General features: G+C 40.2%; 13 protein-coding genes and 1 long non-coding RNA gene across 18 annotated transcripts; 6 read left to right on the top strand and 8 right to left on the bottom strand.

The window, feature by feature from the left end:
- The first annotated feature begins 2,469 nt into the window (after positions 1 to 2,469).
- On the top strand, positions 2,470 to 9,522 carry kcnj12b (potassium inwardly rectifying channel subfamily J member 12b). The gene is made up of 2 exons (XM_082530777.1): positions 2,470 to 2,953; positions 7,073 to 9,522. The coding sequence occupies exon 2, from the start codon at positions 7,169 to 7,171 to the stop codon at positions 8,450 to 8,452; it is 1,284 nt and encodes a 427-aa protein (XP_082386903.1). The 5' UTR covers positions 2,470 to 2,953; positions 7,073 to 7,168; the 3' UTR covers positions 8,453 to 9,522.
- An 8,254-nt stretch (positions 9,523 to 17,776) lies between these two features.
- tufm (Tu translation elongation factor, mitochondrial) lies at positions 17,777 to 21,950 on the bottom strand. Its single transcript, XM_082531987.1, has 10 exons — positions 21,851 to 21,950; positions 21,078 to 21,124; positions 20,849 to 20,987; positions 20,558 to 20,724; positions 20,164 to 20,433; positions 19,767 to 19,899; positions 18,972 to 19,076; positions 18,691 to 18,842; positions 18,350 to 18,469; positions 17,777 to 18,226 (listed from the first exon to the last, which is right to left on the bottom strand). The coding sequence occupies exons 1-10, from the start codon at positions 21,885 to 21,887 to the stop codon at positions 18,056 to 18,058; spliced, it is 1,341 nt and encodes a 446-aa protein (XP_082388113.1). The 5' UTR covers positions 21,888 to 21,950; the 3' UTR covers positions 17,777 to 18,055.
- Positions 21,951 to 22,582: 632 nt separating this feature from the next.
- On the top strand, positions 22,583 to 27,433 carry hspbp1 (HSPA (heat shock 70kDa) binding protein, cytoplasmic cochaperone 1). The gene is made up of 8 exons (XM_082529627.1): positions 22,583 to 22,767; positions 22,987 to 23,117; positions 24,512 to 24,728; positions 24,810 to 25,034; positions 25,431 to 25,586; positions 26,140 to 26,236; positions 26,330 to 26,441; positions 26,697 to 27,433. Exons 2-8 carry the CDS (start codon positions 22,998 to 23,000, stop codon positions 26,775 to 26,777), a joined length of 1,008 nt encoding a protein of 335 aa, XP_082385753.1. The 5' UTR covers positions 22,583 to 22,767; positions 22,987 to 22,997; the 3' UTR covers positions 26,778 to 27,433.
- An 83-nt stretch (positions 27,434 to 27,516) lies between these two features.
- Positions 27,517 to 28,761, bottom strand: tmem86b (transmembrane protein 86B). Its single transcript, XM_082529315.1, has 3 exons — positions 28,602 to 28,761; positions 28,193 to 28,436; positions 27,517 to 28,004 (listed from the first exon to the last, which is right to left on the bottom strand). Exons 1-3 carry the CDS (start codon positions 28,650 to 28,652, stop codon positions 27,553 to 27,555), a joined length of 747 nt encoding a protein of 248 aa, XP_082385441.1. The 5' UTR covers positions 28,653 to 28,761; the 3' UTR covers positions 27,517 to 27,552.
- A 719-nt stretch (positions 28,762 to 29,480) lies between these two features.
- aspdh (aspartate dehydrogenase domain containing) lies at positions 29,481 to 33,337 on the top strand. Of its 4 annotated transcripts, none has more exons than XM_082531722.1 (8): positions 29,481 to 29,617; positions 29,787 to 29,843; positions 29,944 to 30,088; positions 30,253 to 30,337; positions 31,550 to 31,699; positions 31,788 to 32,011; positions 32,093 to 32,232; positions 33,130 to 33,337. In XM_082531722.1, the coding sequence occupies exons 2-8, from the start codon at positions 29,789 to 29,791 to the stop codon at positions 33,165 to 33,167; spliced, it is 837 nt and encodes a 278-aa protein (XP_082387848.1). In that variant the 5' UTR covers positions 29,481 to 29,617; positions 29,787 to 29,788; the 3' UTR covers positions 33,168 to 33,337. The 4 variants fall into 4 exon arrangements, with proteins under 4 accessions (XP_082387848.1, XP_082387847.1, XP_082387846.1 ...); XM_082531721.1 differs by having other exon boundaries at positions 29,481 to 29,680; XM_082531720.1 differs by having other exon boundaries at positions 29,481 to 29,843.
- Positions 33,338 to 33,350: 13 nt separating this feature from the next.
- gys1 (glycogen synthase 1 (muscle)) lies at positions 33,351 to 43,731 on the bottom strand. Of its 2 annotated transcripts, none has more exons than XM_082531718.1 (16): positions 43,488 to 43,731; positions 41,466 to 41,624; positions 41,187 to 41,368; positions 38,822 to 39,013; positions 38,486 to 38,671; positions 38,179 to 38,323; positions 37,668 to 37,785; positions 37,413 to 37,533; positions 37,162 to 37,268; positions 37,005 to 37,064; positions 36,553 to 36,745; positions 36,178 to 36,304; positions 36,001 to 36,096; positions 35,739 to 35,902; positions 34,893 to 34,973; positions 33,351 to 34,766 (listed from the first exon to the last, which is right to left on the bottom strand). In XM_082531718.1, exons 2-16 carry the CDS (start codon positions 41,581 to 41,583, stop codon positions 34,521 to 34,523), a joined length of 2,136 nt encoding a protein of 711 aa, XP_082387844.1. In that variant the 5' UTR covers positions 41,584 to 41,624; positions 43,488 to 43,731; the 3' UTR covers positions 33,351 to 34,520. The 2 variants fall into 2 exon arrangements, with proteins under 2 accessions (XP_082387844.1, XP_082387845.1); XM_082531719.1 differs by having other exon boundaries at positions 41,466 to 41,584.
- A 1,801-nt stretch (positions 43,732 to 45,532) lies between these two features.
- Positions 45,533 to 56,229, top strand: pold1 (polymerase (DNA directed), delta 1, catalytic subunit). The gene is made up of 27 exons (XM_082531027.1): positions 45,533 to 46,129; positions 46,969 to 47,164; positions 47,312 to 47,425; positions 47,626 to 47,766; positions 47,970 to 48,095; positions 48,342 to 48,510; positions 48,857 to 48,971; positions 49,102 to 49,231; positions 49,371 to 49,537; positions 49,643 to 49,747; positions 49,907 to 50,047; positions 50,157 to 50,267; positions 50,349 to 50,540; positions 50,618 to 50,706; positions 50,804 to 50,920; positions 51,327 to 51,440; positions 51,579 to 51,726; positions 52,158 to 52,253; positions 52,345 to 52,482; positions 54,284 to 54,459; positions 54,637 to 54,789; positions 54,882 to 54,984; positions 55,075 to 55,207; positions 55,385 to 55,498; positions 55,599 to 55,651; positions 55,767 to 55,864; positions 55,966 to 56,229. The coding sequence occupies exons 2-27, from the start codon at positions 46,978 to 46,980 to the stop codon at positions 56,051 to 56,053; spliced, it is 3,318 nt and encodes a 1,105-aa protein (XP_082387153.1). The 5' UTR covers positions 45,533 to 46,129; positions 46,969 to 46,977; the 3' UTR covers positions 56,054 to 56,229.
- Positions 56,230 to 56,853: 624 nt separating this feature from the next.
- On the bottom strand, positions 56,854 to 60,946 carry LOC309705297 (GTPase KRas). The gene is made up of 5 exons (XM_082531028.1): positions 60,623 to 60,946; positions 60,305 to 60,417; positions 59,074 to 59,252; positions 58,416 to 58,575; positions 56,854 to 58,319 (listed from the first exon to the last, which is right to left on the bottom strand). Exons 2-5 carry the CDS (start codon positions 60,413 to 60,415, stop codon positions 58,206 to 58,208), a joined length of 564 nt encoding a protein of 187 aa, XP_082387154.1. The 5' UTR covers positions 60,416 to 60,417; positions 60,623 to 60,946; the 3' UTR covers positions 56,854 to 58,205.
- Positions 60,947 to 64,489: 3,543 nt separating this feature from the next.
- slc17a7a (solute carrier family 17 member 7a) lies at positions 64,490 to 78,994 on the bottom strand. Its single transcript, XM_082530712.1, has 13 exons — positions 78,847 to 78,994; positions 72,116 to 72,368; positions 71,249 to 71,367; positions 70,938 to 71,052; positions 70,761 to 70,848; positions 70,461 to 70,547; positions 70,127 to 70,269; positions 69,881 to 70,030; positions 69,568 to 69,700; positions 68,749 to 68,859; positions 67,276 to 67,403; positions 67,082 to 67,151; positions 64,490 to 66,998 (listed from the first exon to the last, which is right to left on the bottom strand). Exons 1-13 carry the CDS (start codon positions 78,906 to 78,908, stop codon positions 66,706 to 66,708), a joined length of 1,752 nt encoding a protein of 583 aa, XP_082386838.1. The 5' UTR covers positions 78,909 to 78,994; the 3' UTR covers positions 64,490 to 66,705.
- A 919-nt stretch (positions 78,995 to 79,913) lies between these two features.
- slc6a16a (solute carrier family 6 member 16a) lies at positions 79,914 to 100,664 on the bottom strand. Its single transcript, XM_082530711.1, has 12 exons — positions 100,419 to 100,664; positions 91,153 to 91,378; positions 90,205 to 90,362; positions 89,442 to 89,568; positions 89,194 to 89,369; positions 86,166 to 86,276; positions 85,752 to 85,993; positions 85,419 to 85,599; positions 84,344 to 84,545; positions 84,000 to 84,159; positions 83,742 to 83,904; positions 79,914 to 82,614 (listed from the first exon to the last, which is right to left on the bottom strand). The coding sequence occupies exons 1-12, from the start codon at positions 100,419 to 100,421 to the stop codon at positions 82,270 to 82,272; spliced, it is 2,094 nt and encodes a 697-aa protein (XP_082386837.1). The 5' UTR covers positions 100,422 to 100,664; the 3' UTR covers positions 79,914 to 82,269.
- Positions 82,447 to 89,167, top strand: LOC309705119. Its single transcript, XR_014276504.1, has 3 exons — positions 82,447 to 82,532; positions 83,758 to 83,846; positions 88,366 to 89,167. It is a non-coding gene; the product is annotated as an uncharacterized lncRNA (long non-coding RNA).
- Positions 100,665 to 100,718: 54 nt separating the features above from the next.
- Positions 100,719 to 111,267, top strand: eps8l1a (EPS8 signaling adaptor L1a). Its single transcript, XM_082530713.1, has 15 exons — positions 100,719 to 100,785; positions 103,033 to 103,209; positions 103,998 to 104,109; positions 104,217 to 104,275; positions 104,487 to 104,625; positions 105,725 to 105,813; positions 105,892 to 105,966; positions 106,041 to 106,189; positions 106,292 to 106,483; positions 106,710 to 106,815; positions 106,917 to 107,057; positions 107,198 to 107,333; positions 109,701 to 109,848; positions 110,222 to 110,354; positions 110,778 to 111,267. Exons 3-15 carry the CDS (start codon positions 103,998 to 104,000, stop codon positions 110,793 to 110,795), a joined length of 1,497 nt encoding a protein of 498 aa, XP_082386839.1. The 5' UTR covers positions 100,719 to 100,785; positions 103,033 to 103,209; the 3' UTR covers positions 110,796 to 111,267.
- Positions 111,268 to 111,280: 13 nt separating this feature from the next.
- nme4 (NME/NM23 nucleoside diphosphate kinase 4) lies at positions 111,281 to 117,971 on the bottom strand. The gene is made up of 5 exons (XM_082530714.1): positions 114,420 to 117,971; positions 113,329 to 113,459; positions 113,118 to 113,219; positions 112,872 to 112,984; positions 111,281 to 112,735 (listed from the first exon to the last, which is right to left on the bottom strand). The coding sequence occupies exons 1-5, from the start codon at positions 114,556 to 114,558 to the stop codon at positions 112,615 to 112,617; spliced, it is 606 nt and encodes a 201-aa protein (XP_082386840.1). The 5' UTR covers positions 114,559 to 117,971; the 3' UTR covers positions 111,281 to 112,614.
- A 171-nt stretch (positions 117,972 to 118,142) lies between these two features.
- On the bottom strand, positions 118,143 to 137,624 carry xpo6 (exportin 6). Its single transcript, XM_082530823.1, has 25 exons — positions 137,263 to 137,624; positions 136,790 to 136,832; positions 135,948 to 136,038; positions 134,929 to 135,041; positions 133,198 to 133,395; positions 132,094 to 132,253; positions 131,680 to 131,757; positions 131,041 to 131,572; positions 129,049 to 129,175; positions 128,853 to 128,962; positions 128,614 to 128,722; positions 128,349 to 128,441; positions 127,588 to 127,657; positions 127,293 to 127,452; positions 126,529 to 126,621; positions 125,962 to 126,106; positions 124,755 to 124,904; positions 124,404 to 124,593; positions 124,152 to 124,307; positions 121,776 to 121,890; positions 121,488 to 121,659; positions 121,189 to 121,350; positions 120,942 to 121,040; positions 119,966 to 120,196; positions 118,143 to 118,767 (listed from the first exon to the last, which is right to left on the bottom strand). The coding sequence occupies exons 2-25, from the start codon at positions 136,790 to 136,792 to the stop codon at positions 118,666 to 118,668; spliced, it is 3,459 nt and encodes a 1,152-aa protein (XP_082386949.1). The 5' UTR covers positions 136,793 to 136,832; positions 137,263 to 137,624; the 3' UTR covers positions 118,143 to 118,665.
- Between the last annotated feature and the right edge of the window lie 1,741 nt (positions 137,625 to 139,365).

The following is a 139,365-nucleotide window of genomic DNA, read 5'->3' as shown; positions in this document are numbered from 1 at the left end:
CTGGCCCACTTTATCCTGCTGCAGAGAAGGGCTCTTTAAATAACTCGCTGGGTATGAAGTATAGGCCGGGCACTGGACACACTTTGTCCTGATAGCACACTCCACATCCCCTAACTGAACCCATAACCTATTTACAGGTCTGACATCATAGTAAGACTTCATAGTGTACATGTACAGTAATAATTATGAGCACTTAGAGAGCTAAGATCTGTAGTGCTTGTGTTTGTCTGTAGTCTGGCCAATTCTTCATGAATGTTGTTTTTTTGTGTGCATTATCTTGTATGCGAGCCAGTGAATCACATGCAAGATGCTTGCACCCAAAACAGATCCAGTGGGACTAACACTCACAAAGGTCAAATATTATTTCCTATTATATTTAGAAAACTGATACCGAAGCCATCTCGCCTTAGCTTCCTTGCAGGCCATCATAGTGGCTCGTTGCACGTAAACCTTCCACCGATCCCTCTGCTCTGTGACGTTCTCCAGTGAACCTGGGTTAGGCTAGCACTGGAAAGATAATCCTGTTTTTGTCTTGTTTGAGAATTGCAAAGTGCTGGACAGCTACACACAGCTTGTAGATAACCCATGTTCAGTCCAACCATGCAATTTTTAACACAAACACACGTAAATTGTGTTTAAATACATTACAATCACAATATTTGTAAAAAAAAATTATACATGTACAAGCACACGTTTACCCCTGTGTTGCATCATCTTCCCTTTCAGTGGCACTCTGCAAATTTTATAGAACTTGGAGGAGCAGCTGCTGCAGTTTTGGAAGCCAAATGTTTTGCAGTTCTTGCATGTTATAAGATTTCAGCTGCCCAGCAGAGATGGGCTTCCTTTGCTCTGTTTTCTTTCATAATCTCTAAATGTTTTCACTTGCTCACATCTGTGGACTAGAGGCAGACTGCTGAGCCACACTTTGTAATATGTGAAAATTCCAGTTTAGCAAATAAGTGAGGCCTTACCTGAAAAGATACCCTCTGGAAGACAGCATATGTTGCTCTAAGATTTGCATATATTCAGTAATTAGACGTTCACATAGGTGCAGGCTATCACTGCCTTGGGCACTAATGCACCGCTCATAACATGCTGGCTTTTAACCTGTAACCTCCACAGACTCTCCTCCTACAGAGGACGCAGCGACCAGAATTACCAGAATTTCAGATTTTCATTAGTCAGACCATAAGAGGTCATCCAGTCATGAAGGTCAGTGCTGCTTTTCAGGTTTCTCTGATTCTTTTAATGGCTCAGAAAATGAAACCCCCAATTTCCAGAAGTTGTTTTTGTTTTTTAAAGCCATCCAAATCATCTAAACCATTTGTCAGTCTGAACATCAGATATTCTTTTTTTGAACTATAAATATACCTTAAATGATTTGAAGCCCAGTCTATTTTTATTTAGAACTTAGACAGTCAATTGAATTTTTTCTAGATATGTTTATGCAAGCATGGTTGTGCTGTGGTTAGCAGTGCTGCTGGTTAGCAGTCCTGGCTTTGCTGGTTCAAACCCAGTCTGTGTGGCATCTACGTGATCTCCCGGTGTCTGCGTGGGTTCACTCCAGTTACTCCAGTTTTCTCCCACAATCACAACACCAGTCGTGTGAAGGCATTTTATACTGTAAGATAACAACCTTGCAAACTCACGTGACTCATCATATGACCATCATTTCAAAATGCTGCTTTGTCTAATCATGGTTACACACCTTTAAAAACATTGATATTCCTGTTGGGATTAGCGGTTTGAGTTCAGTTGCTAAGTAATGAATGAATCACCCAAACACACTGAATTCAAATGGTAACTATTGTAAGAAATTCGCAACATAGTCTCATTTCAACTTCGTAGGCATGCTGATACCATCCATAGGTATAACTGCTTTAAGCTTCAAGTGCAACCTTTAACAACTTCTCAGTGGCCTTGCAATGTACAAGACGCTGACAGACGTCCTCATTCACTCAGGCACGCACACAAAATTCAGAAACTGCCTACATGGTCTCTTCAAAGTCCAGCATATTCAACAAGAGCTGCTCTGCTTTCTCACTGAGTAAAAATGGAGACTACCCACTCGGTGATCTGCTAGATTCTAGTTAGAAAATAGGGTATACATATGAAGTATAATCTATATTTGGAAATAAGAAGTTTACTCATGCAGAAGCAGTGTGGTGTGTTCTTTAGGCGATTCTGCCAAAGTATAATCAAATACATTGTCATAAAAAAACACAACCCAAAGAAACCAGTGTGTCCCCCATCGCTCTGTGGTACACAACAGCCCTGAATAAGCCAGTCGGTTCTTTCAACGCCACTGATGATCACCTGACTGTCAACACTTTGTAGGGGAAGCGCATGTAGTCTCCAAATGCCAAGTATCTACAGTGACACTGTGGAAGGGAGGGGGAGGATTGGAGCTGAGCAGTGAGCAATAGTTCACTAGATGTGGGATACAGAGTGGGATCTGCAGCAGAACGAGATCAGATAGCAGATATACTCAGAAAGTGTGAGACACGTGGAAGAAGAGAGACTGTCGACTCTCCCAAGACTCTAAAATAAGCTGTGAAGAATTGACTTTTTTGATTGGACTGGACTCAACAGGCCACGTGACCACTACATTCATTTGATTTGGGATGACTGCCATCAAGGTGCCGTTCGGTTTTTGAAGATCACAATTACAACTTCCCTGCTTCACGAAAACCATTTTGTTATTTCTGGTCTGTTCCCAATCAACTGGATATCAATCCGGGGGTGACCCTGGAGTATTTTAGAGCACGAGTGATTGCTCTCCTCATTCAGTGGAGAAAGAGATGAAGACACTCTGTGGCTATTTACTTTTCTACCTCAGGAGGATAGAAGAAGAGAAGAACTGAAGGAAGCCAATCATGAAGCAGCTTGGCTAAAAAGCTTGGAGATTTGGAAGAAAAGGAAAGTTGGAAATCAGCGTTTTCTTGCGAATAAGGTAAGCCGCTTGCCTCTTGCTGCTGTTTTCGGTGAAAACAGTTTCTGCTGTGATAAATGCCAGCAGATAAAAAGACTCATCGCTGCTCCTGAGTTAAGATCACAGCCCAGCAGGCAGAGTGTGGCTCCTGAGAGAGCCAAGGAGCAGTCGCACAAATAATTAGATATTAATATCCCTTGGACACTCAACATCCTGCTTCCTAGCAACTAGACCTTCGAGAAACACTCACTCACAGGGGAAATATGGTCAGATTTGTTATTATAAGTGTCATCCTTGATCCTGAACTTTAAGCTCTAACAAATACATCCCTTCTTGACTTCTGTGTGGTCTGTTATATGTACTGGGTATTAATGTCTAACTACCCATGGTGTGGTCAGCTTCTATTTTTAACTTTTGTTTTTTAATGCATCTTTTATACCCTTATCCTATTTATCACCTGACAAGCCTCCTGTAATGTTCTCAGACATACCAAAGAGAGTCCAAACAACATAAAGCATGATAAAAATATCTGAAAGTAAGCAGGACACAGCTTGTGCAAACCTGTAGTTGAGGTGTTTTCCACTGAATCTCTTCTGTTTCCAGGGCAGTGATGTGACTGCCTCCTATTTAAGGGCTCTTTGAATTCAGATTATTTAAGGTACAACAGACCAGAATGCAGCCACATCATTCAATTCAGTGGAAACCAAAAAATAAATAAAATTAGTAATAATAATAATAATAATAATAATAATAATAATATTTCCTAGATGTTTCTAGAAGTCTCTCTACTCAACAATTTGGGCATTTACGTGGGCAGTTATTTTAAAGCAATACCTTAAAATAACTTTACCTTCAGTAGTCACCAGGACATTGGAAAAGCACAATCAAAAATTCATAATCATCATTTAAATTTGATGAAAACTGCTTCACAAGTTAGCTGACTCTGACAGCAAAAAGAGATTTAAAAACATATTTTACCTCCGTGGAATTTATATTCCTAACATCATCTTTTACGTCACATAAGTTTGCATTCAGGGTTTCTCTGATCATGGCTCACACAACACAGTAACACATTTTTGTATATTAACGTGAAAAACGAAACAATCACCAAGTCAGCAAGATGATGTTAGCATTTAGCTCCAAGCCCTGCCTTGCATAGCCGAGTCTTGAGTTTAATAAAATTGTGCCGGTGGTATAGTCTTAAAATTACATCATGATATGGCAAGAATATTTACAATAACAATATTTCTGACAATAGAAAAACATGGTGGTTGCAGCCTTCTTTTCCAATGAGCTACTTTCAATAGATTTAGGCAGCAGCAGTAGCATTATATAGTGTACTAGTAGTAAAACATCATAAATCAAATGCAAGCATAAAAGTAGCCTAGGTGGTGTTTCCCCATGAAATTTAAAGTAAAGGTGTAAAATAACTGTTTAACACTTTGTCGCACAAGAATGAAAAACATTTTCTACCTGGGATGTTTAATCTTGGGTCGAGGTTTTTGACCAGCTGCCTAAACTCCTGCTGTTCCATTGTGTCACCGTTTGCTCTTCCTGTCACATGGAAAGCAGCTAGCATTGCTAGGTTGAGTTGTTTGTTTACATTTGGGTCGCACTAGAATCTCGTCCTTCACAACCTGGTTGCACTCTACAGCACATTTTTTAGCATTGAGTGGTGAAACGAGTTTGTTATTTCCATCTTGACTAAAAACAATGTTCTTTTTCTGCTTACTTTACAAAGCACAGACACGTCCGGGCTTGTTGCATTGTTGTTCACACTGGGGAGTGTAAACTGATGACACAGCTATAACAATAATGTCGCAATGTAACATTTTAATATCACATAAAACCTTACACCAGTCTTATGGCAAACAATTCGATGTGACACAGACCTAATCACAGGTGCAGCTACGCTTTAGCCACATGTAAAAGAAGCGCAGAGGCTTTTACCTTTTCAGTGTGCTCTCAAAACATGCATTTTAATAGGTGTTTTTTAATACACATATATATTTTTGTGTTTTTTAGCCTTTATAGGACAGTAGGCATAAGATAAGAAAACTAAAACAAAGAAAATGTGGTTAACAGCGTCGGAGCAAATTCAAACCCAGGCCTCAACATTAGCTTTACTGTATATGAGTTACCTGTTCAAACCAGTAACCTATTTCAGATACCTCAGAACTTGAAGTTAAAACTCAGGAGTGACGTCACTCATGAGTTAGCACCTTCCAGAAAAAGTGAGGGCAAACAGGATTTGTTTTGGTTTTTAGCTAAGCCATTCAGTTATCACTAGCAATACAGTATAATACTTATTTTGTGCACACATTCATGAATAAAGCCTGATCAGTGCTCTGTGTATGGCTTATTTAGTGAGTGAAAAATACACAACAGTAGCAGAAGAGATGCTACTGGTTACGTTCAGTGCCGCCATCTTGGCTTGCTAATTCGGGGTATGTTGGTCTGTTCCGACTCTCCGAGTGGGAAATCCGAGTTGAGGAGGTGTTCCATAAAAAAATTACATCTGGAAACTCAGAATTTCCGACTTCTAAATAATTAAGGAACCTACACCATGTTGGCCATTATTAAAAACAAGATGTCAGCTGCAGATTTGGCCAGAGCGTGCGCGCCCTGTTTCAAAACAACAGAGAATCTTTTTTTAAAAATCTACCAGTCTGCAAATTTTCATGCTCTCTTCAGATTTTTTTTAACTAATCAAACAAAACTTTGCACAAATGTTGTCAAACATACAGCGATGATTCATATCTATATATTTTTTTCTATTATAATCTATTCCACTATAAATCCTTACTTTGTATATATTATGTTCATTTTATCATCCCCCTGTGAATGCTGTGTTGTGTTCTCCATTTCCGTTTGGTTCAAGTCTCCAGCTAAACGTACACCGCCCGAACATAAATTAACAGTCACCAAAATTTTTGTCCACAGCAGAATTTTGTTTAAGTCAGCACCAAATATGAAATGAAAACTCTCTACGGTTATTACATTTTGGGTAAAACATTTCAAAAAATGAGGTGTGGGTAGATCATTCCAACACATTTACTCATTTTGTTGAAAAGAAACTTTTATATGCACCTTTGCATGCATATTGCGCAACTGAAGGTGTAATACAGTTAAGAAAATAAGAGAGCAAAGATTATTTTTAACACTGAATCACAGTAAGTTGAAGGGTTTTTCGTTGGTTGGGAAGGAGGTGCAATGTCATACAAAAGCTTTGTAAAACTTTGCTTTGAAAATCTACTTTCTGCATGCTGTAAAACATTATTACTTAGTCCAACACACATGTGAAAAAAGGGTTTACTCCACATAAAGTGCACCTTTTTCAGAAAGAAAAATCCCATTAAGTGCCTGAAGTGATGCCATTGATTTCTGCCATCAAACCATTTCTATCTCCATGGCACCCGCTGTTCTGCCCCATCTTTTTCAGCCCATATTACTTTTCAGTTCAGCCTCACAAGGGAATCACACAGCCTCATCACTGTACTCCAGTGACTCTAATAGTTTTGCCAGCTGGAAGAAACAGAAGACACGTCACATAAAATGGCAGGGCATTGGATTAGCTGGCTATTTCTGTACCTTGTTGAACAGTGAAACATTCATTGTATATGCCGCAGAATTTCTGACAGAAGAGGTGGAATGAAAGCAAAGCAGAGTTGTTGTTTTTTTAATTGGATACCATTAAAAATCTTTTATCTATTAAATGTCTGTTTTATTTTACTTCAGCAACATATAAGCAACTTAAAAAAAACCCTGAAGATGATAATTTTAGCTACGTGGAGAGCTGAACCGAAATCAGCAGTGACACATTTATAAGTGTAGACGTGCTTTGGTGGAGAAAGAAATGTAATATCTGTAATGTGGATGGCAGAAGACATCAAAATGAATAGAGAAAAATTAATGCAATCATGCCAAAGGTACTTCAGGAAGGGGAAATTGAAGTAGAAAAGAGCATCATTTTCACTGGGCTTGACTAATGAATCTGATACACAATGCTGATAACCATGTGACCTTCTGAAGCTGTATGATTATCTCAGTTCTTTGCTTAAATGAAGGAAAATACAATTCTCTTTGTTTCCCTATTATTTGATGTTGTGTATTAATATTCTGCCTGTGTTTCCTTTACAGCGACCTTCACAGTGCTGGGCACTTCCCCTGAGCCTGGTCAGTTTTGTATGAGCCAGGCTGATAGCGTGAAGCCCTGTGGCTGTGCACCACTGAGGCATGAGTGTGGGAAGAGCCCACCACCACCACCACAGCTTCTTGTCCTGTGAAGAAGAAGGCTTTAGACTGAGCACTATGCCTGCTGTGGGCAGTTTTGGCAATGGAAAGATCCACACACGACGCAAACAGCACAGCCGGTTTGTCGGCAAGACCGGCCAATGCAACATCCATTTCACAAACATGGATGAGAAGTCACAGCGGTACATATCTGACATTTTCACTACTTGCGTGGACATCCGCTGGCGATACATGTTCCTGCTGTTCAGCTTGGTGTTTGTGGTGTCCTGGTTAATGTTTGGCTTTGCATTCTGGGTCATTGGTCTGCTCCATGGTGACATGGACAATCAAGGAAGGGACGAGAGTTTTGTTCCTTGTGTCATGAACGTTCACACCTTTGTGGCAGCCTTCCTGTTCTCCGTTGAGACCCAAACAACCATTGGGTACGGAGCTCGCTTTGTCACAGAGGAATGCCCAGCAGCTGTCTTCATGGTGGTCTTTCAGTCTATTATGGGGTGCATCATTGATGCCTTTATGATTGGCGCCATCATGGCAAAGATGGCAAGGCCCAAAAAGCGTGCAGAGACGCTACTTTTCAGCCACAATGCAGTAATCGCTATGCGCGATGGGAAGCTGTGCCTCATGTTCAGAGTTGCAAACCTAAGGAAGAGCCACATCGTGGAAGCTCACGTGAGAGCCCAGCTGGTGAAGCCCCGCTACACAGAGGAAGGCGAGTACATCCCCCTGGATCAGATCGACATGAACGTCGGATACGACAAAGGCACGGACCGCCTGTTTCTGGTTGCCCCGCTCACCGTCATACATGAAATTGATGAAGAAAGTCCACTCTTTGGCATCAGCAAACAAGATCTCGAAGCAGCCGACTTTGAGATAGTAATTATACTTGAAGGGATGGTGGAGGCCACAGCCATGACGACGCAAGCACGCAGCTCATACCTGCCCTCGGAGATCTTGTGGGGTCACCGCTTTGAGCCCGTCATTTTCGAGGAGAAGAACCAGTACAGGATAGATTACGCCTACTTTCACAAAACATTTGAAGTACCATCCACCCCTAGGTGCAGCGCCAAAGACATGGAGGAGAGAAAATTCCCAACATCTGCCGCCAACTCTTTCTGCTATGAGAATGAGCTGGCCTTCATCAGCAGGGATGAGGAGGACGAGGGAGACATGGAGAAAGAGCAGGACAGAGAGTGTCCATCTGAGTTAGTGAATGAATCGTCATTTACCGAACACGAAACGCCCTCTCGTAGAGAATCTGAGATTTAACCTTTGATGCTTGTTTTGAACATCGCCACATGAAGTGACCTATGACTGTCATCCTGCTGATATGAGGACACCGCTGAGGCAGGTGGAGGACCAGCAGTACAGAGTAGTGAAGCTCGTCCGTGGACGTTTCAGGCTCTCCAGAGATGATCACTGAGTTTTATGGAAAAACAGCTGTCATGTTACAATTGCAGTTCCTAGTAATAAAATGCATGACAATAGCATAGTTTTGTATAAATATTTTGAGAAATGTTTCCCAGTCATGGCGGGACTATCTGTAGGTTCCTCAAATTTGCAGCGAGGTGTGCAGTGAACTTGACTGAACTTGAAGTTATTGTTTAGGAAACTAAACCTGGAGACTACTTCTCCGAGCTCAACTGATAAAAACTAAAGTGCAAATCAAAAGTGGATGAGAGACAGATTTTCATTCTAAGCAAACGTAACACTTCTTTGAATGACAACAACATTAAATGCTCTTCATTAAACACCGTTAGCGACTGACTTGGCTGGTTGGCACAAATGCAGTTATGAGCACAAGAAAAGGTAGAGTTATACATATTTCTATCACAAAGGGGAAACAAATGATGTCACATCATTTGTAAGTTTTGTATATAGCAGGGAAAACTATTCATCTCTGTTTATTTCAGCCAGTGACAAATGTTGGATCTTAAATTTACATTTGAATTACTTGCATTTACTAGAAACTCAGTGGCATTACGAGTAGGAGTGAGACAAAATATGGATAAGGCAATATCTTGTATAGCTCTCCTGTACAGCTTGTTACATTGCTGGAAATTATGATAATCTTGGAGCTCCAAACTGTTTCCCCTGCTAGTTTGATTTACCCGGGACACCAAGTCATGACACTTCATAGTGTGTATTAAATTAAATTTATTGCAAGAAGCTTACACAGAGAAAGTGGTGCTAGACAGCAGGGGAACGAGTGGGATAATTAATTGAATTTAGAAATGTTTATAAAATCAATTATTCTTGTTATGTACTATATATTACAATATTGACACATAGAAACAAACTAACACCACATTACAGTGAATAAACACATGATTCCTTTTCCCTTTTTGGTTGTTTTCCTTTCTGCGCAGAACTGTTTTACTATGTATTAAGTATTCCAAGTATGCTGTAACCTGATATCACTTGTTTTCATTGCTAATATACCATTGAAGAACTAGTTTGCTCACTTCTGTTGGTAACTATTACTATCATTGTCAAACTTTCCACTGCTACTGCACACATTATGCAGTTTACTCTCATAATAGAAGCTCCAAACAAAGGCTCCTTAATTAGAGACAGTTCCCGATAAACAGGATCAGCTTTTCCAGGTTGGGACTATCGGTTTTGTCTGGCTAATGATTTTAACTGCTCTGCCTAGCTGCTTAATCAAGGTATTGTTAGTTTCGCGATCTGACTGAAAAGGCTGTGTCCAGCTGACTTTGTGAAGTCTTTAAAACAAGAAAAGGGTTCTTAAATATAGAAATTCTTGTGACTATCATGATACAAAGACTAAGGCTAAAAGCCTCAAGCCCAAAACGTGCACTCTCACAAGTTGCAGAACCAGTGCATAAAACCTTCTAATAAAGAAAGTGCATTGATCTTGTACATAAATAGGTATTTGTAACACTCAAATTCTATGTCTGAGCAAAAGCCATCTATGAGAAAAAAGATCACTTCAGGGAATTATTAGACAAACACTTAAATCAGAATGAAACAATCCCAGCTACAGTATTTTGTGCTTAAAAGTTGGGGGGTGGGAGGGACAGAGTCCAACTTGCAAAATGGATACAAAACACAGTCCTGAATGCTTGAAAATAAGGCAACTGGACTCCTCTAAGCTCCTGAGAACATTTTGCCTATCACCCAAGAGGCTTCTTCAGTTTTAAAACAAGTGGTGGAGAATCTCAGGTATCTAACCCCTAGTATGGCTGTGCCCTTGGGAGTGGTCCTGTGGAAAGTATTAATCACAGTTATCCTGCTAGATCAACGACCACCCCATCCTCAGCAAGCCAGAGAAAAAGAAAAAAATATGCAGCATTGTTTGCTCTGTGGAGTATAAGTAGACTAGAGTGGAAGCACAATCAAATATACCTGCTTTCAATTAACCCAACAAAAGCACAGTCGTTGCCTCGTAGCAATTGTAAAAACACACAGACCCACAAATCCACTCCAAAATCAGCGCCGATGCCCCACAACAACTGTGGAGGTAGATTATAGTGCAGAACAGCCCATGTCCCCTATCACAGATTTCACTCCTCCATATAACTATGATAAGAAAAAGTAGAAGTTCTTTTGTTGAGGAAACGTGGCATAGCTTATAAACTACGATCAAGACAGAGATTATATTTTTATTAGTGGGCCTTTTGTATCCTCCACAGATTAAAAATGCAGAGAAAAGGCTTTTACAATCAGTATTACAGTAAATGTTGCAACTATAGCTTGGCTGGTGATGAAACTAGACCATGGAAAATGAACCACAGATATGCTAACATGCTAACATTAGCTTTCAATGGATTTGATCTGAGCACGTCCTTTATTATCTTCTGCTAAACCAGGGACTGCACAAAAAAGATCATTTCTTTGGATGTTTGAACCCTGTAATAATGTAAAGTAAGCATGTTTGCTAGGTTTACCTAGATAACTTCACCTGGTGTTACTACCAAGGTCAGCAATGTTTCAGACATGCTTTGCTCACTTACAGCCCCTGAGCTACGATTGTACATTTCGCAGTTTGAGTCAGAACTTAGAAAACTCTCATTGGAAATAAATCTGTCCGTTCTTCTCAGAGGCAACAGACTATGAAAATAAAAATAAAACCGCCCACTCTTCTCCTTATAAATGTTATCCTGCAAATCAAAATGTCAACTTGAGCTGTGTGGATGTGAAAAAATATATTTAGAAATAAGCAAAGACTAATAAGATCTAACGACTCACTGGTTAAAAAAAACAAAACAAAACAAAACTTGAAAGTTAATTTTGGAGGGACCCCATTGGCAACAGAAGCGTCTAATTAAAGTCATCTGAAATGAAGCACTGTGCCATATGTGACCCATGGGACACAGAGTGGGCTAATACTGTGGCACATCTGAGCCCTTTATGAGGACAAATCCAAAAGGGGATGCCTGACACAACAACTATGTTTATATAAAGTCTGTTGATTCATAGAGTCTCAGATCAGAGGGGATTTTCAGAAGATATGTCATATTTTTTTCTGCAAAACAGGTATTTAGAGTAAAATCAGAACATTTTAATATTCACAATCAGTGCAAGCTAATCAAATCTTGTGCAAGATACCTTGAACTGTTTATTCATTGAGATTAATGAATGTGAAAAAAAGCTAAGCAAAGCAAAGTGACCCTGAGCGTCCCAGTTTTACTCTGACCTGCTCATCTGGTGGAAGACTACATGCAGGGCTAAAAAAAAGACATGATAACAGCCACTGAACAGATGCACTTTATTAAACTCCATGTGGGTTAACTTAGGCGTCTAACTGCCATTTCAGCACATTCCAACACATTTGTATATCTCTATATATTGCTGACTCGCGCTGAAACTATCAGAATAGGTTTGCTCTAGAAAACGAATGTTGGTTCAAATGCACCAAGAGTTTGATCAAAGAGTTTTTCCATGTAAAACAGCAAAAAGTTTAATATATCTGTCAGTGTATTGTAAATACATTTTTTGCTTCTGATCTGTCAGGCTGAATGCTCATAATTATAGACAGAGAGATATATACACTCACTAGCCAGCTGTCCAGCTCTCTTAATCAAATGTCTCATCAGCCAATCACATTGCAGCCACTGGGGAAGAAAAGAACATAGCACGGTTGTTGATGTTGGTATGAGTCTTTCAGAAACTGCTCATCTACTGAGATCTTCCCACACAACAGAAGAAAATATTCAATGAGCTCCCTGAAAAAACGCTCTATTGATGGTAGAGGTCAGAAGAGAATGGCCAGACCGCTTCAAGGAAAGCATCATATAATCATTTGTTACACCCAAAGTATGCAGAAGAGCATCTCCAAATGCAAAACACGTGAAATCTTATAGCAGATGGGCTAAAGCAGCACAACGCCAGACTAGGTGCCGCTCCTGTCAGCTAAGAACAGGAAACCGAGGCTACAGATTGCACAGACTCACCACAATTAGACAGTGGAAGATTGGAAAAAGGTTATCTGGTCTTGTAATGTCAGAATCTGGCATGAACAGCATGAAAGCATGGATCCATCCTGCCTTGTTTGAACCATTCAATCAGGTGTTGATGGTCTAATGTTTCGGGTGATCTTCTGGTGGCAGGTGAACACACTGTTTACCTAATAAAATGGGGGGTGAGTGTAAGTTGGCACACGGTTTTATAAAAGTAAGGGATTGGAATTTTTAGTGTCTTGAGAAATAAATAAACTGGAAATACTCTTTTTGCCTAAAGGATTGAAATGACATCTAATGAACTAAACATCTCTGACCTCATTTTGCTCTTTTCCACTAAATGCATTTGAAGCCACACTTTTTTTGTTTCCTTGCAGAGTTTCGTTTGTTGCGTGAGACAACACCTTAAAAGTGGGAGATGCACTAAAAAAAAGAAGAAAAAAGAAAGACTCCTCCTCTCATTACCACAATAAAATTGTCTGATAAAGCCAAGCTTTCCTTCTTTTTTGCCCTTTGTGGTAGTCAGACACTAACGACATGAATAATCCTACAATAAGCATCTGATGAGTGCGTATGGTGTAGCATGACTGAGGAAAGTAAGTGAGCCGTTTGATAAGCAGAAAGGAATGGACTTTGATTTATGGCTGTGATTTGGTTTGAGGGTATCTGGTTGGGGTCAGAGGTTTCTTCTTTCGCTCTTATGCAACCAATCAGTCACGTCTTTGCATACACACACGCAAGACTTGGCAGTTCTTTTGGATTTCGCTGCCCTGTAACCTTGAGCACTTGTAGAAGGATCACATGCACATATACTCACACCACAGAAATCTAATGTAGAGCCTTCGTCACTGTTCCTGCTGTTGTTTAACAGGTTATTTTCACTCTCTTTAGCTCTCTTTCACAGTCACAGAAAGTCTCCACTGATAGAAAACACTCCACATTTGGTTAAAATGTGCAAATATTTTATTGCCCCTATGTGCTGGTGGTACCTCTGTCTAATCGTAATTCTACCCAGATCTACTTTTACTCAATTACCAGCTAATGTGACCTGGCATATCAGTGAGGCTGTGAGAAATATTAAACTCGTGGCAAACTGTTCTGTGTTTAATTACATTTGACTTTCATGCTATTAGTGCCAAATGAAAGCACAATCTCTTACTTTTATCCGCCTGTATCCTCTGAGATGTGCTGTGTGTGATGGAAGGAGCACTGAGAATAAACCTGGGATCCTTCCCACCCACTCTGCACTGTTGTGGAGGATGAGAAGCCGTTGAGGGTCAGCCTTCAAACATGCAGAGTGGGTTGCTGAAAGGCAAATTCAGCCTTAATTGGACCAGCTCTATTCTTTACTTCAGCTCCTAGAAGGAGGTGAAGTGTGGAAAAAAGAAAATAACATGATGCAGCACTAACAGCTGCATTTCCGTTCCTCAAGCAATAACTCCGGACATTTTAGACCTAGATTATATTCTATAAAATCACGCATAGAGTTCAATTTGTGGAACTTACTAAACGCTGCAAACTCATTGTTTCTGGAGCTTTTGGTCAAGAAACAAACAAACAAAATAAAACTTAACCCCAAAATATGACACACTCTTTCTGTGCAAGAACATATATGGCATGGGTGCTTCTTAACACTTTGCTTCCTGTTCCTGTGTGTTCTATCTGTTGTTAAAATGCAACACATTGTTTTTAAAAAAGGTTAAATGTTACGAGACAGTATTTGAAACACGTTTAAAAAAGGCAAAAAACCCAGAAGGATTGCTAATTTTGCTAATAAGCCAAAAAGTGCCAAAAAGTCAAACCACTGCCACGGCTGCTATACCCCCTTACAAAATGCCCAGTGTAGATGAGTTAGTGAAACAACTAGTCTTATTGTGTCTTGTGATACAACATACCCCCTCTATACTGCTCAAGGGTGTAACCATCGATATCCTTGCATCTGTCCATTGCCAACTATTACATCTTGCACAAATCCAGCCGACTCGTCCAGCTTTCTGCACACTCTGTTCAACGTCTGTATACTCGTCACCACACCATGTCTATGTGCTAAATAGTATTTTGAGTTTAATCTCAAAACGGACAAATTCTTAAAAAAAAATTCTTCTATGTGGCCCTTTTAGAGAAGACAAAAATAGCACTGTTGTTGCCTCCTCATTTCAGTTTAGTGGAGTTGAAAATGTTTAGGACAGGTTCAATAACAAAAACAGCCTGGAGCTTAACGTAGCTCCCATGTCGTTAATCATCACTTCAGAAAAACCTTAAAAGTTGATTTGAGGTCTCTGCATTTAGATCCCAGTTCAGCTTGATATAAATCCTAGTTAGCCAACGTTCATGTCCTAATAATCAGGCTCTGGGTAATGAGTCTTCACGTTGATAACGAAACCATTAAAGCTCTCGCTGGCCTTCCAGTGTCACTTCTAACCAAGACTGAACATGTCACGGAAACCAGCGTCTTCTTGCTATTATTATATTATATTGCAGCTTTTCCTTCCATTAACAGCAACACCGAGCAGCTAAGGCGGCGTCATGCTATTCTTTTGAGGGGTGTGAGCAGCTTAAAGGTTAGAGTAGTGCACTCGTGAACGTAACATAGCTGGTAAGAAAAACACCACCCTGTCTGGGAAAGACTGTGGGAGGAAATCAGGGCGTTTTTGACTGCAGTGTAAACTATGATCAAATTCTAATAGAGGCTGTGCTAAAGAAGCCTGCTTGGATATCATTATGTAATAAAGAAAAGGGGGAAAAATCTAAAATGTGAGAAATGTGACTGTACACAACAGGTGCAACCACACTGACCTGTCAGGAAACTCAAGCTACAGTTTGCACAGGCTCACCAAAATTGGGATACAAAAGTTTGGAAAAAATGTCACCTGGTCTGATGAGTTTTGTAAGAATTTAAGTAGCGTGAAAGCAGGGACCCATTCTGCCTTGTAGTTGAATCCATCTTCTAATGGCTGCTTCCAGTAAGATTTACCACAAATCAACTCAAACTGGTTTTGGTGAGTTCACAGTCACCAGATCTCAATCCAGCAGAGCATCTTTAGCATGTGATGGAACAAGAGAGTCACATCATGGACGTGCAGACAACAAATCTGCAGCAGCTGTGTGATGCTGTCATGTCAACGTGACATAGACCAAATTTTTGAGGCAAGTTTCCAGCACCTTATTGAATCTATGGCATGAAGAATGGAGGCAGTTCTGCTGACCAAACGAGATCCAACTAAGTTTAACAAGGTGTAACTAATAAAATGGCCAGTGAGTATATGTATACTTTCCTTCCTTCCACTGATTTTATTGCTAATTGTTGTTTTTAATAGTTGGGGAAACAAAAGCATTTAAACGGGCAGCACGGTGGTTAACACTGTTGTCGCACAGCAAGAAGGTGCTGAGTTCAATGCCACCATCAGGTCTTTCTGTGTGGGGTTTGCATGTTCTCCCAGTGTTTGCGTGGGTTCTCCGGCTTCCTCCCACCGTCCAAAGACATGCAGTTTGTGGGGATAGATTAATTGATGAATCCAAATTGCCCATAGGTGTGAAAGTGAGCGCGAATGATGATCTGTCTCTGTGTGTTGGCCCTGCGACAGACTGGGATAGGCTCCAGCACCCCCTGTGACCCTGAAAAGGATAAGCAGAAGCGAATGGAAATGTTTAAACCAGTCTTTATCAAAACATGATTATAATCAATAAAATTTTATACTGTCTTTTTTTAAATTCAGGCAACCAAACAAGTTATGCTGAGAACTGACAGAGGTCCAACCTAACCCTGTAACCAAGTCTCGACCCTAAAACATCTCTTGTTGCTAAAATGAAGACGAAAACTGTTGTTGCATGATTCAGCAAACATCCCCAGCAGGTTTAAACACAACTGAACCACATTCAGCATTAAGTGTTAACACACAGCCAAGGTTTGTATCAGTGAAACATACTACGGTTTTCAGTCTGGTCATCTGTGTCTGTCTCGCAGAGGTAACTTTGCTCATGGAGATGTTTACCCTCCAGCTGAGCACATCACTCAGTAGTACTTGCTGCTCCAGCCTCGATTCCTGCAGACATACAGTATTTGATTACAGCACGGAGCTGATTGGATTACAGGAGGCACTGACTCAAATACCGACAGCAAACATGGAGCAACTGGAGCGCTTCCTTCTGGGAATGAACGAGCAGAGGGACACCGACTGCTCAGTGCACACTGAGGTCAGGCTGGCTGAGACCTGCTGCTAAAGTCGAACACTGTCACCATCCAACAGCTATGAAACAATCATCCCATTAATCTCATTTGATGCACATGGTTGTTTGGTTATGTTAAAAAAAAACAACAGTTTTTCTTAACCTGAAAAATTTGACCTGCAGTATCGACTCTTTTTTGAATGAGTATTTGGGTGAGTTTTATACACTGTATGCACCCACCATTTAATGTAAACGTTACTTATCCTCATGTTAGTTAGTAGTTCATTTGGTTGGCCTCTGCTTTTAAAGAAACTTCACCCTCAGCCTCCACCTTTGCTCAAATCAGGGAGGATGGGTGCAGCACACATGTAACTGAAGAAAACAAAGAAAAACAATCATGAATGCTCCTTAATTATCCCTCAACCCATATAAACCAATCATCTAGAATACAGTGCAGTGTGATTTTGTGTATTAAAACAAATTTACCAAAAATTAATCATCAATCATCAATCCTGCATTTTCAGTGTGTTATATCTCATAAACGATACAACAGACTTTGACCCTTTGATGAGGAACTTCTTTGCTGCCCTCCTGTGGCTTCTTAATCTTTCTACACACAGGGATACTGTTTGTGCTGTGCAGTCATGTTGTGTAAAATATAATTGTAAGTGACCGACTCGAGGAGACTTTCCTAAAAATACAATAAAACATAGCTTTAAATGAATGAATTTTCTGCATTAGTAGTTTTATTTATTTTTTACCAAACTATAAATGTTCCCATTTAGGGAAATGTCCATAATGTAGTAGGAGAAAATTACCAGGAAATTTTCTTCTTTTTAACTTTATTGATTTTTAATTTTTTTTGCAGTGAATCCAAAGCAGTTATTTACTTTTGTCAGCGATCATGTTGGTTAAAAAATAAAATAAATCTTCTCTGCAGCATCTGTGTTGTTTTAACAAGCACATGAATACACGAGCAAGTAGCACAAAACAAAGGAGGCGGTTTTATTATTGAATACATTTTATTACATAAATGACAATGTTGACACGACAGTGGAACATCACAGGTGTTTTAGTCAGGCGCACCTGCACAACAGAGCCATGCGTTTTTGCGGGTCCTCTCCTGAATCCTGTTCATCTGTGTGTGTTTATGTATTGTTCATTTGTATTTCTAGAATTATTTGATCTGACCAGACACAGACAGCCACACATTCACCCTCCTGCCTGACACACCCCCTCAACCCACTCCATCCGTGAGCCCAGCCCTCTGCAGAGGCCCTCCTCAGCCCCAGTTACACTGGTCTTCATCTGTAGTTGTCATAATCTCTGTGACCAGCCCGGTGCCGATGGTCCTGTTTCCGTCTCTAAGAGTGAACCTCTGGCCTTTCTCCAGAACCATCGGCTGGCGGAGAGTGAGCGTCAATGAGGTGTCCTCACCTGGCATCACCATTTCCTAAAGGAAAGTAAAAAAGAGCAAGAAAACCATCAGTTTCCTCTGAAATCCGTGTTTATAAATGCAGAAAGCAGTAAATGAGCAGTAAACGAGCAGTAAACAACTACACACACAGACACACACCTTGTCAGCAGGTAAAGTGACCCTGCAGGCCATGTCCCAGGTGAGAGAAAACATGACGGGCATGAAGTTGGTGACAAACGGCTTGTGTCTGCCTCCCTCCTCCTTACTCAGTACATAGACCTGTAACACAGAGCGCACACAGACACACACAGCAGAGTTCCAGTTATATATAAACACGTACTACTGCTTATAAAACTGTGATAACTGTAGAAAACTCATGAAATTTTTTTTTTTAAATCTCAATAAAAGGTGGTGCTATTCCTGATCTGTCCACTGAGTGTCACACTGCCCCAATTTAAATCATTAAAACCCTCTGTAGTCAAACTCTGTGGCTCTCACACCTGAGCTCTGACTTTCTGGTGAGGCATGATGCACCCTGGCTTGCACATCACCATCCCTCTCCTTATGTCCTCCCTCTTCAGGCCTCGGACCAGAGCGCCCAGGTTATCTCCTGCCTCTGCCCGGTCCAGAGACTTGTGGAACATCTCAATACCTGCACCCAAGAAAAATAAAAACAAACAAATCCAAATAAAGGGGATGCACACTTCAAGATACATTTCATTTGCAAGCTGTCATGTTTTATCCATGATTTCATATCTTAACATCATAGGAGGTTCCTCACCTGTCACTACAGACTTGAAGCTGCGGTTGTGACCCACAAACTCACAGTCGTCTCCTTTCTTGATGACGCCCCTCTCCAGAGTGCCCGTCACAACCGTACCCCTGCCTGCAACACAAGCAGGAACCTTCAGACTCAAAGTACACGACGCTTTCGCTCTCAGATCAGAAACAGAGTCAGAGATCTGCAATCTTCTTACTGCTAATTGGTAAAATCACTAATGAGTTGTGCTACTGACGCTCCAAAGCTGTGACTGCATCATGACAAAATTAACTTTGAAGACGTCCTTGGTGGGATATGAAAAACAAAAACACCGTACAAATGTTTCTTTGGAGCTTTGCTGGAAGCTGCACTGTTCAGTACAGCAAAGCTCTGCAACATGTGACAAAACTGCACAATACATCACTGGAGCATCGCTCTCTATGGCAAAGTTGACACCCAGATTTTCAAGCTCAGGTCCTTTTGACTGATTTTACTGTTTGCATATTAATTTCTTTAAATCTTTATTTGTACTTTGCCTAAAATATTTAGAATTGTTGTGCATGAAGACCGTCTGACAAAGTAACGGAGCCAAGGATGGTTAAAAATTCAGCCTTATTTCTTAAAAGAGTGAATCTTGATTTGGATGTTTAGATTTTTGGGGTCTGCATCCTGGTTTAAAAACAGTTTATCGTTTTCTTTTGTTTTTCCATTTGCCTACAACTTTACATGATGCAACCAATGGAAATCAAGAGAAATCACCATTATTTCTACCCAACTAGCTTCAGACTGACAATATCAGATAGTGTTTTCTCCTACCTGGGATTGAATAAACCCCTTCAATGGGCAGAAGGAAAGGTTTTTCCAGCTCTCTTTTGGGCAGAGGAACGTAAGAGTCCACAATCTCCAGCAGTTTCATCACTGCATTCACCCCCAGCTCAGGAGCTTTGTTCTGAAATAGAGCGGGAAAAATCTGATTAAAAAACATCACATTCTAGTTTGAAACTTGTTCTCCACCACTGAGGAAAATAAAATAAATGAAAATACAAACTTGCCTGAGGTCACCTCAAAATTTTGACTTGACAGCTTTAAAATTCAATTTATTTTCTCAGAAGCTGAATATTTGAGATCACCTAAAATTTTGACTTCTGGATGTCAAAATTAAATTGCTCTGAAATTTCTTTGACTGACAGACTGACAAAGTGTTTCTCCTCACCTCCAGAGCACAGAGTGCAGAGCCAATCAAAACGGGTGTGTTCTCGCCGTCGTAGCCAAACTCCGTGAGCAGCTCGCGGATCTCGATCTCCACCAGCTCCAGCATCTCCTTGTCCTCCACGGCGTCTGCCTTGTTTATGAAAACAACCACGTGCTCTACACCGATCTGCCGGGCCAACAGCAGGTGCTCACGTGTCTGAGGCATCTGGCCGTCAGTGGCTGCCACCACCAGAATGCAGCCGTCCATCTGAGCTGTGCCTGTGATCATGTTCTGAAAAAGAAAAGCAGACACATTTCTAATATGATCAAACAAACAGGCAGGATTACAACCTGGTAACATCAGGCTGCATCCAGGTAAAAAAAAAAAAGGTAAAAAAAAAAAAAAAAAAGAATACCTTGACATAGTCAGCGTGTCCAGGGCAGTCTGTGTGAGCATAATGTCTGTTGGCTGTGGTGTATTCTACATGCGAGGCGTTGATGGTAATTCCTCTGGCTTTCTCCTCAGGGGCATTGTCAATGTCCTCATACTTCTTGTAGCGGGCACCACCAGCATCAGCGAGCACTGGGGAGGATCGAATTGAGTGATAGAAATTCACCTTACAAAATTCACTAAACAAAGTTATTACACACATTAACACCAGACTGTGTCCAGACCGGTGTGACAGCAGCAGCTTGAGTGGGTCTACCTTTTGTGATGGCTGCCGTCAGGGTGGTTTTGCCATGATCGACGTGGCCGATCGTCCCGATGTTTACGTGGGGCTTGTCTCTGCTGTATGTCTTCTTCGCCTCCGCAGCGAAGGTTCGCCGGCTCAGAGGCACAGCACACTGCGTGACAAAGAAGAACCCAATAATTTAACCACTGCAAAAAATCTCTGCTTCGCAGCGTGCAGCATGCCGTTTCATGCAACTACTTACCAATTTGAAGGAGCTGTGCAGGAGGCTTGGTGAAGAAAGCTGAAGGGCTGAGAAGAGGGAATCAAAAAAAACTTACATAAAGAGTGACTATTTGGTGCCACAACACAATAATTAAAACATTGCCAAACATATTTAAACTATGTATCTTTCTAAAATGCGGAAATATGTATTAATTCTGTGTCAGTGAACATTTAGGTGTCCATGCCCTTATTTCCCTTTCAATCAGTGCAGTCGTGCCCTCACATAGATGAGATTAGCACTGACTGCCACACACATTTTTCCTCAAAATCTCAGCCAGCATGTCTGCACAGCTCCGGATGTATTGCACTCGCACCGGCCGTGATGCTTCTGTGCCATATAGAGCGCTAATAAAAAGAGTTTTGCATAAACCAGGCAGGTTATATCATGCTAACAGCTGCAGCTAACATTAATCAATTTTGATGACTTTAGATCCAAAAAGGACGGCGTCACCTCTCTTTAAAGACTACCTATATCAACAGTATGTTTTCCTTCGTTTCTGGTTACCAGGTGCTGATTTTAGTAATCATTCTTCATCCTCGGTTAGTCTTATTGTTAGCTAACCGTCACTGGTAACGTGACCTTGCTCTGCTGTCGGAAGACACAGCATCACATTTTATTTTCATATTCTTGTACTTCTAAATGTCCGAACAGTGTTTGATATTATGTATAAATCAATAAAGGTGGTGTAAATCAATTAACTGTCAGAAATGCAAGCAGAGTCACATAGTTTAAATGAATTAAACAATATTTACCGGACAAACACGCACGCAGCCCCACAAGCGCCGCCATCTTTCCTGGCTTGACAAACCTAAGACGATCGGAATTCAAGAAAATAATCTCCCAGCCCCAACGATGTCGTTCCTTTACGTACATGCACATGCGCATGTTTAAGTTGGTGCGTAAAATGTTCACATTGCAAAACAGTAACTATTAATGTAACTACTACTAATACTACTATTGTATGTTATTATATTAGACTAAGCAAAAGACTGAAACCCATTTAAAGAAAGTATGAGTTATGTAGCTAATATTAAAAAAAAAATTAAGAGAGCAATCCCAAGTAACCTGAACTTAATGTTTGTTAATAATATGTTTGCTGATATCTAAAAGGCAAATATTATTTTTTACATTCATTATTAAGGTGTGTGTATTTTATAACAGATATATAAATAATACCAAACATATCGCAATCGATATGCCTTAGTTTCTTCTGACACGTTTCTTCTGGGATTTGCATATATTTATTTTGACGTAATTAATTCTCTTTGTAAATTGTGCGTACCAGCGTTACTGGATTACCGTAACTATACTAGTATAGGAAAAAATTGCGTCTATGAATTTTTAAATATTGAGGTAATACTGTCAGTCAGATGTTCAGCATTATAATTTTGAAAAGCTGACTTTAAAGCAAAAAATGGAAAGTCTAAAATGACGTTGATTTGAGAGCAAAGAGTATCCAAAAATTACTTTGCTTGCCCGTTTGGTTTACTTTTTACGGTAAAACATGGCGCCCCCCTTGCCACTCGTGAGCTCTTGCTCGTGAGATGAAGAGCTAGCTAGAACGTTCCAGCGCTTCACGTTTCTGTGTTTATAGAGGGAGAGAGCTGTATTTGAGCTCAGAGAGAAACTTTGTCTGTTACCTTTACGTTGATTTTGAGTCAGTTTAAAGGTAAGTGGGCAATAATACCCTTTGTTATAAGAGGCTAGCAGCAGGTTTTGCATTATTAGCAGAGCTGTATGTTTGTAGTAAAGTATGATCCTGGTATATAAACTGTGGGGCTTTACCTGGTACCACTGCTAGTACACTTAAATTAATCTGAGGTTATTTTGAAATATTCCTTTAGTTGTCTTGTTGATTTTTTTTTCTTTTCTCCACTTTACCCTTTAGCTGTTAACACCATGTCAGAAGACAGGCAGACCAGGAGACATCCCCAGAACCTCCAAGGGGTCCTTCAGCTCGCAGTGGAGGCTGGATCCGCTGCAGAGGGTCCTGCCCCTCCTGAACCCATGTCAGAAGAGGTACGTACTTGTACCCTAAGCAGGATCAGGCCAGATGACCACACAAACTGTTGGGTGTCGACTTTGTAGCTCACACCAGGACACACATGCTTGTAGCATAGCTTCACAATGTGGCTTTGACAGAACTACGGCTTAAATAAGTAGAATGAGCAACTAGTCAACTAAAAGCCTTATTTGCATGAGGATATAATAATAATATAGTAGAGTAGATCCAAAAATGATAACAACAACAATAATAAATATTTTTGTTTTTACAGTAGCAACATGTGTTGCTCCGCTTTGCAAAACATCCCACCATAAACTATTGATATATCACATTTTCATAGTTTTCAGAGTGCTTTGAGAGACAAAAGTATAATACTGCATTCAAACAGAAAGCCGGACATTGTGGCCAGAAATGAACAGGACAAAACTGGATCACAGAAAACTTTTAATTTAAGTAGTGAACAAGGTATAGAAATTATATCAATCAGAACTGCTGGCAGCCCCCCACCCCACTTAGTCCTCAGTATTTTGGTAGGAAGGGGATATCTTTGACAACACTTTTAAATTTGATAAGTAAATAAATGCCATTGCCATCAATGATGTTCTCTCTTAGCTTGATTTATCACAAATGTTTTTATTCAATTGTCAGCCAATAACTGATACTACTTAGGGGCTTGATATCTTAAACCTACAGTGCTATGTATACTGTTAATTTGCTGTAGATAGTTTTTCAGGCGTGCTACTTCCTCTTGTGTCCTCCCTTTGTGCAGTTTCCGCAAATTCAGGAAACCTTGCACACCATGCAGCTCTCTGGGAATGACCGTGTTGGCTCTAAAACACTGTTTCAAACTATTAAAAACTTTGACATTTTTTTAAATTTCAATTAAAGAAATTGTAACAATGTTTAAAGATAAAATGTTAAACTGTTTTTTGCTAAGTTTTCTGTCTTGTGTAGACACAGCAATGGCCTTGTCTCTTAAGTTTGATGCCTTTTTTGTGCTTGAATGTCAAGTGGTTCAACAGACAAACAAAGAAGCATTCTTCTAAAAATGGTCAGGTAGAAGGACTGGACTGAAGGTCAGTTTTTAAAAAAAGAAGCCAATGTTGAAAGAAAAACTTTGAAAGACCTTTGGAAATCCTGGAGAGTTATTGCTCAACTATTGCTTAAAAATTCAAAGAAAGTCTTTCTTGGAAGTCAAATATAAAGAAATGAGGAGTGACTCAAGACTTTCGTACAGTAATATATAATTGCACATCACTTGAAATCTCATGTGTCTGAGTAAGACACTGATGTCCACATACGTTATTTTTATTTTTTTTTCTTAATGCGTGCTTGGAGGTATCACATCAGAGAATTTGAATTCAGCATGACAAACTACTTCAGGCTCTTTTTTGTGCCTTTCTTCCAGAGGAAAACATGGCTGAGAGAAGCTCTTACAGAACTGTGCAAAGGGCAGATGGATGAAGTGGAGCAGATGAAGCAGTGCTTGGCTGTTCTGTGCAAAGAAGGAAGTGAAAGGGAGAGGGGTGGAGAGGAAGATAGGGAAGATGATGATGAGGACTGTGAGCGGGAAACGGCCTTTGAGATGCTGTCCGAGCTGTGTGAGAATCTGGACAATGCCAGAGGTAATAAATGGTATTAGAGCAGAGGGCACGCTAAAGACAGCGTGTGTTCACTGTACGCTCACTGCATCCTGTCCTCTGCAGACCTGATGACCCTTGGTGGGCTGGAGTTGTGCGTCTCCCAGTATCTTAATCATGCTCAAAGTGGGTTGAGGTGGCGTGCTGCCCAGCTCATTGCCTCCTGTGCCCAGAACATGCCACAGCTGCAGTTCCACTTGCTTAGCATCGGGGCGCTGCCGAAGCTTCTGCAGCTGACAGATTCTGACCCAAACCCCACCGTCAGGGTGAAAGCTCTTTACGCTGTCTCATGTGAGTAGAGCCATAATGCACGCATGCTTCAAAACTGAGCTTCATGACAACAAGCCTGCAACCAATTGCTGCACATCAGTCATTTCACATACATGATCCAGAACCTCGGATTGTCCATGTGACAGTCTGCGAATTTTAGTGCGGTCAACAGTTGGTTCCCATAGTTGATGTTTTAGATGGACAGGCTATTCAACAGCTATTTTTAGTGGCCAGCCTCCCAACTGTATCGCCTGTGTTTATGATATTGTTATATCTCATGTTTCCTGTCAATTCAACTTTAAGCCTAAATTATCTGTTGCTTTCTTCTTTAGTGCCAAATGACACATGGCACCGTCTTTTTGTCCCAGCTCTGTGCTTCACAACCCTCAACAAAACTGTGTCCTGTCGTAATCATAGGTCTGGTTCGAGAGCAGGAGGCAGGTCTCCAGGCCTTCCTGTCCCACGATGGATTCTCAGTGCTGATGCGAGGCATGCAGTCAGAGAACGAGAAGCTCAGAACCAAGTCGGCTTTCCTGTTGCTCAATCTGCTGATGTCGCATCCCGAACAGAAAGGTATGGATGGGAAGGACATTCAGGCAGGATAGCGCTGTAAACCTGCACCAGTACCAATACAACACTTTGTAGCCTTTTATTAAGACACAACATGGTTTAATAATGTCTCTAAAAGCTTATAGAGACACCTTTTCTGTGGAAAATGAAGATATTTTATTTGCAGCTTTGCTCTTCATCCATGATTAGTCGCCAATATGGCAAGTTCTGCAGTTAAAGGGTAAAATAACATAAAAAGTTTTTAAACGATTTTTTTTAGCAATTAAATCTCGTGTTAAAACTTTTATACTTTCTCCCTTTTAGTTTTATCCTTGCAGTATGTGTGTTTCTCACTGATCTTGCTACCTTTGTCTGGGGAAAACATGGAAAAACTATTTTAATCTTAACTACACATACATAGTAGACCATAACAAGAAGAACTACAGCAGATTTTTTACTTTGGATATTTAATTGGTTTACTCTTTAAACATCTATCTAAAGTTTTTGCAAGCTTTCCTTAAAAAATGGCTTGACTCAATATAAACTCAGGCATATTCCTGATTATTTCCCCCCGCAGACACGCTTGTTGCCATGGGTATGGTACAGCAGCTGGTATCAGTTCTCCGTACACCGCATTCACCCGTCCATGAACATGTGCTTGGTGCCCTTTGCTGGTAAGAAACATTCATTATGATACTGAAAATCTGACATTATTTCATGGATGGTTTTAGTAACTGTACCCGTCCTTGTTACTGATGGTGGTGTAGTCTGGTCGAAGACTTTCCACAAGGGCTCAATGACTGCAGGAATCCTGCTCTGGGCCTGGAGGAATTACTCAGACAGAGATCCAAAGAGCTCCAAGGCAAAGAAGAAAGTCAGGTAATTCATGTGCCTGAGAATCAGATCGTAAAACTCGATAGAAATGTTGTGATTATGCTACAAAATTTCATTTCAGTCATGAAATGTGTTTTTTCCATGTAAAACTAGAGGTGATTGTGGTTAAAGGCTAACTAGTTGTAAACAATAAAGAGATATATGACTGCTTTTTTTTTTAAGTTTAAAAGATTGAAAATTAAAAAAATAAGCTGAATCTTATTTTTCTTCCTCTTAAAGTCACATGTTTGTTTCCAACAGGAAGAACTTGATTTCTGTGAGCGACTCAGGGTTATGTGTTTCTCCAGGCAGCAGTCAGATGACACTGGGATGGATCGTTGATTTTTTAATTCTTTCTTTGTTTGCTTGTTGTTGTTTTTTTTTACCCTGACATGTTTTGGCATCAGTATGAAAAGATAACAGAACATTCATGAGCTGGGACATGTTTTTTGTTGTTGTTGTTGTTGTTGTTGTTTGGTCTGTTAAGACAGTTGCACATGATCCAGTACCTGGATTTCACTGTGTAAATAATTGTACTGTATATTGTAATGTATAAAACAACTATTTCAGTCCAATGTTTGCCATTCTTAATATCTTAACTGTCATCCCAAGCATCTCCATTAAAGGTAGTATGTATAGTACTCTATTTTAATTGGCAGAACACAAATGCTGAATTTAGTTAAATCTATTTTATTTTATTATAGTATGCTTTACTTTTACATTTCCTGTCTCTTTTCAGTTTTTCTTGAAACAAAACTCCCAGTTGTTGACATAATATTTATTACTGTTAATAAAACATGGGATTGCGTGTATAAACATACAGTATAATGAGCAGTTCACATCATGCCACCATATGCACAATCTACATGTAAACATGCATGTCAAAGAAAATATTTTGATCATTAAATCACAGAATATAAATATTATAAACTGAAGTTTACTGAATGTTTTTCCATTTCATTTGGAAATAAATTCTTTCATTTTTAGAACATTGCAAATTGAATGTATTTCCTTTTCTTTGTTTCTTTCTTTTTTTTTTTTAACCACTTACAACAAATATTTATGGAAATGGAGAGCTAATGTAGTACAAGCTTTTGGAGTACAACAGGGATACTGGTTAGGACCTCTTCCATTTTGAAAACTCATCCGTGTCCTCTACTGCTTGCATGTCACCCACAGCGATTAGAAGCTGTGCCAGATAATAGGTCACCATTACAACAGTATTACCGTGCTGCATTGGTGCCACCACCTTAAAAACTTGCAGAGACAGCGTTGCGTCGGATACCATGAAGCTCAGACTTCCCAAAAGTGTTGCTACGTTGCTAGTTCTAGCTGCTAATAGACCCATTAGAGTAATTAAGACAAAGTAGACTCCAACAGCTGGAGTTAGCACTTCAGAGTTTGGGTCCTTTTGCAGAAATGGAAATAAAAATGTGTAATAACCTCCTCCAACCATAAACAGGATCAGATAGAGAAAACGGCTCCAGCAGGAAGAGGAGTTTTTTGTGTAACGACTGGACAGGAAGGAAACTGAGTACAACAGATGAGCCACAGCAAATGCACCCATTCCTGAAACAGATATTGAGGACATAATGGGCATGTGATTTGCAATTTATGAATCCTGGAGTGTTAAATTTACTCTCTGAAAGTAACTATTACAAATACTTCTTACAATAATGAGGCATGTGCGAGCAATAGACATTTCATAAAAGAAAAAAATGCTCAATTTTTTGAACTCATCCACCACCAGCGCTTACCATGCAGGAAAAGCTCAGGCCACACCAGGCAGCAGTCACCAACAGCAGAGAAGACCAGTCCTCCCACCACACCTAGGACACTCTGACCTCCATTCCAGCTCAGCACCACTGCAGCCAATAGGAGTACTGGTGCAGATTTGACACCTGCAGACATGATGGACGGGGGCGAAGCAGGAGTCCAAAGGTAGAAGTACAGAGCTGCAGACAAAAAGAAAGGCAAGAGAGACAGAAAGAGAGCACAGGACTGATAGAAATGGACGAAAAGAAAGAAAAGGGAGAGATGCATCAAGTTTTTGTACAGAAGTAGATTCAAGTTATGATTTCAAACATCTCCTTTCCATTTGGTTTCACTAAGCAAAGTGCTGCTAGAAATAAAGAAATACTGGCTGTAAATAGAGGTGAACTGTACCTTATTTCTCCTCTGCCGCCTGTGATAGGCGTGAGTCTCAAGGATGTCCATCTTCTCTCAAACAGCACTGCTGTGGGCAGACGTCTCAGAAGGATAAAAGTGTCTTTACTGTCTTGTTTGCCAGCGATCCTCAGCTCCAACAATCCTCAGCTCCTGTACCCCTCGCCTTGAACCTCTGTCGTGTCTTTCAATCTGCCTGCATTTCATGTCGATGAACTTTAGACCGATCCTCACTGTCTGATTGCGCTCTGATAATCAATTCGCTCCCTGTTTTGAGTTCTGCTGGTCAAATTGCTCACCCTTGACCTCACCAGCAGGATTACGTTGGTGACATCAGCACAGAAGGAGCAAAGTTGAACTGTGCAGGTGTTATCACTGTGAAATGTAAACTTTAATATCAGGAAACTGACAAAACCTGATGATTGTTGTTGTTGAGACTTTTTTATGTCTCAATGTTTCATAAAACAAATGTGTAAAAAAAAAAGTTCATTTTACAGGAAAGGATTGGATTCTTTGATAAACAGCTGTAAATTTGTTATAACAATACTGGGGTTTTTTTTGTGGCAACTGTTCAAAAAAATGTGGATGGTTATGAAAAACACGCTATGCCAAAGCCCCATCCAGTTTCCAGTGCTTCACATTTAAAGTAAAGGAAAGGGCTCGTTTGCTCATAGATACTGATGAATATGACACATTTCTTTTGTTTGTGATCAAAGAAAGTATGACACACATTCTGACATAGAAGAAGAATAAAATGCTTTGTATGTTGAATGATGTTCAGTGCTCGTCTTGACTGGATTTTGTTTTGAAAATTTCAAACAATTACATTTTTCTGAAGCTGAGATTTAAGTTCAAGCAGATGGAGGAGGAGCCCTGCGTGTAATAATTTCACAGAACTGCAACAATGATTAACTACAGGCTACTCTGAGTCAAACTTTGTGCTTTGCCTGAACACAGTTCTTGCAGCTCTGGGCTGGTTATTGAAATTCAAGGTGTGGGACAACGCTGGAGGGGGTGTAAGTTTACTGGGTGTATAGAGTAATAAATGCAGTAACTGTGCAAGAAGGGGTTGATATCAGGTAGGGCTTAAGGTCAATATAGACATGTATATGTGTGCATGTGTATTGGTTTGCTTTGCGACTGCACTCTGGGCTTTTATCTGCTTTGTTTGCTTCCTTTGTACAGCTATGGCGACCGATTCTTCCTCTTTAAGGATTGGAGTCGTAGGATTTGGACATCTAGGTCGGAATTCCCCTTTTAAATCCCAGGCAAACACTCTTTAAATTGCTGTATATTATTTCCTGAAAGCATGTGCATGTGTGTGTATGTGTGTGCAATTTAGGTCAGTACCTAGTGGAGAGGATCAATAAAGATGGACCTGCCCTCGGTTTGACTCTGGGTTTTGTCTGGAACAGGAATTCTGGCAAGCTCAGTGGTTTAGTCCCCTCTGAACTCATACTCGGGGATCTATCGTCCTTTGCAGAAAGGTGCAAACATGTGCATAAGCATTAAAAACCCACGTGCACACAGCATGATTGTTCTGTGCACACGTGTTTTTATGTATTAAATCAGGAACGCTATAAACGTACTGTATTTATCTTCGGGAATTTCCCTTCTGAACTTTGAAGAATAATCATTGTGTGTTTTGCAGGCGATGCGATGTGATTGTTGAGGTGTGCCATCCTCAAATAGTTAAAGAATTTGGGCTCCAGTTTCTGTCTCAGTCTCATTTCATGGTGAGCTACTTCTGATTTTGCTATTTCAGTGAAACAGCTAGTACATTTCTTTGTTTGTTTTTTTGATAGATTCTTCCAATGTTATATTTTATTTATAGTACTTGACAGATTTTATTTTAATTGACTGATACAGTTTGATTTAAATCTGTCATTTTTATGATTTCATACCATTAAATCATTATCAGGCTGAACCACTGATACGAGGCAGAATGGGTCCATCCTTTCATGTTGTTTACAACAAAATTGGACCCTACCATCTGAATGTCACAGCAGAAATCAAACCTCATCTGACCAGGCAGCATCTTCTTTTGACTAATTTTGGTGAATATGTTCAAACTGTGGCCTCAGTTTCCTGTTCTTAGTTGACAGGATGTGGTCTTCCGCAGCTGTAGCCTGTCTGCTTCAAAGCTGTGCATTGAGAGATGCTCTTCTGCATATCTTGGTTTTAACGAGTGGTCAGTTGAGGTACTGTTTCCTTAAGGTACTGTGAGCGTACATAAAATGGACAGAATATCATGTCATTCGACTGTAAACAATCGCCATCTCGGTCCAGCTGAAGGTTATTAAATGTTCTCCTCCTTGGAGAAAAGTCCTCCACTGTCCTCTTCACGGACCCCTCAAAAGTATTTGACTGTTAAGCACAATTCTTTCTCACAAACTACTCATTCCTCACATAGAGAAACAAACTGTTAATGTTAATCATAACTTTTACTCAACCATCAGAAATAGGATGGCAGAGAGAGCATCTGGCTATTTAAATTGGCTATTTGCTTTGCAAATAAGGAAAATGCTCATTTCTATACTTCAATGTTCACTTTTTTGCAGACAATAGTCTTTCATATGCTTCAGGATTAACCCCAGCAAAGTCTTAATTCACCCTCATCTGTTTTTGATACTTTCCAATTAACACTTCTCAGTCACAGACTGGATTTAAATGCATAAAAGACCAAGCACATGGTATCTCCACTGCAGCTGTGACTATGAAGCATTCTGCAAATCACATTTTAAATATATCTCCACATTAATGTTTGAAGAGTTTCGCATGTACACGGGCGTTTGGTTTGATAGCGTTTGCTTTGTAGATTTAAATTCAATAACAGGTTCAAAATTCAGAGTCGACAGACGGTCATCCTAACCCACAAACACTTGAGAAGTCAACGACACTTCATCATTTGTTTTGCACCTTTGTTTTTCGTTTTTTTCCTCCTCTAGGTGGGCTCTCCATCTGCCCTCGCTGATCCTGATCTGAACCAGAAGTTGAGTCAGGCTGCTCAGAAGTATGGCAGGACTCTCTACGTCCCCAGTGGTGCATTATGGGGAGGCCAGGACATCCAGAGGCTGAATGACAGTGGGAAAATAAAGGTAAAACAAGGATAGTCCAGTGTTTAAAACCATGGAAATGAACATAAGCGATTTAATGTTGCTTTTTCCTTTCATGGTTTATTTTTAGGCTTTGTTCATCAGAATGTCCAAGCATCCCTCCTGCTTTCGGCTGACAGGAGACGTCCTCACTGACTGGACGGAGGGAGAAGGCAGGCGTGTTTTGTTCAGAGGCTCCGTTGCAGAGTTGTGCCCACTCGCTCCTAACAATGTGAACACCATGGCAGCAGCAGCAGTGGCAGCAGGGACACTGGGCTTCACTGGTGTCCAGGGAGAGATTGTGTCAGATACAGCGTGAGTGCTTCTAAAAGTCGGATTGTTTGTTTGAAACCATCCTGCCTGCATCTTCCAGCTTCATGTACCTTCATGCCGCAGGTTAAGAGACTACCATGTGGTGGAAGTGGAGGTGACTGGGCCTGATGGTTTCTCAGTACACACAGTGAGGAGGAATCCAGCCAAACTCGGGGCTGTTACTGGCAGCGCAACTTACAGCTCTTTCTGGAATAGTTTACTCAGTAAGTCCTAAATGACTGCCAAACACTTTCTCAGTGAATCTGATGTAAAGCACTCTGTGTCACCCTTTTAAGGTATCTATCATGTCAACACAAACACCTCCAAATTGTACTTAAGCACAGCAAACTCCTTAAAGTAGTTATAAACAGGGATGAAATGCTCAGAGCTATTTTTAGACCTGGTGCAGTGGGCCTTGTGTTCCTCGTGGTGCAAGACAATGCCTGACCTCATGTGTGCAGAGCGTGCAGGCAGTTCCTGGATGATGAAAGCGGTGGTGATTTCATTTTTTGTTGTAATTTTAAATTCAGGCTCCAAATGATTAATGGCTGGTTTCCGGTGACCGTTGTTGAATCATTTCGCTCTCACTCAATTACTCATATTAATATCTTATGTGTGGTTTAAGTGTTTCATTAATTTATTCCATAATACATACACACACACACACACACACACACACACACACACACACACACACACAACACTATTACAATGGTGAGTGCTCATATTAAAGTATAAAACTGTAAAAGTATTCAGTTTTACAGTTTTTTCGATGGCTTTTTATGACGCTAGTAAATGCACATATATTTATTATAGTCATCTCCAGCACATGCACCATGAGAATAAAGGATTTCAAACCCATGATGACACCTGCTGCTCAAAGCTTTCCTTTCCAAGAGGAAAAGAAAGAAAGAAAACTGGCTCACAGATGCCCTTAAAGGCCCTAAAGGAAGTTTCTCTTAGTTTATGAACTTGGGAGCTGCACCGAGGCCAAACATAAGATATATGGGGATTATATTAAGTGTGATAGCATCATAGGTCCTCTTTGAGTGTGGAGTACGGTGTGTTTCAGTATGTTTTTCATGTGAAGACTCAGATTTTTACATTCTTGTTTTTCTCAGTTTGCAAAGGTCACGGGGGCAGAGTTTACCTGTGCTGAAACAGCCAAGCACTTTGGAGGATTACCTACAACGGAAGAAGAGGATTCACTGCAACATTTCAGCTGATCTGAATGATTTATGAAGGAGATGCTGTGTAGATAAGATCAGTATGTTACAAAGAAGCAAATCTTTGGATATATTTGTTCCAATAAACTGCACAAACACAATGAAAGAAGAGCCCGTTACTGTTTATAAAACACCAAACAGGTGTATATAGATATTTAAATTTTATTATATGTTCATCTGGTGCAAGATTGTGAGAAATGGAGTGATAGTGACAGTATACGGCTGGCAAAACCATTTCCTTTTTTCCAAAACAAATACTCAAGACATACAGTAGCTTGTTTTTCCAGCCCTTTCTCTCTGTCAGGTCTTCTACCTGTAAACACAGTTTCCATCTTAGGACACAGTACCCTTTCCCCTCTGTCTTACCTCTTTTCATTTCACAAATAAATACTTGCTGAAACAGGCGAACCAAGGAATAATCTCTACACACAAGCGCGCACAAACACAGTAGGAGTACAGTGGACACACTGTGATACTGTAAGGCACACAAACAAAATGAGAACACACTCACACACAAGGCGATACCATTCTCCGAACGAGAGCGTTTTCAGCATTATCAGTGTGTGCTCTTCATTTTGTTTCTATTTTGAGAGGTTATGCAAAAAACAAGGCGCGTGAAAGAAAGAAAAGAGAAAAAAATGCTACAAAAAGGTAGAAAGTCAAGTGTGAAGCACTGTATGGTTGTCACATCATGTGGGGCACGAGTGAAAACGACAAAAAGAACAGATGCTCTTTCTGGCTCTTAATGCATAATATTGCTATGTGGGCTTTTTCACAGGAAGCTTCCCGTTTTGAACTTGTAGAGATGGTAAGCTGGTAAAAAAAAAGGAGAGATAAGCTGTTCTCCCAGCCCTGACCTACGTTTGAATGAAGTATAAAATCCGACTCCACAGTTTGCTGTTAATATTAATGATCCTCTGTTAGATCCACGTTACTCACTGTTAGTATTCTACAAAAATCCAGCAATCCTGATTTGTTTTCCTATGTGTTGATCTGTCAGTTAACCTTTTTCCTTTTAAGTTGCTGCATTTACTTCACAAAGCAAACTACCGGTCACACTGCTGGTGTAACTGAAACAATACCAAAATATATCAAACTGACAGATACTGTTTTTAAAAATTCTGAGGTACGCACAGGTTGGGAAGACACTGACAGTAATGCATTTTGTCACAACATGCCAATATTAAATTCGTCACACGCGTTCACGCAGCCACAGTCGTCTACACGGACAACTTGAACCACAGATAAGAGTTTCACTAGTGAGGTTTAGCAGTAGTGCGTCGGTCTCAGTTTTTCTCGCTCGTCACCTCGTCGCCATTCCCGTTGGCCCCGATGATGGCGATGGACTTGTTTTTCATAGGCAGCGTGTAGGGCTGGCGGATGTTCACCTTGTCCTTTTCGGCCTCCAGGTCCTCGTCGTAGCACTCGTCATCTTCGTTGTCTTCAGCCTCGCTGTGGTGCGGGGAGGAGTGGCGGGACAGGGCTGGAGATGGTGGCACTGAGGCTGGTCGGGGGTAACGGAAACCGGCGGTCTGAGGACAGGAGTGAAAGTATTAAAAACATAAACAGGAAGAGGACGCTTCAAGAAAAAAAAAAAAAAAACCTCACATTTGTTTTAAATACTGTGTCTATTAAAAAAAAAATACAAGTTAACTTACTTGGGCTGTATCCTGAGGTTCATATATGAAGGTGTCAGGGAAGGCTTTAGCCAGGGCCATGTGGCGGGCAGCTATATAATACTAATGAAGAAAAGAAGGAGAAATTAAAAATAAATAAATAACTGTTGTAAAGATTTTATCTGTGAGACTCGTTGTTGCAAATAGTAGAGAAATACACAAGAAACTCCAAAGAAGGAGTTTCTTTCAATAACTAAAGAACTTTAAGTAAAATCTAGAGCAAGGATCTGATCTGATGTTAGATGGTGGGCAACACACAGCCCACTGAGCTCAAGAAGGCCGACGAGTGAAACTCTCCTGTCTGTCAGTCTAAAGAATTTTAATTACACATTTAACTCCTGAGACATAAGAAAGAGAAGTGCAATTTCAACAATACATCTCGTGATAAAGAAAAGCCTGTCAGTGCGTCTCTTTGGATTAAACCATAAGATATAAATGTGCAAAATCACAGAAAAAGTTCTGTTCATTCATTGTGTAGACTGTTCAGTTTTGTTTTGTTTTTTAAATGTGAACCAAACGTAGAAGCATACATTTCTATAGTAGATAGTTCCTTGTTTTTTCTCCTTTTGTCATTTAATTGTTTATATATTACTCAATTACTTTTGTAGTATGAATGGCCACGGGGAGGACTTTAACAGCAGGAAAAGCTCAAAAATGTATGCCCCCCTTCACATTTTCCAAACCTGCCAAAAAGGCTGAACTGGAGCCTTTGGCGGGCCGATTCTGGACCGTGGGCCTTATGTTTGACACCCCTGATCAAGAAGGAAAACAACAAAGACAATGAAGGCCGAGGGGTCCAGAGATGTGCAACAGGATTTGTAATGTTACCCTGCCGAGGTATTTCCAGTCCAAGAGATCGCTCAGACGCTCAGTGCGGTTCCTCTGGATGATCCGTTGGCGGCGGCTCTGCTTGCAAAACTGGAACAGGAAGGAAGTGAGCTGGTTGCATGACTCGTCCACTCCCCGACACCTGCGGTCCAGGATGTAGATACCTGCAAAGCGAAAAAGCAGCAGTTTTTCCTGATTATCTTAAAAAGAGGACTTCTTTTGAAAAACAGTAGAATTTAGAAGAGAAGGCATGAAGATGCACCATATGCCGTTGGGTCTGCTATGTGTTCCTCCATGAAACAGCCAAAACCTGACAGGTTAGTGGAGATTGATGGAATTCCCATGACAGTGCACTCAGCTGATAAACAGGGAAACAATAATTAGTACTTTTATATTAATACACACATAGATGCATCTTGTCAGCATGAATGAATCATACCAGGTGTGTAGCCCCAGGGCTCATAGTAAGAGGGAAAGACGCCAAGGTGGCAACCTCTTACAAACTCCTCGTAGTCCATTGGAAGAAGAGGAGAGGTGGATGAAAGGAACTCGGGATGGAAGATAATCTAACAGATGAAGAAGAAATTCAGTGTTACAGACAGATAGGGCACACTGCCAGAACCAGCAGCATGAGGGGTAATTCAGATTGAGGAAAAAATAAAATTACAGAATCATGCTCACAACACTTTTTTCTTTCAGGTGCGACTATGATACCTCACAAACTAAAAAAAATAAATCAAAATAAATTAACAACTTAAATCCCAGAAAGGCGACAGGGAATCTTCCAGCGGTCACCTCCTGTCACGTGACCTACCTTGACCCGGTCAGCAGAGCTGTTGAAAAGGCCAATGCGGCGAACACAGTTGAGGATGGGGTCGCTGCTGTCCTCCAGCATGTTGTGAGTGCAGATCGGAGGCTGGCACTGTCTCTGAGTGGCAAAGATGGCGCGCTTCATGATTGTGAAATCCTCTTTGTCCAGCATCTTCGACACATCTGGCAGCTGCCCACTGAAGAAAAAGCTCGAGTTAATGTTAAAACGAAACTCACAGCACAAAAAAAACCAAAAAAATCTAATAATTAGCAGGTTTGAATTTAATAAAACCAATAAGATTTCAACATTTTTACAAATTCAGGTATATCCAAGTTTAATGCATACCTTTATTGGGGACTATTTATTAGGAGATATTTGTTGTAATAAGCTGGGTGTCTAATACTTTTTACATCTTACAGTTTTTAAGAGGCAGGATTAAAAAGGGGTCGACTTACACCAGAAGTGACTCATAAAGTTTCTTTCCAAAGCGCTCCTTCACAGTCTGAGCAGTATCCCTGCCAGGGACAAAAAAATTAAAAAAATAAAATAAAAATTCAAATCCATTACTCCTTTAAGTTCAAAATGAATAACTACATCTTTAAAGAACCTCACCAGAGCTGCTTCCTGACTGCTTGGCCCTTCAAGGTCTCCACATTGAAGTTGTTTGTCCGAGCTGGCATGATGAAGAATGCGATCACTGTCACGTCACTGTGGTTGACCTTTGATGGACCATACAGACACTGGAGTTAGATTTTGTTTTATCTTTTTAAAAAAAACAAAAAAAAAACACCTAGGATTGACCTTTCTCCTTCCACATCTGTGAACACATGTGCACATCTGTGAACACAGCCACACATACGTACTCTCAGTAGATAATTGAGTCTGGCTAAAGCCTCCAAGAAGATGTCGGCTCCTTTGTTGGAGAATTCGTACCTCCCAGCGATGAAGAGGAACAAACACTTGTCCAGGTTGAAGTCGAGGTGTCTGATGGTCAGATGGTCACCAACATACAATTTAAAAAAAAAAAAAAAATACACAACTTGATTTGTCACTTCCCCTTTCTGGCTAAATTCATTAACTTTTAAGCACTTTACACACGCTGTGACGTGCGGACTAACCCATAGAAGTGTCCCCTGACAAACTCCTGAATCCGACTCTTGCTCTGAGCGTGGAGGTTTTGAAACTCGTGCATAGCTGAGAACTTCTTCACGTTGAGCCCGTTGGGAGTCACGATATCTGTGGAAGCAGGCAAAGCATAAGCATGCAGTAGAGAAAAGGTGATGATTTGATAGTCAGGTAGATTAAAAATCTCCAAAGCATAATTAATACTCGATATGTATAGTTCAGGCTGAAGTAGTTTTAAAAGAGTGAGTAATTTAAAGTGGAAAAAAATATTACTATGTAACATTTTTAAAGTGGTTTTTGGGAAGCTGTTACTTTTTTGTTCTTAAGACAAAATGAGTCATGATTTTTAAGGATTTTCTAAGGGTTAATTTAAAATAATACTACACTGAAAGCATTATATTATATATATTATATTTTACATATTCAGACTTCTATATTCAGAGTATTGCAGGGGGAGCTGGAGGCATGCTGCCGTCTTACACACACCAGTCCACTGCTACACACCTGGTTTCCTCTTGAGCAGGTGTTCAGCCTCAATGGCAGTAATTTGAGACACTGTGGTGAAGACGTGGGCACAGTGTGCCGCTGCACGCTCTATACAGTAGCGATGGTAGATTTGTCGATCGCCCGCTTCCTTGTCTACATTGAACTGAACACAGACAGACCACAGAGAGTCTATAATGTAGTCAGCTATTTTTTGAAATAGTTCATATTTATATTCATATAAATCACACATTCAAAGCCAACAACTGCTTGATGGCATCTTTATTTATTTATTGAACTGATACTTAATAAAAAAGCAGCTACATACCTCTGCTAGGTTGTTATAGAAGTCCACGTTTCCAGCACACAGGTAGCGCCCCAGGAGTGTAGCATGTGTGGTGAAGATGGTTGCCACTGGAAGCTGTCTCTGTCTACACAACACCAGCCCCAGCCCTGCCAGCCACTCATGGAAATGGGCCACAATGTGCGCAGGCTGCTCACACTGGGCTGCAAACTGTGATTTGGAAGGAAAGAAAGGGTTCAGATTAGTTTAATATGCTGCTTTAAAGAGCCCTTTAAACTGCTGGAGGACCTACAGATAATCCATCTTTATGTTTTATGCCCGTTCTCATCAGCTGTGTAGTATTAAGTCTGAGCTGCTGACCTCTCCCAGAAGCCAAGCGGTCAGGAAACCAAACAGCACCGCATCGTTGGCCTCACGGTCAAACCATGGCACGCCAATGGAACAAAGCTCCCACAGCTCGCTCTTCCAGGAGTCTAAAGACCAGGCGGTGAACGCGATATCAATGAGCACAACGTAGGGACTACCTTCAATAAGCCAGCGGCCAAAGTAGACCTGTAAGAAAACAGACAAGGGCGAAAGGGAGAAAAAAAAAACTGGTTAGTCCTTCTCTCTCTAACATAACGTAAGTGAATGACTTCTATGTCTTTACAAAAATGTATTCCAGTCTAAGAAAGCCTGGATTGAGTATTTCTCGTTGTTAGAATTGCAATTCATGCTGCTTAGAACGCAACTAAAGTGGAATAGTTTAATACACTAATGCCAAAACTAATGATCTAAAATTTGTACCAGCAATGAATAAACCTTTAAAAACACATCATCTGGTAATCAAATCACCATCTTCAATTCTTAAAATGACATTGAGGTTCTTACGTTCCTTCAGCCTTATTTAGGCTGCACAGAACCATGAACAGGCAAATTATTTCCCCTCCTCCCACTTTCCACTGCTGGCACCCTGCCCCCACACCACTTGTGCATCTGTAAGCAACCCTGGGCCCCATTCATTCAGTGTCCACAACTACTACCACTACTACAGTCTTTAGCAGGTATGAAAAATTTGTTATTTAACAAAGGTTGCATGAAAGTGCATGAAAAACAAAGACATTGCATGGGAATTGATAGGATAACTTTAAATTAGTCAATCAAATGATAATTAACTGTGAGCAGCTCTATAAGAGCAGACGTTTTGCCAGTTTTGCTTGTCTGGAACATTCAGGTATGTGTTAACAATCCCTCAATCATCCCATGAGTGGAAAAGCAAATTCCCCTCAAGGTCAAACTGTTCAATGAGCCATATTTGTTGAAAACCAAACACAGCACGTCAGCACAAATACCTCATACTGACTGTCAAGCACGGCAGTGGAGGACTGATGATGTGGGCTTATTTGCAACCCCAGGACTGGGGCACCTTGCAGTCATGAAGTCCACTATGAACCCGTGTGTATATCAAAGTATTAAGGGGTCAAATGTGAGCCCAAATATCCGATAACTAAAGCTTGGTAGAAAATGGGTCCTGCAACAGGACAATGATTACAAGGACGGCAGGAAATTTGTGGCTGAAAAAGAATAGAATCAATGCATTTTCTTAGCCCAGTCAGAGTCCAGACCTGAACATGATGGAAATACTCTGGTGGGACATTAACAAAGAGCTGCATGAACTGAGGCAACCGTTTAAAGAAGAGTGGATCAAAATTCCACCACAACCATGATCAGAGACTGATAATGTCAAACAAAAAACAAAACAATCCCTAAAAGTTACTGCTGCTGTTTCTACAAACTACTGAGTCACGGGGTGCACTCTTTCCCCCCCCACACTGCTTCTGCAAAATAACAATGGCACAGTGAATATGTCATGCACTGTTGTTCATCGGGTTGTATATAAATTATTTCAGTATTTAGTAAGAATCAATAGATTTTTATTATGTTCTGATACCGGTACATAAAACCTTAGACGTTTTGTTTGAAAATGGGAGGGTCCTGGGATGATACCTGTAATCCACTGGGCAAAACTAAACAAAACTATCATTACAAACCAAACTTTCAGACACACCGAGTGTTGCTGGGACACCCTTATTAGCAATGTAACATAAGTAATGTTATCTTCAGATGCCTCTGCTGTTGAACCACATGTGCACACAGAAACAAAGAGCAGAGGAGAGGGAAGGAACTAGTAACATAATATGAAACATGCAAATTCAGTGTTGCTGCAGCCTGCTTTTGCTCTCTTCTTGTCCCATCAATTGTGGCTGAAAGTAAACCATACCGGCTTTACTGACCTGGCTGCACTAACCCCTTTAAAAGCGTACCGCTACCAGTCCTAACCTTTTCCCACAACTCCACATTACACTCAGAATGACACAGCACAAAGCTTTAGAAGTATCACACTCCGTCATCTATTTCTGGAGCGCATTTGTGAGAAAGAGAGAGATAGAGAGACATCGATACAACTTCTAACCTTTGCGGGGGAAATGTCACTGGGTTTTGAGTTGTGGTCAAGGACAGAAGGCTGGGCAGAGTGGGAGTGTGTCAGATGTAAAAGATGAGTGAAAGATGAACTCTAATTGGGCGTTAGAGCGCACATTCACTGCATGCATACACAAATAAACTATTAGTACCTCAGCCACGAGTTGTTAGGATGACTGCCCATCAGTGGATCGTATAAATTTAACTCAGTGTCTGTGTGTGTGTGTGTAGGGGTGTTTGTGTTTTAGTTTACATATGGTAGTACCTTACACCCACTGGAGTTCATCTTGTCAATGGTCTGCCTGAGTGCGGGGTTTGTGGGCTCGATCAGCTCCACCTGAGTGCGCACGTTGCTCTCCACATAGGGACCCACCAGGAAATAGTTCTCCCCCCATTCCTCTGAGGTCAGACGGGCTTTGGTCTGGATGACGGTGTAGATGCCTCCAACTTCACACATAGAAAGATATAATGTGATTCAACACAAACGACATTGTCTTTTGGCATAATTTTTTTTAATTATCTTCAAAAACCACCAAACACTTGCCTTTGTTAGCAACCTCCCAGGCTATTTCAAAAAGGACGGCATCCTCTAAATCAAACTCCTCGTCCCATTCCTCCAGTCCTGACAAGGACGTGACAGACAGGCTTCGAGCCAGCGGCATGCTGGGTAAATATAGAAGACACTCCGCTGAGACGGGGACACCTTACAACCACACACACACAGACACAAAACGTAAATGTCATGTGCTGCAGTTATTTCCAAGCAGTTCACATGTACTTGGATACACGTTGCCAGCTTGTTTATTTCTGTCACACACTGATTTTAAACTCCTCATCTTTGATAAAAGCATGTCAAGTTTTTTAATACGTTGTCTAAATCATAAACAAAAGCCACTCTTAATCTTTAAACTTCACCAGGTTAACCTCAAGCGGCTTCAATGAGCAATTTCCTCTTAACCAACATCTCCTCACATAGCTATATGAAACCTTTACGCTTTCATTAAACAACACACCCGGTTGCATCATTCTTACGACATTACACAACTGGAATCCAAACTCAACATATCTCACTTCTTTTCACAAGTCTCATTTCCACACATTTCACCTCTTTCCCTGATATAAGATAAACCTGCAGCTGCTCTCACAGGAACCAAGCGCCTGGTCAAACAAACGCACTAAAGTGTTGAGTAACAGTAGTCTATCTTCAGGTTTCCTTGGGTCACCATCTAATAGAACCACAGGGCTTCTTCTTCACACATGCACAGAAATGCACATCACTTTGACAGAACATTTTATTTCCAAGCACTCCTGCACCTGCATCATTAGTACTGGACATTTAAAGGTCAGTCCTCTACTTTGAGTTCAAAACCGGGTGTTCTGTTCCTGCTTGTAGATCTGATGAAACTTCTGGCACAAATAATAATAATAATAATAATAATAATAATGGATTGGATTTATATAGCGCTTTTCAAGGCACCCAAAGCGCTGTACAGTTCCACTATTCATTCACTCTCACATTCACACACTGGTAGAGGCAAGCTACTGTAGTAGCCACAGCTGCCCTGGGGCAGACTGACAGAAGTGAGGCTGCCATATCGGCCCCTCTGGCCAACACCAGTAGGCGGTAGGTGTCTTGCCCAAGGACACAACGACCAGGACAGAGAGCCCCACAAAGTGGGGAGAGCCATGAGAACGGATAAACAGATAAGGACACTGATCAGGTATAAACTTGATCCTGTAGCAAATGTTGCTGATGATGAGCTACTGTAAAAAGCAATCAGCTGATGTTCATGCATGCAAACCAATAGCCTCTTCCACATGTTACAAAAATCCTGTCTGCGCTTTGATTTTTTTTTAAGGTAATTTTTTTTTTTTACTGTAAGGAAGAAGATGATACTCAAATTCCAGCGTGTTTGCGCTGAGCTGCTACTGATAGCACTGAACACAAGGCTGACCCCGGGCACTCACAGACGGAGAAGCCTTCAAGTTGATGACAAACCAAACACTTAAGCTTTGCATAAATTTGCCTTCTTATTTTTTGGATGTAGCCCCTCGAAGATTCTGTTCTGATTGTGTTTTTATAGCGAGATATGAAAGGTCCTCAGTCCATCATCACCATGCTTTACACCGATCCTGAGCGTAAACACCTTACTGCTGAATTAAACTTTCTCTGGAAATCCACATGGGATTCCCCCCGGCTCTGTGAAGGGGTTCCTATCTGCCTCATTAGGATTTCATTGTAAACCATCATCATCATCATCATCATCATCATTACCATCGTGACCTTGCTGACGTCCCTTTTAGTGAATAGAGTGGTTACTGCTCAGCAGGTCCACATTGCTGGGAAAAGGGCACAATGTCCCAAGACAGGCACGTCTTGAGACCCCAGGGAGCAACAACACGCCTGTGTGCGTGTCTATCGTGAGTTTCGGGGCGAACGTGACATGAAGCACCTACTGCATCACTGCTGCGGAAAAACACAGACGCCGCGTCCCGAACCGATGCGCGCACGCCTAGGATGTATTCTATTATCACCGGGCAGGCTGAAATAAAGATGTTCACTTACCCTTCAGTTTTGTCCCAACTTCACGAAGATGAAGCACGCATTGGCAGCTGTCGCAGTCCGTCCATAAAAATAATAACAGCGCAGAGTGAGAAGAAGAAGGGGCGGCGGCGTTGGTTAAATGTCAGCGATTCACATTGGCCCGGTGCGCTCGGGTCGTGCGGAGGGACGGGACGCTCATGGCCTGCGATGCAGGAAGGAGGCTGGGTTGGTGAGCTTGGAGTCTCCGCCCACACATTATTCATGAGCTGCACTCCTATTGCCCCCTGGCTTCTCCGTGTCTCCGCCTTTTACATAAAACACCACAGGAACTGGGTGTTTTCCTCGGCGGGGACGTGCGATTGGCTGGGAAGTGGTTAAAGAGCTGCTGTTATTGGTGAACGAATGTTTTAGCCGTACACAAGAGGGGAGTCACGTACAGCAGGGAGCTTTTTCTAGTTTCCTGTGAGAAGGGGGAGAGCCAGAGCTATTTATAAGCTTCTCAGAGGGCTATAGTTTTTAAAAAATACAGTATGACTAGAGACATTCGTGGACTATCCTACCTATGGAGCTACTTAGAGGTATCAGATTAAAGTAAAACCTTGACCTCTCCATCCCTACAGTGAAGAGATCCAGTGGCTCTGTTATGCTGCGGGCGGATATTTGCTGGCATGTTGTTGAGAGAGGGGTCAGGGCAAACGGACACAGAGTAGTTCTGAGTGATCACATTGAACTTACTAAAAAGCATTTATAGTCTGATAGGAGTGGTCTTTTCCTGGACAGCAGTGCTCCTCCACAGGGAGTCACTGAATGGTGTGATGAGAATGTGAATCATATGTTATGGCCTCCACTAGATCCCAGCCACCACCGAACCCCTGTGGGAGACACTGGACCAGTGTGACGGTGTTCTCCACCACGCCGAAAATGATCTCTGCTGCCACTCTATAAATGTTGCTGCACACAATGAAGGATCTCAGCTTTCTTTAGGAATGCTGTTTTCCTATGTGTACAGTAAGAAACCGTACTATATGTATAGAGTATATTACTCTAACTGCAAAAGATTATTGGAAAATATTAAATCACTGCTATAATTCTTCTTTTGTAACTTCATTTAAAATAGTACACAGTAGTAGTGTATTGTAAATGCGAATACAGTAATAATACTGTAAAAGATGCATTTAAATGCCAGTACTTTACTGTAAGATACAACAAATTCAAATTTTATTTGTCACGTACACAGTCATACACAGTACGATATGTAGTGAAATGCTTGGACAACTGCTCGTGACCTAAAGAAAACAAAAAAGGAAAAGGCTATGAATAAGATAGGAAATAAATATGAAAAATTAAAAAGGGTAAATTTAACTAGGAAGGAATAAAATATAAATTAAGGTTAAAAATGAAATAACTGTACAACACAAATTAGAATGAAGGGTAAATTTAACTGGGAAAGAATAAGATAAAATATATAAATTGAAAATAAGTTGAAAATAAAATAACTGTACAACAAAATACACAATATAGAACTATATAAGAATGTATGAAGAAATATAAATATATATATACACAATAACAGCAGCTGTACAAGTATTAACTGGAAATGAAGAATGTAGTGACCAGTGTTGTGCAATCCATAACCTTTTCCCAGCACAAAATCATCAAACCACCAAAATGGAGAAAATATTTTGACTATAATGTTCATATTTTTTAGCAGAGCTCCGAGGACGCTGGAAGAATCAGTACTAAAAGTGTTCTGCTGGCACGTGGTAACCTTACCCTTTACGAAAGCCACTTTACGTTTTTCTTTCATCTGTAGATTAGTACACTTCCTCCTGTCAACTCCAAATTGTGCAAAACAGCTTATCTCCAAACTATATTCTATTGCTCAATAATACATCTGCAGCAGTCATAGTTTAGAAAGTATAGTCTTGATTTAGTCCAGTCCATCACGTATTCGCTGGATGAGACTGTTGAGTTCAGATACAAGTGCAGACACTTTATCAGCCATTTCCTCCTGCCATGAGGATTTAACAGTTTTTATTAAAAGTGAAGTCATTTAAAGTGACAACACATATTATATATTAAGTCTGTTCTTATGAGTATATAAGAAAAATAAAGTAATTTATATCCATATATAGGCATGCATTAACTATTTAATACGTGTATAAGCATGCATGAATAAACAATTAACTAATTTGCCAATTCTAACTCAATTATACTACTTAAATGAATGAAGCATGCCAAATATCTATTTATCTGTCTATCTAAAAAAAAAAACAAAAAACAGGAAAGACGGTTAAAAAAAAGCAAATTTCCCTCCATTACTACTACGTACTATCCGACGTCATTTTGCCGGGAAAACACCGTCTTTTTCTTGCACTGGGTTTAGTCGAGTCGCGCTCAACTTCCTCTTTTATGCCGTTAGGTTTCCGCCCATTCTGTGACGTGGTTGGCCATTGCTTTATTTCTTAGCCTGGTATCTAGACGCAAAATTTCCGCGCGTTCGTCGGTGAAAGTTTGCAAATCAAAGAAGGGTGGCGGGAGCAGTTCTCAGTCCGGTTCTGTTGTGAGGAAGTGCCATTGTTAGGCGTTTAGAAGTTAGAAACGCAGCAGCCACTGATAAGTTTTCGTGGCAGATTTCACGGAAGGATTGCTTCTACAACTGGGTAAGATTAGCCCGAGGGCGCGAGACCTGTATGTGTTTATACCCGCGCGCTAGCTTACTGCCTTAGCTCTTACAAAGAAAAGAAACGTCCGTGTACCTTGTCATGAGGCTTTACTGCTCCATTATTGAGTGTCATATAATTTCATACCTTCCAGTCAAATGTTACATTTGAAAGTACGCCACTGACACGTGGATGAATTATCACAAATGTAGAGGTGAAGGGGACAGAGACCTGCACTGTTTGGATGTTAGGCTAACTGTAGTGTGCTGTGTGGAGCTACAAGGTGTGCGACAGCACTCACAGTAACATGGCAACAGGCTGTGCGGTGGGAAGGTTGTGGATGATTACTACTAGTCCCATGACTAATAAGCACCAGTTTGTTTTACTGTGTTTTTGACGGTCGGTGTCGAGACTGCATGTGTTCCCTTTTAAACTGTGTTCTGATATCGCTCCTTCTTATTGTAACTCTATACATTCTACCTTTCACTTGTAAATACCCTCCAGTGCAGCTATAATGAGTTATTACTGAAAGCATTGCACTAATTTTATCTGTCACTGGCCTACATTACATATTTACTCATTATATGAGTATACTGATACAGATCAGGAGTAATATAGACTGAGCAAAGAGTCATACTTACAGGATTTTCCTTGCATAAACAATTTTGGTTCATTTCTGTTTAGAAAATGGTTAGAAGAATATGTTAAGTTAACTAAAACTCATTTTCCTAACTACACTTTGACCGCATGAGCTTGCACATTTAAGTGCTTAAACATATTACAGACTTTTAACCTCCAAGTTTGTTCCATAGATTTTTACCAAGTTTTCTTTAAATCAGCTTGCAGGCATGGATCATAAACGACACAACGGCAGCCGTCTCATGGGTGGTCCATCCCAGGCCAAACGGGGTAAAACAATGGGTGAATGGGAGGACAGTCCTTCGCAGTTTGAAGAGGAGTTGTCCATGTTTGAAGATGCAGATATGGATGCAGAGGAAATGGAGGGGCAGGCGGGACACGATGTTATTCCAGTAGGTGAGTATTAAACTGCAAAGCGCACATTCACAGGTGATGTAAATGTTCTCATTACACAGGAGGAATTTAATGAGTTATTTAGTGACCTGTAGTAAAGTTACAGATCCCTCAAGCATGATAATTTAATTTCTTCTTCCATCCTGTCAGGTGACCTTTTCTCAGCAGACCTAAACCCTCGCTGGCGACGTCCTCCTGCCCCCTCACTGGACCCATCATCTGATACTCTGGTGTTCCAGCAGATTGATCTGGACTACTATTTGGGTAATTATCAAATATAATGTTTGTCAAAGCGGCTTTTGCTCTAAATTTGAGTCCCAGAAATATCGACCTGGCGAGCTTGTAGCATGATATGAAAACATCCGAGCTGACTTACAGTTATATCAACCTTTCAGAGCATATTCGTTGTTGCTTATGAATATTGTGGTGTGTAATTTGGCTTTCAATGGTTTTGTGTCATGCAGGGGAAACGGTAGCGGGCATGCCCGGTCAGTCGCAAGGAAAAGTGCCAATCATTCGGATGTTTGGTGTAACAGACAATGGCAACAGCGTGTGCTGCCATGTTCACGGCTTTGCCCCTTACTTCTACGTCCCTGCTCCAAATGGTGAGTGCTTGTCATCATGTTGACTTTGCATTTATGTGGTATACTATGTTTCCTCACTATAAATAGCTTTAAAGTAGCTGTTACAGTTGTAACCTCTTCTCTTTGTTCTGAGCTGTCTAATTTCTGCTTTTAGGGAGAAAATAATAAAAATGTAATTCATGCTCTAAATCTAATGTTGCCCTCTGGTTGCTTTAATTGAAAAGGGTTCATGTCTGCTCACCTGGTGGAATTTAAAAAGGAGCTGAACTCTGCTGTCCTGAAGGACATGCGCTCCAATAAGGACAATATCTCAGTCACAGTGTTGGCTGTGGACATCACCCGCAAAGAGAGTGAGTACAAGTTTATTATTAAGTGGAAAAAAAACAGAGTCTGTGAAGACAAGCACAAATGCAGATGTGTATTGTGATCAAGGTCTTGAACCTTGTTGGATAGCAACATTCAGTAATACATTAACTTTTATACTTTATTACTGTGTGTTACAATCTTATACGATTATAAAACAAAATGGTGTTCATTTGAGATGAAAACGTCACTTATCCCTCTTTTTGTTTTTGTTTTTTGTTTCTTTCTCACAGGCATGTATGGTTACCATGGGAAATGCATTATCGATTTCTTGCGGATAACCATGGCGATGCCTCGTCTCATCGCCCCCGCAAAGAGACTGCTGGAACAGGGCTTTAAGTTTGCCCATTTCCCTACCAGCAATTACCAATCCTACGAGGCCAACATAGACTTTGAAATCAGGTGTGTGTGCTTAAGAAAAAGGTACAAAATAATTTGGAAAACATGGTGGAGAGATGAAAATGACCGTTATCGTTTAAATACACAAAAGGAAGCTGTATCCTTTTTTGAAAATACCAAAAGAAACCGAAGGTTAAACTTATACTCACTGTAGCGTTTTGTTGATGCAAAAACACTGTTGAAATCCCAGCATTGTTAAAGTGTTCAAAGGAAGCCATTTATTGTAATTAACGAAGTTATGTGGATAAATGTTGTATGTAGAAAACTGCCAGTAAATTTAAAAAAACAACAACATTGTGTCTCTTTAGACTGTGTGTGTATATGTTCATGCATGTGTATGTGTTGTCAGGTTTATGGTGGACAGCAACGTGGTGGGTTGCTGTTGGATTGAGCTCCCAAAAGGGAAGTACAGAGTGCGCGAAGAGAAGAGCACGGGTAACACGAGTTCTCAGTCCCCAGGAAAGGTGGGTGTACAATCTCTCACGATGTTACCTTGGTCACTAGTTTAATTTCATGTTCGATCGTGCGGTTTTAATGTTTTTGTATAGGTAAATGGTGTTTGTGAACTTTGCCACTCTTGTTCTTTTCCTCCAGGCCTCCTTGTGTCAGTATGAGGTGGATGTGGGATGGAAGGATCTGATAAGTCACCCCGCAGAGGGAGAGTGGCAGAGGATTGCACCACTCAGAGTCCTCAGCTTTGACATAGAGTGCGCAGGAAGAAAAGGTGCTTTGTTTACACAAGAATTCTCTGGAGTTCTTACTCCGCGTTAGAATAACTGTTAAAACGTTATTTAAGCGCATGACCAAGGCTGGTCTAACTTGATGAAAATCAAATGACTCTGGTGTTGCCTCTTTACTTCCAGGAATCTTCCCTGAACCGGACAAAGATCCTGTGATTCAAATTGCATCTATGGTGCAGCGTCAGGGTGAAACGGAGCCCTTCATTCGCACAGTCTTCACCCTGCAGTCCTGCGCCAGCATCGTTGGCTCTCAGATACTGTGCTTTACACAAGAGACGAAGTTACTGCAGGTATACACGTGTACACTTAAAGCAGTGAAATGCATACATAGTTTGATATGGTTTCTTTGTTTCCTTTCAAGTCATATTTTTTTTGTTTTGTGTCTGTATGAGCAGAGCTGGGCTGAGTTTTTGAGGACTGTTGATCCGGACATTATTACTGGCTACAACATCCAAAACTTTGACTTTCCGTACTTGCTCAACAGGGCAGCTGCTTTAAAGGTTAGATGGAGCTTCATTTATTTTAGTCCACTGACAAAGCCTGAAATATTCTTGAAAGATGAAGCTTCAACATGTATATTGACGATTTAATGGAAAAACCTAATTGCTCACTCATTCCCGTGTTTATCCACTAGGTGATAAATGTTCTCTCATTTTCAGGTGAATTATTTTCCGTACTTGGGCCGAGTGCGAGGCATCAAATCAGTTTTGAAAGACTTGAATTTTCAGAGCAAGCAGATGGGCCGCAGAGAAAACAAGACCATTAACATGGAGGGTCGTGTTCAGTTCGACCTGCTGCAGGTCAGTACTTTCTCTTTCTGTGCAGGTCAACAAAGACATGCGGTACATTTTGTATTTGGGAATGTTGTTAGGGGAAGACTGAGCTTTGAGTTGGTGCCTTTTCTTTCAGGTTCTTCTCAGGGATTATAAGTTGCGCTCATACACATTGAACGCTGTGAGTTTCCACTTTTTGCAAGAGCAGAAGGAGGATGTGCAGCACTCAATCATCACTGATTTGCAGGTAAGATCAAGACAGCCTTGTTGGGAATTTAAAAAAACTATCTAATATTAATTTGTTTTTCCCTTTCTTCCTCTGTCACAGAATGGAAATGAACAGACGCGCCGTCGTTTGGCAGTCTACTGTCTGAAAGACGCCTATCTGCCCCTGCGCCTGCTGCTGAAGCTAATGTGTGTGATTAACTACATGGAGATGGCCAGAGTGACCGGTGTGCCTCTCACGTACCTGCTCTCACGAGGCCAGCAGATCAAAGTAGTCTCTCAGCTGCTGCGACAGGTAACAATGCCGAAGCGAACATGGCTCCTGCATTTGCATACCTGGGATTTGGAAACTGAGTGCGTGTTTATGTTTAGGCCACAAAACAGGATCTGGTAATGCCCGTTGTAAAGACAGAAGGAGGCGAGGACTACACTGGAGCTACTGTCATTGAGCCAGAGAAAGGGTAAATGCATCTATGTTTGTGTCAGTCCACTGTTGTCTTCACGTGTTACATCTGCAGCCTTGTCATGTAATTTTCTACCCTGCTCTCTTCCGTGTAGATATTACAGCCTTCCCATTACCACATTGGATTTCTCCTCCTTGTATCCGTCCATCATGATGGCTCACAATCTGTGCTACACCACTCTGCTGCAGAAAGGCTCAGTGGAGAAACTGGGGTAAGCAATTTTCTTTTTAGGTGATCCTGTGGTGTAATGGTTTATGCATTCTCCTAACAAGCAAAACTCAGGATTCAGAGATTCTGAGATTTGCATCCCTTTGGGGTTGTCTCAGGACAGAGAACCAGCGTTAAAAGTCAGCCAAATAAAGCATGCAGACAAACAAGCTTAATGTGTTTTGTCTACTTCCATTGAAAACTACAAAAATTATATTGAACAGTATTCAAAGGGTCATGTGAAACTAACAAAGCAATTGAATTTATAGGTAGGCTTCTTTAGCTAGTTTAAGGCCATTAACCAAGTTAAGATCAGAACAGTTGTGCACGATGTGAATTCACTTTATTCATGCACTGTTTATATTATATTTGAGTGAAAGCTGAGTCATTAACAGATTGTATGTGTTCAGCCTGGCTCCCGAGGACTTCATCAAGACTCCAACAGGCGATCTCTTTGTGAAGAGTTCTCTAAGAAAGGGACTTCTCCCAGAGATCCTGGAAAACCTGCTGTCTGCCCGAAAGAGGTTTGAATTGTTTAAAATCAATCACAGAAACTGTTTGGACTGGAATGACGATCTTCCAAAAGCTGTAGAAGAAGAGTTGAGTTGGAAATAGTTGATCTATGAGTTCACAACCTGTGTGATCCCACCGTCTGTCTGCAGGGCCAAAGCAGAGCTAAAAAAGGAAACAGACCCCTTCAAGAAGCAGGTGCTGGACGGCCGACAGCTGGCCCTCAAAATCAGCGCGAACTCTGTGTATGGCTTCACGGGGGCCCAAGTGGGCAAACTGCCCTGCCTAGAGATCTCACAGGTCAGCGCTTTAGATCGGATGACTTGTTTTGGACATCAAATGTTCACAATTCAGGATCTGCAACACTGCATTTGTCAGTCTAAACCAGGTTGCCTTCATTAAACTACTTTGCACAGTACTTTGTATTGTGCACAGATGTAAACAGAAAACATCAGAGATGTAGGGCAAAGATTAGTGTTGAAAAAGAAACCACAGAACAGGTGGAGAAAAATGTTACCCTACCCCCCTGAAAAAATACAAAAACAAAGACTTTCTGTAGGTGATAGCTGAACTACAGTGATCTCAGTTTCAGGCTGTTTTGTGAGAAGATCTTTTCCCTAAACATCAAAACTTCTGACCTGCAGTGTGGCTGAAATGCTAAATGTTTTTCCAGCATCATTGGTAATTTAGTGATTTAAATGCATTGAAATATTGCATTTTGTCTCATCCAGAGTGTCACTGGTTTTGGAAGACAGATGATTGAGCAAACCAAGCAGCTGGTGGAGTCTAAGTACACACTTTCCAATGGCTACCAGGCTGACGCCAGGGTGAGCCCAGTTATGAACCAATCTCTTATTCCTTGATGATCTGATGTATCAAAAACACTTGACACGTTATATGTTTTGTTGTCCTGTTCAGGTAATTTATGGAGACACGGACTCTGTCATGGTAAAGCTCGGAGTTGCAACAGTAAAAGAGGCCATGGATATCGGGAGAGAGGCGGCCGAGTGGGTATCATCCCATTTCACACCACCCATCAAACTGGAGTTTGAGAAGGTACCGGTTCAGTCCAGAAATGTCTTCTCCGACTTCTCTACATGTGCACTGCTTAAAACACTTGGTCTCGATATTTTTGTCCTGTTAGGACAGATGAGCCATTGTGAAACAGTTTCAGCTGTTTTGGTGCAAATGAAAGTGACAACTAGTGCATGCCAAAGGCAGCAACAAGATGGCCCCCAAAAAGAGAAGTGGTTTTTCCAGGTGGTGGTCACGGTCTCTCCTCTTTCCTCCTGACTGGTTTTACAGTCTGTTACACAAAGCACACATAGAAGATTCTGAGCCCAACAGCAGCACTGTCATCTGCTCCTGGAGGAACAGGCTTCATGACCATGGTATAAGGGTCTGACAGCTTTTACTGTGACCTTTGCATGTAGCCCAGTGGCGTGCAGCTTGAGTGGTATTTGCCGGGGAATGACAGAACTGGCAGATCCAAAAACGGCTGAAGAAGCTAAAGTTGCTTCAGCAACATTTGTAGTATGAAGAACAACTTCATTCTTTGACCAGTGTGTTTTGGCCTGTAGACTCCATCAGGATCATCAAAAATACATGTAGGAAAACTGATCATATACAGTACATCCGGTACGCATGTCCACCAGTTCACTCAAATGCATGACTGTGGAAAACTTTCTTTTGATTGAGGGGGAAAAAAATGTAAATACCTATTTGCTACCAGTGGAGCAACAGCAAGGATGTGCTGGGTGCAAGGCCAACTGGGGAGCGACCAGTGTAAAAATGTGATGGAATCATGTTTGTCTGTCTTGAAGTTCTTAGTTTTGGTGTGAATGTAGTTTAATAAATAACAGCTGCAGATCTATTTATTTATCTTTTATATCTTGTAAATATTTGTCTCTGCATTTTACGCCCACTTTATTCGCTGCAAATACAATCTAGTCATGCCACGACATGCGCTTCATACCGTTCATGCTGCAAATGTTGCTGGCGCCTCAACATCGGTGCAGGTTAAATGAACAGACTTGCATCCCTTAAGCTGAAATAATTTTCCAATATGCTGTGATGATTAAGTGTTCCCCTTAATTTATTTAAGCAGCCTGTTATGAATCTGGTTAAACACTGTTATGAACGGCAGTGTGACTGTATGACAGAAACATGCAGCTGCAAGGCAGGGTTCTAGTTTTCAAACCTCAAATGTGATTCAAATGGATTAAGATGAGGTGATCTGAAGATCTTAATGTTCAAAAAGCACTGACCTATTACCTGAAAAACTGACTCTGCAAGATAATAAAGTCCCGAACAGTTTTGTAGCCTGTTGTTGTCACTGAAGCAGGAACTGCCCTCCCAACTCCAACAGGGGGCGCTCATATTATGGCTTTATTTCATGATGCAGGTCTGTGTTGTGAATATAATTGGCCACATAAAAATAAAAACAAACACTACAAAGTTCACTTTGTGATTGAAAATTAGTTTTCCTTGAGAGTTTGGTTAATTTGGAATGACCTTCATTATTTTACCTTTGCTGTGGTGCATATCAGATAATTAGAAAGATAATTAGATGGATTTTTTCTTTTTCAATTGTAACCAAGCAGTACAAGCCAGCAAGTAATTTCCAGTATTTACCAGATTCGCGCTGTTCAGCACAGTCCAGGACTGTGTGTCATGTTTCAGTTCTGCTGCCCGATGTTTGGCCTTTTGCTTTCTGTATGCGTCACTGTCTTCCTCTATCCTGAGTCCTAGTGAAGGTCTAAAGGTGACCGGGGTTTGCAGTCAGGTCCTCTTAGCTTAGACCTGATGCTTTCAAAGAGCTGTTGTATTAATTATGTCTTTATTAATATTTCACCAGGTGTACTACCCATATCTGCTGATCAATAAGAAGCGCTACGCAGGCCTGTATTTCTCCTCCAGTGCAAGCACGCATGACAAAATGGACTGCAAAGGTATTGAGACCGTCCGCAGAGACAACTGCCCTCTGGTGGCTAACCTCATCAACACCTGTCTGCAGAAAATCCTCATAGACAGGTAAACGCATACTCTGGCTGCACTCAGTTTATTTTGTGGAGTCCAGAAATAAGTCATGATTTCTAAACTTTGGACTTAATTTGCTCAGCTCTGTCTTTGACAGTCTGGTTGATTATGAACCAGAGATGCTGACATGGCTTAAAAACAACAACCAGAGCTGTTGTGATGTTTCTTCAGGGATCCCCAGGGGGCCGTGGAACACGCCAAAGAGGTGATCTCAGACCTGCTCTGCAATCGCATCGACATCAGCCAGCTGGTCATCACCAAGGAGCTAACGCGCACTGCCCAGGAGTACGCTGGCAAGCAGGCGCACGTGGAGCTAGCAGAGAGGTCCGATTGGTTGATAACTAGATACCAAGATGTCTTCCTTCAAATAAGATGTTAGAGAAAAAAACGTTTAAGCCTTTAAATCTGATTTACAGGATGAGGAAAAGAGATGCAGGTAGCGCCCCCAACCTGGGAGACAGAGTCCCATATGTCATCATCAAGGCTGCGAAGGGAGCAGCGGCATACATGAAGTCAGAGGTGTGTAGGGCGTGTTGATGTTTCATCTGTTTCTTTCTTAGTGGAAACATTCAGCTTTGATAATGATCCCCATACCACATTTCCATTCAGGACCCCATCTACGTGCTGGAGAACAACATTCCCATTGACACACAATACTACCTGGAGCAGCAGCTGTCCAAACCTCTGTTGAGAATATTTGAGCCCATCCTGGGAGAGAGCAAAGCAGAAAGCATCCTGCTCAGTAAGTCAGCACACCTGACCAAGTATTTTAACATGTATGGAAAATACAAGTTTAAAAAAGTTAACTGAAATAAAAATAAGAACTAGACTTTCCAAAAACCGTTATTGTGAACATAATCGTAAGAGGTGTGATGTGTTACTGTGAATCTTATCGTTGCTCTTTGGTGATGTGTTTCAGAGGGCGACCACACACGCTGTAAAACTGTGTTAACCTCAAAGGTTGGAGGCCTCATGGCGTTTGCTCAGAAGAGAAGCACCTGTATTGGCTGCAAAGCTGTGCTCAAGACAGATGGTGTGTGTGTGCAATTTCCACCTTCTTTACTTCAGCTGGTGTTTTGGAAAATGACAAAGCTGGAAGTTTTGCACATAACATGTAATGTGCATCTTTGCAGCGGCCGTGTGTGATTTCTGCAAGAAGAAAGAATCTGAGCTCTACCAAAAAGAGGTAAAGTGGCAGAGCAGAATAGCTCTGCTCTATCAGTGTCGGGAGATAAAAACAAAACCAATAAAATTTAGGTCTGTCTTAGTGCATTGCTAATTAGTCCACATTATCACCACAGATCTTTCACCTGAATGCGCTGGAGGAGCGTTTCTCTCGCTTGTGGACTCAGTGTCAGCGCTGTCAAGGCTCACTCCATGAAGATGTGCTGTGCACCAGGTGTGTATATGAATGACATGATCATTTTCATGATAACGGACAACGGTTGATTGGTTTGCAGCAGAATTACAATAACGCTGTACCCGCTGTCTCCTCTGCAGCCGGGATTGTCCGATCTTCTACATGAGGAAAAAGGTTCAGAAAGACCTGGACGACCAGAGCAAGCTGGTGTCTCGTTTCGGATGGTGAGGGAGACGCTAGCTCGCTGCGATCGCTCATGTGCCTAATTTCAGACGACCTTTCACTGTATTTTCTTTTGTTAAAAAAAAAAGAAATGCATATATATGACTATTTTTTTTTTAATGTTTTCTAATATGAATAAATGACAATAAGTAGAGTTTTGTAAAATAAAATCAAAAAAGAAATTGTGGTTTTTACTCACTGAACATTTAAAAGGGAATCTCATTAGAAGTGATGAATCAACACGTCAACAGCGTCACATCTCCAGTTTCTGAATGACCCTGTTCAGCTGTGTACGTACTTACACACCCGAGTCTTTGACATCAAAGTGCATAATTTCACAGAAATGAAAAGGGGAACTTGATTACCTTCAGCACTTTGTCTCAGTCAAACCTCAAACCACAGCCCTTCCTCCCCACTGATTTTGCACTTCAGAACAAAAACCCGTAAATATAGTTGCAAGCGGCAACGGGAGAGCAAAGCAGGTCTGGGGAAACCGCTAGTACAACTTCATGTTCAAAAGCGCTGATAGGTAAAACAATTTTTTTCCTTTTTTCTTTTCCTTTTTTGAGAGCTGACAATGTTTGGTGAAAAATCAGTCTGATAACTTCTGTGAGGCTTGGTCTGAAGATCACCTGTGCAAGTGCAGGTGACGCTTTCTCAAGGCAGGGCTGCCAAAAAACCTCTTAAACGTTGGAAATTTACATCATAAGCTGCATCCTAATTCAGGTACATGCACCTGTTGCCTATCAGTTATTCCCTCTCAAAAGCCTGCAAGTAACAATTATATGAACAAAACGGACACCATGTAAAAGCTGAAGACTTTTACTCGTTTCTTACAGCAGAGCGCATTACAGATTTACAACGTCTTACTCAGTTAACCTCCTTGATCATATAATAATCATATATGCATTAGGCAGTCAGAGCCCTCTGGTTAAGACAATTAAAAAAGTAAAAATCCTACATGGATGGATTGACTTGTTAGCAAGATGCAACTCCCCTGAAGTTAGTTCACTGAACAGTGACGTCGTTTTTAGTAAATACACAGATGCTGGTTTTTAAATTGTCGGATGTTTGTAGTTCAACAGAAAAATGACCACACCTCACGAGTGTTCCTGTGCTCGACATGTTTTGTGTAGTACCACAGCGTTGTTTTCACAAACTACATGCTGTGGTGGAGTTTGGTGTCACATAAACAGTGTTTGGACACAGTAATGAACCCCTGACAACACTAGCACCGGCAAAATAACTGTTAAAAATGGACTTTGGAGTCAAGTGTGAATGTTCACACCAATAACGGCCTTAAAAAAATGACGAGCAGAGGAATCAGATCGTCTGATCTTTCTCTGTTATAAATCAGCGTCTGATTCGACGCTGTATTCCTGAGTAGCTTTTAAAGTAGCACTAATTCTAAAATCTGCATTCACCACACAACAGGAAGTGACTAAAGTGCACCTGGGAGTTTGAAACACAGTTTTGAGGTTTGTTAACGGGGAAATCCTACAAGATTTTTTTTTTCTTTTAGAAAAAAATTAATTCAAAAGTAAATAATGCTGACGTGTTTCAAGCCCCAGAGACTGCACCAACCTATTTGTATTTTTAAAAATGCACACAAGGGGAACGATTTTAGAAAAGGTTTTGACTAACTACGTTTCCATGGTAAAGTGGTCTCACAGGAAAAAAATAAAACAACCTCCAAACTCTCCAGCTCACTTAAACAGTTTCCTCATGAAGTCAAACACTGACCATTCAGCAAATTTTATAAAAAAAAAAAGTGGAAATGTGCTGAGCACTACAATAACAAATGGAAATGTGACAGTGTAAAGTGCAGTGATGCATTACCGTGAACTCCTGACATCTAAATGGTCAACAGAAGCTAAAAATGACCCACTAAACTCCAATAAAACCACATTTAAAAAGTACACTTTCCCAAACGCTGCTAAATTGACACTGCACATGAATGTATGAATAACAAACCTTGTGAATACACACTATAACTGGAAACTTTAACACCAATAAAAATAGATGTTTTTTCTTTCCCCGCATGTCTACGTCCTTGTGTGGAGGTGTGTGCGATGTCTCCAAGGTGCAGGGGCAGTTGTGGGGATGAGGGGAGGAAGAAACAAGTGCTGTAAGTGATGCTGGCTCTGTGTGTGGTTTGCTATAGTATCATGCAACGTCTCTGAGTGTTCTTCTTGCTCTTCTTGTTGCTGCGGTTGGTCTCCTTGTATCTTCTGATCTCCCGTACTAGAGAATAAAAAGCTTCCTCCACACCCTGCAAAATAGAGAAGAAGCCGATTCGACGTTTCAGGAGGTTTTATTCAGGAACACAAGAATGGATTGATGAGTGCTGTCGACAGGTTACCGTTACCTGTCTGGTTTTGGCGGAGGTCTCTACAAACGGCACGCCGTAGCTCCTCGCCAGCTCCTGCGCCTGCTGCGTCTTCACTGTGCGGGTGCTGAGGTCGCTCTTGTTCCCCACGAGCACCATGGGAACGCTGTCACTGTCCTTCACCCTACTGATCTGCTCTCTGAGGAGAACACACGCGACAGAGCACGTTGCAAACGCTGGTCGATCAGTTCAGACTGACGATATTATTCAGCAGGTCAGACTGAAGACCTGTGGTCTTTTTAGTTTTATCATTTGCAGACAGAATAATTTAGTTGGTGTTGCAACACTCGCTGGGTTCTGTGTGTGTTACACTTTTTATCTGTGGCTTCCCTGTTTGCAACGTTTTATATTTACAAGTCAAAACATTTTTGGAACAGTTACAAAATCTACAAATGACCCCACACAAATTGCAGAAACGCTAAGTTTATCTGCAGATATTTGGTAGACAAGTAAGTGCAGTTCTCGCTAAACAGGAAATAGCCTTTGAGTGCCTAAATGTGCACAGTTGAGACAGCTATGCACAGCTGTCTTAAATCTCTGTGTGACTGAAATAAGGAATTAGTCCTACTTGGAGACTACTGTTTGAATTCTTTGTCCAGCTGTCTGTGCTGGCGTGAACCCGCGAAACTTCCTTTACCTGTAAAGGTGAACGTCCTCAAAGGACTTGCTGTTGTTGATGGCAAACACACAGAGGAAGCCTTCTCCCGTCCTCATATACTGGTCCCTCATGGCGCTGTACTCCTCCTGACCTGCAGTGTCCAGGATGTCCAGCAGACATGTCTCTCCATCAATCACCACCTGCTTTCTGTACGAGTCCTGCAAGACAGCACGAGTTAGGCTGCAATGCATCATCCTGAGTCTCACGCTGCTGCATCATGTAGCAACAAGATCTTGGTGATTTTGAAATCAATGTGCTCAAGTGTGAATATTTTATAAGCAATTATGGAATCGCACCATTTACTGGCACGAAGGCTGACGTTTATTTACACGGGATAAATTAGAACGTGACAGTTATTTGCAGGTAAGATGATTATATTTTTATCAAATATTGCCATCTTTAAACTAGAAGGTTATCCCGAGGACATGAGCTCTGCTGAGGCAAAAGGTCTGTTTAACAATTTTAAATTAAAGAGGATTTGCACAGAAATTTAACGGATATTTGCTCATCCCTTGCCCCAATGCATCACCTCTTCATCTTGGTGTTTCATGCACAGTCTTGCTGACAAAGCTGCACCTCCAGTTCTTGCCTTGGCAGAGGACTACAGTGTTAGAAGGTTTTGGGCAGGTTTTAACAAGGTTTCTGGCCTGACTGTGACAGCAGCAGTCCACGTGGTGACGTACACCATTTGCAGACACAAAATATATAAAGACTGTGAATCTCTTAACAGAAAAACATGAAATTAAATTGTGTTAAAATCAGCTCAGTGTTAAACAAAAACACTTTAAAAGATTTGTTACGCGGTCGTGCAGCAGGAATAGCAATCCTGTGATGTAACTGCACTATTGTAAAACTAAAATCTACATTAATCTGATTCTTTTTAATATGCAATGGCGATACTTAAAAGAAACGCTCCTTCTGAGGGCATAAACTGGGACTTTGCTTGTGTTGGATACTCAGTTTTATGGACAAACATTTGCCAGAAATGAAAAGAATTTATTAAATAAACACGGGATCCTTATAACTGCTCCAAGCGGCAATTCTTCCAACAACACCGGGACATATCAACCATTAAAACCGGACTAATTCTGATAGATAAAATAAAAACCTGATTAATAACACATCTGTAGCACTAATGAGCAGTACGGATGCTAGTTAAGCGCCAGATTAGACTATGTATTACAGCACTTTGCGTCTGCTGGTCACTTACCTCGATAGTTGGATCGTATTCATCCACAAAGTGGTTCTGGATGAGCTGGATGGTGAGAGCGCTCTTGCCCACACCTCCTGCCCCGACCACCACAAGTTTGTACTCGGTCATACCTGCAGAGAATGAAGCCAACAGGTGACCATTAAGACATCTAATAATTTGCCCCCTTCCTCACTGAGCTGACATGGCGAAGAAGACACTGACTGACCCAGATTTATCGGCAGACATTTAAAGTCTTTCTTTTTTTCTTTTTTTTTTGCAAAAATGTAGAGTCGACTGAAATGATTACCAAATGGAGACATAAACTGCTTGGCTTACCTTTGTGAAGAAGTTATAACGGCGTAAAATGAAAACGGAGTTTTGGACTAGATAAATGAGATTAGCTCGCTACATAACGTTAGCCTGATTTCCTTGTTTTAGACACTTGTAGAAACACTTAAGGATGTGTCCAGAACTTTCTTATCTGACCCGCGCGTCCAAAAAATATTGAAGTAAAACTGTTGAGCCACTAGTAAAAATCAGAATTTATGTTATTAAATAATTAAAATCCCAGATTCGTTCGAGTTCCTACTTATTCTTCATTGTCGTTCATTGGAAGTAGAGCGTTTTTTCTTTACGTTAATCCCCGGGTGAAGCAGCCTATGAGACCACAGCACGAAGACGGACATCTTAACTGTCCAATCACAGCAGGGAACTGGTTCGTGACCTCGCCCAGAGTTGCTGCGGTCCAATTATAAAAAGGTATGGCTTAAAACGGGCGTGGTATTTAAAAGGCAATCTTCCTCGAAATGCTCACAAAGAGAACTAAATTTAATTTGAATACCGAACAATACGACGTTATACGTCCAAAAAACAAGTTTGAAGCAAACAGCAGCTTTGTAAATGCTCAAAGTGCTTATGGGAAGTGTTACGATATTTAACTCGGCACTATACAGTACATGTGTGGTCATTGCCCCCTTGTGGCCATATTGAGGAACTGCAACAGCAAATTAGTTAATGCACAATAACTATGTAATTATTAATACAGCAATTATTATATTAATAAAATCCTTTAAAAACCATAGTTAAAAACAGCAACATAAATAAAATAAAATAATAGTAATATGGGAATATTATTTTTATGTCTCCCAAATGACATTTGGATTTCGCAGACCTGTTGCAGTTCAACCTGGATAAAAACTTTTAATTTTAGGTTTATAGGGAGAGTTACAGACAGACAAGAACTGCACAGCCCACTCAACAAATCATCAAGTGGGATAGAGACACATATTCTTTTACTTGCCTTTAAAGCGCTTTACTTCATGCAATACCTTTCTTTAGGAACACTTAGATTTTTTTTTTCGATTTTTTTATTAGTGGTGTGTCATGGTGTTGATTTGTTTTACGTTTTATTATCTCGTCTTATTATCTATATTACACACCTACACAAAAATATTTTATTTATTTCTCGGGTAAAGCTGGGGGAGTCACTGCTGATTGTCAAATCACTGGTAGTAGCTATAATCATTGCTAGTCTTTATAATTTCAAAATTAAATTATCAAAGACAACCAGCAGTACCATGTGGCAATAACTTTTAACTGCTGGTAATCTCCAAAGTTGAAAAATATGGGTCTTCACAGCAGGTTGCTTTCCTGTCTGACATCCCCAAGGGGAATTTCTGTCTCTTGCAGGAATTGAGCTAGCAACCGTTTGCTTGGTAAGCAAACGTGTGTTAACCACTACTCTATCCCTAAAGCTGGAGTCACTGAACTGGATTTCTAGCCATGTTTGTAGTGGCATTTAATGGATCATCTGACAATTATTTATGATTTGCTGCGTGGTACAGCTAGTCCAAGAACTTCGCACTAGTAGTTTCATATTTCCATGTTTTATATTCTTTGTTTTACACCCTTACCATCTGTAGTACAACCCCAATTGCACTTTTTTTTTTAAATGTGACACTGTGTAAACTATGGATGAAAAATGGAAGGCAATAATTTGCAGATCATCACCCCCAAATTCTGAGAAACAAGAGAAATCTCTGTGTGCAAAGAACAAGACCAAAAGTCAAAGTTGATCAAGACCACAGGTTGCACTGCATTAAAAACAGGCATGATTCTGTCATTGATATCACTGCATGGACCCAGAAACACGTACAGAAACCATTGTCTTTGAACACAGTTGGCATCCAAAAATGCAATTTAAAGCAAAGAAGAAGCCACTGAAAGTGAAATTCTTTGTGGAAAACATTTGCATCTCAGACTAAAGAGGAGAAGGACCTCCAATAGTATGGAGTAACATTGTAAATCCTGTGGAATTACACATCTAGAATGGCATCATCAGTGCTAAAAGGCAGGCTTCACAGCAACATCCAGATGATATTCTTTTAAGGGATGTATGTTTCAGCAAAACAATGCTAAACCGCGCACTGCATCTATTTCAGCAGCATGGGTTCCTAGCAGTGTTGGTCAAGTTACTTGAAAAAAGTAATCAGTAACTAATTACTGATTACTTCCCCAAAAAAGTAATCCCGTTACTTTACTGATTACTTATTTTCAAAAGTAATTAATTACTTAGTTACTTTTTAAAAACACGATTTACAACCTGAATAGGTGATAAAGTGATAGATCTTTCAGCCCAATTCTACTTTTTCTACATAATCCATCATACAAAATGTAATCAAATGGAAAAGTCTCCTTTTTAACTTGTTTTATCAGTTTTAATCTTTTAACTTTATGCATCAAGTGAAAATTTAATTATATGCAACATTCTGACTTGAATAAATTAGTTTAACATTGAAACCTATTTTCTACACATTCCAGCACATAAAATAAAATGTTTTTTGTGTTTACACTCACTCTTTCAAATAGATGCAAGTAAAACACAGCAGAAAATAAATAATGTCAAAGACTCAGCGGTCCTTTTGCTCTATTTTCACCTGTAAAGCAGGAGTAGGGTAGGCGGAGGTTTACCCTGGTGCAGGTGTGCCGCGGTCAGTTGAAGAATCCGCGAGTTTCTCTGTGAGTTTCCCATTACGTTGTTGCGCACTCCGTGCTTGCTTGGAAGTTTAGGGGTTTTTTTCGGTGTAAAAAGAAGTTTTCTTCCCACGCAGTGAGCAGCGGACGCTAATGTTTTTGTCACTTTTTATGGAATCAAACTCAAAGTAAGGTCAGTACTTCCACGCTTTAAACGCCGCACGCTCATACTCTCTCCCACAATCGATATGATCTGCACACAGCTGTTGTCACTAATGACGCACTCGCTTACGTCACTGTCGTGAGACATTCTCGCAAAAAATCACGGTTTTAGTAATGCAGTAACGCAGCGTTCCTACGGGAAAGTAACCTAATTACCGTTTTTGCAATAGTAATCCCTTACTTTACTCGTTACTTGAAAAAAGTAATCAGATTACACCATCTTTGGTTCCTAGTAGAAGAGTATGGGTGTTGAACTGCTCTGTGTGCTGTTCAGATCAGCTGAAAACATCAGGAGCATTAAACAAGAAATACAACAAAGAAGATCCAAGTCTGTTGCATAGCTAGAATCTTATTTTAAACAAGAATGGGACATCATTCCTCATCTGGAAGTCTAGCAGCGGATCTTTCAGTTTCCAGATGTTTATCGATTGTTGTTAAAAAAAAGAGGTGGTAAACATGGCCCTGCCCCAACCTTTTTTCAAATTCTACATTCAAAATTGCCCTATTGTGTTTGTTAAAATGGTACATGAGATTTTTTTAAAATAAGATTTGCAAATCATTGCATTCACTTTTCATTTACATTTTACACAGAGTCCAACCTTTGTTTTGGAGTCAGGGTTGTAGAATTTTGGACCTGATTATTAAAAATCACGAATCTTTACTGCCCTCTAGTGTTCAAAGCAACTTTTAAACCCTTGAGTTATGTCAATGTAGGCAATACTTCCGGTAAATTCTTTTCAAAATAAAGAACCGACTGAACCGTTAATAAAGGCGCTGACTGAGTGGATTTTAAATTATTAAAAGATGACGATGAAAATCGCTTGGGGAGATTATTTCAGCTCCGTTGGAAACAGAATGATTTTATAATTGTAACAATAAAAAATGCAGAACTCAATTCTTTCAATAGAGCAAAAATAAATACGTTATTGCGGCGAATCGTTAATTTTATTTATTTTTTTTATTTACAAGCGCTTTAGAGGAAGCGGCACCGCACATACAAACAGGCGTGGACAGGCCCTGCCTGATCCATCATGCTCACTTCCCTTGTCTGTGACGTCCATGTTTCCCCCTCACTCTCCCACTGAGTGCATCTGCTGTCCTATCTAATCTTTGCCTAAAATCACAGCGATAATCCTGCATCCATCTGTTCCGAGAGAAAGAGAGAGAGTGAAAGACAAAGCACCGACAATCTGAAAACCAACACCATTTTAATGCGTCATCATGTTTTAGGTGATAAAATCCCGATGACACAATTGCACTGAAATAGTGACATCATCTTAAATTGCTTGAATTTTATTATACACAAGGTTATCTCACATGTACACTTTTTTACATAAAATATTTTCCATATATTTGCATTTTTAAATACAGATCTTTTCTTGTCTTTTTAATTTTTTTTTTTTACACCAAATCCCACCAGATAACCACACATTTCATTGAGGATGGGAAGGAAAACATTGGAGCAGCCATAAACTGAGACAAAGAAGAAAAAAGCAGATCAAAGATACACTGATACAACACGCACAAAATGAACTTGTTCACAGTTATCATCATTCACGTCTTTAAGACTTTTCACTCAAAAAATGGCAACTGACCTTTTGCACTTTTTTTCTTGTAATTATTCGACACAGCAACACATTTAAAAACTAAACCCCCAAGTGAATCAAACACGTCCTTTTTAAACAGTCCAGCACTGCAGTTTTATCTCGCAAACATGACCCACTGAGTACCACCAACAGATGTACTGTCTGTCAGCACGAACAGATGCAGGAGTGGTGTGTGTGTGTGTGTCTGTGTGTACACAAGTCCAGTACTACTACAGATTACCTCGCCCGTATGTGACTGTACTCCATTTCCCAGCTGCCAGTGCGCTTGACAGGCAGGAAGCTGAGGTTCTCTACTCTTACAAGATATAAGTGAAGCTGAACTTCACACATTCTCTAATAATGTTCGCCTATCAAACTCTGTCTGCACGATTCACTGTGCACTCGCATGAAATTAGCCCCCCTGTGTGTGTTTGTGTGTAAAAGGGAAAATATGAGGGCTGGCACAGTACTGCACCACTGTGTCCATTAAATATGCTCACTGCACAACTTTTCAGCACCTGCACCCAACACAACAGCACACTTGCTGTCACACACACACAGACACACACAGTCGATCTGAAAAGCTTGGATTTACCCGCACAAACACGACTGATGTTGAGAGAAAGATAAGACAAGGAGGAAAAATGGAGGGAGAGGCTGCCAGAGAAACAAGAAAAGGCATAAACAGAAAGTGCTGGGAGGCCTGGGAGTGTTATAAATATGTACCAAGCTGAGGGAGACTATACACACTGGATAGAAAGTGGGAATTGTCAGATGATTACTGGCGACTGTGACCTGTAAGCGTGGCTGGACATGAGATGCAGTGAGAAACTGTAGGCGGCAAAGTCAAACACACAGGTGAAGGGAAGTTTTACAGCTTTACACTCATCTACGTACGACTTTACAACACCTAAGCACCTTTTTTCTTTTCACTTTGATTAGGAAGTTTGAAAGTTAAACTCAGTGGCGTCGTGGCTGGTGGCGTCTGTTTAGTTTATCTGGGAGCTTTGAGAGCTTGGATTTGGTGATGAATTCTGCATTGAATAGAAGTGTGAGGTTTTTAAAACTGAGGCTCTGAAGGTGCTTTCCCAGCAAAATAAAAGTAAATGCATGACTCACACATAAAAAATTAAAAACAACACAATCCCAGTGGCTTCAGCAAGTTGCTATACAGGCCCACAACTCTCTCGCTCTTTCTGTCTCTCTCTCTCTCACACACACACACACACACACACACACACACACACACACACACACACACACACACACACACACACACACAGGATCTCCTAGTTGCGGATACAGAACTCCTGACCAATCACAATGAGCATCAGCATCAGGATGTAAGATGAGTTCTGATGAAGATGAAATCAGTTTTTTTGTGTAAATTTAGCACTCTGCATGCACATGCTTGCACACGCACACTGTCTCTCTCTCTCTCACACACACACAAACACACACACCTACAGTGGAATGAATCTGATCCACTCTTTTGATATGTGCTGCTATAAATTTTAAGAAGCACACAGCAGGTCTGTTCAGTGACTCTCTTGCAGTCGTTCTCCAGAAACACCCTTCCTCTTTCATTTTTTTTATCTTGTTATTATTATTTTTTAAAACTTGTGTCACGTCAGTCTTCTATGTGAGCTCCTTCTCTACTTCTCCCCCGTACATGTAGGAGTTATATCCGGGCGGCTGCACATACTCCTCAGACTTATCCCAGTCTGTCACCCATCCTGACCCTGCTCCTCCTCCTCCTCCTCCACCGTTGAAACCAGCCCCCGATTGGCTTATGGCTCCGTACTGCCCCCCTCCACGGTACATCTCTTCTGTTTCATTGGCCAGTTCATCCTCGTCGATTATACCGCACTTCTCCTCACTTGTGTCCTCTATGTCTGCCCAAGGCTGCTTTTCTCCTGATGCAAAGAGTCCTAGTGAAGAAGAAAACAGATCAGCAATGAAATTGCGATATTTTAGAGATGCGTTACAAAACACTGTAGAGCCAAAGTCCTACCATAGAAAACCACTCCTCCATAATGAACAAGTGAGGCTATAAGGAAGACGTACTGCCACTCCTCACGCGTCTGAAATGATTCAAAAGGTATTTTAGCACAAGAAAGAGCAAGAACAAGTCTCCCTGGTGTGTCTTTACTCATTAAACATCTTGAGCTTTATGCTCAGCTTTGTTGATACACGTGAATGAGTCACCTTGTGTTTGGTCATGGCACCAACTATGAGAGGACACACCATTCCAGATAACGTTCCCACTCCGTTCGAAATGCCCATCAGTATGCTGGCATATCGAGGCGCAATATCCAAGTGATTGACATTAAACCCTGAGTGAAAGAGCAAAAACACAGAATGATTTTTACACTTAGGGGATAGAAAAAATGATATCATTTTTTAAAAACACATTTTCGTCTTAACGACGTTCACTTCAAACAGTTTAATAAGATAATGATCTAATATCTGTCTGTGTGTGAAATATAAAGCCATTTCCAGGTAGTAGCGGGCACAGCTTGTCATCCACAAACCAACTGGGGATGCCATGTCCATCTTTGATATACAGTCTATGCTGCCAATGAAAACACTACAGCTGACTGACAGACTCATGTTTGCAAATTAGGTCATATTTTAAAGTCCTATCAATGTCAAGTTTTATTCTCATTATGTAGCTTTATTGTAATCAAACTGTCAAAACTCATTAATTTTGATTGGTAAATTACCATTAAACAAACTTAACCTAGCTAACTAATACGGCAAATTCATTTACAGTCATGTAAATTGGAACATTTTTAACAGGATTTGATAATACTGTGAAAACCTTCAGAAGCAATAACATGAAATAACAATTTTCTTATGACTTCATCAGTCTCTCACATCAATGTGGAGGAATTTTGGCCCAACTGTTCTTTATAACTTTACAAAGTTAATTGTGATTCGCATCAACTGATTCATACACACCTCTCCTAATGTCTCACCACAGCAATGCTTTCAGGTTGAAGCGTGGACTTTGACTGAACCATTCAAGATCATTTCTTTCTTTATTTTTCAGCCATTCTGTTGCAGATTTTCTGTTCATTGTCCTGTTGCATGACACAATTTTAGCCAAGCTTCATCTATCAAACAGATGGCCCCAAATTTCACTCTGTATACTTTGTTATACAGAGGAGCTCGTGGTTGACTCTATGACTGCAAAGTTCCCAGGTGCTGTGACTATAAAACAATGGCTGGGATGAGTAAAGGGGAGATGACACACAACAAAATTAAATAAACCATTGTGCAGATTTCTTTGTTTTTAAATATTGTTGGAAACATTTGGGAAAATGTAAGTAGGGCAACACATGTCAACAGAATCTAGAAAATGTGTCATTTTCATACTTTTAAGTTAAAACTTTAACGGGAACCAGTTTAGCTCAGTAGTTGAGCAGGTTAACACACCCCACGAGGCCTGGGCTCGATTCTGACCCTTGGTCCTTTGCAGTGTGTCTGCCCTGTTCTCTTTCCAGTCTCTTCCTCACTTATAACTATCCAAAACACTTGATTTACCGGTGTCCTGCTCACATTTAAAGCAATACTTAAAATTCCATTGTCTCTCATTAAACCTTACTATCACCTTCATGTAGCAACAGTAACACGACAAGTCAGGTTTTCACCTTACATGTTTAGAACATAGATTACCTGAGATAGCAAATCCACTGAATCCCACCGCCAGGACCAAGAAGGAGATGGCAATACCCTTTGTGTGAGAGTAGCCCACCACCAGCAGGAGGGTGGCTTCCATCCCAAAACCTGTGGAAATTCCAAAGAAATCCACATCAACACAAAGGAATTACGAACACTAATAACAAACCCTGTTGTTACAGTCAAGGCAGTGCCAATATGCCGTAATTTTCAGTGTTTGAAGCTGTACACGTGTTTATGCACACGCTGATTTGACCTTTAAGTTGTGCTGAAATATTAATTTGCTTCTAATGCTGGCAGCTACTGCACTTTAAATATTCTAACTGCAAGCTGCTAAATGCCCCACAACTGACAGCATAGTTTCATATGTTTAATTTTAGGAGAACTACAGCATCATTAATAAGTTCATCTTTACACATTTATTTATTTATTTTTGCAATGCTTCTAATTTAGCTTTAATCACTGTGATGTGTCAGAAAGTACTGAAAGAATTGTTTAACTTTTTGCAGCCATTTCTGCAGCAAAAATGAAATGCTATTATAATTTCCAGCTGATAATAGGATGAAGTTTTAGTGAAATAATAATTTGTCAGTTTTCTGAGCCACGGTCTAAAGATATTTAAGAGCAGTTGGTTCGTAGACCTTGGTGCTCTGGGAGGAGTGTCAGATGACAATTGCAGAGTCAGAGAATTATGGTACCCTCATACCCATTTAATAGGCTCTGTTGGCCAACTAAGACGGTTCACCAGAGCTGTATAGAGTTATTTAGTTTCTGCTCATAAACCATAAGCCATGCTCTTATGTTTGATAGCCTCACCTCCACAGTTCATGAGCTTCCTGACGTTGGTGGTGGACATCAGGTTGTGGGTTCTCAAGTAGTCAGCCAACTGGCCCCCAATAGGCACGATGATTGTCATCACCAGATGGGGCAAAGCTGACACTATGCCCACCTGAAAGTCATGTATAGGAGAGGCAGACAGTGTGTACATGTGCGTGAAAAAGGCAAAAATAGTGTTTTTGGGGGGAAAATGAAGGGAGGATGATGAGATGTTCAAATTTGTCCTGACCAAGTGGGAAAATTACAGTTTTACTTGCTTTGACCCTACAGCTTGGATGCCATGCTAACTCACCTTGCTGATCTCAAAGCCAAAGACTTCTTCAAAGTAGGCCGGCTGGCTGATGAGCAGCAGGTAGAAGGTCCAGCTCCTGCAGAAGTTGGCCACAATAATGGCATAGACTGGCATGGAGGTGAAGAAGTGTTTCCACGGGGTTTTAAATTTCTACCACAAAAAGTAATAAGATATTAATGATATGCACCAACTCCACCAATTAAGAACTGCAGACTCAGCCAAGTGCATGGGTCTAAATACACATACTTGAAGGGGATTGAGAAATGATGCAGACTCTCCGATCGCATCTTCAATGTATTTCCTCTCCTCTGGTGAGATGGTGGGATGGGCTGCAGGACTCTCGTATGACACCAGAATCCAAAACAAATACCAGAATATCCCAAAGCTGCCTGGGAGAGGGAGAGAGAGAAAGAAAGACACAGACATAGGAGACAAAGAGAACATTTAAGAGAGAACGAGAATTTAAAGGAGTTGTGGAAATTTAAAGAGAATCAAATAGTGGACATTTAGGGAAATTTGCATGAGCAGTCTTGGTGAGAAAGATAGTAATAAAAGTAACATAACACATATTTGTACTAACCATAGACATAAAATACAGAAGGCCACCCAGTGTATTGCACCAGTATCCCAGCTAAAGGCATGGCCACCACTGCCCCAGCATAGGATCCTGTTAAGACAACACACACACAAAGAAGGCACAAACCCTGTTTATATCTTTCTTTCTTGCACTCAACATGTTTTAGATCCATCATAGTCTTTTTAAACTCTTAAACGTTAGATGAACTTCTAGCAGTTTCATCACAAACGTGTCTTCAAACCCACAGAACCTGTGCAGACATTGTAGATACTGATCTGTGAGGTGACAGGAAGCTGACATTACCACAAAAAGCTGTCGTGGCTAATCGACTTCGCTCAAGAGGAGGTGCCCACTTGGCCCAGATCCCATGACAGGCTGGGTATGATACGCCCTAAAGGATAGAATACGGTCAGGGAAACACCTGTGCATGTGGGAATAGTCCTACACAGAGTCCAGATGTGGACAAAAACTCATATTTACCTCTACAAGGCCCTGGCATATCCTGACAAGTATGACGCAGCTGTAATGGCAGCGAGCGGCAGATGGAATCAGCATGTTGAGCGTCGATGTGGCCACGATGGCAAAGCCGAAAACTCTTAAAAACACAAAGGACAGTAACACTGGCATCAGAACATAAAAAAATCCCAATACATCCCAATACTGGCATTTTCTATGAATGCTGGTTCAGCTGCTTTGCCTCTTACTGTTCTGATTCAAATTATTCTTTTTTCCACACCTAGCATGTATGCAAATTCAACCAGATCTGACACCATAAATGTGGAGATATTAACCTGTTTGCTGCAAATTTTTGACATATAAAGCCACCCGGGATTTGTGTGACGATGTAGCCCCAGAAGAAGGAGCCGTGAATCATCCCCACTGTCTCTGGATCCCAGGTGAACTGTGCAGCCTGGAGAGAAGAAAAAAATTATATGACTTTAGCTCACTTCACAACAGAGGAGATTACCTTGAAAACTTAAGGTCAAGGGCAACTCTGGTTCATCATCCCCAACCACAAAGCCCACGAGTTGGATGTCCCTGATAAATACATTAAATAGAACCAATGGTTCAGTATCTTGCTCAAGGATACTTCGACGTGCAGACCTGAGTAGCTGGGGAATCGACTAACAACATTTCGATTGGTGGATGAACTGTTTTAACTCCTGAACCACAGCCAAGGCAAGCTGGCACAGAGCTGGCCTAGACTGCAGGACTTTAGAAAATTTGATATCACTACACAAAGTAAAGTTTGTTTATCAGCAGTTAAGATGATGCCAACATCAAAACGCCTTAATAGAACTTTTCAGCTTTAGTCTAATACTCTAATACATGACACTACTTATTATGACTTATCAAGTCATTTAAAAAGTTACATAATTACAAAATTTTATTCTTCTCCAACCAACTACATTGTAAAAGGGATAGCCTCAATACAACACACTGCATACTGTGATTAATATAAACCATTAGATATAGTCCAATGAAGATTTAAAGTGATCCCACAGAAAAAGACTTAAGACAGTAACTTTCATTGGTACTGTGAAAATACTGCATGTTACCTGTGTTCCAACACAATTATTGCAGATGTGGCTTAATATCAAATTCATAAAGTAGGTCAATAAAGGCACAGAAGTTTTAATTTCTCTTCTGCTACTCACCACAAGTACTTCCTTGTTGCCTTTGTAGACAGTATGATCATTGACCATGCTTACAATGGCCACACCTAGGTTGCACCTGATGCCAAAGGAGATGCAGAAGCCCAGGCCAGACAGGATGGCGATGATGTACCGCCGGGGCAGGCCGAAGCAGGTGCAGTCCACCACAGGCAGCTCCTTCTCCTCCACCAGCTCAGGACGACCCTCCGCCGACAGCTCAATAGTTTCTCCATTTGGCTGCCGTTTCTCAATCAGCCTGATGGGAGACAGCAGAATATGTGTTAGGCTTTTGGGGTAAAAGTGAACAAAATGGTGCAAAAGACAAAATTCTGTGTATTATAATGTGCTGCAATGAAATCGATGCCTCGGTGATCTTTATGCCTAGCCTCACAGATGATCTGATCTAACAAATCAAAGTAAAACTGCAAAAAAAAAAAAAAGCAGGAACACAAAAGTGTGAGCTTCCTTTAGAAAGGAGCTATGAAAGGTTCAGTCTCCAGCTTCCATGCTGACATCACCGGGAGTTACCAGATTATTTTGAGCCTGTGACAAAGAGTTTGCATCTTTTCTTCATGCATGTTTTAAACTGCAAAGATTTTGCACTCTCTCTCTCTTTTTCCTCCTACAAACGCACTCCTCCAGGCTGACATCATGCTCCACACCGGGGTCACGCCTGACTCAGCACGTCCCAGTGTGTGGAAGCAGCTGTCACAAGCCGAGGAGCTACGACAGCCGCGTCGTCTCTGCTTCAGGATCCAAGGAACCTACTGGTCCTCTCACTCTGATAGTGTCCTCACCACTAAATGCCTTCATTTTTTATGACATCATTCAGCCGAATCTGCTTAACAAATTAGCATTATGTTTAAAACTACAAAAGGAACTTTTGTAGGAAATCAGCTTTTAAGGAGTTACACTTTACCGAGCTGCAAAGACAGGGGTGCAAGTGTCTAAAATGTGTTTGCTTGTTTTTTAACCGCTTAAAATCCCATGGTTTTAGCCCATGTGAGGTGATCTACTTGTTTTCCAGGCTATTGTTCAGTTTGTGTGACCATTTTTGTAAAACAACATGTCGAGCATCCCCTCAACAGAAGTCATACAGAGAAGTCAGAGAGCAGCCATCTGTGTATTACAACCTTCATACTCACAACAAAAACACACACACTTCCATCAGATTTAAGTAAACAACACCTACAGATATACATTAGACAAAGTGTCACCATTTTTTCAGTGAATGTATATATCAGTGTTCACTGTCTGTTAAATTTGAGTTCGCAGCAGAGCGAATCATGTGTCCGCCATCCACTTTCCATTGAGGTGATCCAGTTAGCCAGTGAGCTGGAGAATCGTGCACAGAAAAAAGCACAATCAACACGGGGGTCAGGCTGGCGAGGTGACGATGGTTGTGTTTTAAAGATAGCGTTTCATTGGAGGTCGGGGCTTAAACAAGGTTAGAAAGCAAGTGTGCAAAGTCGAGACAAGTCAGCCTCTGATGCTGATTAATTATTGACCTTTTTTTTTTTTTAGATAAATTATTTACTCCAGCTTTTACACCACAATCTGCCACCATTTGTCCGTCTGTCATCCACCGCTGTCATTATATTTATTTTAGTTATGCGTGTGAATTCCACTCCCTCCCCCTTTTGCACACAGCACACTCTGTATAATCTCGATATGCATCCATGCAATCTGTCAAAAACAAACTAAAACGCAAGACAAGAAGACAGGTCAGTGCAATTACGAGTATAATTAAAACTGCCTACATAAAGAAATATTCTACTCTTCAGTAGATAACAGAAAACACAATGGAAAGCAACATTTTTGGAATTTGTGAGAGATTAGAGAGGCTGCATCCCATCTCCCTCCCTCCCTCTTAATCTGTCACTACACTAAGATTAGGATTACAAAAATGATTTACTTCCGGAAATGAATATGGATGGACAGACTGACTCTGCTGGGCACGATTCAGCACGTTTCTCCCTCTATCACGGCACGCTGTTGAGTTCATGCTGGTCATGTTTTTTAGTCCTTCTGTAACTCAGAAAGCCTTTTTCAGCTTTTGCGTCAAGCTGCAAAATTTCAGGTTGTGCCTCACCTGTTAGTTAATGGTCTACATTTTTATAGAATGGCCCATCTGACTGACTTGGAAATGGGACCATCATGTGTTCATTGCTGACCTTTCACACAAAGTGTCCTGACCTAAGGACGTGATTTGCAATGTGTTTCCCAGTGGATCAAATACAAGAAATTAAAAAACTGCAACCAAATCCTGGAAGCATTGAAAAGGGCGACGCACGACAGAAGCAAAGTCGTGCACATAAATTTGTTGAATCAGTTGTTCACGCTCCTGCCGCTAAACAAATGTGCTGACTTGTCCCCCCGCGTGGAGCTCCTCCCTCATAGTTGGTGAAGGCTGCAGGAGAATCCTCATTAAACCTCAAGACAGATTGCAGCTTGACACCTGCCCATATGCTAAGAGCTAACGAGGCTACCCCACAGCAAAAAATGGTCGTTAATTACAGATGCTTTCCACTAAAAGGCAGCCTCACCCCCTGTGTTCGTGTACAAAGCTGAAGCAAGGGAATTTCCAGCTTAGAAGCAAAGACTTAAAAGATTCTTATACACAAACTTCTTACTTCTTAACATGCTGACTGGTAAAATTTACCAGCTCTGTGTTGAAGAAGAGACACAGGTTCACAATACTGCTTGCTTCCACTCATCTGATGGAGCTGATTGGTCTCAGCTGTCAACAATTAATGAGCAAGCGAGCATGAGCAGGCAGGAGTCCTGCGACCTGGGGCTCTCTGAAATATCATAATTACAATAGTAGCAGGCTCAGTGGAGGCACACGCTTCAAACAGAGCTCATGATTTTCACCTAGACAAAAGAAGCAAAGTCCTAAAACCTGTTTAACCCCAGCGTGAAGACTTCAATACCTCTTGAGTTTAACTGGTGTAAGGTGTTACACAAATTTGATTATATATTAAAAGTATGTTATATGAAACTCCTTAAAACAATAAAAAAATAAAACAGTTGTTGCTAAACTGTGAGTGTTTGTAAGCACACTTTGATTCTGTAATATTCTGTCAGCTTTGATAAAATCACAGTGACTCTCAGGTGACTCGGGGCCTTTATTAGACTCTGTATTAAAATCACCAATTCACAGAGTATTCGGTGTAATCCTCTCATATGAGGATGATCGAGACTGAGAGTGAGACAGCGAGGGAGTAAAAATATTATATAACACCAGACACCCTGGTGATTATTTCTCCATATTTGTGAGCTTAAATTGATTTTTGATTTTATTCCTTTTCTTTTTCTTCTTTTTTTTGTCTCATTTCAGCATTTTGGAGCATGCAAAGTAGCTTAAAGATTAGATTTTTACTTTTTCTCCGAGCACTTTGTAGTTTTAATAGTGATTTTGTTGTTGTCCCCCTCCTCTCCCATCCTTTGAGAGCCTCTCGCTCTCCCTGAAGTGAACAGATTGGGTCTCGGTGGGACTGTGTCACCCAGGGAGACACCCTCCTCCCCATCCTGTCACACCACTTTTTCTCTCTCTCTCCTGCTGACACACACACACACACACACAGACACACACGTTTAACAGTTACACGTGTGACCTTCATAGATGTATTATCTAAATACTCACACAGTATAACTCAGTCGCAGTATGAGTGCTGTCTCCACACACACAACACTTCTTGCTACATTCACCAGAGGACAACACTTCAACAATGAGCTGCACGGGGTCGTAATATGATAATCGAACCACGTGTTAGCTTACATTAAAATATTTCCTCACAAACTGAACAAGTGAAGCAGACACTAAATGCTGAAATCGACAGCATGGACAGCATCGCTGCCAAAAACCAGGCATGCTGAGTCGTTGCAGCTGACTCTCCAAAGTGGCACAGCTATTGTAGATGAATCTCTGGTCATCTGTGAAGACTGTTTCACAAACCTGTGCCCATGTTCCACACAAAACAACAGAGACAGATGAACGGATAAAAGATAAGAATAGGAAACACAGAAGTGTCTCAAATGTGGACTTGGTGTCTTGTAAGATTTTGCCTTTTGTGTTCAAGCTTGAACCTGCTTTTTTCCTTAGACATAGCTTTATCAAGACTAACAGGAAATCCATGACAAAGACATCCTACATATGATACAAAAACTAATGCTAAATGCTGGGATTAAATGATGGCATGCTTTCCTCCCTGTGCTTCACCACAAGCAAACATATCAAATAATTATTTTTTCGCTTCACCGTTATTTGAAAATTTTATTCAGAGCACTTCTGCAATGACACTGAACTGTAGTAGCTGAAAAATGCACTCCACTGCAAGTAAGATGGATTAAAAATGGATTACCTGTCATATTCTGTATTGCCTCACATGTAGTACAGCACAGCCTCTCATTGTGTAGCCAAGCAATCCTGCAGATGCATTTAAAAGTCTTTTAATAAATCGAAGCGAGGCATTTTTATGATAGCGTCTTTGGGGTACTATTAGTAACTTTTGCACACAACCCAAATTAAAACCAAGAAGCAGTTGTGTGATTATATTTCATGCAGAGCTGTGAGAATAGCCAGATTTGGGGGATCCATCTGGAAACGTTATAAAAGAGCAAATAATGTAAGCAGAGATGTGGAGTGACCTTACAGCGCTGAAGTTTGTGCTTACCTAGTGGAGTTTAATATAGAAACAGGAGATGCATTCTGATGGAGAAAATGTTTAAATAATAGATGAACTCCTGGCTGCTTTCATCAGGAGGGATCACGGTTTTGTCTGTGAGGTGGTGAGATTGCACGCAGACACACTCGTCTGCTTACACAGTGCAGGGATGCCCAAGTTTCACCACGCATTCACACATATACAGCTTTATATACACACATGCATACACAAAACCATAACACACTGCTCTCTTATTCTTTGGCTGCACTTGACACATGCAACCGCATAAAACCACGAGGTCACGCTAAGCTGAGGAAACGCCCACTAAAGTCAACCTGAATCCAATCCAACACATCACATCTCTCATGGAATCAGCTGTGGTGATGATGCGCATGTGTGGAACAGTAAGAGAGAAACGAGACAGGCATGTGTGTGTTGATTTAAGAGACCCCAGTAGGCTGAAAGCTGCTGGTGTCTCAATGGATGGAGGATGAGGAAGAAGGAGGAGGAGGCAGTGGCTGGAGGAAGTGACATGGCTTGCATGGGATGGAATGAGTGGGAGGGGAGAGTTTAGGGATTTGCATGGCTCGACAGCTGGACTGCAAAAACAGGCTATTTCAGGACAGGATTTATACGTTTGGTTGCTACCTCAAATCCTGGGAGAGCCAAAGCTTAAAGCAATGGTTATTGCATGAGGTTCTATGATTGTCTTTAATCTGCCTTTTTTTTATTTATTTATTTTTAAACTGAAATATTATCAGTACATCAATCTGTGTAGCAACTTTCACACTCATGTGTACTTTATTTACACATATGCAGCACTTTGAAATGTTCATAATCAGAGAGGATTATGAAGCTTTCTTTTCTTTTTTTAAAATAAGTACCTGCATGCACCTCCAAAGACATAAACTATGTACCATACAGGCTGCAGCAGTGACATAGTTGTCTTTTTTATATCGACCTTTCTTATTTATTGGTGCAACTAACAATTATTTTCAGTCTCAATTAACCTACATATAATTTTCTTAATTGATGGCAACAACCAATAATCATTTGGTTTGTATTGTCAGGTAGGAAAAAAATAGATGTGGAAAAACACAGTTTCAAGGAAACGTGTCCACAAGGTTTTGTGTGTTTTATCACGCAGGTGATTATTAAAATAACAGTTTATATGCCTGTCACTCAAAACTCAGCCTGAAATATTAAAAAACTTTAGAAATTCACACCGTATTTCAGTCGTTTCTATTCATTTCATTCATTTAGTATAATCCAAAACACGTTTTCATAACAATTAAAATGAAATCCTTCTTTCGCTTTAAGACGATCAAACAAACAAAAAACTGCAAATCATTTTTTAAGTCACATTATTTAAAAGAGAAAAAAAAAACATACGGCAAAAACAATTTGGAGCGCAAGAAATGTAATTTATACCGGGAAACTAAAGATTTAAACTTTCCGGTTTTATCTGGCCAGCGCTTTCATTCAGCCTGGTCGTGCCAATAACGCACGGAAACATTATGTAACCAGACTTTCTTCTTCTCTCCAACACCACTTTGAGCCTCACAACATCGAACAAAAGCGCAAACAATAAAAAAAGCATAAATGCAATAAAGCATCAAACCACAAAGAAAGAAAGAACAAACACTCTTTTTCTCTCACTGATAACTTCTGTAACACTATGGAGTACCCGTTATGGGCTTCTGTTACAGCGACGACAGTGTGTCATGTTTTTTCCTCCTAATAAACCAAATTATTCAAAATATTATGGATTTCATCCATTATAAAACACTTCTCCTCTCACTTGTGACAATCAAAACTCCCTACTGCGCAAACGCGGACTTCTGTCGCTATTTTTTGTGAAGGGTTAAACCCAACACATTCCTCTACAATTAAAATAAAAAAAGAACCAACTTTTTAAGTGTTAAAAATTACTGCTTGGAGGAGAGCGAGATGACGGATGCACCAACAGCACCGCCACCAACAGCACTGATATGTGTTGCAAGAAAAAAGGCGTAAAAACGCGCACAAATCCGGGGTGAGTTGAGAGCATTTGAAATATCAGTGTACCTGTGAATTTTCCCCAAAGTTTTGCCCGCGACCGCCTTAAACCTGTCTGGTCGGATCTCCATCTTTGCAGCTCCTTGACCCGGCCGGTGTGCTGATGTCCCGTGCGCCCTCCTGTCCTGCCCGAGCTCGCGTCTCTCTCTCTCTCTCTCTCTCTCTCTCTCTCTCTCTCTATCGAGCACAAATCCCTCCTTCACTGCACTGCCCCCTCCGCTCCGACAGGTGTAGGCCTTTCAGGCTCCGGGCTTCCTTGTAAAAGGATCGAAAGCCTCTGGTCGATATGGACTCTCGAGTTGGGTAAGATTTCGTTTATGCTTATTCCAAACAGGAGATATACTCACTGTTGCCCTTAGCGATAGTGCAGGAAAACACGAATAAATAAGATGGTGGAATATGATGTCTTCTCTGTTTTGTGCGTGTGGTGTAAAAAAAAGTAGCAGGGCTGATATTGTAGTACTCTTTCAGCAGGTTTCTCACACGTGGATTAAGTTCCTTGTCCCAAAATCTATGAAAATCTGAATTCATGTTCATCTGGGGTGTTTGTCACCACCACAGGGAGACAGTGGAGATGGAGCCTCAAGCTCAAGACCCCTTGATTAAGACAAGGCTGAATCCATGTCCAGGAGAAATGCCACCTAGCATGTTAACATATGAAATACGTCTTCTAATCTTTCTCTGTTTTTAATTTATCTTTATGCTCCGATATTGTTGTGTTCACCATGAAGTCAGTTTATAACACTGATCGATCCACAATTAAGTGCTTTTGTGTTGCATGTATGTTCATATATGAAGTATAGATAGATTTGTAAATTTTAATATAATATTTAACATTTCAAGGTTAAAGGGCAAAAAAATGTTACTAAGAAGGCGTGCAAAATATTTGTGTATTGGCCCTATTAAAAACCTAAACAAAAGTGCTTGTATGAATGAGGCAAGTTGTGTAAAGTGCTTTGATTACTCAGAGTAAAAAAGTGCTATATAAGAACCAGTCCATTTACAACCCACCCATGTTTAGGTATTATTTTCTTGACCAAAAAACAAATGAATGTTTGTGGATCATAATAGAGCAGAGAATCAGGCTGCTGCCACCTAGAGGTTTATTAAAATACAGTAAAAATACTGCTACACTGCACATTTTTTGTGAACACGTAAAAACATTGCTGTGCTCTTATGAGGTAAAATGATAGAAATACAAAAATAACCAAAACCAAAAAAAAGTAAAAAAAAAAACCCTGTCACATTTCAAAACCAGCCTAAATCATTACAGAAATATTCAAACACACACACACACACACACACACACACACACACACACACACACACACACACACAGTTACTCAAGGCAGAATGCTTTTTTTTTTTTTTTTTTTTTACACTATGATGATCTCATAGTTTAATGTTGAGCCAGGGTCTACAAACACAGCAAAGAGACTGAGCTGTTAACCAGACGGTGAGCTCAGGTGGAGTGAAGGAAAATGTTTTCCTAGCCTTCAAAACAGCACCACCCGTTACTGTGATCACCAGTAAAACCTTTAATTGGGAAAAAGCTGGTGGGAGTCCTTCATCAAACCACCTGATCAACAGATTCCAATGTGAAGAAAAGAGAACGTTGGCATTATTTTGACAGATTTAAAGTGAAATATATACAATATTTCTATTCATGATATTCTATAAATATTTACAAATATGAAAATAAAAGCTTTGTTTTTGCAGGCCAAAAAATATGTACATGGACCACTAAAATTCTGAGCTGCTGATCTGGTCTGTTCAGTAGCACAAAATTTTGCAGTGCACAGGGTAAGCTATAGAATGGCGATAAGCTCGCTTCTCTTCATTGCAGCCAGCACATTCTTCTTTAATAACTTATGGACGCACAAACTGACTCACTGACTAGCACACTTAGACATACAGACACATAAAAACACATACACATGAGCATACACCAACTATGTCATTCAGGAGATACAAACACCCACATCCAGCCATCTGCCATGACCGGTTGTGGGTGAGGGGTGGGAGATAGGATTAAAAAAAAAAGTTCACAAAATCTTTTGAATTTTTTTTTTCTTTATTATCTGAAGTTTTTATTTTTCGCTGACTAAAACATTTTTTTTTCACAACTAGTTTTAATTTCCAGTTTGGAACACAGATAACTAAAACAAAAGTTTTTATAGTTTTCAGTTCAAGGCAGAAAGCTGTCTCAGAATGAAACCTTTCATTGATAAAGCTAGTTTGCAGTGAAGGTTGTACGTTTCCTTTTTTTTTTTTCTTTTTTTTTTTTTAAATTGACATTTTGGAATCACTATACAATACCATCAACTTCAGCAATTTGTCAGTATATATATATATATATATATATATATATATATATATATATTTTTTTTTTTTCTTTCTATATTTAAACAACTAAAATATCCATACAATAAGAATGAAAGAAGAAGAAAAAAAAAGAAAAGAAATAGAAGCAAAACAGGAAACAATAAATAAATAAAAAATACATAAGGAAAAAGAAAAAGGAAAGAAAAATAAATAAATAAATGTAGGGAGTGTGTTTTTGTTTCCATTAATGTAACTAATATTTCCTCTAGTCTTCTAGTAGTTAACAAAGTCAAAATCTAAAGCAAAAACTGGCCTGCGTTTTTTAATGTAGTTCATCCATTTCTTCCATCGTGATACAAACAGGTCCCTCTTGTAGTTCACATCTGCTGTCATTTTCTCCATTCTGTAAATGTCCATTGTGATGTTCATCCACATGTTCATAGTTGGGCTCTCTGAAGAAAGCCATTTTTTTTGTGATGGCTTTTTTGCCTGCTGCCAGTAAAATATTAAACAAGTATTTATCGTTCTTTGTCCATCCTTCTGCCATAAGTCCAAAAAATTGAGTTTTACTTTCCAAAGGTAAATATCTTCCAAATGTCTCTTGTGTTGCTGCATGTATTCCCTTCCAATAAGTTTTAATAACGTGACAGTCCCAGAAAATATGATAGTGATTTGCATTTGTAAAGGCAGAATGTTTTCATGCAAATACATATTAGTCCTTCAGCTAAAAAAAGATCCCATAAGCATTTTTATGAGCTGCTGCATTCACCAGACATGAAAGTAGTGACTGTCACCAGCATGTTGCATACGTTTCCTACTTTAAATCCTTTCAAAAACACAACTGTTTGTTTTATTGTTTATGTACAACTGTTTCTATCTTCTGAACAGCAAAGCTGGTTCAGAAAACAAGTATAGGGAGGCACTAGGAGGATGATACAATATAAATACATAGTTAAAACAACTTCTCAAAGGTTTACTGAATATAAAGACATAAAATCCAAGGATAACGCTGTTCATGGCTCTGCTTGCTTTAGTTTTTTGTCTTTGTACTTTTCTTTCTATTTGAATTTTGTCCTTTCTCAAACAACTTCCTTCTGACCACCATGCTCACACCCCCGTGTCTTGTTCCTCCTCCTCCTCGTCCTCCTCCTGGGAAAGGAGCCGGTAATGTTCGTTGCCCACCGACAGGAAGGCAGGCCTGGGATGAACCTCGTCTTCCCTGAAGTGGACAGGTTGGAAATGGGAATCTGGCTGCTCGGTAGAGCTGCACTTGGTGTACAACTCGCGACGCATTTCCTGGCCGACTTCAACCTGGGAGGGAGTGCTACGGACCCAGCGGTTCTTCACTAAGGAATAGATGTAGCTGACAGGTACAGGCAAGCTGGCAAACACTATAAGCATGATGATCATAGCCAGGGCCCAGCCAGGGTACTCAAGAGTCATCTCAGAAGCCTGAAGAGGCAGAGACACAGAGCTTAAGAGTGACAAACACCGGCAGAATTACCTTTGGCTGTTAGATAAATGTTTACTTGTGGGATTAAAAGGAGCTATAAAATTAAAAAGATAAGAGATGGTTAAGCAACTCGTTACCAAAAGCATAAAAGTGCAGTTAACAGATAAGCAGGTTGACGCTACAAAAATGGCTAACTTCACTATTCTTATGAAGAATAAATACAGAGATATTGTTGTGCTATGTCACAGCAGATGAATCCAGACATAAGTATTTGGATCGCATCTTGGTGTGAGTATAACCACTGCACAGCTGTGCCAATGAAACCACACGCTCTCGTTTACTGATGATTTTGTTACAAGCTTCAGAATGAACGCTCACTGGAAAATATGTCACCAGTCAGCAGGTCAACAATCCTAAACATACAGGGAGTCAATATGATGCAGAGGGACAGGTGATGATGAGGTTTAACGCTATAATGTCAGATGAGTTTTTCAGACGTCCACATCATCAGCGTATTTGTTCTTCCCTGCGTAACCGGAATAAACTGCACAAAAATGCCATATGTAGAATAAATATAAACACTCTAGTTCAGGATTCCTAAGGTCAATGTTATTGTCTGACCAAGTGAATCTCCTAATATCAGTATAAATTAAGCACTTTCCATTTGTTGAGCATCACAATAAAGGAAATGAGAATCCAGAACATTGAGATGGTGGTTGCACTGAAGGTCTGTGAGATCATCAGAGTTGATACAAAAAAAGTTTCTTTTCTACTGTTTTGGACACTGTGCTAAAACCACAACATCTTCCAGCATGCATATATGTGTTACACACATGCATATAGTGTGTACTGTGGGTCAGGAGGTTGTCTACTGAAGTGGAGTGGGATGTTTGATCCCAGATTGTCCAGTCTTCAGGACAAATACAATGAATTCTGACTTTCTCCCGATGTATTCATCAGAATGAGTGTGAGTGTTTGGGTGAATAAGGCTTGTGTTAAAAATCACAGTGAGTGCTCAGAGTAGAAAAGAGCTATGCAAACACCACCTGATATTTTAAAACGGTAACTGGCTATTTGAAGTTTAAAATCATGTGATTTGATGGAAAGTTGAAGTCGAACATCTCACCGTGCTTTGATTCCAGGCGGTGTACGTGGGCCCTTTGAAGACCATGCGGAGCAAACTGGCTGCCAAAAGACTGACCATCGCCAGCAAACACACATATTTCCAAAGGTACTTGTACACCACCGGAGGGCGCCATTTGAGCATTATTTCAATATCATCCAGAAAGCTGCAATAATCAAAATGCTTTTCTTAAAATGCATCTTTTCAAACAAACATATAAAGACAAAAAAACCTGTGAAAGTCAGAGATAACGTTGCTTACCGATCTGTTCCATAAACCCACGCCACACTAATGGTTTCAAAAATGACCACAATGACCAAAGGCAGGGTTGCAGAGTAGTCATCAAACATGGTCACAAAATAGTTGCCAGAGCGCTGAGTGAACAGTAATCCAATAATGAACCCCAAAGCACAGCTGGACACTAAAAGACAGAAAACATTTAAAGACCACTTCAAAGACAACAAGACTACATTTATCTCCCATAGTACACCACTGCAGTACGAGAATCTTGCACTTTTTTGGTTTTTATGTAGTTTTATTTAAGAAAAAAATAACAATAAAATACAGCAGCAGAGTTTGAACACATGTCAACTGATGTTCAGTACCCGTGAGTAGGGTTCGGTGATGCCCCAAGAGGCTGAAATTGTCCATGAGAGGTGTGAGGATTCCCTGCATTGTTCCAAACATGGTGCTGAGGCCCAGGTTGAGCAGCATGAGGAAAAACAGGGCGGACCAGAAGGGACTAGCTGGGAAGAAGGCCATCACCTCAGTGAATGCTATGAATGCCAGGCCTGTCCCTTCGACACCCTGAACGCACACAAGATAGTAAGATAGTGGAAATACGTGGGGAAAAGCAGATCCACTCAGTCTAACAGACAACAAATGTGTGTTAACTGTGATGCTGTTTCCAGAGCTAATCTATACCAGTAAATTACCTGTGCACCTTTTGCATAACATGCTCTTTAACACAGAGAATAGGTCTTTTCTTTTTAAATAAAACAAACACCGTGAGATAACATGACTCTTTGTACATCTTGTCCTGTTTCTTTAGTATCTCCTTCTTTAGTATCACAGCTTGCTTTCATTTTTCCTAGAAAACCAGCAAGATACAATTTCCAATACATTTTCATTGTCTTGCCTGCTGGATATTTTATAGCACCTCCTAGATTCTTCGTAGGTCCTGGGAACATCGGCGCTCGGCGCTATAATTGTTACTGAAATGTTCAACTTTGATTTTTGTAACCGATCCAGCATCTTGTGCCTCGTAGGACACCTGCAGTTCTTTCATTTATGCAAAGTTGTCTTTAAAACACTTTGTAATCCTGGATGAGTGAAGCAGCACATTAGAAACTCAGTTTAATACCAGTGACTGCTCTTTATTATTGGACATACCTCTTCCTATAATGTATTATAATACAGACCATATATACATAAGAAATCTCAGCTGTTGTCCTAATTTTCACGCATGCTTATAGATGTGTATTCCCATCTTGTTACCGTTTACACGCCACTTGTTCCAGTTTCTTAGATCCCTTAAACTACTGCAAAAACACTACTGTTTTTTTGTTGTTGTTTTTTTTTTACCTTTGACATGTTGACGTTTTAAACTTTGTGCCTCAAGTCGCTTGTTTTTAATCATGTTGTGAAGCAAAGCTGTTGTTATTAATATCTCAAGATTACCTTATTCATCTCCTGCTCCAGACTGCAGTCAGTGATTTTAGGACCCACCATGGAGCTGTAGAGATGGTACCACTCTCTGTATTCAGCTAAAGTCACAGTGCTTACATCTGTCATGTTGAACCATGGCCACCAATGCTGGTTAGATCCACTGGACGCCAATAAGTTTAGTACACTGAGATTTCTGAAAAGGTTAAACACAAAAATAATAATTAAATCTAAGATAACCAATCAAACAAGCAGTCCACCTTAAGATTGTTACGGCAGTTTGCCAATCTAAAAGTGCTCGCTAGTTGGATTTGAATTACCACTTCAATCATGCACAGACATACGTACTCAGCCACACAACGTAGTGCAATGTTCTTGGCACGGAAACCGAGCACGATGAAAACCACTAGAGAGGCCAGCACGGATGTCATGAAGTTGATGCAGGAGACCATCAGAGCATCCCTGTGGCAGTTGTTGTGGACTGGATTGTAGGAGGAGTACGCGATAACAGAACCATAGCCCAGGCCTAGGGCGAAAAACACTTGTGTAGCAGCCTGTCGCCACACCTGCACGTTACCCCAGATCTCCAGCTGCAAATATGACAAAATAAAAGCATCTTTAGGTTTACATTCTTTCGTCAAAGCTTAAAATGTTTTATTATGGTTTTTTTTTTTTGTAATCACTGAGGTGTTTGTCTTTTGTTAGTTAAATGAAAATAAAGAAAAGATGTCAAGAAAAAGGAAGAGAGAGAATATTGCTTACCTTAGGATAAAACATGTAGGTGATTCCTTCCAAGGCACCGTCCAACAGTAATCCTCTGATCAGGAAAATAAAAAGCACCACATAGGGAAAAATGGAGGAAAAGTACATCACCTAAGATTGGAAAAAGAAATGGATAATGATTTCAACAGTGCAGCATTTTGTAAAATATGATCATTTGCTTTTCTCAATCTCACTTCACTATTAAAAATTAAAGTTTACCAGTTTACCTGCCAAGCACCAACCCTCAGGTTCCTCAAATTGCATACTTTTATTTTTAAACTTAGTAATTTGAGTGCATACCCAGCAAACACGGTGGTCATGGTACAGCACCAAAAAAACTGAACCGTAAATGTTAGAATGTTTATGGTGTTTTCATGTAAATATTGCATCAGCCTCTCTTACAAGGTGAAAAACACAGATTAGAGTATTGCAAAAAATTGTCTTTTTATTTATTCACAGTAACAGTCGCTTCAAGGTGTTGTTTTTTTTTTTTTTTTGCAAGGCACGGACATGACAATAATAAAAATAACCCCAACAATCACACGGCATGTATGTGGTTTGTACCTTCCTATGAACAAAGACCATGGTAACTTGAATCATCATTGTGGTAAACGTCCACAATGCAGGTTCAACTTTCATTTTGGAGTGATTTGTATGGGCTCAAAATGTGGTCATAAATATTTTGTACTTGTAAATCAGTTTTGTACTTGTAAAAAAGATTTGTATGTGTAAAAAAAAGTTGTGTGTGCGTAAAAAAGATTTGCATGTGCAAAAAAAAAAAAAAAAATTGTGCGTGCGTGAAAAAGATTTGTATGTGTAAAAATAAATAAATAAATTGTGCGTGCGTAAAAAAGATTTGTGTGTGGACTTTGCCAAAAAAACCCTGCAAGTTACAAGTACGAATTTTGACCCTATTTTTCTTCCTTTAAGCTGATTGGTCAATGTCATGTCAATCACAAATTAAACAATCCAATCAGAAAACAGATGGGTTTGGCTGTCGGAGGGGAACTTTTTTGAACTGCAGGTCCTTGAAGGGTAATCTCTATATAAATATCTGATAGCAGTTAGGTCCCCTTACTTTCAGCTGCTGTTGAAAGGATAAAGTTGTGGTATGTCAGTGGTTAGAAATATCATTATTACTTTAGGATTAATTTAACACAATGTCAGGGCTGACCCGGACCATTGCTGTGAGTCACAGTGCGCAGCATAAAAGTCCTTTCACATCGGATGCAGGATGTGCTGCTAATGCTAACTGCTAACTAAAAGCAAAGGATCCAGAATTTGTTGCGCTGGCTGCTGGGCTCTGTGGGTTTTTGCAGCAGCTCTACCTGTACTAGATGCACCTGCTCCTTGTCGTTTTTATCTCTGACTTTATGTCCTCTACAAGAGTTTCTGGGTTTTTTTGCTAGTTCTTCAAATGTTCAATAAAAACATGTATGCTAATTCATAATGAAGAAAGCTTTGTAATGAAGACTGTCATTTCCAAAACACTGCCCCCCCTGCGGTCCGCAGCGCTGTTGAAAAGGCTGTGGAAGTCCCTGTATTAAACACGTAGTCCTGTGACACAAAAATCACCAAACTCGGACGACCACAGACTGTTTTCCTTCGTGGTGATGAAGGAAAACGCTGGGTTGGCATGTAAAAGGGCATTTATTCCCTTCAAAGGCCTGCAGTTCAAAAAAAGCACCCCTCCGACAGCCAAACCCATCTGTTCTCTGATTGGATTGTTACATTTGTGATTGACATGACATTCACCAATCAGATGAAAGGAAGAAAATAGGGTCAAAATTCGTACTTGTAACTTGCAGGGGTTTTTTTGGCTAAGTCCACACACAAATCTTTTTTACGCACACACAAATCTTTTTTACACACACACAAATCTTTTTTACACATACAAATCCTGATTTACAAGTACAAAACTGATTTACAAGTACAAAATATTTATGACCACATTTTGAGCCCATAGGATTTTCCACCATAACTAGACATTGAGAAAAGGCTGTCAGCCAACAGTTATCAAATGTCAACATATTTACTGGGTAAGTGCAACATTTGGCTCAAGGTTATACAGCCAAATGTAAAACTGTGGTTGTCATCTTAGCCATTCTACCCAAGTTGATCACACAAAGCGCCTCCTACTGCAACTCTCATTCACACAATGCTTTTACCTTTGCTTTAACACTTTTTCTAACATTCACAGAGATACATCAGGAGCAACTCTGGGTTCATAATCCTGCCAAGATTACCTTGACATGAAGCCTGGAAGAGCTACCAACATTTCGATTTGTAGACATCCTGCTCCATCCTGCTGAGCCACTGTGAGAAGGTCCCACTAAAAATATTTCTGCCCATTTTGGAAGATGCGTTGTCAGTGCAGGTGTCCATGTTTAAGATGGCTAGCTAACATCAGCAGCTTTTTCCCAGCCATTGATTTTGCGTGTCTGTTTCTTAGTGTTAATGTGTACTAAAATGTTATAATCACTGTAGAAGATTATAGTACTGTCAGATACACAAAAAGTTTAGAATAATTGAAAATGCAGTTACTAATTTCCATCGAATACATTTAAGACAAGCTGTCAAGTAAGCACAGTGAATATATGGAAAAATACTAATGTAAGTGGGAACATGGCGTGTCTGAGCCCGCGCTGGAATGGTAGCGCTGGGCAGGATGGCTGCTGTGTTTGCTTCGGATTACTCCTCACCCCCCACCCGACCCTGTGGCTTGTCACGTGTTCCATAATGTTGTGCTGTGGACATTTATGTGCTTTTTTGTGCAGAGGAGTTTTTTTATTTCCTGTTCTCATGCTGTCCTCCCACAGGAGCCCAGCATGAGTAGAGGTCTCTTTTTTTCTCTTGTACTTTCCCATTGTAGTGTATATTTCAGTGTTTGTTTTCTGTAACGCTACGGATCTCCAACCTGAGGCAGAAAAGGGGCGAGCTGCAGCTTATGTTTAACTGAGAGATAACACTAACATTAACACAAACACTTTATATTTGTGTGCTACCGGTGGGACTGGTGTTCATGTACCTTTGCAGAAGACTTGATGCCCTTTATCATTGCCAAGGCAACAATTGCCCAAGCAGCCAATAAACAGCCTGTCATGATGGGGTTAAACTCTCCAGATTCTTCAATGGAATTTGTGATGTTGAGAGCTTTCCGAAACCAGAAATACGACGTTGGGGAGCTGCCTGCGCATTCTTTCACTGTTGATTGAGAAAAGAAAACACTGTAGGCTTCATCAGACATCACTTCATTTCACTCGGTCATGTGATTACCTGTGTTATTGGAGGTTACATTCGTTGGACACTTCTCCCATGGCAGAGGATACTGAAAGGAGTTACCCATGTAGAACAGGCTCCATGCAATGATAACGTTATAGTACAAAGCCACATAAAAACAGACCTGGGGAAGAAGAAAGCATTTATATCAATAAATAATCAGTATTATTAATCATATTATTAAAATATGCTGCAAATTGTTTGCAGCTTCAGTGTAATGCTGTGATTTCTTTTATACTTGTAGCCTACAAGTAAAGGCTAACCCAGGGAATGTAGCCATAAGGTTCGACATTGACCTTAACAATGACAAACAGAGGTTAGGTCTATTTAAAGAAAAATAAACACGCTTTATAAAAACCACAGGCTATCTAGTCATAGATTTCTGTTGTGTGTGCGGACAAAAACGTTCTTGGGTACTCTGTGTTTTCCCCAACTTGTTACGCAATCAACTGCCAGCACAGACGCACAGCACACTACCTTTCTCATGTTACAGCATGGGTGTGCGTGAGTATATACACACACATGCAGCTTGGCTAAGGTGTTTACAGAAAGGTGATAAAGGCGGTGACACGTGATGCAGGATTGGGGCCAGATAAGTGAAGGTGAAGAGATTAAAAATACTGACCCCGGTGCTACTTTTGAAACCCAGACTTGGAAAAAGCAAGTCAGCTGTCAAACAACAGCAGCCTTATCAGAACACACAGGTACATGAACGTAAACAGAAAAAGGTCTCAGACAGAAAAAAAAAGAAAATGCTCACCATGCAGCTGGAGTAGCCGATCCCTCCCAGCTTTGGAGAGATGTGCTTCCATACACCAATGCTGCCCTGTCGAATGCTTTGACCAGCAGCCAGCTCCATAAAAAACAGTGGAACTCCCACAACCACCAAAAGAAAAACATACAGCAGCATGAAGGCGCCTGGAAGGAACAAAGGAGGAGATATATTTTAAAGGCAAACCCAAAGTCACCTGTAGTTCCAGAGGGAAAAAAAACTTTGCATTTGCACATGTTACAGGCAAACACAGTCTAACTAAGCACATTAAAAAAAACAACAGTTTTTGGCTTTTTTTTTTAAACACAAACTCATAATTTGCCATTGAAGCTGGAAAAAATAAGCAAATTTATATGTCAGCAACCTCTCTAAAAGATGCTTGGAGTCTCATGTTCTAACCAAACATGCTGCATGCATGTGTTGTAAAGCTAGAAATAAAATATGGTTTAGAGTTCTACTCTTCTCTAGAAAGAAAAGTCAGTTTCACACAGTGACATTCGCAGGATCTCGTGTGCTCGTGTGTAATTTACGTTGAGCAGGCTAACCACGTTATTACATTAATGCATGTAAGGTGAACTAGCAAACACCATCATAGCTACATGCGGCTGTCTTCTTGTCTGATGGCAGACACTCCCTTCACCCTGGCCAAAAAGGCTAAAATGACCAAAGAAAAAGTGGAAAACAGTTAAACATGAGAGGTTTTTGGACAAAGTTTGTGTTTTTTCCATTGTTTAAGCACTGCTTCCAGCCAAGAGTGATACCATATATGCCCCATAGCTGCAGAAAAGGCTAACATTGTTATCTTTTTACAAAAAACAGCTGAACATGAGAGATTTTGGACCAATTTTGTGTTCTCCATGTTGCATTGCTTTGGCACCAAAACAGCTACTAAGTTAATAACTTAAACCTGTAAGTTAATCTTGTCTTAACACTCACCACCTCCATTTTGATGGCAGAGGTATGGAAATCTCCACACATTCCCTAAGCCCACACTGAAGCCCACCTGGGCTAGCACATACTGAATCTTAGAATCCCATGCTGGACGGTCTCCGTCGTCTGTCGCAGCTTCATCGGGACCATCCACAGCTGTGAGCTGAGTTTGGGACCGGCCTTCTTCCATCCAGGTTCTGCCCTCGCTGCCGTCCAGCGGAGGCTTTTCTGTCTTGTTATAAAGAGAAGAAGTAATATGATGAACTAAACCGATTATCAGTTGAAGCTTCATCCTGACGTGTAAGTCTGCACAAAGTCATTGTAGTTATGCTGAGCAAATATGTGTGGCAACAGACTACTCTGTGCACAAAATTATGTAAGGAAAGAATTAAATTATGATGGAAGAACCTTTATCACAAATTTATCAGGGACAACAAAGAGGAAAAGCACTTGCTGTTATGTTGTTATGTTGTCATGTTGTCAAAGGTTATATCACTACTCCTTATCAGTGTGAAAACACCAGAGGTGGGACCAAGTCATTGTTTTGCAAGTCTCAAGTAAGTCTCAAGTCTTTATCCTCAAGTCTCAAGTCAAGTCTCAAGTAATGTCAGGCAAGTCAGAGTCGAGTCTCAAGTCACTGGTGTAAAAGTCCGAGTCAAGTCACAAGTCTGAAACTTTGAATTTCAAGTCCTTTCGAGTCTTTAAAAAAAACAAAATGAAAAAATAATGTTGCAGTTATGCTAAATGTAAATATTAGACCATGTAATTTTAAAATCTGTGTTTTTCTCAACACATGACAAAATAGTGAACTTAGAAAATATACACAAATTGTGAAATTGCACCTCTTTAAAATGCAGCTCAATTAAACTTAGCTCCAAGAATAATTTTCACCGACAGTTCTGAGATAAGCTGCATGTTATTCTTGGATGCGGTTGTAGGACCGGCTTTAAAATCGCATGACAAAAATATCATACACATTAAAAAAAAACTGTATCACCAACGTAGCCTGGACAACATTTGCTAGTTAGATGAAGTCAGCTATCTCATCTTAGCATATTTATATGCATATTTATAATTATACGGTTCTTGGAGTGAGTGCATACACTCATGAAGTTTAGTAACTTCAGGTCACTGCAACAAGCCCAGGTACAGTTTACCGACGGATGGGTGCAGGACCTTGAAATGCACCGTGTAGAACGAAAGACCATCGTACGTATCATAAGTTTACCAGTCTCACAAATTGTCGTCATAAATACACATTCGTTAACCATTTATTAATAGGACCTTTGAGCTCAACGGTAATTAATTAGCAGTGGAAATAATTTCTGGTAGCATCACAGAAATGTAGCAGTGACAATAATACTGTATGCTGTAATCGTACTGGACAATTAGTGATACAAAACAACTGTTTTACCCTGTGAATGAAAGTATACGTTTTTGTCAATGTACCATAATAACAGAAGCGAAACGCAATATTGTGTCAGGATAATTTACTATTTATGCACAATAAATAAAGGAGCATAGCGCGACAATTTCTGTTCAGCGCCAGACTTGCTTGTAACCTATATCACTAATTATGTTATGAAAATGACGTATTAACTACTAAAAAACACTGACCTTCGTGTAAATGCTTGGAGCAGACTAACCTGTGAGCTGGAGTGTTCTGGGACGTTATATTTGCTCTTTGAATGGCTGCGATCTAGGCCACCCGTCGCGTCTTTGTTACTTCGGAAACATGGCTTGAACAATTTCTCTTCAACGACGTAATCCGATAACAACCGATCTCTTTACCCGTCAGCTTCTCGTGGCTGTCATGCGACCGGCTATTGCAGTTAATAATACAACAGCTTCTTGACATTTTTGTGTTTCTTTTTATCGCTGTGTGACTGATTTCAATTGAAAGCCTGCGTGCGCTAGTACCGCTTGCCACGAGTTCCCAGAATCCTTTGCGGTTCTACCCGTGAATGACGTCACATTTTCAATCTCTATATAATATGCATGTTAAATTTTATATTTGGGGTAAAATATCAAGTCTTTTCAAGTAAACCGGTTCAAGTCCAATTCAAGTCCCAAGTCATTGGTGTAAAAGTCCAAGTCAAGTCACAAGTCTTAGAACATTTTTTCAAGTCAAGTCTAAAGTCATAAAATTAATGACTCGAGTCTGACTCGAGTCCAAGTCATGTGACTCGAGTCCACACCTCTGGAAAACACAGCAGTGAGACAATGCATTACGTAATCCAACATTAAGGCATTATCTTTACTCTAACTCGTCATTCTCCCATCACTACGTCAGATGTATAAAGAAATGCTAATGCAGACACTGAATTTCCTACTGATGCTCTTTTACGTTAAAGTCATTCAACTGGCATATTTAGCACTGAGGTGAAGGCCAACTGTGACTGACCTTTCAAAATGCTTCATCAGTACACCCAGGTGTTAGCAATTCATTAGCAAGACTGACATAATGGCAGGTTTAAATGCATATAGAATGCATAAATAATGGATGTGTGTTACTTACTGTGCTCTTTCTTATTATGAAATTATCCAGATAAAAAACTTTGTTGCATCACCTCAATTCTCTTTCATTTAATGTAAACACCAGGGTCATGGTGTGCATTTCAGGGGGAAAAAAAGCATTCAGCTGAATCACCTCCACACTGAACACTAAATGTCAGCTCAGATGAAAGTGACGGATCCAAAATGGCTTAACACAAGCCAAGCTGGCTTCAGAACATGACCTCTCCTGGTATCAGCTGGTTAGAATGGAAAATTACAAGACCCAGAAAGAGTTCATGGCTGTTCAAAACACACGGCCGGATAGGGCAGGTGATTTCAGAAATATCCATGCCCACATGCATAGAGTGTGAGACTGTGACAAATATATGCATGCACAAATAGAAAGGAGGGGAAAGTGGGGCGGACAGAAGCCATACAGTGATGTGTGGTTGGGAGTGGGAGGGAGAAATCCGCTGGGAGGTGTTAGGCTTGCATTGGTTCATACTGTGGGTGGTGCTGAGGTGCATGGGTAAACCACAAAGTGGGTACAGTTGGTAATAATATAGGAAAAAAGTTAGGGTTAGGGCTATCAGGGTATGCTGAACAAATAATTAAAAAGTCAACAGCTTGATTAAGCTTCAAGGATCCATGTGTTTGAGCTATAAACTATGAAAAAGTCTGCTTCACACACTCCTGTGAGTTCATTTGATCACTTACCTTAGAGCAAACACACTTTTCTATAGAGCTGAAGTGACTAGTAGATTATTTGATTGGTCAACTCCTTGGAAAATTTAGCAGTACATGGAATATACTGTTATGATTTACTTGATTATTAAAAGGTGACCTTAACATTTTTGAAGTAGCATAGGATCATCTTGTCTGAGAGCAGAACAAAAGGTAGCCGGCTTCCAAAGAGGAGCTTTGAATGTCCTTCAAGAAGAGTGGAGAAATATTCCTGAAGACTACTTAAAGAAATTACAGATAAGGTAAAATATGAGAACTCAGACTGCGTTGATGAATAAAGATGGTCATTGACTGTTAAGCTCATTAGAATTGTACAAACTCTGTTTTTGCCTTATAAACTGTACTTCCATGTATGTTTACATGTTTCAATAAATCACTGCAAATACTTTCTACTAGTGAAACAAAGAAATGAGGTTGGCTCAAGACTTTTACACATTACTACATCTCTCTAACATCAAAACAAGTCATTGGCATGAGCCTGCAAGTACAAGTTGATACTGTTCAACTCTTCAGTGTTTCACTGTCTTTGCTATTATGAAACCACAAGAACATAACAAGTCTGTATTAGGTTTTTTAATTTACTGAAAAAGATTATCAATATATACACATTTGACAAATGAGAGGGTTTTGTATTTGTATTCAATGGTTATTTCCACTTCTGGCTGATATGTTTCTAACTTTGAACACATTTTCCCACTTTAAAATACATAATGCAGTGTCTCTCAAAATAACTACTGGGTTTCTCCCCCCTTTCCTTTTTGCTATACTTGGTTAACCCTAATTGTCCTCCTTTCACCAACAAACCCCAACACACACACACACACACACACACACACACACACACACACACACACACACACACACACACACACACACACACACACACACAAGCACACACCAGCACACACACAAGCACACGTGCACTGGTTGTAAATTTGTGTCTCCTGGTCAGTGAGCATCTGTTCCAGGAACTGTTTGGGAAACAAGGAACCACTCTTCTATGTTTCTACTCTGGATAAAATCATGCAGCAGTGGTTCAGCCGTCCCTAAGGTGTAGAATTACTCAGTGAAGAAGCTCGATCATGACAGCCACATGTGAGACCAACGTACTCCAAATCAACGCCGGCAAGACAAAGGAGATGATCATAGATTTCAGCAGGAAGTCACCCCCTACAACACCGGTGAACATCCAAGGGAAATACATTGAGATAGTGGACTCTTATAAGTACCTGGGTGTTCACCTCAACAATAAACTGGACTGGACTACAAATACAGACATCCTGTATAAGAAGGGCCAGAGTCGACGCCACTTGCTGAGGAGACTGAGGTCCTTCGGAGTCTGCAGGACTCTGTTAAGGACATTCTATGACACTGTGGTAGCATCTGCCGGGGGAGTGGATGCAGGGACAGGGACAGGAGCAGGATTGACAAACTGGTGCGGAGGTCTAGCTCCGTGCTGGGATGTCCCCTGGAGTCTGTGGAGGTGGTTGGCGAGAGGAGGATGTTAGTAAAGCTGACATCCATCATGAACAACCCACATCACCCACTGCATGAGTATGTGAGTGGGCTGAGCAGCTCCTTTAGTCAGAGACTGAAACACCCTCGCTGCAGGAAGGAGCGCTTTCGCAGATCATTCATCCCAACAGCAGTTAGACTCTATAACTCCTCAATCACGATGTCATAAGTCACTGGACACTGTGAATATCCACGGTCACCACTTCATGCATAATGGACCTTCCATGTGTATGGACATGTGCAGGTATATATGTATGTATATGTATACATATGTATATTTAGTGTATACATGTGTATGTGTACATGTCTATAAATAGGAATAGTAGTGGTACAATAGCTATATCAAGCTATATAGTTTATGTCTTCCATATTTCCAACCATATCCATAATCACATACTGTGTATGCTACCATTGTATATTATCTTTTTTCATTGATTGTACTTATTTGTTTTTTTGTATTTCCTTCTGATATCTGTACCTGAGCTGAGGTGATGCAAAAATTTCCCCGTTGTGGGATCAATAAAGTCTTATCTTATCTTTTTTTTTTTTTTTTTTTTTTATTAAATGACATCAGAAACAGCAGTATGCGACATTACGTGATGGCAGAGCTTCAGTTCATCCTTTGTCATTTTTTTTTTTTTTTTTTTTTTTTTTAATAAATAGGACAGGGGGAATGAATGAGAGAGAGAGGGGGAGAGAAAGAAAGAAAACCCAAGGGGAGAAGAGACGGTGAGAAGGGGGGGGAAGAGAGACAAAAAAAAAAAAAAAACTCCTGGGTCACCTGTATGGAGAAAAAACAAACAAACAAACAAACAAACAAACAGAGGAGACAGCAAACAACAAAGAGCAACATAATAATAGAGAAAACAAAGCACCATCACAATAAACTAGCTAGTCATAGATATCAGTATTTACTAAGTAATAAACGATATTGTGCAGCACGCAAGATAGACAGCGCACAGTGTGCTTTGAGGCAGCAGCCAAGAAAGCTTTAGTCCGCGTCTGTGAATACCCATGTGTGCATACCTGTGTGGATCAGCATGCTTGCATTCCAAAGGTTTCTCCATGTAATGATCTGCTAGGGAGTGTGGGGGGGCCACAGCCCCATCCTCCAGGGTGTGAAGCGGGTATGGAGGAGATCAAAACTCCAGACATCCAGAGGCCCCCAGAACACAAGAGACCATGGAAGACCAACAGAGGGGCAGCCGCGCCACTGTTCCAGTAAGAGCTGAGGAGAGTCCCAGATGAGGGCTCACTCAGCAGCCGCGGAGCAGAAGCCAGGGGGGGTTGCAGTGACGCGCCCGTGAGCTCCGCCGGCCCCCAGCTGCGCCTGAGTGACCGAGCCCTAGGCCGAGAGGCCGGGGGCACCCCACCTCCAAAGGGGCCCGAGCGAGCCCCAGGCCCCAGGCCCCGACAAGCGGCCGCCAAGGAGTGAGCCGGTGTGTACCCGGACGCCCACCCCCAGACACAAAGAACCACCAACACACCGACACCTGAGGGAGTCCGCCACCGGCAGGGGAAGTGGTGGTGGGTGGAGATAGGCCTCCAAACCTTGGAGGGCCTGAGGTGTCCCCAGAGAGGTGGCGTCTGATACCCAACCTGACATATAGACACAGACATACAGGCACACACAGACACAAACATCCATTCCCACCCTCATGCTCTCATATGCACTCACTCCACACTCAACCAACGTGGAGACAGACATAAAGAGACGCTGTACACACAATCACACTCCCCAAGCGTAGTCTTATCTTATCTTATCTTATCTTATCTTACATGTTGCTATAACCAAAACTGTAATATGAGCATGACAATTTTCCCTGAATGCAGCTGGCTTTACCATACAGCTTATCACATAAAGGGTTGTTCATTGCTATTTATAATTCAGTTTGAGTAACATAGAGCTATAGATGCTCGTGGCTCCATTGTAAATGTCCAGTTTAAAAACTGATGAAACTGGTGATTAGGATGCTAGAGAGCAGCCTTTCATCTCGGAGGGCGTTTGCATCCACAGATCAGATAAAGGTTTAAGAGCTGTGGCAGATTTTATCATCTGTGCTCAAAGTTTAAGGGACTAAAACAGACACAACCCCCAAAACAAAACAAAAAGAAGATAAAGAGAGACTTTAAAAAAAGTTAATGACTGTATATTTGGCTGCAGCTTGCTATATGCAGCAAACCATACTGTATGTCACTGGGTTTAACCTTCCTCTCGTGTTAGCTTTCTGTTATCATCTCTTATGTTAGCGGGTCGGTTTTGACCCGTGAATTAAATCAGCTATAAAATATACTAAAAACAATAAGTTATCATCCAATTTGTTTCTCATCTCTTGGTTACCTTGTTAGGCTTCCTTATCCATGAAAATGTTGGTTTTAATACTTTTGGCGTGGGCCTCTGGGTCTTTTTTTGTCACTATACCCCTCGATTTCAATTAAAAAAAATTGTAAAATTAACCTCAAGAGAATCATATTAATAAATAAAAGGTTTCTGTGTTACCTGAGTATTACTGAGGGGTATAGGACACATCTCTTAAATAAATCTGTTTTATTGATTTTTTTCATTTTAAGATTAATAACTAAAATGACATCTATGGTGTTACGGGTCAATTCCGACCCATAGACATTTACATCAAGAAAAGACAAAAAAAGTGTTTTTTTCAGCAGTAGACCTTTAATATAAACTGAAAAAAAGAAAAAAGTCCACTCCTCCTTTGTTTTGGTTATAGCCGTGGGTAATTGTGGGCTTTTTATCACTTCCCAATGATACAGCTTCACCTCAGTTTCCTTTGTGAAGTTCTTGTCCAAGGTCATATCTGGTAAAAAATAAAATAAAATATCACAGCTGATATTGTGATCCTGCAGTCCAGTGGTCATATGGAGGACCACACATTTTCATTGTTTCTTCTCAGGGGTGCCACTCACAGCTTTGACTGTGAAAATCTGTACATTCCAGGCATAGTTGGTTTTTGCATCACAGGCTTCCCAGATTTTTCTGCCGTTTTTCCCTTGCTTACTGGGTATATATTGCCGGTAGGGGCATTTTCCTCAAAAAGTGGACAAGACGTTCATCCACTGTCACCTCTGGCCCTGGGATGAACATCAGTGGAAGAAGCTGCACCCATCTCTCCCAGACATCCCTGATGGGAGCAAGCTTGTCAGACCTCGGTCTGGTCTCTCTGTTGTCAAATCTGAGGACTCTTGAATCAAAATGATATCAAATGTGTGAAGTGACATCGTTGCCCAGAAAATGTTTCTGCCTGTCGATGCATCCCATAGACGATCAGTGGCCTCATTGCAGCATCTGTACACTCCAGCAAGAACAATGAAAGCATCCAGGTATTCCTCATCATGTCGCCATGGACTTTTTTTTCCTTCAAGGTTTATCATAGTAATGATGATTCTTTCTAGTGACAATGGCATAAATATCTCAAAACATCTCTTGATGTCACTGACTTTGGTCAGAGCAAACCTTGTGATTCCAGGGGTCATTTTGATGACATTTGCAGCAGCTGCCCTGCCATGTACATCATGAGGTACTGAGCTCCAAAAGATCTTACCATTTTTGGACTTGAATCTTTCAGCAGGAGTAGCTTCAGCACCAGCGACCTCCACCTCTGATCAGATGTGTCTGTGTCTTCTGGATGATAGTCCACATTGTCTTCCTCCTTAGAAACCTGCCCATCTGAATCGCTATGCTGCTCTGTGTCCTCTCCTTCATTTTCACCAAAAATATGATCCTGAACTTAGCTCACTGTGAATCTTCTTCTCATTTTTTGTATGCTGCAAATTGTAAATGTGCACTCTGGAAGTCAAATGGCCACTCAAATAGTGAATTCACCTCACATGCCCGTGTTTATTTTGTTCTGTTTTTGTGCAGGTATAATGCAAAAAACATGCAAAATAAGAATCCCCTAAAGCTCATATGATTAGGAGAGGCGCTTGCTGTAAGTGTTTTAGCTGACAGTGCACTTATGATTTCAGTTTTGGCTTTAATTATTGCTTTATACTCATAATATTATACCTGGGTCGAAGCCGACCCTAACAACACAAAGGTCATAATTTCAACTAGGGCATTTTATAATTTTGTGAAAATATTTTTTTTGGTTTTATTTTGTAGAAATAGAGGTTCCTGACAAAGTCAAAAAGCCTTGAAACAATAAAAAATGTATGTGATTTTTTTATGCATTTGAAATTTAAAATGGGTCGGTGCCGACCCTAACACGAGAGGAGGGTTAAGTTTGGTTGTGTAGGTGCTGCTCAACATATAAACAATGAGTGCATTCTTGTGTAAGAATGTATAGGGGGGCTTAATCATAGTGAGGTAGCATACAGCCCTAACGCACATATGACTCATTACATAACTGACAAAGGAACCAGCCAGCAGTATGCAGTGCAAACAATAGTAATAACAAGACCCGTTTTTTCGCTGGAAAAAAAAGTATGACTGAGATTAGAGCTCACAAAGCCACACTATTAAAGAATAACAGTCGAATAACGATGTGCTGTGGACATACCATGCTGACAGCACGGTCCCACTGAGGAGTAGTTTCCAGCAGTCCTGGTGTTAGTTTCTCTGCTCGTCTTCCCACAGGGCTTCTTTTAAAATAGTTTCCTTTTCGTTGTTTCTGATAACAATCGGGGTAGCAGATAAAATTTATACGGGGACAAAAGCCTTGACCAGGTTTGACAACTTGCGGACACGTTTACGAGAGCTGGAACAAACCGTGGTCAACAAGTCAAGAAGAAACGAAGGAGAGGAGCTGAGCCAATGGGAAGACCGAAGGGGCTGAGCTGCCCTTCCCCAAAATGGGAAGCGGGGCTTGACAACACAAGAATACACACTGCTGCTGGATTACTGTGTGGAACCTGCACGGCTTGACAGTGAGCACACTGAACTCTCACACTTGACTTAATTATAGGCTGCAGTCATGCGCAGAAATAAAAGTCATTAGTAGATTAATTAAAGCTCAGCCAGAGAGCGCAGAAGAGTGCGCCGTCTGTGCCTTACTTTACGCACAGAAATGCACAGAAATCAACAAGTGGCTCATAGTCAGTGTGCATTGGGAATAGCTCAGATACTAAACTGCAATACACGGGGTTTTGTAACGAAGCTGTTTTGCGTGAAGTCATTAGCATTTGTAGTTTAAAAAACCAGCGGGGGTATAGGTTTTCTGAGAAATATTAACATGCTTCAACAGTGCTACTTGAAAAACAATTAGATTATTTGCTACTTCAATACGAATTTTGTTCATTTTCACAGAGTAAAAAACAAAAACAGATTGTAGATTGTCACTACAAATAAACAAAATTGTGGGCTCTTTGCATAAAAATGGGTACTGATATTAAATATATATGACATGGATTAGGATTAAAATAAAAACCTGTCTGTGTCCACAAAGCCACTTACGGTATAGTATTATGAATTATTTTTAGTAGTAGAGTAGCTGCACTCCCCCTGGTGGAGAAAATGTGTCACAACGACAATTTATACCAAGTCACCCAAATGGTAATCCACTGACTTGAACGTTGTGGTTCCAGTAGTGCGATTAGAGGAGCAATGAATCAGAGCGGTAATTCAACTGAGCATATTCATGAATCCATAAAGGGAAACATTTAGGCTCTTAAAAGGAGATAAAGCTCATATTTACCTGTTCACATGTTGAAAAGAAAAACAGCCTATTAACATTTTTTAAGGGATAGTTTCATTACATTTGTAATGAAACTATCCCTTAGATAGTTTCATTACACAGAGATTTACACCTCTGTGTAGGGACAGAGATTTACACACTGGACATCTTTGTACTGAAGGAGTAACCATGCAGCTAGAATGCACATTATAAGTGCTCTTCTGCAAGGCAAAGCTCACAGCAGGATAGTAAATCCTAAACTAATTGTACAGCTGAAAATGTCTTGTGTTACTCACTATCACATGCAATAATAGATGGAAAGTAAATCTTTTTTTTTTTAGAACAGCCTAAATGTGGAAAATGTCCTGTTGGTACACATGCTTGAAACTGAAAGTGATTGTTGTTTTCTGGCATGAATTCACATTTCAGTGAAAAAAAACAAAACAAGCAAACAAACAAAAACAAAAACTTTGTTCTTATAGGTTGATCTAATCATCACATTAGCTGTCAGTCAGGAAAAGACCATAGGATAGTTTGTTGTGGAAACCACATGGGACACAGTGTCTTTAATCACCAACGTCAGATCACAGAAAGCATCAAACACAGAGTTGATTCTATGCAACCTCGTGCAGTATCAACATGCTGTGCAACAGCCAGGTCAGACATGATGAAATTAGCTGAAATGACCAGCTGGTGTCACTACATTACAGCTTAAAAGGCCTCTGTTCATTTTCTGCTGCATGCCTACCTGCGTAAAGTCAATGTGGAATCCCTTTGTGCTCAGAAATAAAACATTAACCTTAGGGTTGTATTTGTCATCTTACATTTTGTTGTAAACCATCAATATTCACCTTAAGGTTGATAAAGAACCTCAGCCAAGGTGTGAGAGCTAAACAAGGCCTGGTTGAGTTAAGCCTCAAAAGTTGTTTCCTAAAATGTGATTAATTGCAACATTATTCTGTAAATTACAGATTATCTTTTTCAGGCATTAATTCTTTCAGTCATTACACACCAAGTAAAAACTGTGTATAGCGAATGGTTAATAAGTGATTCACTCTTTAACTATTCGCTTTGGTTTCCATTGGGTAACAAGAACCCAAGAAAGAGACAACTAGAATAAATAAATAGCATCCTGGATATTTAATTTATTCTTATTATTTTTGTGACTGTGCGATTAGCAGGTAGAAACTAAAGACAAGTTCATGAATACAAAGTAAAAGGACAAATAAATTAGATCTTTACCAACAGCTTTTATGGTGGCTTTGGCCTCGGCTCAAATGAAACTTAATTTCTCTGAATGAGTGGAGGTGGTGTGCTTGAGTAAGACTGTGCTACATTGGTGAGAAAGAATGCAGTGCGGATCGCGTTAGGCTCTGGGCATAAGCCACAGGCAGTTGTTGGTTGAAATACCTGTGATAAGGAAGGAGAAGTTCACCAAGATGCAGAGAAAGAATCTCAGGGAGGGAGGGAGAGAGCCAACCTCTGTATCTGTGTGTTATAGGAGGGAATAAAACAATGCAGTGTGACTACGAAAGGACGCCAGACTTGTTTTTCTTGTTTTGGCACATCCCAAGGAGGAAAGACATCCTCTCGCAAAACAGCCAAACTCACTACAGTCACTTGAGCAGGAGGAGTGGTGTCTTTACCCCGGATTCAAACACGCGAGACACACCAAAAGGTACGTTGATGTATGTCGGTTTAAAGAATTAGCTTGTGTAAAGTGTATGTGTGTGTGTGAGAGAGAGAGGGTGAGAAAGAGAAAGAGAGGGGGAAAAACAGAGGTAGGAACTGAGAGAGACAGATACACCTGTTAGATCTAGGACGGCTATCTTGTGTCAGTAATGTTTCTCAGAGGAGTACATTTGGGGCGGTGTACAAACAGGTGCTCAAAATGTCAGTGCGTGTATTTGCTTGCTGTTAATTGCATGAACTGCTGAAGGAGAAAGGCAGAAAGATGAGATGTCAGGATAGAAAGCTACTGTATGACCTGTAAAGGACAGCCTTTTAAGAAAAACTGAGCTGTGGTGGAGTTTCTCTGTCGCGCTTTGATTGTTGCATCATCTGCATACCATCTGGTATCTTTTCCTGTAGTGTACCTGTCACTTACCTGCATGTGAACATGCCAGTATGCACAATGCTGAATACTCGGCATTCTTACAATCAGCCTGTGGTATGTGCCATTGTTGTGCTCTTAATCATCTTTTCTTTTTGATGTAATGGGTATAATTAATATGACGCCAAGATGTCAGGCAGGCAAAGTTAATGAGAATCTTTTATATCATTGAAGACTAGTTATCTACATGTGAACGTTTAAAAACGCTAAGGACGAGAGATCAAATATAACAATTCAAGTGGGACAAGAAAGGAGACATAAAAAAAGGGTAAATGTCATTGCTGTGCTACCAAAACATCATTCCCCATTCTGTGTATATTACATTGAATTCTGTTTATGTCCACGTGAAACAGATGTCAACATCACTTCCATCGGTGCTCCCTAGAAAGCCTTCAGGTGTCCGAGTTATGGTCCTTAAAGGACAGCAGGAGCTTTCTGATGGGGTTCCTAACAAGTCTGGCAAAGGTACACTCCTCTCCAAGAATGTGGTGTTGGCAAAAACATGTGTTTCCATCTTTTGCATATGCTTTTTGTAAACTTTGAATTAATGGCCTTGTTCTATTTCTGCTCAGAGAATGGTACCAGTGGGGAGTCGAATCAGATCCCTCCACTGAATGCAGACAGAGAAGTGGTACGTACTCATACGCCTCTTTTTTGTATATATGAGTGGGTACAAACAAGACTTAGAAATTATCAACACAATCAGAAAATCACACACATATGAACAATAACCCCAGATTTATTATCTAAACTTTAGAAACAGTAAACCGATGTGGTGTAGTGTTCTTTAAAATCAAAAACAAGCGATATGATGAGAGCCTCGTGTGTGAATCATTCCTCAGGAGATTATGAACCACTGCTTTGACGATGTGGAGCGATTCATGTCGCGCTTACAACAGGCGGCAGAAGCCCAGACTGTCCTCAACCAAAGGAAAAAGAAAAACGAGAGGAAGACCAAGAAGGATAAAAAGACCCAAGAAGGTGAGGACCTCGACAATTTCTGACCAAAATAAATGACTTATATTGGAAACAAGGAAACCTGTCTCTTCGAGTGATACCGAAGAGCCAGATATGTTTTGGATAAGGTTGAAATTTAAAATGTAGGTTAGCAGATGAAAGTGAGCTTCAGACATGTGGAGGAAGGAGCGATTGACATTGACTCAATATTTTACACACTGAAACTCAACAGGCAGGATGAAAAAAAACCAAACATTCGGGTAACGCAGAAAATTCCTGCACATCGTGAGAATGTCTAAGACACAAGGCATGCAAGTACCTGAACACGTTTATGCACTGCTGTTTCTTCATATAGCATGATATTATTATGTTTTATATTGGGCACAATTAATGTCTGAGTCTGAGTCACTAAGTATTTCTCTTTTTGTCTAACTTGGCAAACTCATCTGGGTGTTTCCTAAATTAACACTGGGATGGACTAAAGGAAGGCTCTTATTAGTCATTACTTTGTCTTATACGAGCACTTGCTGTGACAAGCTAGAACAAAGGTCATGGTATGTTGTGCTTCTAGTATTTCTGTTCATTTCTACTTTTGTTTTTCAGAATTTTCCCCAAACTAAAGTGTTAGCATCCACATGATAGTCTGTATCATGCTCCAGATATACTCCGTTCAGTTCAATTTTATTTGCATAGTGACCAAGAAGCCCACAATAATACAGAGAAAACAGAAAAAAACAATAATCAAGTGACCCCCCCACCCCTCCCAATGAGCAAGCACTTTGGTGAAAGTGGGAAGGAAAAGCTCCCTTTTAACAGGAAGAGACCTCCAGCAGAACCAGGCTCAAGGACAGGGTGAAGGCTCTGCTTCCCATTGTACTTTTAAACACCATAAGAACCTCAAGTAACTGAGGAGCAAAGTGCTCTATTGGGGTGATATGTTACTATTTGGTCTTTAAGATAAGATGGGGTCTGATTACTCAAGACCTTGTATGTGAGTAGAATGATGTTAAACTTGATTCTAGATTTAGTAAATGTATCGGTAAAAGCAATACTTGTACGCTGTGGTTATAACAACCTTATGTTTTATGTCTATGGTGTATATATTTTGCTGTTCTGTGTGCAGATGGTTTGTTGACCATGAAAGCCAGTCCTCCCCCAGAAGAAGACTTTGTGAACATCTTTCAGAAAATCAAGTACTCCTTCAGTCTGCTGGTATGATTAGACTACGTTCTATTTAAGCATAAAGAGATTTCTTTGATAAATACAAAAAACAAAATTGATTTTTTTCAGGACCGCCTGAAGTCATATATCTCACAGCCCAATGCCCCAGAGCTGCTCCACCACATCTTTGTGCCTCTCAGACTGGTGAGACCTCATTTAGTGCTTTTTCTTATTTTCCTCTTTCTTTGATCTTTACTGTAGAGACCTCTCTCTTACAGATGGTGAATACCACTGGGGGGCCAGCATTAGCTGCATCCATCATCAGTCCTGCTTTGACCAATGGTGCCGTTAAACTGCTCCAGGAACATCTGACTTTAGAGGAAAATGAGCTGTGGACTTCACTGGGGACCAGCTGGACCTCACCCAGGTGTGTGTGTGTGTGTGTGTGTGTGTGTGTGTGTGTGTGTCAGCTTTACTAGAGACTGTGCACAACACGGTTTTAATGACAGGCTCGTTCCACTTTCTCCAGCTCCCACCTCGGTGTGACTGTTCCTCCGTATACACCTGTCTTTCTGGATGGGTGGAAGCCTCAGACTCATGACTCTACTGGCCAGCCTTTTGAAGATCCCATCGAGCTTCAGCACAAAGTAGATGCTTTCAATGAAACCAAGCAGAAACAAAGTCAGCAGGAAGAAGCTCAACAGGCAGCACAGAGCCCCAGGTAGGCCACTGAAGAAGTGTAAATACATACAAATAGAGCAAGACATTATTATGGTTTCATAGCAGTTGTGATTGTTTTTGTGGAGGCTGTATTCTTACTGGCTAGAATCAAATCAGTCAAATGCTTTTAGTGGCAAACCATGATTAAGATTACTGATATCTGGCTCCAATTTCATGTTTATTTTTTTTATGTTTTGCATATCTTTTAAATACTATCTGTTTTTCAGAGACGGAAATGGACATGCGCATGGTGAGAGCCATTACCGCTGCAGTTACGACTTTGTCGCCAGAAACAGCAGTGAACTCTCTGTGCTAAAAGGAGAAACACTTGAGGTACACACCCTGAAATATGGGTGGCGATCTGAATACAAAAGTAGAGTTTAGATCCAGGAGTACGTCACACAACTTGGCTAATGAGAGTCATCTTTCCGTAGGTGATTGACTCATCAAAACGCTGGTGGAAGTGTCGGAACAGCTATGGCGAGATAGGATTTGTTCCTTTTAACATTTTGGAGCCTGTGTCTGCTCTGAATAAGATGGAGAAAGATGGCTCAGTGGTGCACAGGGAGTCACAGGTATAAGACGACACACAGCTACACAAATACACAGAATTTTATTTGTGCCACTGCCTCAGAAACTGTACATACTGTGATTTCTTGGCTAATGTTGTCATGTAGTTTTTGTTCATTCCTGCTTTTTTTTTCCACAACAAAAGGCAGGTCCTGTCCCTCACTCAAAGCGCTTCTCATACACCCCATCAAGCGGGGGTCCCACTACAGCAACCCCAGCAGTGCGACCTCAAAGCATGGTTTTACCATCTACAAGGATGCAGGGAGATGAACCTGACAGAGGTAAATGAATATGGGCAGACAGAAACGTCATAAACACATACAGTGGGGCAAAAAAGTATTTAGTCAGCCACCGATTGTGCAAGATCCCCCACTTAAAATGATGACAGAGGTCAGTAATTTGCACCAGAGGTACACTTCAACTGTGAGAGACAGAATGTGAAAAAAAAAATCCATGAATTCACATGGTAGGATTTGTAAAGAATTTATTCGTAAATTAGGGTAGAAAATAAGTATTTGGTCACCTCAAACAAGGAAAATCTCTGGCTCTCACAGACCTGTAACGTCTTCTGTAAGAAGCTTTTCTGTCCCCCACTCGTTACCTGTATGAATGGCACCTGTTTGAACTCATCATCTGTATAAAAGACACCTGTCCACAGCCTCAAACAGTCAGACTCCAAACTCCGCCATGGCCAAGACCAAAGAGCTTTCGAAGGACACCAGGAAAAGTATTGTAGACCTGCACCAGACTGGGAAGAGTGAATCTACAATAGGCAAGCAGCTTGGTGTGAAAAAATCAACTGTGGGAGCAATCATCAGAAAATGGAAGACATACAAGACCACTGATAATCTCCCTCGATCTGGGGCTCCACGCAAGATCTCATCCCGTGGGGTCAAAATGATCATGAGAACGGTGAGCAAAGATCCCAGAACCACACGGGGGGACCTGGTGAATGACCTGCAGAGAGCTGGGACCAAAGTAACAAAGGTCACCATCAGTAACACACTACAACGGCAGGGAATCAAATCCCGCAGTGCCAGACGTGTTCCGCTGCTGAAGCCAGTGCATGTCCAGGCCCGTCTGAAGTTTGCCAGAGAGCACATGGATGATACAGCAGAGGATTGGGAGAATGTCATGTGGTCAGATGAAACCAAAGTAGAACTTTTTGGTATAAACTCAACTCGTCGTGTTTGGAGGAGGAAGAATACTGAGTTGCATCCCAAGAACACCATACCTACTGTGAAGCATGGGGGTGGAAACATCATGCTATGGGGCTGTTTTTCTGCCAAGGGGACAGGACGACTGATCCGTGTTAAGGACAGAATGAATGGGGCCATGTATCGTGAGATTTTGAGCCAAAACCTCCTTCCATCAGTGAGAACTTTGAAGATGAAACGAGGCTGGGTCTTCCAACATGACAATGATCCAAAACACACCGCCCGGGCAACAAAGGAGTGGCTCCGTAAGAAGCATTTGAAAGTCCTGGAGTGGCCTAGCCAGTCTCCAGACCTCAACCCCATAGAAAATCTGTGGCGGGAGTTGAAAGTCCGTGTTGCTCGGCGACAGCCCCAAAACATCACTGCTCTCGAGAAGATCTGCATGGAGGAATGGGCCAAAATACCAGCTACTGTGTGTGCAAACCTGGTAAAGACCTATAGTAAACGTATGACCTCTGTTATTGCCAACAAAGGTTATGTTACAAAGTATTGAGTTGTATTTTTGTTATTGACCAAATACTTATTTTCCACCCTGATTTACGAATAAATTCTTTACAAATCCTACCATGTGAATTCATGGATTTTTTTTTTCACATTCTGTCTCTCACAGTTGAAGTGTACCTCTGGTGCAAATTACTGACCTCTGTCATCATTTTAGGTGGGGGAACTTGCACAATCGGTGGCTGACTAAATACTTTTTTGCCCCACTGTATGAAAACTAAGAAAATTGACACGTTTTACTATTTCATGACATTTGAATTTGATGGCAGGAGCACATCTAGAAAAAAGTTGGTACAAGAAATGCCTGGAAAAGTAACCGGTACTAAAAAGAAATAGCTGGAGGAACATTTTGTAGGCAAGGATAACTGGCAACCAGTCACAAACATGAAATAAATCATCTATGAGAGGGTATAGTATCATCAAAAGATTCAGAGAAGCTGGAGAAATCTTAAGGGACAGGCTGAAAATCAAGTTAAAATATAGATTTGTGAAGTTTGCAAATCACTGGAATATGTTCTTATTTAAAGTTTTCAATCTTAAAATGTATTTAATGGTTTTAATATAAATTTAAAGTGTTTTTTTTATTATAATATAAGATGTATTTCTGCTTTGGAATTTAAGTTGCTTGGTATTACAAAAAGAACACTTTGTAAAGGGGAACGATATGTTCATATAAATATAACTTTTACTTTAGTTTGATATGTGTAAAATGTAATTCAGCAAAGGTCTAGTATAGATTTTTATTTCAGCTGACTAAAGTGTTTTTCATAATCAAAATCATGATGTTTATTGCATTATATGACATGAATTCCTGCTTTCACATAAATCAAACAGGCAAGGCTCATAGTTGTTGATGTTAAGCAATAAGTGCAACTCCAGCTACAACTGTACAGGTGTATATAAATGCAGTTGTTTTTCTTCTTTGTACAGTTCTGATAATGAATGATGAGCTTCTACAAAGGATAGCCCGGAGAAGAGGCTCATTTAAACAGACAGCTGATAACTCTACACCTCTGAACTATGACTCTCCATCTTCTGAGGTGGCAGCCTGGCTTACTGCCAAAGGCTTCAGCGCAGTGTGAGTACTCCACAAACATATTTGTTCATATTAGCTAGAGTTAGTACTCAAGCTCCACTAAGGAATAGCATGTTTAAACATGCTGTTTAATTTTTATATTATATTGGTTTTGCGCATTAGCACTAGCACTCCTGCTAGCCAGGAGATAAATGTGTGCAATACTGCAGATGTAGGTTTCAAAAACCCTGAAGTTGTATAAGGATTAAAATAGCTTAAGTATTGTAGCTTTACTGTTTATCATAGCTTTACTGGGTAATGAATTGGACTTAAAAGTCAAGTTCTTCTTTAGAAATTAAAAGGTGAATATTAAAAATAGGATCTTTTTCACAGTGAAAGCACAAAAATGCTGATCTTGTAATTCATTCCTGCTCAGCACTGTTGAGAGCCTGGGAATTTTAAACGGAGCGCAGCTGTTCTCCCTAAATAAGGAGGAGTTTGTTGCAGTGGCACCAGAAGAGGGTGAAAATGTTTACAGCCAGATAATGGCAGAGAAGACTCTGCTTAAGGTTTGTTCCCTATTTTTTTTTTTTATCTGGATGTACTAGTTTGTGTGTATGTGTGTATTTGCAAAGATATGCTTGGGTGAGTGTTGAGTCATTTGTTTGCTCAGCCTTGACTTATGCACAGACTTACATTATTGCCACTGCCCCAAACTGATTAAAGATTTACAATGGCAAAAACGTGAGCAATTTCAAATTGAATGCACTCCTGTATAAATTAGTTTTTAAAATGTGGTCATAGTTTCATTTAAGTGGAAGTAAATGCCAAACACAATCTATTTGAAGTATTTGCAACATTTAAATATTTACAAATGAACATACCTATTCACATACCTGATGTGTCTAAATCTGATTTTCTTTTAAAAATATGATCAAGAACTTTAATTTCATTAAGAAGTGAAAACAAATTATATCTTCTGTCCTCCCCAGAATGCACAAAAACTTTAGAACTGGATGCTTCGATGGATCCAAGAGTTAAAGATTAACTCACAAAGAAAGAGTGATGTATTGTAACAGAGTTAAAATATCCTTTAATACAGATGTGACATGAATGCTTATTTGATATAGAGGTAATGCTCATATTTTAATCACAGAGTCTGCTAATTTATCAACAAAAACAACAGATTTTAGAAGAAATTCTATTTAAATACTCTGGGAACCAATTTGTTGTTGTTGTTGTCGTCTGGTTTTTAGTTTGACATGTTTGTAATCTTCATGCAGGTTTAATTGTATTCCTTCCATGCAGTGCATGATTTTTTATTTTTTTTTTACAGCTAACATATTTGTATGACAGTAACCCCCCAACCTAAAATATATGCTGTCTTTCAATGCTTATAACCCTGAAATACCATAATTTACAACACTGAGATATGTGTGTGTGTGTGTGTGTGTGTGTGTGTGTGTGTGTGTGTATAAAGATGGCTAGCTATATATATATATGAATATGAACTGTATTTCATTATGTTGCTTGTTGTTATATATAAATTATACATAAAAAGATGGCAATTGCATATAGACTCCTCACTTTAATACTTAAGAAATTTTGAAGCAGTGCAAAGAGTTAAAACATGATTAAAAATAACCACGAGAAAGCGATACTACAAATGTAAACTCACATAAAAACTCTGATACCTGATAGCAGTTAGTTAACATTATGGGGGAAACTCTTGTTTAATTTCTTGAGAGGTAGAAAGATTATTTCATGTTTTCAGTTTAAAAAAAAAAAATGTATCACAAAATTTCAAATCACATATAAAATTGCACACACACACACACACACACACACACACACACTCTTTGTTAGACCAAATGCATATAACTATTAACCAGAAACAATGCACTCATCAGTCACAAAAATCAAGACCAGCTGTCTAATATTGTAGACCCATTATGATACAAAAACAGCTCTGATCAGTCTTCTAACTGGACCCTGTAGTATCAAGCACCAAGACATTAGCAGCAGATCCTTCAAGTCTTAGCCTAAAAGGTTGTATTTCTGTGCGTTAGACTCGTTTTTCTGGCACGGCCCACAGATACTCAATCAGATCATAATCTGAGGAATTTGGAAGCCAAGTCAACACTTCGAGCTTTCTGTCATGTTCTTCATACCATTACTGAATTATTTCTGCAAAGTGGGTAGATGTATTACTCTGCTGGAGTAGGCAGGCACACTGAAAGACTTGCAGATCAAAAAAAAAAAAAAAAAAAGGTAGAGAAACATTTTTTGCCCGTGATCGTTTTGTGTTTCTTTGTGATCCAAAACTCGCATCTGTTTGTGTGGACTTTGTATCTCATTATGGCTGTTTGCAAACTTTACAGCCATTCTGCACCTAAACATTGCTCTCTATTTGCAGAGATTTTCTAACTTTTTGGTTGTTGTTCATTTTTCTTTCTTTGAAAAGATAGTTACCTTCATGAATGAAGCAGAAACTGACAAGCAGAGGGTCTAGATCAGGAGCCGCTTAGCCTTTGGGGTACCTTAAGTGCATGCCCAGTAGTCCCAGTCAGTATTTTTCCATGGCTGTAGCTGGTTGGTGTATAGCAATAATAATCCAATGCTAAGACTAAGATGCCTACTGTATTATATGTACATATGCGTAGTTGGTATTCTAAAATCTCACATTTGCTTTAGCAAAAATCTTTTGATTCTTAGTGCACTTAATGAGGTAAATTACTTAGAGAGAGAAACTGTGGTGGCACTGTCATTAGGCAGCAGGAGAAGAGGTAGTTATTACTGATTCTCACTGCCTTGAACTGTCAAGCATCTTCAGTCCTCCATCATGTTGCCCTGGTTGCAGCATTCCCAGTTCAGGAGATCCTTTCCCTGAAACCACAGCTGGATCTCCCGTCGAGCACCCTCCAGTGAATCACTGGCATGGACAACGTTCCTTTAAGTGACCAACACACATGGTTACTGTACTGCCACGTCATAAAAGCACATACCTTCATAGGCTTTAATGTTAAAAATCAGTTTTATGTCACAAATATCAGCACACATAATGAAATGAAATAAAGTCAGGTTACCTGCTGACATGGACGCTGAAATCTCCTCTGACTGTGCCCGCCTGGGCTTCAGTTGGGTTAGTGTGTCCTACCATTTTACGTGATGTCTGGACTACATTGGGCCCCTCCCATACCTAAATAAAAGTAAAGCAGCATGTGTTGGCAAGACTGATAAACCTACTGAAGAACTATAACAAGAATAAGCAGAAAAGTAACAAGGAGAAAACCAGGAGTATCCTCGAAAGAGGCAGACAGAGGAGCACTCACCATGACCACCACAGGCCCTGAGGTCATGTAATGCTGCAGACTAGGATAGAAGGGCTTAGCTCTCAGCTCACGGTAGTGCTGAGACAGGAGATCCTCAGACACCTTTCAAACAGAGACAGATTCAACAAGAAACTTGCAGATCACACACACACACACACACACACACACACACACACACACACACACACACACACACTTCAAACTCTTATACCTGCACCATCTTCAGGCCAACCAGCTTGAATCCCCGCTGCTCAAACCGGTGAATTATTTGCCCGACAAGACGGCGTTGAACTCCATCTGGTTTCACGGCTATGAGAGTCCTCTCCCTCACATCTGGAAGACCTGATGTGAGCAGACACAAAAGAGGAGCAATGGTTGTTAACCATACTGCAGGGAAGACTATAAAAAATACCAAACTAAAGTCTGCAGGTGTCTCAGTTTATAAATGTGTGGTATTTATCATATCAACATTTATCATATCAACACACACGCACGCACAGACGTGCATTTGTGTGTGTGTGGGACACAACGTCCCCACAACACAATAAACTAACGCGCGCATGCGAGTTTGCACCCCTAAAACAGACCAACAACCCTCACTGAACAAAACTGCATATGAGAGGTATGGCTTTTGTTTAGCTACAGAACACACAGAATAGAAGCTGCACACAGCCCCTTATGAATGACTGCACGCTATCAATTATTCACACGTGACTATCCACGAGAACTGCAGTCTCCTTGCATCTTTAAGACCGGCTGTGACAGCGAAATACAGCGACACCATAGCGGGCTGGATGGAAGTCTGGTTCTGGCACAGAGGTTTGGGTGTGTTGTATGGGACTTGCGTTTTGTGTGTCGGTATTGCGCACCGTTTAACTTTTGTACCCCTAACCTAGTTCCAGTTCATGACCCGAGCTTTTGGCAAGCAAGTTTGTTTTCCCAAATGTGCCCGTTAAGTTTGGGTCAAATAAACTTTGCCTTGGACTCTGCGCCTTGGACCGAGTCTAACAGACTAAAGTTTGTTAGACTCGGTGCTAACAGAAATCTTTTAAAATCGGTTTCGACAGTGACAGTTTGAGTGTCATTTTCACTATGTAAAAATCGCGTATTCAAGATACTGTGCACATTTTTAATTCGCAATTCATGAACATTCACTTAAAAACATAAAATTTGCATCCAACTGCTTTAAATCGCCACTTCTTAACAAACGAATCGCGTAAGTTCTATCTGAAGGACTAATACTTATCTACTATGCAAAACATATGGCTTTACTTAGCAGCTGGTACAAAATGAGTCACTTACTTGATTTGTTTCTTCGCCAGGTAGATCTGTATCCACCCCACAGCTGAGAAGGAAAACCAGGTAACAGACCTTTTGTGGATTCTTGAGTCCTCCAATAAAAGTGTTGGAGAAGTCTGTTAAAAACGCGCAGCTGCAGCATGGCCGTAATGTGACGTGCGTTTTATCAGCCTCTACTGAGTGAAGTCAACCCTCATCAATAAAAACTCACGAGTGATCCCTCTGTGCGTCTCTCCTCATTGTCACTCAATCTGAAATTTAACTCCAGTGATGCCAGACCTGTGTTAGTTCTCCGTACACGCGTGCGTCACTCAAAATCTCCCTTCGCTTTCAACCCGATGGATTTCAAAAGAAACACATAAATCTTATTTAGTTGATATTTTCGCCTTTCTGCAGGTGAAATCCAGCTCAGTTTAAGAGCTGAACACTGATCTTGCTCTTCACTTTGCCCTTTTTTTGTTGAAAATGTGTATTTCTAAATAATAACAAAACACTTAGGAGACGCAAAGCAGAAGCAAAGATATGTTAAAATGGCCATTTTATGACCATTCAGCCTCCGAAATGCATCTTTTTGTTGTTTTAAAGTAACATCTGTACTTGCCAGATGTCTGTTAGTCATTCAGCCTCCACAACTCACATTTGCAAATCTGTGATTTTCTTTAGATCTGGCACTTACCGCAATTTACAATTGCAACTGTTAGGTGGTATTTCAACAAAAATATTTAAATGACCTGTGGATGTAACTAGAACTTCACTGAAATTAAGGATTTGATCAGCATCAAATACAAGCTTAACAAATTGGATATACAGGGCTGTATGAAAAAGTATTTGTCGCCTTCCTGGTTTCTTAGTTTTCTGAGTATTTGTCACTCTTTCATATTTTAGTTTATCAAACAAATTTTAATATTCGACAAAGATAGTTCAATCAATTACAGCAAGTCGTCAAGGTCTGAAGCAGCAAAGCAGACTCAGACGGTCACACTACCACCACCATGTTTGACTGTTGGTATGATGTTCTTTTTATGAAATGCTGTTCTAGTTTTTTGCAGATGTAACAGGACTGAAACCTTCTAAAAAGTTCAGGTTTCTTTCTTGAGTCCACAGAATATTTTCCCAGAAGTCTTGGGGATCATTAACATGGTTTTTGGTAAATGTGAAATGAGCCTTAGAGTTCTTTTTGGTATTCTTCTTTGAACTCCTGTGGAGGCTTTTTTGCCTGGACTCTTTCTTATTGTTGAATCATGAACTAGATGTTGTTCTGGGTTATATGTGAACACCTGGACGAGTCGTCAGTGCACTCACCATTCACCACTGTTTCAAATTTTCTCCATTTGTGGATAATGGTGTCATGTGCTGCTTTTTCTTTGTTTTTTTGCGTATCTTACTTTGTCAGACAGGTTCTGGTTAAGTGATTTCTTGATCCAACAGGTCTGGCAGTAATCTGTCCTGGGTGTGGTGAGTGAAACTGAACTCAGCTTTCAAAAAAAAAAAAAAAAGAAAAAAAAAAAGGAAAAATGTGGTTAATCACAATTAACTCATGATTCATGAAGGTAGGTTTGGATAACTTTTTTCCATTAATAAGTTAACTCATGATTTAAAAACCGAAATCGGGAAGGGGAAACATACTTTTTTTCCTGTCACAGCATATCTCAGTGGCAACAGGTCTTATGGAGTGATGAACTCACTTTTGAAAACTTTGGTTCAAGTCATTTTCAGTAATATAGAGGTGGTCAGGATAAATGTACAACAGTGAATGTCTAGTCATTTGTAACATGGTGAAAGGGTTGAGGAAATTATGAATGCAGAAAAGTAGTCAGATTATCATCCAACATGAAATACCACCAGGCAACAGCTTCATTAGTCAGCATGACAATGATCACAAAGGAGTGTAGCAAAATCATACCTGGATAGAAAAACACAAAATGGAGCACTTAGATGAGACATGGATCGGCCTCTCCAGAGCCCAGACTGCAACATTACTGAAGCAGCGTGGCATCATGTTGAAAAAGGACAGGAAAAATGCAGCCAACATCCAGAGAAGAGCTTTGAACGTGCTTCAAGAAGCCTGAAGAGAACTATTCCTGAAGACTAATTAGGTACATTACAAGACAGCGTGACTAAGAGAGTTCATGGTAAATGAACTGGTTCTTATATAGCGCTTTTCTACTCTGAGGACTTAAAGCACTTTATACAACAAATTCATTCACCCAATCACTTTTTTTCTAAAGTGTTAAGTGCTCCGTATCTAACATCCAGACACTTTCACACTCCGATAGATGCATCGGAGAGCAACATGGGGTTAGTATCCTGACTGGAGCAGAACCACCAACCTTCCAGTAGCTGACCTGCTCTGCCACCTGACATACAGCCACGCCAATACAGACAGTGCAGACGTATAAAGTTGGTCATATTGACTTCAGTTTTGTTAAAATTCCCTTATATGTGGATTTATATTTGCAGATTTTTCAATAAACTGCTGCTCCCTTTAAATTTTCCTAAGAATCATCTTTTTTGCAGTCTAGGCTTGACGCTGACTAGACTGCACGGTACTAATCAGCATCAAGGTGAAATTTTGTAACCAAAATCCTCTCTTATCAAACTGAGTGCACTTGACAGAGTCCACTAAGCAGTCACATTTAATGTAAGCTTAGGATACACAAAGCCAGACAACATTAGAGCCATGTCTTTGCTGCTTGAGTTTGTGACATCTTTTCATAATTTATGAAAATGCACCATTGTTCTTTTCCACCTTGTACATGTGAGTCTGCACATATTTGTCATGTGATTGATTTTATGTGATGTCATGTTTCAAGGCTTCTGTTGGTTTTTTTCTTAGAGTTAAGACATGTTCTGCCTGATCCAGTGGATCAGAAAAGGAACATTTTTTGCATATTACTGTCATGGCATGCCACACATGGTAAGCTCCACACCTCACCACCTGTTGATTCACTTTAGTTTAATTTACAGTCACTACTTTAAAATATTCTATTTATTGTTCAATATTGTTTCTTTATTAAATGTATTTATTTTTCCATCACACCTTCCAATGTTTATATGGCGTGCACACATATTAACCTTGCAAGGTCAAAGTTCTGTTTTATGTTATATTAATACATCTTTCTTTGTTTGAGTTACCTGGGGGTTGGCTTCTCCTGTCTGGCAAAAGGTGTGGCAAAGGGCTGCCAGACCTGAAGTACCACTGACAGCCTAATTGGATTGCACCACATGCTTCATTGCCTGGGGGGTGTTTCATGTTTGTTTCATTGTTTTGTATTAGTTGGTTATATGGCAGCCATCTTGTTTTCCCCCGTGTGTGTCATTTGGTTTAGCTAAACCGGTATTTAAGTTCCCCTGTGTGTCATTTCAGCAGGTCAGTTTATCATATGTTTGTTTGAGGTTTTGTTAATTATTATCTTGAGTTTAGTCTATTGAGTTGACCTCTTTTATTGGTCTGCCTGTTTAAGTTTTGGCTTTGTTAAATATGTTTTCATATTTTTGGGTCAATAAAACCCCTTTGTTGAATTAAAACCACCTGTGTCCTTTATGCTTTACTGCTTGGTCCCTGACAATTACAAATAAACAAAACAAAAAAATAAATAAAAAGTCTAAAACATATTCTACAGTAGATGACTGTAGTGAAATAAAGGAAAACAATCTCTAATAAAAAAAATTCTCATTATGAATACTATAAGATGACCAGCAGAGGGCACAGAGACCAGCCAAAGGTTTTATTAAAAAAGCACTTTATTATTCAAGCAGGTTTTCTCTTTTCAGAATGGAATGATATGAAAGATCTTAAGTTGAGAGTCTCTCTCCTTTGGAGATTAAAAAGGCAAAATGAATAAAAGCAGACATTAAAGAAAACTAAAACAAAACTCAAAATGAGTTGAAAGTGCTCTGTCCCAGCCCAGCTTTGTTGCAGAGGCGTGGGAAAGAAGGCCTGGCTCAGACTGCTCCAGGTCTGGGCAAAAGCCAAATGCAGACCAGGTTTACATTTCTCACCAAACTCATTGGCAATTCACAAGGAGGGCACTGCCTTAAAAATAATAATGTGCCAACCTTCTACAGTAGAAATCAAATAAAAACATCAGCAGCATCCTCAACCTCCAATTACCTAACCGAACAATGTGTGTTGCTCCATCCTATTACTTTGAAAAGGTGGAGCACAGCTGAATTGGAGGAGTGTCGGGGAAAGTGGTCAGCACAGGCAGTCCTGACGGTATGTGGAGTGGTTCAAACAGTCATCGTGCTATAGCTTGATGGTGCCAGTGGGCAGGCTGCTGTTGCACAGTCTGTAGTAGCGAAGATCGTTCACCAGCCGCTGAACGCTTTGAGTGAACGAAGGCAGGTCCTTAGGAAAGAGGAGAAGGAACAGACACTAATATTAATTTATGAAAGAAATGCACAAAAACACATGTCCAGTAAATAGATACAGCCATGACTGATAGAATAGTGAAGCTATAATATATAGGTTTTCCCCAAAACCTCAACAACTCCCACCCCCTAAACCACCTCGTTTCACACGAGGTGCTGAAATACAGTATTCCCTTGATTTACACAGTAAGTGAAATTCTGCTAAATTTGAGTGACATAAATTTACAGACTGATGTAGTGAGTCCACGAAAGGTGAACCATAATGTGGCGCGGGAATACTGTAGTCCAGAATTAATATTCCATTTCAAGCATGAAATAGCAGCAGCAGGCTGAGAGTGTGCATCATCACAGAGACCACCACAACAAGCTATTTCTTATACACACAGTTAAAGATTATTAGCTTTTAATTAATGTGTGGAAACTGGTGCCATCAAGTGGCTACGTCTTGTTTAAATAGACCAATCAGCAGACATTAGGTAAATGCACGCACAGACTGAACTGGCTTCCCTACCTTCAGCTAATTTTTGTAGAAATGGATGAACAGGAAGTTGGCTGGCTCCACTATGGTGGCTCTCATTATACCTAGTATGTCAACATTAATATACAGCAGCACGAAGGGTGTTTATTTACTTTGTTAGACTTAGAGGTTGGCGGATGTTCACTGTGACTGATGTGAGGGCTACAAACTCATGTAAGTTCGAAGAAAAATAAGGGAGTAGTTTTGCCTGCACAACCAGAAACTCTGAAAAATGTCATTTATGCACATCCACACATGAAAAACAACCCAAAAAACAAAACAAAAAACAAAAACAGTCCAGAGGAGTGGTCTTATCAGACAAATTAAAACACCTGCGTGTTTTTATAATGTTAACTAATTATTTACTGTGCAGCCAAAGTTTAACAGAATGCAAGGAGATGGGGTAGCAGCAAATAGCAGATAAGCTATTACAGTTCTAAAGAAAAAAAAAAAGACTAATTTGATTTCTATGTACAGCTGTTGGAGCAATCTAAGTATTGTTGCCAAATTATTTGTGCAACAAGTGGAAATTCCTGTGTGTGCCAACAGCCCCTGAGATATATTTACCCATATTAACCTATTGGGGGACAATAACTTGCAAGCCCACAGAACAACACGTGCAGCATTTTTTTTTTTTAGAAAGTGCCACTGAACTTACCTGTTCCAGCTTGAAATTACGTGCGAGAACAGCTCGTTGGCTGCTGTCCACACCGTGGCAGCCATTGAGGAATTCCGGCATGAAGGCCGAATAAAAGGCATCGAAGTCAACAGAGGCCATGTTGTAAATGGCGAGGGTGATTTCCTCCTGAAGAAGGTCGTGACTTTTGTGGAGAAGGACTTGCAGCAGCACATTGATGAAGTGGAAGAGCATTGAGGTCCGGAAAAGCTTCTGAAAGACCCACAAACACACACACACACAAAAAAAAAACGAAAATGAAAATGAGAGTAACGTTAGTATGTGTTATAGAATTCACACATGTGGACGAGGGAAATGTGTGCTGCCTTAGTTTCACTGTGCAAGAATTGTGATGTTGGGACCCATTCACTGCTGCTTTAATTACAGATAATCAAAATAAATACATTAAATTAATTTAAACCTACTTATTATTAGAGTCACACTAACTAGTTAGAAGGAATGCCAGTTGGTTTGGCTTAAGATTTCTGTAAATTAGAAACTGTGATCCAAAAAAATTACTGTCATACTATTAACATCTAAAACAGAAACAAAAATAGAGCGCACTAGTTCCACCTTTTGGAATTAACAGGATGTTACATGTTAAATAAGGAGCCACATTTCATTAGTTACGTATAATCTCTTATTTGGCCGAAGGTAGAATCTGCAATGTTTTTGTATCCACTGTATAGATCATTTGACTAGCAGCAATAATTACTGTCCAGTATCAAGTCCAATAAATTGTATTTAGACCACTAGTTTCAATTCTAAAGCTGAACTTACACTGATGGCTCTAACAGTTAGTTTAACATTATTATGAATATGCTGCACTTGCAGATACACAAAAAGTGAAATCGGTGCACCATTAAAAACCTGAGACTGTGGCAGACTACTTAAAGAGAACGGGTTTGTTTATGCCCTTGCTCCTAAAAATCAACGATCCTGACAAAGTTGAACTCACTCTGTGGTATAACTTGTGCTTGCTGTTGAGAGACTCCAGATAGCACAGATTCTGCTTGAAAATGTGGATATCAGGCTGCAGGAAAGACTGTCCAAAAGCCTGGAAAATATCAGCACACGTCAGGAAATTTAGTGGGACGAGATTCAACAATATCAATAATCACCTCTCCTACAGCTGACATTACAATTATAAGTTCTTTAAACGTCACATTACAAGGATTAGGGCTGTTCTATATGCATGAACGCACCTGCATGGCAGCTGTGAACTGGGCTTCATTTTCCATTGTGTCTTCTGAATCTCCTCTTTGGACACTTGTTAAGACTGAAGTTTTAAAGAAGTACCTCCAGTTTTGGTGAAGTATTTGGTATAGCAACTCAAACATCTCGGCCTTGATGTCTGGAGAGGATCGCTGTCAAACAAACCAGAGATTCATCCATTCATATTTTAGTAAGGTACAGTATGTGTAATTTCTTAAAAAAGAAGTGATATCACAGATGACATTTTAGAGCATACCCACAAGTCAAACAAAACAGTGATGCAACTGACCTCTGCCACAACTGGGTAGACCTGCTCCATGCACAAAGAAAGGATGCTGGGTAGGAAGGGCTTAAAAGCTTGACCGGGCTCTTGCACCACCACCTGTAGGATTTTCAGGAACTTCTGCACCACCCTACACCCTGCACTGCCCTCATGCAAAATACTGGCTGCCAGCTGCTCCCTAGAGCAAATGAAAACAACAGAAGTTACTCAGTGTTAAGATGACGTAAGATAAATGTGACTGCAACAGGTGGCTATTGTTTGACATGACGTCTTGAGCTAGAAGCTTTTTTTAACCTGGTGAACATGCTAAGAAATGTGTGGATGATCTGTCCTGTGAAAGCAACACCCATCTGGACTCGTAACGCCTGGAACAACGTCAAGAAGAAGGCCAACATCTCATCTGTCACATCTACGAAAGAGAAGTGACAATTAACAAAACTGAAGCGATTACCTAACATGTGGATCTGGTATGGTGTTACATGAAATTATCTTGCATGCAGTGGTTAAAGTTAGATAAAACATCTTCTGCAGTATTCATAGTAATCAGCTTTACTGTGGACTTTAAATATATGTGAGTGAATCAAGCTGAAATTCTAGATCAGTGACAACAAAAGTCTATGCTGTGGCCACCAAAGCCTTTTTTTCCACTAGTGCCTACTCGGCTCGACTTAGTTATTAGGGTTTTCCATTAGATGGTAGGTGCCTGGTACTTTTTCAGTACTTACTCAGCCGAGGTGCTAAGGGAGTTGACTTGATTAGAAAATGTGACGTCAACAGCCTGCATGCCACTGACTGGCCAGGGAGTGATGTTGCCGAGTCACGAGAGTGACTCCTTATGCTGGGTTTACACTGTGCGATTTTTGGCCCATTTTGAGCAGATTTTTGAGTCGTGCGACCTTTTTGGCGATCGGCCTGATTTTGACCTTCATCGTGTGTTGTGCATTGTGTAGTACACGTGGGGTAACGAGAAGCGATTAACACCTCACGACCAGCTCCCGATCATCAATCGCTTGGTCGTGAGGGTGTCACCGCAGCTTCTCACACTGCGCACGTGCAAACACAAATGTCAGCGAAAAAGACGGAGTAGCACAGCAGTGCAGTGTGTGATCTGGACACAAGCGATGGAGGCACAACTTGTAGAACTATGGCAAGCTCATCCGAGCCTTTTCGATGTGGCCTCACAAAATTATCACGACCACAACAACCGTGAAAATAGTTGTGTTACGATTTGGGGTTTGGCAGTGTATTGTTTTAGGCGTTTTGTTTTGGCGTGACTGTTATGTGTTTCCTGTTTTACTTTGAAAGTCTGTGTTATCTTAGTGTGTTCAGTTTACGTTTCCCTGTCTCGTCAGTTCTGAGTTGCCCCAGCTGTGTTTCCCTCTTGTTGTCCATTTCCTGATTACTCCCTCTAGGTATTTAAACCCTGTGTTTCAGTGTGTCATAGTCGCGACCTTCCCCTCGTTGTAAATAGTTTGGTGTTTTGATGTAAATAAATATCGTATTTTGCTTTAAAGAAAATAGCTGTCGATACTTTCGTTTGGGATTTTTTTTTTTTGTGTAAGCCCGTATTAGTCTTTTTTTATGGGTTCGCCCTCCTTAAGAGCAGTAAGCTTGGGGGCCTTTTTCCCTTATTTTTATTTTTCCTGTGTTGCACGCCGGTTGCCCAGGCCAGGGTGTAACAGTTGGATCTACACTGCTGTTCAATCACAGCTGCCGGATCAATGTTTTTCATTAGCAATTTAGCAAAGTTGATGGTGGTGGTGTGCGTGTCTGTGTGAGTGAAAGACAGAGAGGGAGAGCGAGCGACAGAATTTCTGTTATAACCTTCATTTTATGGACGCACAGTGTGAGCACTCGGGTCGCATCAGAGCATCGGGCCGTATAGTGCGAGACCCTGCATCGTGACCTACGAACTTCTAACCCCTGCGAGTCAATTGTGCAGTTTGAGCAGAAGCTGAATAACGCGACTGAAAAAAAAAAAAAAAAAAAAAAATAAATAAATAAATAAATAAAATAAAATAAAATAAAATAAAAAATATCGCACAGTGTCTGCCCAGCTTTAGCAGCAGGCATACCATCGCCTTGATGTCATCCATTGTTGTGTTGCGTTTGAGTCACAATTATGGGACTTCTGGGCCATGTTGCTATGATCCCACCCACACTGATGTGATACTCAATTGTAATGGAAAACGGCAAAAAAAAAAACAAAAAAAAACGTCGAGTGCCAGCAGAAAAGAGGCAAAAGTGGACCATTAAAGATGGGCTGGGTTGAGATAATAGCCTGAGTGAATGTATAAAAGATTTCTTAATTTTGTAATTATGTTTGAAATCATCATAAATATTTTAGATTAAGTATTTAAATTTAAAAAGGCGATCAAAACCATGAAAAAAAAAGCCACAAGCTTAATTAAAGTCCATTTTTGATTTGGACTGTGTTTTTAATCTCAGTACTGGCTGTTGGCTATCATGTGGTGAAATGAACATATTTTATAGAAAATTAGTGTCAGCAGTAGAATACAAATTAATCTGTAAAAACAAAAAAGAAGGAAATACTGCATCTTAGCACCATATGCTGATTAAAAGGTGTTTGGAAGGAAAAAGTTCAAAAACTTGTGAATGTGCTGTGGCATTAAGACTGAGAATGACCCAAACCACAGATATTAAACTGACCTGGCTGCTGAATAAACACTGGAAAATGGGTGAGGGACACTTGGACAGACTCCTGAAGACTCTGATAACAGATCTGACGTGACTTGGTGGATTCACTGGAGACACTGTCCACTATGTCTCTGAGCACAGGCAGAGTCTGCTGTATGACTGCTTTGACTACACGAGAGAAAACATAATTAGGTGGACAAAAAGTGACTCAGCATAATAAAATTAAAAGAGATAAGGAGTTACGAAACCTAAGTAAATACTGACTGTCATTCAGGCCAGGCTGCCGTGAAGTAATGTTCACTGTGCCTCTTAAGATGCGATATTCTCGAGTGAGCGCAGCCAGCAGGCTGGCGTGGTTGCTTGAGCGTGTCTGCCACTGTTGTTCACTCTCTGGTAAATTTGGCCAAGGAAGCAGCAGCATATTGGATAAAGCCCTACACACCAACATGTGAGCCTGTACGAGAAGATTACTTCATTTACTTCATGTTCAAGGTCACACAGAAAATTTAAATTGGCGACAAAATTTTAAACAAATGTACATATTCACATTGTTATGCTGTGATTGAAACGTGATACTATATAATGATTGATGGAAAATAAAAGTACACTATTTACCTCCTGGGGAAGTCTGCGTGTCTGATTTTGTGTAGTAATCAGGTTGAAGATGTTTTGAACAGCTGGCAAAGTGACCAAGAACACAGGCCTCACTGTAGAGGTTATGGAGACCATCAGATGGCACGCTGACAGCATCAACTTTTCAGGTACCTGAACATTTAAGTGTAAAAATTTTTAAACAGACTAGAAGTGGAAAAATATATTTTATAGCTTTTTAAATTTGCAACATTTTGTTATAAATACAAGCTAGGGCAAGATAAACTGTATGGATCAGATGTTTCAGATCAACTTAAAGACATCATGCCTCGTCCCTGTACCAAAGACGCCACGTCCCAGCGTCTCTATTTTTTGAGGCGACTGAGGTCCTTCAACATCTGCCAGAAAATGCTGAGGATTTTCTATGAGTCTGTTGTGGCCAGTGCGATCCTCTATGCTGTTGCATGCTGGGGGAGCAGGCTGAGGGTCGCAGATGCCAACAGACTTAATAAACTAATCCGTAAGGCCAGCAATGTTGTGGGGATGGAGCTGGACTCCCTCAAGGTGGTGTCGGAGAGGCGGATGCTGTCCAAGATAAAGACAATGTTGGATAACACCTCCCACCCACTCCATGACATGTTGGTCAGCCACAGGAGCTCGTTCAGTGAGAGACTGAGATTACCGAAAAGCACCACTGAACGACACAGGAAATCATTCCTGCCTGTGGCCATCTCCCTGTACAACGCATCCACTTAACACACTGTTTGCTGCTACAACTACACATGTTTCTTTTCCAGCTATTTATTTATGAGTGACTTATGTATGTATGTATGTATGTATGTATATGTATATATTGTACTATTCTTAGTTCGTGTATTGTCTGTCTTGTCTTAATGTTGGTTTAAAATGGAGCACTGTAACAAAAAATAATTTCCCCCAGGGATCAATAAAGTATTCTGATTCTGATTCTGATGATTCTGATATATAAAAACTGTGAACATGGACTGCATGTTTCAAGCTTTGGTTAACAGTTTCTAAATTATACTTCTTCCTTAATTTTTAAACCACTGTTGCAACATGAAACTTACTGTGTCTGTGACATGCAGTTTCTTATAAACACAGGTTTACTTAAGTCAAAGATTCTGCACAAATTCTTTCTAAAAAAATTTTCTAAATATAAATAGCTGATTAGTTAAGGCTGGATTTGTAATATGCTTGACATTGAAGCTACCTTGGTTGTGATGAGCGGGCTACTGGCGTCGATGGCAGACTTAATGAGGTTGATGAACTGGCTCTGGTTTTGACTGTGGACTTCACTGTAAAACTGTGCAAGCCAGTGAGAATAAGCTTGCAAAGCAGCAAGAGCCTGTGCATGTCTGTAACAAATGAAACCACATACGCACACAGAGTTAAAACACATTTCTTACTTATACTGCTTACCTAATTTGCTAATTTGTGTAACTTTGACATGTCTAAAGCCATGTTCGTGGTAGCATTAATTGTATTTGGCACACAAAAACTCATATCTTCTGAACATAAAACACTGAAGCCAGAGTAAAAATATTCTGTCATTTTATTATGTAAAACATGAGGTTGCTCTGAATGCAAGGCAACTGTGCAGCAAGGGCGGCTGTCCAGTGTCCACAACATTTCACACAAACCCGATAGCTATTCACACGCTCAGCTCCCTGTTCTCTTTTGCATGACACTGTCTTTGACTCCATGAGTCTTTCATTTCTAATGGTTTGATCACATATAAAATTTTACTGTTCAATGTTCCTTTAAACATGATACTCACACATCAATGAGGTCTGGTTTGAGCACAGAAGGCACAGCAGTCTCCAGGTCATAGAGGCTGGTCTGGGAGCCATAACAAGTCACTTCAACCAATCTTAAAAAAGAGGCAAATGTTCCTTTTTGATATTTTACTCATTCCTTAAAACCATCAGTTAAAATATGAAGAACTCAGAATTCATACAACCAAAGAGCAACTTAAATAAATCACACACACAAAAAAGAGAAGGCAATGTCAAGATAAGATTTTGTAATGCTGGCGACAAAAGTCTGCAACACTAACAGCGTACATTTTTAAATACAAACATAGGATTCGGAGGGGTTTGCTATGAAGAAAGATTAAAGTTAGGAGGCTACATATGAACTTTTGCTAGTTAAGCTATAACGCATTAAAGCTTTCTTTAAACCCTTTAATATTTAAATGTATCCAGTTTAAGGTGGATCTATCGTCTTATTCGCAACACTGATTCATTGTACTGTTATATTATTTATGTTCTTTATACATTTGTAATCATCTTGATTGATAACATCTCTGATTGGAGTAAGCAGAACTAAAAGGGAACTTCTTTTTTTTTTTGCTGAAGAACTGTAATATGATGTGTTAAATCACCCTTTTTAATCTGAGCGTGCACAGAATCTGAAGCAGAAAGCCAAGCTTAACAGAAAGTTGATAATCATTAACTCAAACTGGAGTTTGAGGTTTTGTTGAACCAACTAAAAGCAAACAAAGTCTGGCTATGTTGACCTTGATTTGTAATACACGCTTACCTCTCTACCACAGCCAGGGCGTCACTGAAACGTGCAGCAAAAATATCTCCAATGAAATACTCAGCCAAGCGTCCAACAGCCTGAAGTAGGGAGCTGAGGTCCCTGAGAGAACAGTGAAGTCGGCGACAGTCGTTCTCAGCAGTGATATTTAGCCGTCGACCTAGATAAAAACAACAAAGAGACAAGAAAACAAATGTTACAGGATCGATCTAATATTTTAATCTACAGAAGTGATGTCATTTTTGAGTCGACATAAAAGCAATGTTTTTTTCCCCCATCAATAAATTGTACTTACTTGTGCCAGTAGTCACAATAAACTGCTGTAAACCGAGGTATACGTCCAAATTTTCTTGAAGAACTGGAAACTTTAGAGCAAAAAGAAGAATAAGGAGGAAATTGTTACATGTACTAACACCCCCACATTATTATAACCTCAGAACTCACAGGCAACTTAAATCATTACTAAAAGACCTACTCAATTTTAAGGCAGCAAGTTCAAAATAAAATTTAATTCAGTTTTATAAAAAGAGTTATAAATAAGTATAATAAAGCCACAATTATCTTCTTTGAAATGATGGTGGTATTGGTTTTCGTGAATGAGATATTCTCATGACTCATCGAGTGATGCTACTACCAGCCAATCGGTGGCATGCAGTCTGACAACGTCACATTTTAGGTACTATTATGACACTATTACACTACTACATTATGACCTAATGGAAAACCCTGAAAACCATGGCGAGTCAATCCGAGCAGGTACTAATGAGGCTTAAGACACCTTGGTGTGTATTTGATGACAGTTTAACCTATTAATGTACTCCTTTACAACAAAATTTACAATGCAGAACAGAAAATACTTCATGCCATCATTGTCAAGTGATTTCACTGTTTAAGGAAACTACACTGTGCTGATAAATGGGTCATCATGAGGTTATGAGCATTTCTGCTACTAGATTTTCCAAATCTAAAAATAATAAAGCTCTGATCTGGTCTATTTAAAACGTCTCTAAACTGCCTTACAAAATACAAAAGGTGACACCAACAGTGATTTCTTACCAAAGTAGAGAATGCATAGGATGGGAGCAGCTCCATCACCTTGGCAACCACCTCCAGACTCTGACGCAGGTACCTTTGCCACTCAGTCTGTTGCTATGGTTACAAAATGAAGCAGAGTAGTCAGACACTGAAGATAAAACCATTTCTTTAGTCTGTACTTATGCTTAAAGCAAATTTAATGCTTCATGTGGCTACAAGATAGACAGATAATATGAAACAGTGCAGATGATATTTGTAATAATTTTACATTATTAAATGTTCTTACATCATCATCCAGAGTCTCGTCGTCCAGCTCTTCTAACTGGGCTTGATTGCATCTGAACTGTATGCGATTCAGAACTTCCCTTAACAGAAGACCTAAGGCATCTTTGTACCTGCCCAGTTGGCACATGAATACATTACACAACAGCAACTTCACACTCAAGAATGAATGACAAAATAGGAAATCATTAAATCAACTTTAGTTCTTTGAGTGTTTCTGTAAATATCTCTTGAGCGTCTTACCTATTCAGGACACTTTCTCTGTCTGGTAGCCTGCTTTTGATTTTCGTTGTTAAAAAATCCAAAAACACACTCCAAATGTCCAAACAGGCAAAATAGCCTTCATGGGTGGGCTTAAAAAAAAAAAAATGTGCATGAGAAGGAAGTTTACATAGAATCTTTAGCTGCATTGCATGAACGTGGAAAAGGTAATCATTACCTGGTTGAAAGTGTACTTGAAAAGCAGGGCAAGAAACTCTACAATAGGAAACTGAGGACTTGACTCAATTCGCCTCAAGTGAACACTGACAAACAGACGCAGGAAGTCTGTAAACTTTTCCAGGTAACTGCAAGATAAGAAAGGAATAACTGAAGCAAAAAGTCGGGACATACATCTTACATTTAAAACATGAAATATTAAATACAAAATATATTTGGTCTAAATGGTCAACAATATTATTACTTATCAGATTAAGTGCAGCATGTAACTTGATCATAATGTTTCATAATCCTGCAGATGCAATGTTTAAGGGCATAACAATGTGGCGCATGTGTCTGACCACTCATGAAAATTTACAATGTCACAGATGTGTCTTAAAAAAGCTTAATGAAAGAGACACAGGTAAAAATGACTACATCTAGTATAATCTTCAAAATAAAATATATACAACTTATCATCCTGCAAGCAGCCTATTTAAATAAATATATATATTACATAAGAAACTAGGGCTGTGCGATATGACCAAAATCTCATATCCCGATATAAGAATTCTATCGTCCCGATAATGATATAAATCACAAAAATGTAACATTTTCTGTAAATTCTGTGAATCTCGGGCAGCTCGACTTGCGGGAAGTGTTTCCAGCTGCGCGTCATGTAGCTGGAGTCGAGTGTTTTAACCGATGTATGAAACGATACATTTTTAGACATAAGTTGTAAAGGCTGCCGTTTTCTTTGTGAGTATTTATTACATGGCGTGCTGCGGGGAAAAGCCTGTTCTAACGTTTGAGTCTAAGGTTTATTTTTTAGCACCTGACGGCTCTTTTTTTTAAAGCTCTTTCACGTGATTCAGTTTATTTTGAAAAGTCTCAACAGGATCTTGAGCTTTATTGTGAAAGATTTGTGGAACATAAACAAGCGGACACGCGATGCTGTTACTGTCGTTGTTGCTAACCACAACGCATAAAAACAGGCGCTTGTCGGTCCATAGTGTGGTTATATTAAATATAAGAGAAAGAGAGAACTTTAAGAAATTAATATAGCCACTACAGTGACCATCAAAACGGTGAAAAAAATATTACCGTAAACAGTTTATTTTGCGACACCACGAAACAAACGATAGCGTAAAATGAAACGATAGATGTTTTTATATCGTCATCCGATATACATCGTTATATCGAACAGCCCTATAAGAAACTAATAGATATTTGCAAAAGGAAACATTCTTAACAAAGACCAATAGGGATGGCAGAAACCCCCCCCAAAAAATCAATACATAAAAATAGGACAGACAAAAAAGGGAAAAAAAACAAAAAAAACAAACAACTTAAAATAGCTGACTGGTCTTTGTACTCAATCTCTTCATATTCTGCAACCCATCTGAAACTTGTGGTGCAGACTGCCAACATATTATCATCAGTCTGAGTCCATGTCAATAAGAACAACTCTGGCTGCCAGCTGGTTGCATTCTAGTTAAAAACCATGAAACACAAAGGTTGCTAAATGCAAATTTAAAGGTTAATTAGGAATTTTCTGTCTATGAAAACAACAACAGATACATGATTTATCAGTTAATTGCTGTATTATCAGAAACAGATTGCACATAATTGCCAACTTGACCCCACTCAATTGCAGACTGACTCCCATCTTTTATGGCAGGTTTTAGTGACAGTGTTGGTATGACTGACAATCTCATAAAAAAGTAAGATAACTTCTTCCTGATTGGGTATTGACAAAGTTAACTCTGAGGACATAATGAAGTTGAAAAAAGGTAATAAATAACAATATTGGCCAATGCAATACTATTGCAAGTAAAGTTATGTGATAGTGTCATATTGTGGGGTGCGACCAAAATACCAATTGGTAAGTGGCAATGACATAACATGGAGGGAGAATGCCGCTGATACCTGTGTCATAGGATAAGTAAATGGCTGTACAGAGTGAGTTTGCTCATGCACCAATGCTCTGGTCAAATTAAGAATTGAGCCATACCTCTCATCAAGTTCCTGTAAGCGGCTCTTGATTGTATGAGCATTATTTTCTCGTGTCAGCCTTTGAAGAAGAAAGAAGGTCTGCTGGAACATTCGCAGCAAGTACTCCTCAAAATCCATTGGCACGCAGTTCTTTGACACCAGTTCATTGACACAGGTCATGGCAAGTAAACCAAGCCGGGCCCGGTCCACCTTGTTAGCCTCGTTTTGCTGTCCGTTTAGCTCTCCTCCATTTGATGTTGGTGGCATTGTCCCAGGATTAAGCTGTCCATTTGAGGAGGAGGAGTTGGAAGAAATGAAGGAGTCTGTCTTGGCCTTTGGCCGAAGATCACAGCCAAATCGTGCAAAATGGAAAATGGATGCCAACAAGGTGGGCGTAATACTTGTAGACAAAGGGATCCAGCTGAACAGGTGGGCCAAGCACTCCAAAACAAGGCAACAGAGCTGATGACTCTCATTGTCCAATGCTGCCATGGGCTGACAAAGCAGTTTTGAGTACTGGCTACCTTGAAACAAGCTGCCCAGCAATTCCACTGATTCAAAAACACAAAATGTTATGGTTAATAAAGAAGAAACAAACTCCTGTTTCACAATTTTAAGTCTTTCCCATTTTAACCATTGAAAGGGACAATTCACTCACTGCTTTCCCCTGAGGTGGGTGAGGGAGGCGGTGTAGAAGCTATGACACTGTGCTTGTCCCAGTATGTCTCCAGAATTCCTGAAAACAAGTACCCAGTTACTAACACATACTGAAAGATGTCTGATTTGTCATATTTGATCCTAAATAAAGTTAGCAAACCTTATTATATTTTTTATATAGTAGTACTTTACTCTTAACAGTACACCTGCATTTACTACTGTCCTTTCCATCCTTTGAAACGTGGCATATTAAGATCCCTCAAAAATGTTGCGAAACTGTCTGTTTGCTAGAACATAGGGACACCTCCGAATCTTCCAAAAAAACAAAACAAATATTAATTTGTTGCAGGGGGACAGGGAGAGACCCCTGTTAAGTAGTACTAAGAGTTCACAAAGCATTAAAGGTTGTCCTCACCGGTCAACAGTCCAAGCACTGTTGGCACCTGCTCCAGCAGCAGTTTGCGGAGCTCCTCTTTCCTGGCAACACTCAGGTCTTCCCTAGGACATGCAAGCTCTTCTGATGTGGTTTTTAACATAACCAACCCCAGTGGAGCCAGAGCCGGGGACTGGATCAACTATAGACAGGAGATTGATGGACACACACACACAGTTCAAAAAGTTAATTTTATCAACTACCTAGTGACCTACCTAATTCTCCAAAATACTTTCCAAGCTGTTTGGTTAAAAGCCTGCTGACAGACTTTATAGAAGTTGGTTAACAGATCAGGTTATTTCGTTGTGTACACTTAAAGCCTAACACAGCTGTTTTAGAATAAAACAAAAGGACCTTTATTGAATGTAATTTCCCTTTACAGAACAAATGCATTACACATACTAAGTTTGGCTGTTTAAGGAGGCATTGATTAGCAAAACACACCACGAGACAAGATGATATCAAGCTCTAGTTCATGTGGCTTACCACTCTGAATGAACAACTTAATGCAGAAATCATTTGGGTTTATTTCAGATATTTCATGAGATTAAAACAAAAATGTATTTTTCTTGGATTATAACTGAACTTCTCTATTTAAGACTGTGCCACTTCCTCAAAACATCTTTGTGCAAACTTAAAATGCTGACATAAGTACAGCAAATTGATTAAAAACACAACAACAACAACAACAAAAAAAAAAAGAAAAACAAAAGACAACCTCAAAGGAAATTGGAATAAATGTGACCAGAAGGGAAGAACAGAGACGGGATATTTTTTAGGACTACTTCAAATTACACAAGAACATATATATGTTCCATGCAACAGAAGCTCTGGTTTTATAATGCAACTTTTGTGTCTTCATCAGCTTCATTTCATTACTTAACCCTTCCACCAATAAAGATGACCTCCCCTGTACCGATAATGACAAGTTTTGACACTTCATCAGTATCAAAGATGTGGTTTGATATTGAGAGACCACCCTCACTAACTTTTGTTGCAAACCAAGTCATTTTGTTCACTAAACAGGCCTAAAATATGACAGACACCACTCAGGTCAGAAAAACAGCTTCAAGGGTTACTCCTTACCTGAAGGGTGTTTGTAAAGAAATCGTGGTAGAACATCGGCCAATCCTGGCGACCAATGTCTACAATGACTTTACAAAGCTTATTACGGATAAAATAGGGCACAGATTTGTGCTGAGCAAGGAGGAGTTTGGGAAGACAGCTGCGAATCTCCATCTTGTCCTGGGAAGCAACTCCAATCCACATCTTGTTTACCAGGTTCTGAAAATTACAATTAGCAATCAACTGTAAAACATGTGTACAGATGACAAAAACATTTATACAAACATATGCAGTGCACTTCCACAATGTCTTAGGCCCATTTTATAAGGGATTATTTTTTCCCCACCCAATCTGTGCACAGAACTCCACAATGACCAAGGAAAAATATTTGTCAATTTATTGGAAGGACCCTTCACTTGGGTAAAGCACCTTTGCCAGGTATAGTATCTCAAATCGTCTTGGGGAAGATCCTGCAAGCCTTTTACATTTTAAAACATTTCTTTCGTTATTGGAGGAATTTTTATTGTTGAACCAATGATGGGGAGCATCAGTGCGCAGGATTTTCAGGTCTGCTATGTTTCCCAAAGCTACTGCTCTTTCCCCTCTTGCTCAATTACATTTATAAATCACCAGCCTGAAAGCCAACTACACTCTGGAAAAAAGGCTTTCACTGAACAGGGCTGCTCATCATTTTCCAGCATCGATCTGACCTTCCTGACCATCCACCATCTAAGAAAAACACCATCCCATCATGCTGCTGCTACTAACAGCTGCCTGTCTTTGGTTCCCTCCACACAGTGTGGCAAAACACACTTTTTGTGTTCCACGAACCAGCGACCTGTCCAGGGTGTACCCTGCGTCTTGTCTTATGAAAGCTTGGACAGGCTTCATCTCATTGCAGCCATAAACTGGACAGGCAATTAGGAACAAATGGATCAGACCACAGGATTTTGCTTCCGTGTTCTGAGTTGTTCAGGTGTATTGGGAAAATTCTCAGCCGTTTAGTGAGGAATAGTGGCCACTCTAGTGATAGACTGGTAAAATGTTGTAGTTCCTAACAGCTTTCACTTAAGAATCAGAGGTTTCAGTGCTCTTGACTCCTGAATGAAACTAAGGTATTTTTATCTCTTCTTTTAATTGCAACCCCCTCCAGCTCTCACTAGACTTGAATCACAGCTTGCAGGAAATTCTCTAAATCTCATAGCTTGGTTTTAACTCTAACATACACCACAGATAGTGAGAAAGTCAAGGCTGATGTTTTCAGTTCTAAATTATGTTGAATTAAGGCACAAGTCCCAATCAGCTGTACAACAACCCCACAACCCACGGATAAAAGTAGGATGTCATATGCAAGAAAGGGAATACTTCAGTAAAGGTTTTATATTAAATAAAAGATGTAATCCATTTAAGATTAGTCTGAAACATAATATAATGAGGTTAAAAAAAATTAAGCATTTCAGATATACATTTTAAGTTAAAGGCAGTTTTTAAAGGGCACTTTATGCTCATTCTTTCATTCTGTGGTAAATTTGCTACACTTTTAACTAACTTCACTTGCAGAATTATAAAAAATGAGGAAACAGGAAAAGGCCATGAAATACATTCTTGTTAACATACGCCTCTTCTTGCAGTATGCATTTATTAAGTATCTAAAATTATCTGAAAACAAAATGTTGAAAAAAAAAAAGAAGAGAGAAAGCTCTTGCTAGTACTTTGAACTGAGAACATGCATCTTCCACCTACAGGACTTACTTCAAATACTGTGAGACTGTACATCATTACATACTCATTCCGAGTATTGGAGAGGAAGAACATGCAATGGCGCCACGCTCCAGTCTGCTGTGCAAAGTTATTCAGCAGCTCTTCTGCAGAAAAAAGGAAGTAAGCATGAGCTCTCACAGAAGTAGTTCAATACTAGCACCTCGCTAGCAATCAGACTGAAAGTAATGCGTCACAACACAGGAAGTGGATTTAAAAAACCAAGAATGCAAAAGATTAATGTTTTTTATAGAAACAAAACAATTTTAGACCACCTTAAACATGATCCTGACACTCAACAGTATCTCTGTATTTATAGATCCAGACTATTCAAAGCAGAAATATACTATCGTTTAAGAATTTTAAGGATAAGGGCAAGAGAGTTTCACATAGAGGAAACTCTACCGTTCATCTACATCAAAAGACAAAGGCTCCTTTAGCTTTCTTTTTTTTTTTTAAACCAAGAACTGAGCTCTACAAAGGTTTCCCTTTAATAAAGCACATAACAATTTTAAAGTTAATGCATGTGCTATGAGACATTTTAAATGGTATAGAAATGGTATAGTACTTCTGGTAACAATTAGCAAGGGCTGGTACCGATTAGAAATGTTTAAAGTTAAGAGTCAACTAGCCTCGCACAACATGAGCACATTGTGGTCAACCTATCCACAGATATGAATGACAGACCAACATTCACCAAGAAATGCATTGATTAGGTTCCTTTTTCCATATTTAATTAAACATTTTTAGCTCTTCTTTAATTACTGTAGATATTTTGAATTTATTCAAGAGCAAAAACAGGTAATCACACAGGAAATGAGGAGGAGTGGTCAACGTGCATGAAACGTTTGTACATTACTGTGGATGATTATGGGGTAGACACATTAACCCTCAATTACACATTCTTACACTGCTCTGTGTCATTTCCATTTCAGACCAGCCTGATGGGAACCTTAAAATACTGCATCATGGTCATACTTCTTAAGTGTACTGTTTTGCAAGACCTTACTTACCGATTTCTCTTTTTCGCTCATTAGTTGTGCAGCTATGAAAGAACTCCGTCATCAGGCCCTCTAGTGCGCGCAGCGATGCCTCCTCTGAAGCCTAATAGGTAATAGAAAGTAAAGTACAAACAACATGAGCGATCCATCACCATATAGAGCATAGAATCACTAAGTCTTTAGAGGAATTCCTTTGTTTTTTGTGTACAATCGTGGTATAACCACTCAATCGTGCTTAAATACAGAAAGAGAGTCCTCATACACATGTTCACACATAGTAAAGAGAACAATACACTGGCATACAAGTATCTTGTTCTTATAGCCAATTATTACACCAGCTTGCTGTTTGGTTAAAGCACTTAGTTATAAAAGGCAACAGCACAGGCTTAATCGTAATATAGTTTGGCACTACCCTTGTTTTCTCATGTGGATGAAGTTGGGCCTTGCCTACCGAACGCAAGATAGCATATCGAGATTTTAGCCCCTATGCCAGGCAAGTCTGAATTCCACAAATAAGCCAGAACTTGCCGAGACTCAACACTAGTCAAACAAAATATTCGGTTTTGCAAGATGGGCGTCCTGTGCCGTAAAATGGCTTTAAGAGCTGTCACATCCTGTGAAATACCTGGCCTCAGAACCGTTAGATAACAAAAAAGGTATACAGGTATAAGTGCATACAACGTATCCCCATACGCTGCCAGTTGTATGCTAATGTATTTATCTTCACTAATGACAGATCTTTATATTCAGAAGTAGAATAAAGAGTTAAGCTTATCCATTGCGTTAGCCCTCAGCAGGAAGGGAGGAAGAAAGATGAACAACTGGATAAATACCAGAGTTTAAATTATACTTACCATGTTTAGCTGGCTCGGATGCTGTCTTCAGTTGACTTAGTCGCTGGTTAATTACAGTAATAAGCCAACATTAGTTACCCAGTTAGCCAATCGTGCGGCTAACATTAGCTATGGTACTGCTGGCTAACGTAACCGCAAAGGGTTATCATCATGCTCAGCTCGACTGCTTAAACTGATATCTACATAAAACTAGCTAGCAAAGGCTGGCCTCGCTGACTGTGCTTTGAATGTATATATATATATATATTTTTTTTTTTAACCTTGCTCGAATAAAGCGGTTTTCGACTACCAGGCATAAAGACTTGACATTAAATTAGCTATGCCGAGCCCAGAGGCTAGCCGCATTGCAGCTCAACGCTAATTCCACCGTTAGGTTGAATACAGAAATATAGTTTTGTCAGCATCTAGCCGACACCACGTAAGTGTGCAGCTTTAATTAGCGTTTTGTGTCAGGCATTTTGATGCTAAATTACCCAGTTGCTAACGCTGCAGCGGATGGCTAGCCAGTTAGCTTTTCTAGAAGGATGAAGGAATAATTTTCGTTCGCTAACTGTCAACCGCAGACATGCTCCTGTGTCCGGACACGACAGTCTCGATTTCTAAAGTCAAAGCGGGCTTTAAAAACGCACAAACAAAAACGTTTACAAATCCGCAACAACAATAATTATAAAATGCTATCAGCGACCGTTCCTGTCATTCCCCTTCTCGGTGCTTAGGGCGGCTCAAGAATAAAGCTAGCTTGCAGGTTTCAGGGTCTCCATTGCAACTTCCTCTTTTGCTGCAAACAACCCAATCAGCTCTGTCAAGTCACTCACATTAAGAAAAAACACAGTCTCCGGTTATAGCTTTCAAATTAAAACACTTTACTGTTAAATAATTCAAAGTTATGAACAAAGGTAAAATGAAACGAATGAATTTACTCTAAAAAAAAGACCTTCATATGTTTCATGTTGTCATTTCCCCTAAAAAGCCTTATGCAAAATGCTATTATAATACTGTGCTTCTGCTGAAACCTGGCTCGCCCACACAAACATACAAATACAGGAATTTGCCTGGCTTTCAAAGAAGTAAGGTTATATAAACAGGAGAAGGACCATTGATAAAGTTTGCACTATATCTTATATATAACAGATAGTTATTAGCACTTAAAACCCAAGATTGTCATATACAGGAGAATTGTATTCACTATACAGGTAAAGGTGAAAGATTTATAATTTACATAAGAATAGCTATACATGCCACAACCAGACTATTTAACACTATATTGGAAAGTGAGAGGATGTCTGAGGAATGGATGTGTACTGGTACAGATATTCAAGACCAATGGTGAGTACAGAACTGTAATAACTAAATAGGGATAAAGCTGATTAGCCATGCCATTAAGCTATGGAAAAGAGTTGATGGAGCTAGGTTATTTAGAGCAACAGTATAGCTCCATGTCAAGAAAGAGCACTACAAATGCGACTTTTGCTTTGAGTGTTGATGGAGAAGTACAGAGAAGGTCAGAAGGAATGGCATTTTGTCTCTATGGATGTGGGTTAAAAGTGAAAGCACATGATATAGGGTGCCAAGAGAAGAACTGTGGTACTGCATGAGGAAGTCAGGAGTGCCAGGGAAGTATGTGTGGGTGGTGCAGGACACTGAGGACAGGCTGGAGAGATGGAGGTATGTTCCGGAATAAAGAAAATTAAAGTGAAATAAAAGCCAGTAGAAGCAAGACAGAACACGTGTCTGAATGACAAGTTGACATACCTCCATTCAACCATCCAAAGCGATGGACAGAGCCCAACAGAGGCAAAGAAGAGACTGCAGGCAGAAGTGGGTGGAGACAAGGGTAAGGGGTGATTTGTGACAGAAGGATAGAAGCAATAGTGAAATTCAAAGTATCAAAGATAATAGCTTTGGTGTATGGTTTGGAGGAAAAGGCACTGACAAAAAAAACTGAAGAAAGAGCTGAAGATTTTATGCTTTTCACTGGAAGCGACCAGGATAGAGCTGAAGTTGAGATGTTTAGTAAGAGTGTTAGAGGCAAGGTTGACATGGAGGAAGACCACAGTGAAGATTGATAGATGTAGTGAAGAAGGACATGCAGACGGTTGATGTGACAGAGGTGGATGCTGGGGATAGAGCAGTAGCATCGTTTGTTTTGGCGACCCCTAAAGTGAGCAGCCGAAAGAAGAACAAAACACTAGAGAATGGAGCAATGTATGATTATTTATAACACAGGATAGATGCATGCATGTATACATAGATAACATTTATAAAGCTTACTGTGTCATACAAGAATACAGCAATGCATATAGTACAACAACTGTGCTGTTGTTACTGCATGGACACTTTGGATACCATGTGCTCAGTTACTTGAAGCCACATTGCACACACAGAACATTTTTGCCAGCACCAAGCACCTTTAATCTACATTCACAGAGCATTTACACTTTTGCTACTTCAGAAAAGCCTGCTGCATTCTGGGATTGAAACACTTCTCTTAAGTCAAATATTACACATACAACAAAGAGTTAAAATAATGGTATCAAAAACAGAACGTTACTTACAGCTCTTTATTATATGGGTGG

The sequence above is a fragment of the Aulonocara stuartgranti genome (assembly GCF_965226115.1).
Source record: "Aulonocara stuartgranti genome assembly, chromosome: 4".
In the NCBI taxonomy this organism is placed as follows: domain Eukaryota; kingdom Metazoa; phylum Chordata; class Actinopteri; order Cichliformes; family Cichlidae; genus Aulonocara; species Aulonocara stuartgranti.
This window is presented reverse-complemented; position numbering and strand designations above follow the sequence as displayed.

Excerpts from the sequence above, each read along its gene's own strand:
- kcnj12b (XM_082530777.1), top strand. The coding sequence starts at position 7,169 with ATGAGTGTGGGAAGAGCCCACCACCACCACCACAGCTTCTTGTCCTGT.
- tufm (XM_082531987.1), bottom strand. The coding sequence starts at position 21,887 with ATGGCGGCGCTTGTGGGGCTGCGTGCGTGTTTGTCCG. Across the intron at positions 20,988-21,077 it reads TGCACAGCTCCTTCAAATTG|TGTGCTGTGCCTCTGAGCCG; the intron begins GTAAGTAGTTGC and ends TTTGTCACGCAG. Across the intron at positions 19,900-20,163 it reads CTGCACTCTGTGCTCTGGAG|AACAAAGCTCCTGAGCTGGG; the intron begins GTGAGGAGAAAC and ends GCTCTATTTCAG.
- hspbp1 (XM_082529627.1), top strand. The coding sequence starts at position 22,998 with ATGTCAGAAGACAGGCAGACCAGGAGACATCCCCAGAACCTCCAAGGG. Across the intron at positions 24,729-24,809 it reads GAATCTGGACAATGCCAGAG|ACCTGATGACCCTTGGTGGG; the intron begins GTAATAAATGGT and ends TGTCCTCTGCAG. Across the intron at positions 25,587-26,139 it reads GTCGCATCCCGAACAGAAAG|ACACGCTTGTTGCCATGGGT; the intron begins GTATGGATGGGA and ends TTCCCCCCGCAG.
- tmem86b (XM_082529315.1), bottom strand. The coding sequence starts at position 28,652 with ATGGACATCCTTGAGACTCACGCCTATCACAGGCGGCAGAGGAGAAAT. Across the intron at positions 28,437-28,601 it reads GGCGGCAGAGGAGAAATAAG|TCCTGTGCTCTCTTTCTGTC; the intron begins GTACAGTTCACC and ends CATTTCTATCAG. Across the intron at positions 28,005-28,192 it reads GCCTGAGCTTTTCCTGCATG|GAATGGGTGCATTTGCTGTG; the intron begins GTAAGCGCTGGT and ends TATCTGTTTCAG.
- aspdh (XM_082531720.1), top strand. The coding sequence starts at position 29,705 with ATGTATATGTGTGCATGTGTATTGGTTTGCTTTGCGACTGCACTCTGG. Across the intron at positions 31,700-31,787 it reads ATGACAGTGGGAAAATAAAG|GCTTTGTTCATCAGAATGTC; the intron begins GTAAAACAAGGA and ends GTTTATTTTTAG. Across the intron at positions 32,233-33,129 it reads TTTCTGGAATAGTTTACTCA|TTTGCAAAGGTCACGGGGGC; the intron begins GTAAGTCCTAAA and ends TGTTTTTCTCAG.
- gys1 (XM_082531718.1), bottom strand. The coding sequence starts at position 41,583 with ATGCCGCTGGCTCGAAGCCTGTCTGTCACGTCCTTGTCAGGACTGGAG. Across the intron at positions 39,014-41,186 it reads TGAACTCCAGTGGGTGTAAG|GTCTACTTTGGCCGCTGGCT; the intron begins GTACTACCATAT and ends GTTTTCTTACAG. Across the intron at positions 34,974-35,738 it reads ACTGGAAATACCTCGGCAGG|TATTATATAGCTGCCCGCCA; the intron begins GTAACATTACAA and ends TTTCTTCATTAG.
- pold1 (XM_082531027.1), top strand. The coding sequence starts at position 46,978 with ATGGATCATAAACGACACAACGGCAGCCGTCTCATGGGTGGTCCATCC. Across the intron at positions 48,511-48,856 it reads AACATAGACTTTGAAATCAG|GTTTATGGTGGACAGCAACG; the intron begins GTGTGTGTGCTT and ends ATGTGTTGTCAG. Across the intron at positions 49,232-49,370 it reads AGAGTGCGCAGGAAGAAAAG|GAATCTTCCCTGAACCGGAC; the intron begins GTGCTTTGTTTA and ends CTTTACTTCCAG.
- LOC309705297 (XM_082531028.1), bottom strand. The coding sequence starts at position 60,415 with ATGACCGAGTACAAACTTGTGGTGGTCGGGGCAGGAGGTGTGGGCAAG. Across the intron at positions 59,253-60,304 it reads AATACGATCCAACTATCGAG|GACTCGTACAGAAAGCAGGT; the intron begins GTAAGTGACCAG and ends GCTGTCTTGCAG. Across the intron at positions 58,320-58,415 it reads CCTCCGCCAAAACCAGACAG|GGTGTGGAGGAAGCTTTTTA; the intron begins GTAACGGTAACC and ends TCTATTTTGCAG.
- slc17a7a (XM_082530712.1), bottom strand. The coding sequence starts at position 78,908 with ATGGAGATCCGACCAGACAGGTTTAAGGCGGTCGCGGGCAAAACTTTG. Across the intron at positions 71,368-72,115 it reads GCAACAAGGAAGTACTTGTG|GCTGCACAGTTCACCTGGGA; the intron begins GTGAGTAGCAGA and ends TCTTCTCTCCAG. Across the intron at positions 68,860-69,567 it reads GAAGCTCATGAACTGTGGAG|GTTTTGGGATGGAAGCCACC; the intron begins GTGAGGCTATCA and ends GAATTTCCACAG.
- slc6a16a (XM_082530711.1), bottom strand. Across the intron at positions 85,600-85,751 it reads GCACTACGTTGTGTGGCTGA|AAATCTCAGTGTACTAAACT; the intron begins GTACGTATGTCT and ends TAACCTTTTCAG. Across the intron at positions 83,905-83,999 it reads TGGGTTTATGGAACAGATCG|CTTTCTGGATGATATTGAAA; the intron begins GTAAGCAACGTT and ends TGATTATTGCAG.
- eps8l1a (XM_082530713.1), top strand. The coding sequence starts at position 103,998 with ATGTCAACATCACTTCCATCGGTGCTCCCTAGAAAGCCTTCAGGTGTC. Across the intron at positions 104,110-104,216 it reads TCCTAACAAGTCTGGCAAAG|AGAATGGTACCAGTGGGGAG; the intron begins GTACACTCCTCT and ends ATTTCTGCTCAG. Across the intron at positions 106,484-106,709 it reads CAGGCAGCACAGAGCCCCAG|AGACGGAAATGGACATGCGC; the intron begins GTAGGCCACTGA and ends TCTGTTTTTCAG.
- nme4 (XM_082530714.1), bottom strand. The coding sequence starts at position 114,558 with ATGCTGCAGCTGCGCGTTTTTAACAGACTTCTCCAACACTTTTATTGG. Across the intron at positions 113,460-114,419 it reads CTGGCGAAGAAACAAATCAA|GTCTTCCAGATGTGAGGGAG; the intron begins GTAAGTGACTCA and ends TGCTCACATCAG. Across the intron at positions 112,985-113,117 it reads CAGGGCCTGTGGTGGTCATG|GTATGGGAGGGGCCCAATGT; the intron begins GTGAGTGCTCCT and ends ACTTTTATTTAG.
- xpo6 (XM_082530823.1), bottom strand. Across the intron at positions 131,573-131,679 it reads ACCCACCTCAGGGGAAAGCA|TGGAATTGCTGGGCAGCTTG; the intron begins GTGAGTGAATTG and ends TTTTTGAATCAG. Across the intron at positions 124,594-124,754 it reads CACGCAGACTTCCCCAGGAG|GCTCACATGTTGGTGTGTAG; the intron begins GTAAATAGTGTA and ends CTTCTCGTACAG.